The 144,179-nt window shown below is 46.9% G+C and overlaps 1 protein-coding gene across 1 annotated transcript; it reads right to left on the bottom strand.

Annotated features, from left to right (window-relative positions):
* Window positions 1–41,226: 41,226 nt before the first annotated feature.
* On the bottom strand, window positions 41,227–73,678 carry GPBAR1 (G protein-coupled bile acid receptor 1). Its single transcript, XM_069227088.1, has 2 exons — window positions 73,413–73,678; window positions 41,227–46,931 (listed from the first exon to the last, which is right to left on the bottom strand). The coding sequence occupies exon 2, from the start codon at window positions 46,876–46,878 to the stop codon at window positions 45,760–45,762; it is 1,119 nt and encodes a 372-aa protein (XP_069083189.1). The 5' UTR covers window positions 46,879–46,931; window positions 73,413–73,678; the 3' UTR covers window positions 41,227–45,759.
* Window positions 73,679–144,179: the final 70,501 nt, after the last annotated feature.

Consider the following 144,179-nt stretch of genomic DNA (forward strand, 5'->3'; position numbering starts at 1 on the left):
GGTCAGCGCCTGATTGGACGGCCGGGCCGAGGCTTCTGGAATGTTCCAGTGAGTGGGATCTCTGCATGAGGATGGACGAGGTGGCGGGAGGTGATAAACAGAAGGATGTGAGAGCCAGGGCTGGCACTGGAACAAGGGCCTGGAAGACTTACAAAAATCTGTGGTAATGAAGATGACTGGGGGACAGGAGGAGGTGGAGTAGAGAGAGAAGGGTGAGGAAGGAGAGGAGGAGTAAAGGAGGGGAGAATGGAAGAAGGAGGTGAGAGGAGGGAAGGGGTCCAGCAGAGAGGAGAGGTGTGGGAGACCTATCAGTCCTTTGCAGCATCTTGGCGGATGAGATTCTCAATGAGTGACTCCCACTTTCTTTTTAAAACAAAATATGAAATGTATGTCAAACACACTAGAGTGTATCACAAATACCCCAAGTCCCCCAAAATAAAAATAGATCTGGGCTAAAATCTTTGACGTGAAGATTTGTCCTATTGGATGAGCTTCTGATTTAGAAACCTAGTGCCAGGTTTACTGAGGGTTTACGTTGCCCTTCCATCACGCAAGCCAACACAAGCCCTTAGCTGGGATTTACTAACCCGCCCGGAGCCACCTTGTGTGGCTCTGTGTAGTTTAGTAAACTCAGATTAATGCAAAGCAGCACGTTTTGCTGCCTTGCATTACCTTGCGTCAGGGAGGCGTTCCATGAGTGGAGTGTGGGTGTTCTTTAAATCTTGGCGCATTCCCAGATTTTCAAAGAGTTGTAAACCTGGAAATGCGTCAGACTGGCATGCGTCCCAGACTCAGGCGTAACAAGGAGAAATATCGCCAAGAGACCTCTGAAGGCTGCATGCTGCTCTTAATAAATGGCCAAAAATAAACACATAACATTAATAAATAAGTAAGAAGTAAGAGTGAACACCAGACAGGGCAGCAGTGAGACCAATTGGAGGAAGAAGGCAGAAAAGAAAAGAGAGTGAATTATGAGGAAACATAAGAGAAGGAAAGAGGGTGACAAAAGGAAGAGGATGTAAACCAGAATAGGACAGTATAGGGGGAGAGAGGCAGGATAAGCCATAATAGAGGGAAAAAGTGAGACAAAAAGGAGGAAGAGAGAATGGGTCATAATAAGTTGCCAAAGAGAAAAGGAAACATAAAGGAAGCAACATGGCTGGAGGCAAATGACCAAGTGAGACACCTGGGCCCAGATTGACAAAGGTTTGGCATCAGGTTTGCGTTACTTTTTAACACAGGTATGACACAAAATCTTTTGTGGAGTATACAAACCAACACACATTGGTATTTGGGTAGGTTTGTAAGAGAAGCACTGGTTTGCGTTACTTTGCATCAAGGCGGCACACAATGGGTGCTGCATGGGCATTCCTGGGCTACCACCAATGGCTTTTGATGCAAAACCCTAATTACTAATGGTAGTAGACAGGGTTTCATTTAAAAAACTAACACCCCTTGAAAGCAGGCTCAAAAGGAGAAATGCTTTCATTGTTCCTTTCTTTTATGACTTTGCATGTGTGCTGCACTGTACAGCACACATACAATGTAGGAAAACTTGTGAAGTCAGACTAAGCATAGTATTTTGTACTGGAAGGGTACCCTTTCACTACAAAACCTATACGAGACTCACGCAGACACCTTTGCACTATGTTGCGGCACACGGCTACCTGGTGGGGCGCCAGTGCTACAGTGAGGGGAGGGGAATGCCATATCTCTGTAGATATGGTGCTGTCTTTCTCTCTTGCAACACAGCACAGCAGCCTCTGGGTGCTGCATGAGAGGTTTGTAAATCTGGGGTGAAGTGCTTAACTTGATGCTGTGTTTGTGGTGGGGCCCACTAGCACTCATTTTTCAGGACCTGCACTTTTTTTTGGCATCAGATATTTACTGAGCACAAGAGAGGGAAAACACACAAAGGCAAAAGATGGAGGAAGAGAAGGACGGGAAAAACGTCACAAAGGGTGAAAGCAGGAACCAGAAAGAGTGAGATAAAGGGGCAGGGAGTGTCTCGAGGTTGATTAAAGAGAGATGAGGTGGATTTAGGACTGGCAGCTTTGGCATGCAGGGCACCAACATTTAACTGCACAGGCTGCAGGGGTTCTGAGCAAAACTACGAGCAACAGCACTCATTTATTTACAAATTAAGCAGTGAAAGAAAGCCAGTGACAAGAAGAAAAAAAAGGACAGAGAGTGGGAAAAGAGAAGACACGAAGGAGGAAGACAAAGTGAGACAAAAATAAGTAGATAGAGAGTGGGACATAAGAAGGCACCAGAAAGGGAATGAAGGAGACAAAACGGATGTAGGTGATAGAAAGAGTGAGACACAAAGGAAGAACACTGACAACACGGAGAACTAGCAGAGTGGATTAGGGAAAGGTCATAAGATAGGGTAGAAGTGGGACAACAATGAGAAAGAGAGAATGGGACATGAGAAGGCCCAAGAGGAAAAAAGAAGGAGACAAAATGTGGGAAACATGGAGGAAGGTGGAAGCGAGAGTGAAACATGAGAGGGAGAGTGGGCAAGGCGAAGGAGAGAGATGAAGTGAGACAAACAGAAGGAAGAGTGAGTGAGACATAAGGCACAAGAGAGGGAATGAAGGAGACAAAATGGTGGAAAGATAAATAGAGATGTGAGAGAACACGAGCAAGGGAAAGACAGTGATTAAAGGAAGAACAGGTGGAGAGAAAGTGAGACACAAGAGAGGGAAAGAGAGAGACAAAATGAGAAAGAGAGGAGGTGGTAATGAGAATGGTCCCCCATGAGAGAAAGAAGGTGAAAGAGAATAACAAGTGAAGAGAGCATTCCGCATAAGAGAACACCAGATAAGGAAAAAAGGAGACAAAAGCAAAGAGCAAGTGAAGGGAGAGCAAGACATGAAAAAATATCAGCTTGAAAAAGAGGGAGAAAAAGAAGTGAAGAGAGAATGAGACAGAGAATACCAAAGACGGATTAAAGGAGGTTTAAAATGAGCGTTCTTGTTGAAAGTAGGAATCTGATCTCAGATACCCCAGAACCATCTCCACAGTGACTGCCTGTGTGATTTTGGGGAAATCACTCCATCCCCCGTCACCTTATAACATGGAATCTGCGAGGGTTGCCCTTGGTTGGCATTAGGAGCTATACTAATGTTATGATGTATTCATGCATTCATTTAAAGGAGGGAAATGGAGCAAGGCAAATATTCATGCTTACATACAGTAGTTAAATGAAAACAATGTTAGAGAAGCAGGTTTGGAACAGTCTCATCAATTCAGTGACATGACTTTGACACCTGATGGTTCTTGCCAAACTCCTTGTAGGAGTTGAAACGTTGACAATAGTGCCTGAAACTTACTCCAAGTTCAGTGTGAGCCAGTTGGAGTTGTGGTGGTGTGGTGGTAGCTTCAGATTCCAATGATGTGTATATTTTGACTTGTGATGCATTTTATGTTAGGGATAGGACAGTGTCAGGAGCATTTAGCAGTTCCTATAGGAAACCCAGAGAGTTCTGTCCTTTCAAATGTGGTTTATGACTTCTTCCTTGCTACTTGGCGTGCGTAAATCCTTTTTAGATCATTCATGTGCTCTCTCTTGCAAGTGATATTGTTTACTAGGGGGGTGTTGGATCCCACCCATTGCTTACCATCGGTGGGCCTCATTGTCACTCTTATTTGCTGCCGCCTAATTGGCCACCTGTACCGGTTTCACCTCCTCTTCTTTTGCCTGAGGCATTGACTAAGTACTTACCGCTTCATCTTGATGAGTGTCCTCCTGCTGTGGTGGAGGTAAAATCTTTGTTTTTTCTCCTGTTGCTTTTTTGCTCACACCCTTCACCCCACTTGCCCATGTTGTTTCTTCCTTCCCGTCCCCAACCCTCCATGTCTATGTTGCTTCTTCCTTCCCACTCATCCCCCCAGTCATCCGTGCTGCTTCTTCCCTCACACTCCCAACCCTCCCTTTGTCATGTTGCTTCTTCCCTCCCACCCCCACCTTGAGTTGGCTGTGGTACCCCACCAACACCATAAAAAAAAGCATTATGATGCATCCAGCGGCTGCATCATCCTGCTTTTTGTTTAGCGTTCTGTTCCTTCCCATCCTCTCTCCCATTGTCTATCCCACCAAAGGAAAAAAAATTGCTAAGACATGGCCGGTACTGGCCAGCTACATGGTTAAAGACACTGGAAAAGCTAATAGCTCTCACATTGGTGAAACCTACTGGCTTTGTCAATGAGTGTTGCCCTTTCTGTGAATCTTGCCTTCTTTCATACTCATTTTTTGCTGTCTTCTTTATCCGTGTCTGCTAGGCCATCAGGGCAGCTATGACTTGTCACCGCATGACAGCATGAGTATGTTGGGGAATTTGGGGGTTCTGTGTAGCACATGCCAAAGACTTTCAGAGGTTGACATTGTGCTGGGGGCTTCTTTTCCATCCGCTGCTGGTGCATTCTTCTTTGGAGGTCTCCTTGAGTCTGCACCATTCCATTGGCTTGAGTCTCCATTGGCATTGGCATTGTTGTGGATGCTGGATGAGCATGCAGGAGGACATTGCTCTTTTTTTTACATTTTTTGGGGTGCCCTTGGTAATCAAAACACATTTAGTGCTGGAAGGAAATTTGCTGCACCCGTATAGCCTACTCGTTTGACCAGTAGAAACTGGGGATATCCATTCATGAAAAGAAGATGGTGTCGGACAATATCAGCAAGTCAAATCCATGGTAACAAGGATGCACCTCCTCAATGTTGATGGTGCTAAAGAGTTGAGATTACAGAATCAGGTGGTCATTACGACCCTGTCGGTCGGAGACCGCCAGGGGTAATGTAGCGTCCGTACCGCCAACAGGCCCAGCGGGAATGTCATTATGGGGGCCACAGGAGTGCGGCCACATTGGCACTGGACCCTTTTATTGCCTTCATTTACTGCCAGTTGGGGGTCAGGGGCTCACAGGAGGCTTGGGACATGCTTCTCTGGCATGTGGGCAGAATCCCAGTCAGTGACAAACGTCCTTTGTTTCTGCCCAGCTTATAATAGTATCAGGACTTGGTGGATAGTTCTCGTTTGCAGGAAATTGGGAACTGGCCAGCATAGGGAAGGCCATAGAATATTGCTGTCCAGTAGCAGCCAACCAATAGCAGTTGCCACCGCTAGGGTTTTATTTTTGATATGGAGAAGGATAAAGTGCATCTCGATGAGCTTTGCTGCCTCGAGCAGTGGGGGCAGAGCCTCCGTGTGGCCCATAGAGCATGCGCACATTATCACATACATTTGGCTAACCCATTCAAGGACCCGTCCCTGTAACATGAATCGTTCCAAGTGTCTTGGAACTTGGTCATTTTTAAATTGCCATATTTTAATGCTTGTTTTCATTTTTATGTATTAACGTATGTATTCATATTATCTACATCTTTTAGAACAAGCATACACTGGCACATATATTTGGGAAACTTGCCCAAGGTCGACCTCCCCCGTAATATGATATGTTGTTAGTGTAGTCCAAATTAAGACATTTTTTATACCATTCTGTTTTATGTAATATGATCTGGTTTGAGTACAGTCTGAATCAAGATATTCTTACATTATTCTTTTCTATAGCTGTTTTAACCCATATGCTTTTTCTGCACATATTTATATTTTAATGATGTTTCATCTGAATGTGATCTTGTTTGCTTGATCTGGTCTTTTATGGCAATTTGAGGATTCAAAGAGTATTTTGACTTTTTGACTTTGATTTCCTTCTGGAGCAGTGGTCCCTATAGCTTTTCTAGTCTGTCTTCTTTCATTGGGACTCTGGGCCACATCGTAGACTGATCTGTGGGGGATTTACCTCTAGTATTTACCATCTTGAAGGACTTTGCTAAAGCTTTGCTCAAGCACATCCTATCGGATATCTTGCCGAGCCTCCAAGGGCGTCCTTATTTCCATCTTTTATGGGGGTTCAGGGTACTGCTACTCTGCCCTTTGACTCAGTGATTTCTTATTGCTTGTGGCTTTTATCTGAGGCTTGAACATATGTCTTACATTGCTATTGGGGCATCTTTGCTTAACCCTGTACAATAGGCATATCCCAGTTTGCGTTGCTGTTCACCATAATCCTGCCATCTTTCGGACTTCGAAAACCATTAACTGCATCTACTCCCAAGTACTGGATTCTCTTTGTCGCTTAATGTCAAGTTGGGCCTTTGGAAAGATGTAACTGTACTGGGCACCTTTGTTATGTAAAGCTACAATTCTTATGTATTACTGAAACTTGGCATTCTCTTTCACGTTCTTTGGATATCTGATCCAGCTGCTATACCTATTCTGCTCTTTCTACCTTTGAATTCTATTTCATCTCCTTTCCTCAGCCTAGTTCTGTGCTTTCTCTATTACTTTTTGCTTACCGGGTCCATTAACGGTGTCTTTTCCAGGATTTGGATGCTTTTTTTTTTTATGCAGACTTTACAGCTAGTCATTATTCCTATCGGGTGATTCCATTTACATGTCTCCAATGATGCAACTATGCTTCCTAGAAATATTTTATGGAATCTATTAATCTTTCTCTTATGCAGTATCTTCCCAAGCATGCTTTTGGTGGTGCGCTGGGTCTAATTTTCTTCTCTTCTTGCTTCTTCATCTTGTGTAATTTTACTCCCACCTTGGGACCACTTCCAAACATCTACTTCTTTTAGTTATAATTAGGGGTGTGCATAACTTTCATAATTCAGTGTAGCATAATCACGCTGATTTATCTAAAAATTCTGCGAGATTCCGCATCATTTGTTGTGAAGAGTAATTCTGCTTTCAGCGCCATTCCTAAGGCAAAAATGTCCCCTCAGGTCCAAAACGGATGCAAGAATGCATTTTGCTCCAAGAAATAGTGCTAAATGCCACAAAACAGGCATAGCAAGTGTGGGCATCCTCTCATCATCACTAAATGTGCTCTTACGGTATGATTTTCACCCAACGTACTCTATGTATTTTGCGCTACAAAATAGCACCAAAGGTGCTGTTGTGGTAGAATGTTCCCTCCAATTTACCTTTGTCATCTAGCACTATTTTCTTAGCCACTAAGTGTATCCTCCCATCCATAGTACACGTGAGAATGTATCTTACATTAAGAATATTAAAAAATAACGCTCAATGCAGCAGAACACAAATAGCAAGCATGAGCAGCCGCACACAGTTGCTAAATTGGCTCTTGCGGTAGGATTGTTTTGCCCCAAATTACTCCTAACTACGCGACCAGGAGTAATTGTGTTTAACAGTAATTCTGAGTCAACGAGTAACCCAGATTTACCGAAATTACTCCAATTACACCAGTGTAATTAAAACTACGCCCGGGCCTAGTTATGATTGCCCTGCTCCACCACTCGTACCTCCACGCGTAACATTTCTATGGTGTAATGTGCACAATCCTTCTCCGGACAACTTCACAGTCTATACACACTCCACACTATTGAATGCATTGCACTATGTGACTGAGATGCCCCTGCTGCAATGGAAGTGTTCTTTGTAAATTGTTGTGCTTCTCCTTGGAACAAGGTCTGTGCAAGTGAAATACCTTAAATTAATTCACTTAAAACATGTGGTCCGATGAGCATGGAAAAGCTAAACTAATAACATCCTGAACAATGTGTGTCTTTACTGCATTGGAATTCTCTTAATGTCACAACAAATCACTGCTTTTGTGCAGAAACATGAAATATTTAAGAAAGAGCAATAATATAGCGCAGCTGCCTTAGCTATTATTCGATGTGCTTTCATTGTCTTTTGACTTTGCTTTGGATATGTGTTCATATCACTCAACATTCAGTGGCAATATGCCCTTGTATCTATTAGTGGCAATATATTTAAACATATGTGTTTACTGTAGAATGCTAGTACATGTTTTCACCTGTACTGGAGTTCACATCACATCTTTTCAGGCAGCCTCTCCATTGCACATTTGCCTTGACCCCAGCATGGGTATTGTTAAAGTGAAAGTTTGTAAATTACAAATAATGTAAAATGTGACCGCCAGGATATTTTAAACTTCAATAATTGTAAGTATGTATATGGTATTTATGTAACACAAACCTAGCAGAAAGACAGCAGAGCACTGCCCAGTGTCAAATGCAAAGCCACAAGCAAGAGCTGATTGCAGATTTAACTGGGCTCTGGGTGCAGAAATATACTGTTAATACATTGTAATGTAGTGTTCTTTACAGAGGTGAGTCTCCAGCTCTTTCCTACTTTGGAGCAGCGATAGGCCGGTAATGATGGATACAGGGATGTTGTTCCAGATCCTATGTGCATGCACGAAGAAGGCCAGGTGACTTGGGATTTCCTTTTGCATGTCTTTGTCTCTAGTCTGAAGGTGCCCTGGCTGCGGGTGTGCCAAGAGCCAACGGGGATGCTGAGCTTGTCTGCCAGATAAGTGGTGGTCAACATGTTTGAATGGAAACAAAATATACTCAGCATACAGGCCAGCGATTCTAAATGATAATAGTATTGACAGATGTTTGTATAAAAGAGTTGCCATCAGGTTTAATGAAATCAAACCTAGGACTTTTTCTGAAAATATGCCACATGCAGCTAAGTGGGACATCTTAAGGTGCCTGGACATGACCTAGTCCCTGCCATGCTCGCCGCAGTTTATAAAGGGGCTCTGCAGCTCCTTCTGCACCCCTCCTTCAGCCCAGCCTCATTCTCCTGTGATGCTGTGTGAGACACTCCACAGCATTGTCTGACCCTTGAATGTTCCCCAAGTGAAAGCACACAGAGAACTCCCGCAGACAAACCACATATGAACTGTAAAAGCCAGTACATGCTAATCAGGCATTTGATACAAAAAATGTAACCAGTTTAAAGCAAAGATCAGGTACAGACCTGCTGTAGCATAATTTAATTTCTGCGAAGCAGCTCGCAGAAACATATTAAACAGAAGTAAGCCTTTTGGGAGCTACATTAGCTCACAAGAGACCAAGTCTGATCGGGTGAAAAATGCCAATCAGAACTGCAAAAAACGTGGACCCAGATTTATGATGGGCTTGCGTCGTCATTGCATCACACAAGGCAACGCACGGTGACCCAAGCCGCTAAGAGGGATTTAGTATTTCATGCAGAGCCACCTTGTGTGGCTCCAAGTGCAATGGTAAATCTGGAGTAATACAAGCTGGGAAGGCATTCCATGGGTGGAGCGTGGATGTTCCCATACATCCACCCATGGTGTTTGGTGCATTCCCAGGTTTACTTATACAAGGAAACCTTGGGAAGGCTTTCCCAAGTGAGCCGTAAATTGGAGAAAGATGTTTATTTCTCCTAGTTTTTTTCCTCTTTCTGTGTGTGCTGCATTTTGCCACCTCTAGGCACCTGAACAGGAACTAATGAAGTGCTGCAAAAATAAAACAAAATGCGTAAATAAGACACCAAATGTGTTGCACTTCTTGTGTTTTGCTAAGGCCCGCTTACAATATATATCTTTCCCCATTTTAGATATTTCTGAAAACCTGAGCCCAGATGCAGGCAAGGTATTCCAAAAACTGGACCCTTCTATGGGCCCTTGATCCTTCTTACCAAAGAGTATTGTGACGGACCTCTGAGTGAAGGAAGGATGGTCCGCTGCTCGACCAGAGTCATCGAGTACCACGCTGTTATGCCATAACTTTCCTGATATGAGTTATTTAGTAACTAATTCAAATTATTTTGTATGAATTATATCATTTCTAACCATAATGGTTCGGGAAACATGTAGTGAGAAAACAATCAGATTTTGAAGAAAGGTAGACAGATACGGTTCAAGGCAGTGTTTGGGAGCAAGGGTAGGGTTTAAGGTTAGCTGTAGGGTGGAAGTTAGGTTTAGGATTATAGTATGGGTTAGGTTGGGACTTAGGTTTGGCTTAAGGATTCCAGTTATATTAAAAACAATGATGTACCTTAGGGTATGATTGATGGATAGGACTAGGGACAAAAATTAGGTTATGGTTTTGAGATAGAGTTAGCGGTAGAGATAAAGTGTAAGATTAGGATTAGATTTAGGGTTAAGGTAAGGATTAGGATACAATTTAAGGTTCAGGCTATGCTTGAAGAAAATTAAAAACATCAGAACTAAATGAAAATTCAGACCAAGTGATTCAAACTAATGTCAATTTTAATAACAATTGACATTTTCACACAATTTCCAGAAGAACCTTATGATTAGAACTAAATGATTTTATTGCTATAGCATGTGAACTTCTCATTTAAAATCCAGGCGAAATTAATGAACTCGGTGCGTTGCCTGATAGGCAGCCAATACTTTGTCTCTTAAGGGCAGTATTATCACATATAAATTTCAAACCATAGCGTGCTACGTCACCCTGCACTCCCTGGGCCAATGTCAGACTTGAAAAGACCTAAGACAACCAAATAATGCACCCACGAGACCACCCATGAAGCCATCCCTGTGAGGCACTTACAACATGGGAACAAGTAACAAACTGGAGTAATGACTGCCTCCTACAAATCAAAACGATAAAAAAGATCCCCACACATGAAATTTGGCACTGTCCCACTTTAAAACCCTTGTTGTTCCCAGGCTTCGTAGGAGTAAATCTGGAGGAAGCCGCTTTGTGGTAAAACCCCCGTCACATGTGAATGTCATACCCGAAGACACTCCTCGTGAAAATGACTTCAGGACTTTTTTTTAAAAATCTTAAAACTTGGTTGTACCAACAACCTTTCCCTTCCTAAGTAATTCCTCAGAATGACACCTTCTTCCCTCTGTTTCCTTCATAGCACCAAAAAAACCTGTGGTGAACGCGGCTCTATGAATAAAATTAACAAAACTTAACATCAGAACACCTGCAAAGTGCTTCAGATACTGATTCTGTGGATTGAGAACTGGCACTTGCAGGTGATACCTTCTACACACCTGGGCGGGCAAAAATGTTGAGATTCAACCCTTAGTAACCTAAGAGCACCTTCCCACAGGAAGCACAGAATTATAGTCAAGATGTGAGATGCCTATTGGAAGACAAAGAGTAACGTTGTGTTATTGGCAACAACGGGAATATTTTGTGCTTCATACATAGATGGGAAAAGAGCGTCTTGCTATAGCTCCTCTGTCACTGAAAAATAACGCTTGATTAAAGAGTGGCAGGAGAGAGCGTAGCTAGGCATCCACCAAATGAATGGGCAGAGACCTTTGCTACCAGATTAGATTCAGATTCCTTCTTGCCAAGCACGATACCAATGTCTACAAGTAGGAGCCAATTTATAGACAAGAGCAAAATCACAAAAACAAGCATCAAAGGCTGAGTATCCCACCTCTACTCCTTGGAAGGACAGGTGAGTATGTAAATGAGTTATTGGACCCTACTGATGTCAAAGGAAGAGCATCTGCCTCTACCTCTTAGGCAAGTTTATGAATGGACTGTAGGGACAGGGGCCCTACGAGGTGCTGCAGGTGGCAGACACCTCCAATGGATGTAAAATGCAGAGCATCCACCCCCTACTCTTTGGGAGGATAGATGAGCGAGGCATACAGAGGCAGAAGGCCCTCATAGATGCTACAAGCGGCAGAGACCTTCAATGGATTGAGAGGAGAGACGAGTGAGAAGTACACATGCAAAGGTACTTCCAAACGTCCTGGGTTGAGAATTGTGTCTGAACTCCTTGGGAGGAGAGATGAGTGAGACATACAGAGGTATAGGGTTGTACCAGGTGCCCAATGCACAGCATATATTCTCTAATTTTTGAGAGTGCAGATAAGTGGGTTTACATTTGTAGGGAGTGTAACTGGTGTCAAAGAAAGAGCATATTTCCTCTACATGTTAGGGGACTATATGAATGAGGCGTATAGAGACAAAGGACTTGTAAGACAGATGTCACTAATAGAGGTACATGCGTGTCTTTGCTATAGTAGTTTATTAAAGTAAATCAGAGTATGATAGTCTTTTAATCTTTTTTATCCTTGGCCTGTCTTGGCTCTTCGTCGTGGTCTTCTCCTTTGATCTTCACGGTTTCCTCTCTTTTGTTCTTCTTTTATCCAGGGCCGACTCAGGAGGAGCATGTAAAGAAAAGAACAACACAGGTGGTTGGCAAGTATGTTCTCCTTTGTTTTACGTTCCTTCCTTCCCCTTACTGTTTCTGATTCTTTCTTTCTTTCTACCTTCTTTCTTTTGTTGTGCTGGTGTTCCTTTGCTTTCCTCTCTGTTACACTTCTATTTTGTAACCTCCTTAACTTTCTGTTTTGCTTCTTTCTCTTTTCTCTTCTCTTTTCGTTTTTCTTTCTGTCTTGGTCTCACTTTCCTGTCTTTAGCTGTATTTTTTTCTGGTCTGCTCTGTATTTTATGCTTGTTTTCTTACTGTCCTCAAAATGTAAACAAAACGATGACTGATATATGTACATATATTTATATATAAATAAAGATGTAAAAAAATATATAGTCTGCTGTTTCTGTTTTTTCTCTTTTCTTTTCGTCTTTTGGTTCTGTTTTGTTTTTCTTTAAATCTACACCCCATATACCAACATAACTAACTAAAGAAAACACAAACAACCTTTTGAGTGTATGGGAAAAAGAAATCTCACACTAAGTTTAGGTTTTTTCCTATGCCCGTTTATATACTAAGGGAGAAACCAACATAAAAGTTATGAATAAAAAAAAATGTCTCTTTCCTCGCCCACCCTCCTTCCCGTACCTGGTTCGGGAAATAACTCAGTGACAGCTGTATTTTTAGTGTAAAAGGTCATTTATTAGGACAGGGTTGCATAAGCAAAATAACCTTAACTTTTATAACGTAAACCGTAACTTTATTAACGCCCTCCCTTTAACATCTCCTCGCTCATCCTTCCCCTTCAAACCCTTATTTCGTTTCCATTCCCCTACGCACTCCCCTTTTCCTTTCATGCCCCATTTGGTTCGTGCGTACCCCCACTCAGAGCCTTCACCTGCTTGTTTATTCCCTGGAAGGGTGGCCAAGCCCGCATCTGACTCACCACCCTCCCCCATCTACTGCAAACCAGCACCAACCCACTTGGCGTTGTGCTGCCCCCCCCCCTTCAGACACGCTACTGCACCCCGCACTACTCATTTCTTGTTTGTAATCCACAAGTTCTCTCCCCACAACTCCTCAACCAGCAGTCTCAGATCTGTCAGATAATACGCATTCCCTAGTGTGGACAAGTGCACCCCATCATCTCTGAATAAAGCTACCTCCTGCTCTGTAATGTTTTCATGCTTCAGTATCTTTATCCCTTGAGCCCAGCAGAACACCCTCATCGCTCTGTTAAGTTTCCTTCGAGCCCGTTCCATGGCTCCATACTTTACTGCCCCTCTCCACACTCTACGTGGAACAAACTCTGTCCAAACCAAGCATGTACCATGCAGTTTTTGCTTGAGAATCTCCAAGTCCCTCTGCATGTGCTGCAGTAGCGTGATTCCTGATAATTTTACCAGATCATTCTCTCCCAAATGGATGATCAACAAATCTGGACATCCCCAGTTCGATAAGTTAGTAGTGATGAAAGGAAGCAGGTTACCCCACCGCATTCCGCTCTTTCCCCACCATAGCACCTCGTGCCGCCTGCTGGATAGTCCCAAGGCCCGACCATATATCTGCTTCTCCGCGAACTTCGCTGCCCAATGTACAAATGAATGGCCGACCAGCCATGTCACCGTCTTGCCCTGCGATGGACCAAGCGCATCTCCTGCAACGGAAAAATAACTGTAACATGTGTTTTGAACATCAAACCCCCCCCAACCAAAACCTTGAAGCTATCCCTGCCTCACATCTCAGGGTCTAACGTATCGTTCACAACACCTTGATCTCCAGCGGCCTATCGCCCTAATCTTTGCCCAGTCCCAACCCAAATGCGCTGCAGCCGTGGCTGCCCCAATTCTAAATGGATGTGTGCCAAAATCCATGGCCTGGCGGCCCACACGTCCCAACGCCATCCTCAATACTCGCAAAAACTGAAAACTGGTGAGCTTGGAGCCTGACCTGTGTGTGAAAACCCCTGCTTCTTTGTTCAACCTGCCTGAAGATTGCCACTTACTCCATTCCGTAACTGGGCAAGCCAACACGTTGCCCCCTTTCTCTAACCATACCCACTTACCCCTACCTAGTTGGTCGTTTTTTGATCGTCTAAGCCAGATCCCTAAACGGCCGCCGTGCGCGCACACATCCTTGTAGCGTACCCCCACCGCCGTCCCAACCCCCAGCAACTCTGACACTCGGAAAGCTCCAAAAAACATCCACACCATGCATAGTCGAAAAAGTGCCAATTCGTAATCGTCTGTTCAACATACCGGCAGTACGTGTAACAACTCCAATAATAAATCAAAATCAATGGGTTCCCTGGCCACTCTACCTTCTACCGATCTAATCCTGCCCCAACCTTTCAGCATCCTTCCAAGCAGATCGTTTCTTGCCGGGTCGTGATCAAAAAACAATTTTCCATAAAACGATACCCCTCCCAATTTACCCCCGATAGTGGCTGCTGACAGACCTTTCTGAATCATGTACAGCACAAAACGCAACGCCCGATGCTCTAGCTGTCTTTTGCTCTGTCCCCAAAAACTTCCTATAAACCGTTCAAAAAACTGAAAATCCAACCAAGCCAGCCGGTAACTTCGCCGAGTAGATTCCGCTAAAGACATCTCCACCAGCCCTGTGATCATCATGCCCCCCATTCCCAAATGTCTGCCGGGACCGATGTCTTGATCTGCTCTGCTCCTGGCGCCAGGTTGCGGAAACGCTGCCACTGTGAACGAGACAGGGAATCTGCAATCTAGTTGAAAACTCCTGGTATATGTACAGCTTTCAATATCACATTCAGAGATAAGCATTGTAACATAAATCGGCGCAACAAGCGCAACACCCTCAAATCCCTCGCCTTCTGTCTGTTCACCAGCTCGACGACCGCCATATTGTCAATTCTGAATAAAACTGTCCTGTTTGCCAACTCCTGTCCCCATACTGCCATGGCCACCAGGAGGGGAAAAAATTCCAGAAAAGCAATACTTCTTCCCTGTTTTAACCATAGTGTTGGCCACGCCTCCGCGCACCACCAGCCGTCCCAGAAAATCCCAAAGCCATGCGCTCCCGCCGCATCCGAAAAAATCTGCACCTGCCACACTGTCTCTTCTTCACAGAACCACATAGATATCCCATTGAATTGTTTCAAAAATGCTTCCCACACCCTCACATCCTCTCTGAGTCCCGTCGACACTCTTATTCTGTGGTGTGGCAAAACTGCGCCCGACATGGACAAACCCAATCGCCTGCAGAAAGTCCTTCCCCCCCTAACTACCCTACAAGCAAAATTGAGATACCCCAACAGCTTCTTGGCTGTTCGCAAGTCGATTTTTCGTGCCTCTTTCACAAGACCCAAGAAAACCAGTATCTCTGTTACCTTCTGTGCTGGTAATCTGGCCGTCATTGTAATGGAGTCTAACTCAATACCCAGAAAAGTTAGTACAGCTGCGGGGCCTTCAGTTTTTTCGGGTGCCATAGGCACTCCCATCTGTTGTGCCATCTCCTGAAAGATTGTCAGGGCCCTCTGGCAGTCTCCTGAATTCTTTTTTCCTACAAACAGGAAGTCATCCAAATAATGGGTCACCGCATAATGCCCACTACTTTTGACAAACACCCACTGCATGAAGGTGCTAAAGGCTTCGAACAAAGCGCATGAAATTGCGCAACCCATGGGCAGAACCCTGTCCACATAGATGGCCCCTTCAAACTGCATCCCCAGCAAATCAAAATCCCCAGGGTGTATTGGTAGCAACCTGAAGGCAGATTGTATGTCACATTTTGCCAGTTCTGCGCCATTGCCACACACCCTGACCAATTTAATAGCATCATCCACCGACGCATACTCCACTCTGGTATCTTCTGCCGCAATTAAATCGTTAACCGATGTGCCCTCCGGCCATGATAGGTGATGAATCAACCTGAACTCACCCGGGGCCTTCTTCGGCACGACTCCCAATGGGGAGATCATTAAATTCTGACTTGGCCATTCATAGAATGGGCCCGCAATTCTGCCTAATGACAGCTCCTTGTCCAGCTTCTTCCTAACCACTTGAGGTAGTTCCTTCGCAGATCGCAAATTGCCTGCCCAGCGCCTCTCCCGCGGGCCTTGGTAGCTGACCCTGAACCCCTCTTGAAAACCTACCGCTAACTTCAACGCAGCTGCCTCATCCGGGTATCTGTGCAGCCATGGTAAGATAAAATCTACCCTAACTGGTGTAGGCCCCCTTTGGAGCAGGAGCGCCCTGGGTCCCTCTGCCTTTTGAGGCCCTCCATTGCTCGGAGGGGCTGGAAAGTGAAAAACATTGTGTGACCGGGTGACGGCCCCGCACTTGGAGCAGTCGTGTTTAAACTTACAAGGATGTCTGGAGCAGAAACCCTTGTTGAAATTCCAGCACGCTCCTGTCGTGCTAGGTGTTGTTTTTTGTCCACGCCCGCTCCCCCCCGGAGCGGGACGTGCCTGAAATGGCTTATAGATCACCGGTAAACCACTCGCTGTATGAGTTGATGCCGTGGATTGCGATGACGCCATCCATTGCATCCATAATTCTGGGTCGACATCCCCCCATGGCTTATCTGGGTTAATGCTCACTCGGGCTCTGAACTCTTCGTCGTAGCTCAGCCAGGCAAAAAACCCAAAATGCATCTGCACTTTCCTAATAATGTCCATGTATTTAAATAGCGCTATAGCTCTGTCAGGGTATTTCTCACAATAAATGCTTGCAAAAATCAGAAACGCCGATGTCCAGTTATCCATATTGATTGGGACCCTCGGCCTACGGGCCAACTCCCACTCCTCCTCTTTAGACCCCTCCTTGGCTTGTATGTCCCTATGTAATAGCTTAAAAACGTCCATATACTCATGTCTCCATATTCTGGCCTTTGTTTTCTCTGCCACATGTGAGCCCAAAGGCATAGCCAAGCCCATATAGGGTAGCCTCTTTTTGTGTTCTCCCCCTTCCTTCGCTTCTGTGCCTGACTTCTCCCCTGTTGCCTTGTCCCCACCCTCGCCCTCGGTCGTGGCTCTGGCTTGTGTCTCTGTACTTTTTTCCCCGCCCTGTTTATCCTTAGCTGATACCGGGTCAAGTATCGAACCATCACCTACTCCTGCAGAATTGCAAATTGGCGCATCATCCCCTTTATCGCCATCCCCCCAGACCGACCACCATTGCCCTTTACCTCTTCCTTGTGTAGCCACAGGCCGCAAAACCTTCCGGGCCCCTCGGCCCCGTGCTTGCTCTTGCCTCTTTTCTTGTGGACCACTGCTGTAGTCCCGTTCCTGAAAAATAGAAGCGGAGAGGGGGGTTGCGCCGCCCCTGCGTCCTCTTCCCCTCCCCCTTAAGCTGAGTATCTCGGTCTCCCTGATATCCCCCTCTTCCCATTCCTCCAGCTCCTCTTCATAATCTAGTTCCAGCACGTCATCCTCGCACACATCCATCTGTTTACTAACATTCCCACTCATCATCATATAGTTAGCAGGGTTATCCTCATGGCCCTCGTGGCGTCCGCCACCTCTGTGTTGTCCCTGATCCTGCGGAGTAGAGAAGGCCGCCGAAGACCCCTCTAGCGCTTTAGACCAACGTGCAGGGGCCGTGTTGCGCCCTGTTGGCATCGCCTTCTTTCTGCCAACCTCCTGCCTTGGCATTGACCTTCCGCGCCCAGCCTGGCCGTATGTGCCACTGGTACCCACCGCGCTGCCTAAACCGCTATCTATCCCCATTTCCTGGCCCCTGTCGCTCGGGACCCATACCCAACTACCTTTCCCGGCGTCTTGCGGCATGGTTCCTGTGCTGCCTACGCTATCCGCTGGTCTCTTTAGCTGCCGGCCGTGTGGCACGGACATGTCCCGCTCCAAGCACAATTGGGCCCACCTGTCCTCCGTTTCTGCCACTATGCGGCGTTGTTCCTTAATCCTGGCCTCTAGGTCCCAAGCTTCGTCTGTATCTAGCCTGCCGGACCAGGGGCCGGGGGGCGTGGACTCCCCTGCCGGCCCTCGTGTCTCTTTTGGCTGCCCCTTACTGGCCCTACCCTTGCCCAGCCCTCCCGTGAGTCTGGGCCCCTTGCCTTTCTTTTTTGTGTTGTTGTTGGCCCCTGCCGGGTAGGCCCCGCCCCTAGGCAGAGACAGGTCCATGGGCATGGGGTCAATGGTGGGGGCGGGACGCTCGCGCACTAACTCTTCCTGAACGGGGGCTCCTGTCTCTAAAAACTGGTCCTGTTGTAGATCTGTGCTCACCACCTGGTGCGCTGGTGCTGTGCCCTCGTCTGATGGGCCTGGCTCGACCACTGGGCCTTCCCCGTCACCTAGTTGGCTGGTGGGGGAGGGTGCGCCATGTGCCCTTTCCACCGCCGCTTTTTTGGGTTTCTTGGGCCTCTCGGGGGATGTACATGCGGCTACTGCCGCCGCTACTCCGCTGGACGCGGCACGCGTCGGCCGTACCATTCCCACCCAGGCCTGTTCCAAAACCCCAGGCCTGAGGAGGTCAGCCCGGCCCGCTTCGCCAAGTACGCGAAGCGCGGCCTGTACCGCCTCCGCGTCGTGGCTGGCTGCCATGGCGCAGGGGCGGGCCTTTTTTTTTTTTTTTTTTGGGGTGTGCCCGAGTTTCTGTACTCGTTGGAAAACGAGGACAAAAGCTCTTTGTTAAAATTATTTGTTTCATTATTATGTATATTTTTTTTTTGGGGGGGTCCCTAGGGGGCACTAGCCCAACTACTTGGGCCCTCACCTAGGCCCTGCCGGCCTGTGGCCCAATCCCCCACGCGGGGTGGCTGTTAGCCCTGATGTGTCCTTCTGGCCTTCTTTCTTTTTCCCTTCTTATTTTTTAATTTTCTCTTTTTTTTTTTTTTTAAACCAGCGCGATGGGGAGAGCGCGAACCGGTCCCCAGCCGTCCCTGGCTCTAGTGGTTGTTACTATGGTTGCTTCGGCAACCGTTTTAGGCCTCGGCCGCCGAGCCGCGGGAGCGGCCTGGCCGGCTGCCAACAAGCACGTGCAGTGTCTGTAAAGGGAGAGCGGCAGCCCGCGGAGGAGCGCGTTGCCGCCCCCTGGTTATAAACGTCCGCGGGGGAGAGCGCGTGCCCAAACCCTGCTGCCTTCCTCAAGCAGTTGTGCCAAGCAGACACCGCTTAACCTTCTCGCGCCCCCCAACCCACTTGGACAAAACCCCACACTACCTCAATAGGTCGCGAAAAAACACCCCCAGGGACCGGCCAAACTAACCGCGCGATGGGTCAGCGCGGAAAGAGGCCGGTCCCTCCACCCCCAAACCCTTTTATTCCCACCCCTAAACCCACCCCCACTTACCTTTCATCCAATCCCCTGTCCCGCCGTCACTTCCTTCCCCGAACCGGCCGGCGGGAAGACTAGAGCGTTGCTCTTGCTTCCCGCGGGCCCCTTCATAGGCCACGCTCTTCCTAGAGCGTGACCGGCTTCAGCGTTCTGCTGCCTCCTGACTGCCCGGTCCTTGGCTCGGCTGCTGTACCAGTGCTGAGTTCTTCCCCCCGTCGCGGTCGGTTCTCCGTTTCTCTTTTTCCTGGGCTTTAATAAGCCCCGCATCCAGTGGCGTCTCGGCGATCCTCGGCTCTGGGCCTAAAGGTTCTGGGTAAAAAAAAAACATCACCGGAAGTACCCCGGGGATCACGCTCGTCCGTGGACGTACCCCCAGGGCTTCTGCGGGTTGCGTCCACGGAGGACGCCCCGCTACAGGGCTCTACGAGGTGCAGAAGATAGCAGAGGGCTCTACTAGATGTGAAATGCAGAGCATCCTCCCTCTACTGCTCGAGAGGATAGATGGGTGAGACGTACACAAGCATAGGGCTCAGCTGGTGTTCTTGCGTGGGCAGATGAGTGAAATGAAGAAAGACAGTTCCTAAGGGCAAAATATCCCCTGTCTACTCCATGAGTCAATAGGTGGCTGAAACGTACAAAAAAGAGTGCCCTACTGCTGGCAAGGGCACAGCATCCCTTGTCTACTCCCTGGGAGGACAGATGTGTGAGACATGCAAAGAAAGAGTGTCCCACTGATGGCAAGGGCAGAACACCCCCCATCTAATCCTTTGAAGGACAGATGAGTGAGACATACAAAGAAAGAGAGTCCTACTGATGTCAAGGTCAGAGCATCACCCTTCCTCCTTGAATGGACCGACAAGGATGGTATAAAGAAGGAGAAAGCAAGGCACCTGTTGAAGACACAATGTCGGCAATCAGAATTTTTGTCAGCTATATAGACTATTAGAATTGTCAGTTGAGATCTGTTAACACAACCAGTTGACACTGCTAGGAAATGTGTTACATTTTTCCAAGTCTTCAGTGAATCGGCCATGAGAAAACTCATTGAAAGACCAAATTCTGGCGGATGTTCATCTACCCAATTTATCCTGGAAGTCTAGAGACATACTAGAAGGTTGTCAATCATGAGAGGAGATTCAAATGTTCACTGAAGATATGTCCGTAGGGAAGTCACCTGGGGACGATGGCTTTGCAGCGGACTTCTGTAAAATGAACAAACCTGCAATTGCAGCAGCAATCTCAAATATCTTGAGGGAGAAGGTTGTTACAGTCAGGAATTTGCCAACAAAATAATTTCTTAAAATCTGAAGCCCAGGAAAGACCAGCTGTTGTGTGCTCACGTCATCCCATTTAATTGCTCAATGTGTATCTGAAGACATTGGCAATAGTCTTAGTCAAGAGACTGAACATGGTTTTACCAGAGCTTATTCGTTCTTCCCAAGTCGGCTTTGTTTCAGGCAGCTCCTCAGGAGATCATATGAGAACGCTGATGCACCTCTTCGACTGAGTCGAATTGAACTTTCTCTTTCAAGCACTAGACAGAGCTATCTTAGGACCAGGCTTTATAGCTAAGGTAGACTGGTTCTATCCGACCATGTAGCCAGAATCAATGCTAAGAACCAACTAAGGCTGCACACTGTTGCCTCTTTTTATCGAATTGTGTTCAATTGACTAGTATCAGCTATACATCAATCTCTGGACATTATCGCCATTCCACTTCTCGTTGGTGTGTAGAAGATATTCTGTATGCGAATGATATTCAACTCATACAGACTAACCTATCTTGCTCCCTTCCAACACTAATGTCAGATCTCTTTCTTCAGCCTTTTAGGGCTACTTGGGCCAAAATTGAAGTCTTACCACTTACAGGTGATACTAGGAAAGTAATTATAAAGTTGTATCCTTTTACATGGTTCCTAACAACTTAAAATACCTGAGTATACTGGTTAGCTAAGGCTGAAAGACGTGGTGAGGGATAGGCAGCAGTGTTAGACCGATGATACTGAAAACATCGTTAGACCCTTTGCATTGGTCTGCTCTGAATCTATCACTGTGAGGAAGGGTTCAGGTTCTTAAAGTGAATGTTGCACCTAGGTTCAACTAGGTTCAACTGTACCTTTGGCATGCTTGGATTGTCAATACCTCAGTGGCTCATCAAGGATATTGACGCCACCGTGGAAGACTTTATATCCAGCGGTGAGAGACGCAGTTTAAAGTGTGTAAGTTATACGCCACAACAGCCTCCAGTATCCATGCCCTCCACACAGGGACCCTTACTACATAGCACATCAGTTATGTCACCTTATGTCCTTCCTCAGGTCAGCTGATATAATCTTGTGTGGGTAAGGATGGAAGAAAAACTGGTATAAAACACCTAAAAGGTCACCTGGGAATGACAACCTAGTTCTGCCTTCTACTACAAGCACTTGGAAAGCGATTCATAAACGTATTTCTGTATCTGTTTACTTACGTGCTGAACCCCCGATTTGGTTCAACACTAAACTAGAAATTAATGTCAATCCTTTTCCCTGAACTGAATGATGAAGATTGGGTATTTAATCAGATCTGATGACTAACTGTTGAATTAAAGGTTCGACTACAGAATATGAGCTGCACCCCTCACAATCCTTGAGATATTTGCTATTTGGTAATTGTCAACACAGAGTACTGGCATCCCAGCCATACGGCACACTATTGTCCCTCATCTGGAAATATCAGCTGACACAGGGCAATAAAGGTCTCCAGCACATCCAGGACCATCAGTGAGCCTCTGACCTCTGCAGCATTGGTGCTCAAGCAACAGCTGTAGGGTAGACTTTCAGAACAATTATCTGATGAGATACGGGTTGATATATTGATAAGTCATAGTAAGAGCATCCCAGAAGCACTGCTAAAACTCAGCTCCTTTAAAATATTACATGTCTGGCACTGGACACGTGGGATGCTCCAATGGTCAAATAATTGTTAGTCATGTGGTCAGGTAGATGGTGACATAGTACATGTTCTCTGGCATGATCCACCTTATCCACATATCAAGTATACGCTAATATTGCATACTCTGATGGACACTGCATAAAACAAACTTTTGCGGTGGTTGTGTTGTATGACACATCTGACATGGGGAGACGGGTGATGACATCACACTGGAGTACATGGTTTACAAAGTCTCAGGCGAAAAGTCTTGTGACGATAGAAATTGTCTGTATGTTCCACCATTGATGGACGGCTCAGAGAAATTACAGTAATGGCAGGTCATGAAGGATGGGTTTCCAGACTCAATGATCAGGTGGAGTTATTTTGTAACTACAGGAGGATCTTGACCCTACTTCCTACTTGCCCTACTTATGGCATCACTGAAAGATCGTAGTAGCACCTGTTAGTAGCAATCTGTCCTTAATTTTCCCTTGTTCTCACTGTTTTGCTCCTTGCGATTCCCACAGTTTTTTGTGTTCCTTCTACTTGCTTTTCCCTCATTCGCATTGCTTTCTCTTTGCTTTTCCCTGTGTTTTGTGTGCCTTCTTGCTTTTTCCATGTTTTGTGTGTGCTTTCTCCTTGCTTTCCCCTCGTTCTTCTGTGCCTTCTCCTTGCTTTTCCCTCATTTACACTGCTATCTCCTTGCTTTTCCCTGTTTTTTTGCGTGCTTTTGTCTTGCTTTTTCATCATTTTCACTGCTTTCTGCTTGCTTTTTCCCTCATTGCCACTTCTGCATGCCGCCTGTTATTTCCCACCGCACGCCTATCCAGTGCTTAATTTGTAAATAAAAATGTGCCGGTGCCCAAAGCCCTCCTCTTAAACACGCGGCTGCTGCATTTAAATGTGCAAGCACGGAATAATGAGGCAGCGTAATCCTGAAGCCATCTCAGGCCTCTTCAATCCGTTTAAAGCCACTCCGTGCCCCTTCAGCTCACTCTTGCAGCTTTCTGCTTTCTCCCTTTGTGACGCTTTTTTGTTTTTCTCTTCCTTCGTCTTTCCCATATGTGTCTTTTGCTCGCAGCAAATGCTTGAGGCAGAAGAATACACCCCGGCACTCAAAAATAAGTGCCGGTGCTCAGCACCGGGAATAACAAGCACAAATTAAGTATTGCGCCTAGCCCACCTATCACCTCCCGGTCCTCCTCCAAGGACGTACTTAATAGAGGCCGCAGCCCAACCCCATTGAGCAGGTCCCAGGCGCAGCTCTGCCCGTACTGCTGCATTACTTTTGCTCCTGTTTTTTCCTTGCCTTTTCAGCGCCTTGAGACCCTCTGGGGTAATTTGCCGCACTTTATAAATCCTTGACTGCTTGATCTGTTTAGTAGATCCAGGCTGTGTGCCCTGGGTATTAAGTAGACATTGTGTAACTGCCTCAGCAGATCCGCACCCCACTTTCCGTACAGAAGCCGAACAGTATGTACCTGAGTACAGGGGCATCTTGACACAGGGCCAACATGAGGACTGTTGTGTGACTGACATACTCTGGGCTGTTGACGATAAATGCACGCAATAGTGGTCGACAGTCAAAAGTATTATGTGTAGCGCAGTGGTTACTGATGTATGTTAAAGTCTTTCCTTTACTCTGCTCTTTTGTTACTACCTTATCTCTCACCCCAGTTTTAGTGTCATGATGTATACATTTGTTACACCCTCTAGAGGTACTCTTTATGACATCACAAGAATGGTTTATGATGGTTCATGACTTTACTCTGCATTTTAAGTTCTGATTGTGTATGTCGACGTTGATAGCTCTGAATTCTGATGTACATATATCAATGCACTTTCTTCTTTGAACCGGCATTATGTTATTTGCTACTCATGTACTTTGTATACTCTCTTGAATTACTAATAATACATTTTAAAAAACAGAATTACTAATTCTTCTAAAGCCCACATTTAAAAAAAAAAAATTATGAACGTATTAGTCCCGGAGCTTGTAAATCTTTTATTCCTGCATCAAGGACCCACGGGCGTCAATTAGAGGTTGCCAGGGGTCGCAGTTGCCCTTTGAGACCACTGGCACTGCCTTTGCGACCCCTGGCCTCAAAGGTGGCACATTCAGTGTCAGGAACACAGGGGCAGCTTGGTTGGGGCTCCACTTTCTTGTTCACAGTCAGTTTTCTTTTATTACACTAATAGTGAATAATATTATGTTATTCACTATTAGTGTTAAAAAAATGGAGTGCAATAGCTAGACTATGCCCTTCCTTGGGAGCTCGGGTAAGTAAAGACACTTTGAAATGTATGCTGTGTTCATGCTTGTGGGTGAAAGTGTGCTTAGGTAAAAGGCAGCGTGCATGAGTAAATCTGTCTGTCTGTGTAAGCGTGTGTCTGTGTGAGTGAAAGTAAAGATGAAATGGAGTGTGACGTCACTTCTGCAGCCCCGGGCATTTTGGTGAATCGACGTTCATGTAGAGACCCTACTTTTTTGAAGATCTCACAACTTTACATATGCATCTAAAATTAAAAAAAACTGCTTCTTGTTTGTAATCCCTCATCTGGGCTTCTCTGGTTCTTCAGCATCCTCTGTTGAAGTCCTGAAGTCCCCCAGACCCTCTCTCAACTCCTGTTACCTCAGATACAAATTGTTGGTTTTGTGATAAATGTCAGCAGGTCAAATCGGTCAATATTTGTCTGGGAAAAGTCCCGGTATTTACTGAAACATGCTGATTTTGGTGCTGTAACTTATTTCCCAAAAACACGGGGTTGGGTGGCACATATCACCCCAATATATTCCCACTCAGAGGAGTTGGATTTTATCAGGGTTGATAAAGATTCCACCAATTACGGGGTCTCTCGTAATCAGGGCCTTGGAGTCTGCTCCGACCATGCTGTCAGCTGCTCAATCTGGTCCCCCGTATAAATCTGTCCCCCTCTTGACCACTGATATTGCTTCACCCATTACCGAGGTGCTCACTGCTCTCTCACATTACCTCCTGCTCCTATCTATTAAACACAGCTGGTTTAAGAGGGTGTCGCTCTCTATCCTGGTCATCATTTGCCCAAATGTGTCCTCTTTCCTTCCCAGACGAAACTTCTTCAAATGCCTGCTGTCCAAAAGTTATTCTCATACTTGTAACTTCAGTCCTGTCTCGGTTTTGCTCTCGCAGGCTGGCTGAAGCATTCCTACATCTGCCCCGATGAAATAAGGACAGTCTTGAGTGCCAGGGCCAAGTGATGAAATAAGGACAGTCTTGTATGCCAGGTCCAAGGATGAAATAAGGACAGTCTTGAGTGCCAGGGACAAGGATGAAATAAGGACAGTCTTGTATGCCAGGGCCAAGCGATGAAATAAGGACAGTCTTGAGCGCCAGGGACAAGGATGAAATAAGGACAGTCTTGAGCGCCAGGGATAAGTGATGAAATAAGGACAGTCTTGACTGCCAGGGACAAGGATGAAATAAGGACAGTCTTGTATGCCAGGGCCAAGCGATGAAATAAGGACAGTCTTGAGCGCCAGGGATGAGTGATGAAATAAGGACAGTCTTGACTGCCAGGGACAAGGATGAAATAAGGACAGTCTTGTATGCCTGGGGTAAGCGATGAAATAAGGACAGTCTTGTTTGACGGGGGCAAGTGATGAAACAAGGACAGTCTTGTATGCCAGTGACAAGCGATGAAATAAGGACAGTCTGGAATGCCAGGGACAAGCAATGAAATAAGGACAGTCTGCAATGCCGGGGACAAGCTGCTTTAAGTCTGCTTGATCTCTCAGCAGAACAGTTTGTGGCGTGCCAGCCATTTCAGTCTGGATGCTCATGGCCCCTTTACCTGATATTATTGTTTTTTATGGATTCCATTTTTACTGTTGTGCTGATAATGCACAGCTTAATATTAAACTGGAAGATTCAACTTCTCCTCTTTGTTTCCAAGAGTGTCTGTTGCAGGTCTCTCGCTGGATGTTTGAGAGTCACCTGCAGCTCCATGTTGTACGACTCAGGCGTTGCTTTCTAGGGATCCCGCTTCACCCCGGGACAATACCAAGTGGTCATTCCCCAGTCCACGGGCTCCTGCTCATCGGCACACAAATGGAGACATAAGTTCGGACTAATTGTGGGGCGCAGCTAGGTCAATAAGATTTTGAGGGGGGGAAAATTCAAGTTTCCCAACAATTATGCTGGCATATCATGGAAAAATACATTATCTGAGAAGCAGGACATGAGGGGGGCTTAGGGACAGTAGAAAGGGGGAGCAGTGTAGGTTGTTAGCGGTACTTAAAACTAAATATTTTTTTAAATAACCAACATTTTTAAGAACTTCAAAACAGAGAAGAGAGTGTGTGTGTGTTTTGGTCTGTGTGTGCATGCAAAAATTCTAGACACCTCACCATATCCGACTGAAAGCACCTGTACCCAACTATTTACTACAGAATACATTTATTAGGGGGGTGTAGCACCCCAATCGCCCTGAAGCTATGCCCCTGCCTTTAGTTTAAGCCACATCTCGTCATGGTAGTAGTATCATCTTGCTTTTGGCACTGAAAAAAAATGTTCTATATTTTATCCCGTTGTAGGAGCGCCATTTAGCGCTGATCTCCTTGATTATGGCAGCGCACATTTTTAGGTTTTTCTAAGTATGTTACACAGACTGCAGGTCATGCAAAGTCCAGCAGCCGGGCTTATTTCAGGATTGCCACAGTGTGATCGACCTGGCCATGTTTAATTTCTTTAAATGTCCCCCTGTCTGCCACAAAGCTGTCCAGAAGCTGTAGGTCTGCATCAGTTTCTACTCATTGCTCTCATGAAAGGCCTCTCCTTCTGGCGGGAGAGCCTCTTCCTCTCTGAGCGCCAAGTTTTGGAAGGCCCTTCCTCCTGTTGTGGGGTGGACCTCTTCACCAGCCACTTAGGAAGCAGCTTCAAGGGTGTTTATTTTTACTATTTGTGATGTAAGCCTCCGTCCCTGCCTGTCTGTGGTTCACTGCTCGGGCCATGGCACCATACAAGAGTGTGCGCTTGTAAGGTTTGTTCTTCATTCTGTGCCCCTGTCCAGGTTCCTTTTCCTTCGTCCTACCGTTCCTACCTGTCCCTCCCTCCCTGTCTCTTCCGTGCCTTCCCTTCCCTCCCCTTTATCGTTTCCCTTGCAGTGTTAACATTAGACATAAAGGCCTATATTTATACCTTTTTAGCGCCGCGTTTGCGTCATTTTTTCACGCAAAAGCGGCGCAAACTTCCAAAATACAGGCCAATAGTCATACGTTTTTAGCACCACATTTGCACCGCTTTTGGATGCAAAAACGGCGCAAACTTACAACATACAATTGTATTTTGCAAGTTTGCGCCGCTTTTGCATCACAAATTGACGCAAAAAAGGCACTAATAAAGTATAAATATGGGCCACAATTGTGATTTGTAACTTTGCGCCGTGTTTGCATCAAAAAGCGGCAAAAATGTGGCGCTAAAAAAGTATAAATATGGGTCAAAGTGCATGGCTGATATTATAGGTTTCGTAGCAGTTCTGAGGAGGAACTGATTAAATTTTCTAGTACTTCAGGACATGTCGTAGTGCTCAGCAGCATTATTTGTTAGCAGCAGCCCTGCACACATAGGAACACTGTGGTTGATATTCATGAGTAAGAATCCCTCCGCTCATCCAGAAAGTAGTCCCGTGCCCCTTGCCCCAGTGGGGTTTTCCCAGTTTCCCATATCGTCAGTCCAGCCTCGTGCGTACTCGGTACAGAGGGGAGGAGGGTAGTAGCTTGGCCTGTCCTGAGCCCCGCGCACCTGTCGCTGTTTTTCTCAAGCTGATGGCGGGCGCGTCACGAAGCCCCCTCCTTGCCACCTGTTTACGATGATGGCCGTTTACCTGCACACTAAGCCCATTAGGACTCTACTGGTGGCTCGTAAAATGTGGTCTGCAAACAGTGAGCAGCGAAGAGAATGGACTTCAAAGGCCTCTAAAGTTTAATGTGTTTGTCAAAGGGTCTTCTTCCGCCGTAAACAGGCTCAGGTGGGTGGCTGTGTCATAGTTGTCTCTAGTAATTACCTGGCACGCTGCAGTTGGAAGCAGCAAGCATTTTGTGGCAGCTGTGGGGCAGCTGACGCTGATGTTCCCTAGAAGGGTTGCAGTAAAAATGTTCTTTGTTATGTACGCCTGTCATAGAGCCATTAGCGTGAACAACTAGATTCTATTCCTGGAAATTCACTGCCACGAGGCTGCAAGGGGGGGTATGAAGGAATTCCAGGTGTCTCAGGCTGAGCTCTTGGAGACCCTGCCAGAGAAGTGCTGGAGACCAGAGGGCACATCTTCTCCAGGAGAGGGAAGGGAAGGCACAGAGAAGAGAGGGCTGGATGGCAGGAGGTCAGGTTTTAATTTTAGATTGTATGTTTTTTTAACATTTTGGGACATGGAGGAGAGGCCATGTTATGTATGGCTCCCCCATTACTCCTCTGCTCACGTGTATCAGCTGAAATCAGGGGTAGATGATTTTGAGGACCATACATAATATAAAATTATAGATGCGCATAATGTAAATTACGGGGATTTTTTCACCTCAAGGTTCTCAGTAACATCATAGACAACTCAATATTTGATGTTATCTATGTGATGTCACTCAGAGCCCTTCTATGAGAAAAGGTCCCCATAAGTCACTGTTAACCATCTATAATTCTATATGTTATGCATGGCTGTCACTGAGCCCCAGTAGCGTCAATGCCAGATTCTAAATCATGTAATTCATTGCTTTGGCTGTGTAACAGTAGTTAACATAAACCAATACCCACCGCTCCTACGTCATAGAGGAACTCCAGGCTGCCCTGGAGGGGGACTCACAAAGCCTGTCAGTGCAGCTCTGCCAAAGCAGAGTACATCAGGAGAGGGGGAAAAGGAAGGCGCAGGGGGTGGTGGGGTAGGTGTAGAGCCCCAGATGTTTTGCTCTACGACAGGCAGATTATACCAGGTTATGTATAGCTGACCCAATACGCCTCTCACCCTGCATAGTACTTGAAAGCACAGGCATAGGATCTGGGTGAGTCATACATAACATAATATTCTAAATGGTTAAAAAGTGAATTATAGGGATGTTTTTCACCTGGGGGGATTCTGTGTTACATCACAAACAACTCGATCTTCGCTCTTGCTGTGTATCTGACGTCAGTAAAAACACCTCTGTGAAAATCATCCACTATTCACTGTTACCCATCTATAATTCTATAGGTTAACTATGGACAGGTTCGGTTTCTTCTCAATATGTTTCTTATGGACACCCCACCAATAACAAAGGTTAATTCCATGCTCGCCCTAACTGAATCTCAACATTGCAACGGTTTTCTGTGCAATATTTTTGTCAAAAGCTCTTGGGCAGGAAAGCACCTTTACACACTTATGGAATGGACCATAAGCTCAGATACCAAACACTTCACTTTGGATGAAAAAAACAAGGCACGATGCACGACATCGATCCATTTCTGCAACCCTCCTCATTTCACACATGCAGAACGTAAATACACAACAAACACCCATACGATTTTTCACTACCACCTTCCTAAAAATAAAAACTATTTCAATGCATGCCCAACACTATTCGGCCACTGTTATGCCAATCTGTAACGAGCTTAGCTTGCAGCCATCACGAGCATGGGACCTCACACTCTTGCCTGCAACAGAACAACAAAAGCAGACACAGTCTCAAATCCTGTACTTGGCCGAAGGGACTCACCCAGCAACCACCACAAGCACAGCATCCGCCCATCCATGCCTGTTGCTCTAAACAACATTACTTCAGATTTCTACCATCACAACACCTTCTCACCCTGGTAAAGTGCAGGCACCACTGCCACACAAGATGACCACACAATACTCACCACAACAACTGCTTCCAATGCACCTAGAGCAATACATCTCAGCAAACACCTCAACCAAACACAGAATTGTAAAAGTCACATGCATCCCAAATATTACACCATGTGTGAAATGGACATAGGTGCGGGTCCACTAAACCTCTGTGACACGGACATGCTATGTCACAATGTTCATCACAAAGAATGTCTTTTCTAAACCCTACTAAGACCCTCACATAAGAACATCATCAAATAGTGCCTCGATAACACAAAGATTTTCTTAAGCACTGACAGAATTCACTTTAACAGAATACATAAAACACAATATAAATCTATAAAATTCTAGTGCAAACCATTTAGAATAATAACCAGCAATTACTATAATAAATATATTATGAGCACTAATGACATCCATCAGAACCAATACATCTATTGCAAGTTTGACCTGTGGTTTCATCTGAACATTTACGGGTTGTAATATGGTTGGACACATGTTTTCTGTATTCTATTGTTATTGATGCACAAGGGACATACCTTTACAGTTTTGTCTAATTCCATGTTCATCTCTGGCCATCAAAATGACTCCCTGAGTCCCCGAAGGGCAAAATTTACATCTCTACTTATCAAACACACAGAGGGTATTAATTTTGCACCCATTCTCAACCCCAACTCATCTTCACTTAATCCATCCATAACATTCGTGTGTTTTTCCCAACCATCAACTTGTACAGCCCATCCTTCTTTGATCCATTTACTAAGGGTCAATAATTCAACCTTCCTTAAGAGCTTCTTTCCATTCCTTATCTGATCTGGTTTCCATTCCTGTACACGCCCAGGCTGCTACCCATTTAGTCTCCTCTAAATCATCACCAGTATTTTTGCAGCAGTTTCCTCTAACTCTTATCCTCGACAAAGCATCAGCAAGTACATTCTTATCCCCTGATACATATTGAACTGTAAAGTTAAACTCTTCTATATTTGCTAACTACCTGGCAATTCTTGGAGACACCATTCCAGAGCCTTTGGTGGATAATAGATGACTCAAAGGTTTGTGGTCCAATGTTATTATGGATCGTATGCCTCAAAGACCCATCCCAAAGTGTATTGCTTCCTAGAGCACCATCAGTGTCTCTCTAATAACTAAATAGCGTTTTTCAGTACCTTATAATCTACATGGAACATAGGCTGTGACCCCTTCTTCACCATTCTTAATCTAGGACAAAACTGCCTAAACCGTAGGCACTAGCATTGGATGTAATTATGGTTTTGCATGCCTACTTAAAATTATCTAAATGATGATCCATCACAATTTTGTGTTTTATGTTAGAAAATTCTGATTGGCATGCTTCACTCCATTATTATTTCTTGTTTTTTCTGCCACATAGCTTTAGTTTTGTCTGCATCATTCTTAATGAACTTGGACTAGAATTTCTAATAGATTGTCTATTAGCATGTTCCTTCTCTGCCCTAGCAAAAATTAAAAAATAATCTTGCTCCATTTATCCCATCAATTTCTGCATGAGACTCTGAAAAACATGAGTCTCTGAGAAACGGGACGACGCAGTCACCAACCCAAATGGAACCAAAAAGTGTTATAAATGACATTAGATGTGATGAGGAATGTATCCCTATCTGATGGCATGCTGATGTTAAGCCTATCGTGACGAATCATTTACTTTTCTCAATGGTGGCCAGCATTTTGTTTATGCTAAGTAACAGGTGTCTGTCTACCATATGGCAATATTTATATCACAAAGATCTACACGCATCCTGATTGAATGATCTGGTTTGCACACAACCATTATGGAAGCCATGCACTCTGGTGACTCAGTTTAATCTATTATTTAACTATCCATCAATGTATTCAGCTCTGCCTTAACAGCAGCCTTACAAAAAAACCTTGGGTTGGACACCACATCTTAAAACACTCTTATGCTTCAAACTCTGAAGATTTCATAGTTTATCAGAGAAAGTGTCAGGGAAATATTGAAAAGTATCTTCTGATTTCATTACTGGATTTACCAAGACAATTTGTTCTTCAGCACCAGGTCATAGTTCAATGCCCCAGGCAACCTAAATAACCAAACCTAACAGAGGTGCTTCTTTCTTTGCCACATATATCCCACCAATTATCCTCCTATCCTTATATGTGATATTGGCAATAAAAACAAATCCATGCAAATCTAAGTGCTCTTCTCCTTAGCCCTTCAGTTCTATATCAAGCTTAAGTAAACATTTGGATTCTAACATCCAAAACATTCTAATCATGTGATGGTATACCAGGCTCCAGAATCTACTAACATCTAAAATCATGCACCATCAATTTCAAGTTTCTTTATCTTCAATTGTCTTTTTCTTTGTCTTCATCAAGACCAGTTAAAAGCTGTTAATTTAAATGTTTGTTTTAATGTTAGATTGTTTCAGTGCTTAATTTGAGCTAGTGGTTTCCGGTATTTACTGTGAGTTAAGACACATATGGGAAAGACAGAGGAAGAGAAAGACGTACAAGCATCACAAAGGTAGACAGCAGAAAGCTGCAAGAGTGAGCTGAAGGGGCAGGGAGTGTCTGTAAATGAATTAAAGAGGCCCCTAGATGGCTTAGTATTCCGTGCCTCAGTAGTCCATGCTTGCACATTTAATTGCAGCGAGTTTCAAAGGAAAGCTTTGTGCACCAGCACATTTGTATTTACAAATTAAGCACTGGATTGTTTACTCTTATTATTATTTTCACACACTCTGATGTCAATTCTTCTCTTCTCACTATATCAATAGCCTCCAATAATGTAGCCTTGTGAGCACTCCACATTTTTTTTATCTAATTGTTAAAGGTGTGCATCATAAGCTGGTCACAAATGTCCTTATCATGAGTACATGCAAATGCAAAAATCACTAATAAAGCTCTCAGACCTGTAACAAAAGCATGAATAGATTCACCCCCAGCATGGACTCTTGAAAAAAGGTGTAGCACTCCAAAATTACATTAGTGTTTTTTCCCAAAATAAAATTTTAATAGTTTTAGTGTTTTGGCATACAACTCATCTTATCGCCCCATTCCAGAGTTTGTCAATCCGGAAAAGTGTGATAAATTGTTAACCCTTCTTCGCCCAATACACATAAAAAGGTAGTCTGTTTCCTGTTATCTTCATGTCTTTAACATCTTGAGGCAAGCATATATTTCAAACTTGTCAACCCTCTTCTCATAGGGGGGTTCAGTTCCTCCAAAAAAGGCAAAAAAAATAGGTGGAGAAGAAACATGGCGACTAAACGTGCATGAGTTGCAATCAAAATGAGAAAGAAAAAAAATAGAGTAAAATAACAAACGTGGTCACTGTTGTCGTGTGGCAGGATACATACTGCCACTTTGTGATGAAAATGATCTAATGTGACAAGACAGTGTCGAATGATCTCAGCATACAGTTTAGTGTCCAATAGGTGAGATGCTTACTTCATCAGGATGCAATCCTGGATTGATGCTGTGTTATTTTGATCCAAAATAACAGATGAGGGTGCAACTTCAGCTGATTTTCAGACCTGGATGAATTAACGCGGTACATTGGGAGCGGTTTACTCTGCTGTGCGCATTTATACAGAGGAATACTTTACCTACAGTCACGTGACGGGTGAATGCATTTGTTGTGTGTATTTGCAGTGAAGAATGCTTCTCATGTGGTTGATGTGTGACGAGGCACGCGGCTGGGTTTGTTGTGTGCCTTCACACAGCAGACGTCCCTCAGGCTCGACACTCAGAGCTGTGGATGAAGTGAGCACGATCGTACTCGCCAATTAACACTGACCGGTGCACAGGCCAAAGATTAGGAAACCACACGATTCACCTCTCACGTAATTGTAGTAGTTACAGCCAAATTATTGAAACATATTTTTTACAAAGTCCTTTAAATCGGGGATGCACCATGGGTTCAGTCCAGCCCAGTATAAAGCCTACACACATTGGCGTAACAAAACTTGAGCTTTTCCTCCCCATCGCTGGGGCTGCGGGGGCCTTTGTTACGCAACTGCCTACACACAGTTCAACACTGTGCCACGCGCACGCCGTCAGCACCTGCATGTAACATGGCAACGCAGCTCCAACATGAATACCGAGTAAAAATACAGTGCTATTTTTTTTTAATCGCGTCATTAAGACAGTTTGAGAAACTGATCTGTCAACACAAACATTTTCTATTACAATCGCTGAAAACTCTTGCTTAAGCTGACCTCTTGGGTTTAGCGCCCAGGTCAGCAGCGTTTAAGGCCAGCTTTAGTGCTGGTGACGCCCTGTGCGACAATCTTTTTTGGCGCCCTCCTCGCCCTCCATGACTGCCTCCTCGGATTTCCTCACCACCACCCAACAAAAGTGCCCCTCATCTCTCCATAGCCCCTCTCTCACATACATTTCATTTGTTTTAAGGTGCTGGTAAAGGCTGGCTTTAGTATCCACTCAGCTATCCACATAAAATGCAGATCTGGTCTTTGCATCATGTTAACCCTTTGTGCCACTTTATGGCGAGTGGAAACTGCCACTGGACAAAACGCCGGATCTCTCTCTGTCAGGAACATTAATCACAAGAGTTATCTTGACATTTTTATTGCTACCTGAAAGCTGGATGCACAAGGAACTCTGCAGCAGGTGCTTTTAATTGGTAAGTTATTACTCAACACATCACCCTCCTGAGGGCAAGTGCCCCTCCTCCAGGTCAGCGCCCAGTGCAGCCGTACCGGTCGCACCGCTGTTAAGCCGGCCCTAGTGGCATTCTATATGGTAAGAGCACTACAGAGTGCAGTATGACATTCTTGACTCCTCCTACCCAAGCCTGCAGGGATGAGCCACACTCCTCAGGAGGCACTCCCCCGCAGCTTGTCACTGCACGCAAAATAGAAAATTATTATCTCAAGCTATCAGTCCAGTGCCTAATTTGTGCTTGTTGTTTCCGGTGCTGAGCATCGGCATTTATTTTTGAGGGCCGGCACTTATTCCTATGTCTCAAGCATTTCCTGAGAGCAAAAGACACATATGGGAAAGAGGGAGGAAGAGAAAAACGAAAAAGCGTCACAAAGGGAGAAAGCAGAAAGCTGCAAGAGTCAGCTGAAGGGGCAGGGAGCGGCTGTAAATGCATTGAAGAGGTCCGAGTTGACTTCGGGATTATGTTGCCTCGGTATTCAGTGCTCGCACATTTAAATACAGCAGCCGCATGTTTAGGAGGAGGGCTTTGGGCACTGGCACATTTTTATTTACAAATTAAGCACTGTATCAGTCAGAGTCTCGACCGATGAGTCTCGACCTATCAGTTATGCTAGGCTCTGCCCCTACATACTCAAAGAACACTCCACTCAGTCTTTTCTACGTGTATTGCTGTGGCGCCCTCTGAAGGCTTTCAGGTGCACAGCTTACAAACTGACCTGACTGTGGCAACACATCTGGTGTTCAGACACCTACACTAGCAACAGAGGTCCTTACAGACGTCATTCTTTCCTCTGTATCTTCTGCGTTTTCAACAGTTCAGTTCATGTGGACTTTCTTGTCTTAAAGGATACAATAAAACTACTGCACTGGTTATGCCTGTGAGCATCGGACCACGCTGCATCAAGCACAATGGAGAAGCAGGGACAAGGGATCATGGGAGCAGTGAAATAATACTGAAACTTAACACGAATCCCCCAAAATCACATGCAGCGGGGAGTCACACAGGGAGACTTTGCCCCTGGGTGATGCAAGGACTGGGCGGACTGTGATACACATAGATGGGGAGGCAAAGGGACCAGGAGACAAGGGGAATGTGAGCCACAGCTAAGGAGAGATACAGGGACCAGGGTGCAAGGGGACTGTGAGACACAAGGATGGAGAGATGCAAAGACTGGAGACAAGGGGGTTTTAAGGAACAAGTGTGGAGAGGCACAGAGCCCAAGAAGATACTGGTACTATGAGACACAGAGATGGAGAGGCACAGAGACCAAGAAGATACTGGTACTATGAGACACAGAGATGGAGAGGCACAGAGACCAAGAAGATACTGGTACTATGAGACACAGAGATGGAGAGAAACAGGGACCAGGAGACAAGGAGAATGTGAGACACAGGGATGGAGAGGTACATGGAGATAGAGACAAGGGGAATGTGAGACACAAGGATGGAGAGATGCAAAGACTGGAGACAAGGGGGCTTTAAGAAACAAGTGTGGAGAGGCACAGAGCCCAAGAAGATACTGGTACTATGAGACACAGAGATGGAGAGGCACAGAGACCAAGAAGATACTGGTACTATGAGACACAGAGATGGAGAGGCACAGAGACCAAGAAGATACTGGTACTATGAGACACAGAGATGGAGAGAAACAGGGACCAGGAGACAAGGAGAATGTGAGACACAGGGATGGAGAGGTACATGGAGATAGAGACAAGGGGAATGTGAGACACAAGGATGGAGAGATGCAAAGACTGGAGACAAGGGGGCTTTAAGAAACAAGTGTGGAGAGGCACAGAGCCCAAGAAGATACTGGTACTATGAGACACAGAGATGGAGAGGCACAGAGACCAAGAAGATACTGGTACTATGAGACACAGAGATGGAGAGGCACAGAGACCAAGAAGATACTGGTACTATGAGACACAGAGATGGAGAGAAACAGGGACCAGGAGACAAGGAGAATGTGAGACACAGGGATGGAGAGGTACATGGAGATAGAGACAAGGGGAATGTGAGACACAAGGATGGAGAGATGCAAAGACTGGAGACAAGGGGGCTTTAAGAAACAAGTGTGGAGAGGCACAGAGCCCAAGAAGATACTGGTACTATGAGACACAGAGATGGAGAGAAACAGGGACCAGGAGACAAGGGGGATGTGAGACACAGGGATGGAGAGGTACATGGAGATAGAGACAAGGGGAATGTAAGACACAGGGATGGAGAGGTACATGGAGATAGAGACAAGGGGAATGTAAGACACAGGGATGGAGAGGTACATGGAGCTAGAGACAAGGGGAATGTGAAACACAGGGATGGAGAGGTACATGGAGATAGAGACAAGGGGAATGTAAGACACATGGATGGAGAGGTACATGGAGATAGAGACAAGGGGAATGTAAGACACAGGGATGGAGACGTACATGGAGCTAGAGACAAGGGGAATGTGAGACACAGGGATGGAGAGGTACATGGAGATAGAGACAAGGGGAATGTAAGACACATGGATGGAGAGGTACATGGCGCTAGAGACAAGGGGAATGTGAGTCCCAGGGATGGAGAGGTACAGGGACCAGGGTGCAAGGGGACTGTGAGACACACGGATGAAGATACAGAGGGACCAAGAGACAAGGAGACTGAGGCACAGGGATGGAGAGACACGGGGACTTGAGAGAAGGACACTGAGACACAGAGACGCAGCGACAAGAAGGCTGCGCCACGGAGGCGCTACTGTGGTGTTCCAAGGGCCAATAAGTGTAAACAGCCATAGCTGTTGATACAAGGCCTTATCTACTAAGACTGTCGGGCTAAGGTTTTTGTAAAAAACGAATTCCTTCTTGAAGTAAGTGCTAACAAGGGGATTTTTGTTTCCTTTCTGAAAGAAACCCATGCACGTCACGTGTGCTAAAGTGCACAGCACATATCCAAGCGTTGGGGCCTTTCTGGCATGTGCCTAGACATAGGATTTAGAAGTGAAGGGCTAGGCTTCCAGGACAAGTCCTAAACTAAGCAGTGCACATTCACCTCTGCACCATGGCGCGAGGCTGTAGGTTCCAAAGCTCAGCCTGATCAGTCTGGCAGCGCGAGGAATGACAGCAGCAGCAGGCCAGTCTGACGTGGCCCTGCACATGCGCACCACAGCACAGCAAATGTGGTTGCCGCATTTATTTACTTAATTAATAAAACATCTATAGTCTGAGTGCACCCTGGATGCTCTGTCAATCTACTCAGGGGGCAATAATGTAAGAATACACCGTGTAAAGGAACAATTTGGCACTTTTGGTAGATTGATATTTAAAGGGTGTTTGCTTCCACTTTCTGATATTTAGTGACTGGTAGCACTTACAGGAAATTGATTCAGGAGTACAAAGAGGCGTTTAATAAGGCTTTAAAAGCAATATTGAGAATTCATTTGTGCTTTGAAGGGTACCCCCCACCTCACAGTTGCTCTAGCTGGTATACGGTGGTTACATTTGCTACTCATAATCTGGAATATGTCAGAGTTTTGGTTCTTCAGTGATCTCTTCCACTGGAAACATTAAGATTGACCTTGGCCCGACTTCAACACGGGCCTTGGCATTAAAAGCAACCACGAGCCAGCATTAGTCCATCATCCATGCCTTGCGGAGCAGCACATCTGGATGGATGGTTTCCAGGGAAACCTGGCCTTGTCTGCTATTCAGCCTTCATCCTCTTCGGTGCTGCCTAATTAGGGATGCTTGTGCTGACACAGTGTATGATCCATCAGTGGCATCTTCTCGTGTTAAGAGAAGGCTCGAAAAGTTTATCAAACAGTTATCTCTGTGAAGGCCTATTCGTATATTCCTATGCGTTACAGTATTGTTGTTTTACACAGATATGCCCAGGAATGCATCAATATTTAAGAACCAGGCACATCTGTCCTTTCTCATTGGTTTGAAACATCCATAGGTCTGAGCTTTGCTTGTTTTCGTGGCTCCAGTCGGCCAGAGCCCCTTATTGAAGGATGATCTTTCAAACCTGGCGACGGGAAGCAGGATTTTAGGAGACTAATGAGCTCAGTGTTGCATTTGTGAATATCATCTCATTAAGGACATCTTGTGCTTCCTGGGGGAGAGGATCCTGCAGCTGCTCATTAGACAAGTTATTGCTGAGAGTGACAAGTTTCTGCAACAGGATTAGACGTGCACTGAGAGAAAACATATATAGAGCTCTTATATTTGATACATTTTAACGTTATATTCCAACTTACCTTTTCCTAGTGAGAACCCTCATCAGTTGAAATGACAATTGTCTTTTATTTATGTTGCTGTGCTGCTACTGTTCTGCAGTAAATGCTACTTGAACTTGTAACGTTGCTACTTGTTGTCTTTAATTTGTAGCATCTCTCAATGATCCCAAGTGAGTTTGCAAACTAAAACCTCTTATTGGTTAGATTGTGAGATCATAATGTTATAGTCACAAGCTTACACAACACATTGCCTCTCTGGATCATGGATGTAGCTATCAATAGTTCAGCAGGAGCAGTGACACGGGGGCCCGGGTCTAGTGGAGCCTCAATGTCCCCAAATTATGGCTGTGCTTTACTGCCTGGCCACTGGACAGGGGCCCATTGCCATTGACTGTGCTAGAGCCCATGGTACCGCTGCCTGTCCCAGGGCCCATGGTGCCACTGCCTGTGCCAGTGCCTATGGTGCCACTGCCTGTCCCAGGGCCCATGGTGCCACTGCCTGTCCCAGGGCCCATGGTGCCACTGCCTGTGCCAGAGCCTATGGTGCCACTGCCTGTCCCCGGGCCCAGGGTGCCACTGCCTGTCCTAGGCCCCATGGTGCCACTGCCTGTGCCAGTGCCTATGGTGCCACTGCCTGTCCCCGGGCCCATGGTGCCACTGTCTGTCCCAGGCCCCATGGTGCCACTGCCTGTGCCAGTGCCTATGGTGCCACTGCCTGTCCCAGGCCCCATGGTACCACTGCCTGTCCCTGGGCCCATGGTACCACTGCCTGTCCCCGGGCCCATGGTGCCACTGCCTGTCCTAGGCCCCATGGTACCACTGCCTGTCCCTGGGCCCATGGTACCACTGCCTGTCCCAGGGCCCAGGGTGCCACTGCCTGTGCCAGGGCCTATGGTGCCACTGCCTGTCCCCGGGCCCATGGTGCCACTGCCTGTCCCAGGCCCCATGGTACCACTGCCTGTCCCAGGGCCCATGGTGCCACTGCCTGTCCCAGGCCCCATGGTGCCTCAATGTCCCCAAATTATGGCTGTGCTTTACTGCCTGGCCACTGGACAGGGGCCCATGGTGCCACTGCCTGTCCCAGGGCCCATGGTGCCACTGCCTGTGCCAGTGCCTATGGTGCCACTGCCTGTCCCCGGGCCCATGGTGCCACTGCCTGTCCCCGGGCCCATGGTGCCACTGCCTGTCCAGACCCCATGGTGCCACTGCCTGTCCAAGACCCCATGGTGCCACTGCCTGTCCAAGACCCCATGGTGCCACTGCCTGTCCCAGACCCCATGGTGCCACTGCCTGTCCAAGACCCCATGGTGCCACTGCCTGTGCCAGGCCCCATGGTGCCATTGCCTGTCCCGGGCCCATGGTACCACTGCCTGTCCCAGGGCCGAGAATGCCACTGCCTGTGCCAGGGCCTTTGGTGCCACTGCCTCTGCCAGGGCCTATGGTGCCAGTGCCTGTGCCAGGGCCTATGGTGCCAGTGCCTGTCCCAGGGCCCAGGGTGCCACTGCCTGTACCAGGGCCTATGGTGCCAGGGCCTATGGTGCCAGTGCCTGTGCCAGGGCCTATGGTGCCAGTGCCTGTGCCAGGGCCTATGGTGCCAGTGCCTGTCCTAGGGCCCAGGGTGCCACTGCCTGTCCCAGGCCCCATGGGGCCATTGCTATACCACTGTTGGATAGAATTATGAAATGGAGGTGCAGGCGGCTGCAGAGCATAGTATGTGCACCCTATAGCATTGGTTCTGTAACTTTAAGCCATGCTCTTTTACTCTGTGATGTACCGGATGTTTTTCACAGTAATCAACTGAAACAGTTGCCAAGATTGTGTGATGTTTCCTATTACATCGACACGACATATGTTAATTGTTAACTTGAAAAATCTGCTAACTTAAAATTCTTTGACTGATTTTTTAGAAAGTGTGTGCCTTGCTGCATAGCCTACCTTTTATTTTATTTCTGTATGTGGTTTTGCAGAAATGGTGACACTACTTGTTAAAATAAAATAAAATATGATGCAAATTCAGAGAGAATACATTTTCTTGTGCAGTGTGCAAGATGCCCATCTTGCTATCGTGCTCTACAATTAAAGGCGGGTTGTGTAGGCTGGAGGGTGGGATTGGTCCTCTCACTTATTAACACTCTTCATTATCCTGAGTCCTATCCATGTGAGGCTGCCCCACACCAGAGACAGATAGCCTTGTAAATTATACAAAAAGAAGACAGTGAGAGTATTGATGATTACTGCTAAGTAACAGGACCACTATCCTTTCGTCTTCCTGATCCCAGTCTTCACTACGTGAGGATGTAACCAGGCAGATATTTTCTGTCAGCACTGACACAACATGCAAGATTCATTATGATATGCCAAGATTTATTCATGAATAATTTCTAAAATTAAAATCTTCAGCAATCTTTAACACACCAAAACCAAAAACTGTGTTTTTTGTAAGCAATATCCTCATGATACAGCTTAACAAAAGTATGTGAATTTGACCATGTATCAGCTCTACATATTTCTTCTAGGCTATCTCCCATTTCTGTCTGCACAAGATGTAACTGCGCCCCAGAAAACAATAACAAGAGCAACCCAGAGTGTTCATGTGAACCTGGGTTCAATTATTAATGAGGCGCACAACTGTGACTGCTCTTCAAGCAGGCCAACTTTGGAGATTTCCCAGAACAGTCTCCCCATCGAAAACAGGCTTGAGAAATAGCTTGCCACACCCAGCTACTAAGAGTAGCTGTTGAAGCTTGTTTTCCCCTTATTGTCAGGGCCATAAAATATAAACTCCACCCTTATTCTAACTCTAGCCTCACCCCATCCCTAGCTAACCTTTGCACCCCCACCTTCACCCTACCCCTAGCTAAACATTACACTTACTCTGACTAGTCTCATCCCACTCCTATCTAACTCCACCCTTATTCTAATCCTAGCCTCGCCCTATCCCCATCGAACTCCACCCTTATTCTAATCCTAGCCTCGTCCTACCCCATCTAACTCCACCCTTATTCTAATCCTAGCCTCGCCCTATCCCCATCTAACTCCACCCTTATTCTAATCCTAGCCTCGTCCTACCCCATCTAACTCCACCCTTATTCTAATCCTAGCCTCGCCCTATGCCCATCTAACTCCACCCTTATTCTAATCCTAGTCTCACCCTACTTCATCTAACTCCACCCTTATTCTAATCCTAGCCTCGCTCTACCCCATCTAACTCCACCCTTATTCTAGTCCTAGCATCGCCCTACCCCATGTAACTCCACCCTTATTCTAATCCTAGCCTCGCCCTATCCCCATCTAACTCCACCCTTATTCTAATCCTAGCCTCGTCCTACCCCATCTAACTCCACCCTTATTCTAATCCTAGCCTCGCCCTACCCCATCTAACTCCACCCTTATTCTAATCCTAGCCTCGCCCTACCCCCATCTAACTCCACCCTTATTCTAATCCTAGCCTCGCTCTACCCCATCTAACTCCACCCTTATTCTAATCCTAGCCTTGCCCTACCCCCAATCGAACTCCACCCTTATTCTAATCCTAGCCTCGCCCTACGCCCATCTAACTCCACCCTTATTCTAATCCTAGTCTCACCCTACCCCCAATCGAACTCCACCTTTATTCTAATCCTAGCCTCGCCCTACGCCCATCTAATTCCACCCTTATTCTAATCCTAGTCTCACCCTACCTCATCTAACTTCACCCTTATTCTAATCCTAGCCTCGCCCTACCCCATCTAACTCCACCCTTATTCTAATCCTAGCCTCGCCCTATCCCCATCTAACTCCACCCTTATTCTAATCCTAGCCTCGCTCTACCCCATCTAACTCCACCCTTATTCTAGTCCTAGCATCGCCCTACCCCCATCTAACTCCACCCTTATTCTAATCCTAGCCTCGCCCTACCCCTAGCTAACTCCACCCTTATTCTAATCCTAGCCTCGCTCTACCCCATCTAACTCCATCCTTATTCTAATCCTAGCCTCGCCCTACCCCATCTAACTCCCCCCTTATTCTAATCCTAGCCTCGCCCTACCCCCATCTAACTGCACCCTTATTCTAATCCTAGCCTCGCCCTACCCTCATCTAATTCTACCCTTATTCTAATACTAGCCTCACCCTACCCCATCTAACTCCACCCTTATTCTAATCCTAGCCTCGCCCTATCCCCATCTAACTCCACCCTTATTCTAATCCTAGCCTCGTCCTACCCCATCTAACTCCACCCTTATTCTAATCCTAGCCTTGCCCTACCCCATCTAACTCCACCCTTATTCTAATCCTAGCCTCGCCCTACCCCCATCTAACTGCACCCTTATTCTAATCCTAGCCTCGCCCTACCCTCATCTAACTCTACCCTTATTCTAATCCTAGCCTCGCCCTACCCCCATCTAACTCCACCCTTATTCTAATCCTAGCCCCGCCCTACCCTATCTAACTCTACCCTTATTCTAATCCTAGCCTCGTCCTACCATCTAACTCCACCCTTATTCTAATCCTAGCCTCGCCCTACCCCATCTAACTCCACACTTATTCTAATCCTAGCCTCGCTCTACCCCCATCTAACTCCACCCTTATTCTAATCCTAGCCTCGCCCTACCCCCATCGAACTCCACCCTTATTCTAATCCTAGCCTCACCCTACGCCCATCTAACTCCACCCTTATTCTAATCCTAGTTTCGCCCTACCCCATCTAACTCCACCCTTATTCTAATCCCAGCCTCGCTCTACCCCATCTAACTCCACCCTTATTCAAGTCCTAGCATCGCCCTACCCCATCTAACTCCACCCTTATTCTAATCCTAGCCTCGCCCTACCCCTAGCTAACTCCACCCTTATTCTAATCCTAGCCTCGCTCTACTTCATCTAACTCCACCCTTATTCTAATCCTAGCCTCGCCCTACCCCCATCTAACTCCACCCTTATTCTAATCCTAGCCTCGCCCTACCCCTATCTGCTCCACCCTTATTCTAATCCTAGCCTCGCCCTACCCCCATGTAACTCCACCCTTATTCTAATCCTAGCCTCGCCCTACCCCATCTAACTCCACCCCTATTCTAATCCTAGCCTCGCCCTAGCCCTATCTACTCCACCCTTAATCTAATCCTAGCCTCGCCCTACCCCTATCTAACTCCACCCTTATTCTAATCCTAGCCTCGCCCTACCCCATTTAACTCCACCCTTATTCTAATCCTAGCCTCGCTCTACCCCATCTAACTCCACCCTTATCTTGACTCCAGCCTCATCCCATCCCACCCTTACTCCACCCATGTCCTTATTCTAGCCTCCCTCATCCCTATTTAACCTTTACACGTAATCTAACCCCAGCCTGACCCTACCTCTCCATAGAGAAACTTTTGCTTGCCCTCTTATCCTGGTCTTTTTAAGTATCATTCACATTTTATTTCCTCCCGCCATGACATACAGCTGGGTCACTAGATCAGCTCACTTCAGCCATTGGCTTTCTTCACTGCGAGTGATGGCATTTTGATTGTACTCATATAAACATTCACTTAAAACAGTTTGCACCAGTGCCACACTTGGAGGGATACTCTTCACTGTCATTTCAGCTCTAATATCATGTTCTTTTTTATTTTATGTGATGGGTCATTTTTTTACATTTCGCAAACATATGCATATCACCTTTAGATGGTGAAATTTTTACTTAGAAACCTTTAAGACCTATTGCATATGTTGCTAAAAAAAACAAAAGAATTGAAAACCTTGCATACAATGCCAAGACAATGCCTATTGGTTTTGACAATGCTTGTTTTCAGAAAAACTAGGTTAGAAACCCTCACCACGACCTGCAGCATAAATAGGGACAGATGCCTCATCCCCTACAATGCACTTAAAGCCAGACCTTTCATCTCACACTGTGCTCAGATGCAAACTGTAATCTGGGAGAGACCCATCACCCCACACAGTAAAACTAGGAGCACAGCCCTCGGCTCCTAACACTTTGTATTCAGGGCCAGAACCCTCATCTCTTAACCTTACACTTTGTTATCAGGGACATACTCATCAAAGCACACTCAGTAACAATGGACCTACCTTATCAACTGACACTGTGCAATCAGGGACACATTACCCACCCACATAGTGCAATCGAAGGGTGATACCCTGCCGCCCACAATCAAAATTGGTGACAGACTCGTCAAATCTCTAAGTACAATTGCAGACAGATCTGCCACCCCTGCTGTTTTAAGAGAGAAAAAGAGTTACCCAGAAGAAAGACACTAATAGTCAGTACTTCTACTTTGTAACTTGGTTGGGTTTGCTCACTCTCACACCGTTCTCAGGACATATTATCGCAACAATGTATTTAGGAAGAGATCCTCAGCATACTCAAGAAAAGACTCTACACTTCCCTTTGTTCAATCATGGCCAAGCCCATCACCCATGGCCAATCGAAGCCTAGAGTGTCTTTGTCTCTGAACAGGCCATGCAGCACTACTTGAGATTGACAAAATGCGACAACCTTATGTTCACCCGGAGTCCAATTTTCATTGAACTTCCATTTGAGTTGTCCTTTGCACAACTATTTGTACAATTCTATATCTCCACAGTTAGAGGAAAAAGCCCTTGAATTTATCCCCATTGCCCACTCAATGTCTCGGGTGCACTGACCTTGTGCAAAGATTGCACAATGCTTGGGCATCCAAGGGTCAAAAACCTACAGAAGTACCAATGGTGTAAACCTAACAGCTTTTCAAGCTTGTTGTAGATGGACAAAGTAACAGATCTTCACAGCCCACAATTTTAGGAATTTGGGGTGACCAACAGCCATGGCATGTCCACTGATGCTATGCACCTCCATGGTTTCACCATCTCAAAATCCATTGCACTTTGAGGCAAAATCCTTATTTCTACACCAAAGCCATGACAAGGAGTATCAGGTTGTGCTGGCTTGCTGAGTCAGCAGATCCAGTGTTCTTCCTGGTTTCACCTGGCCCGTCATGTCTCTGATGATAGCAGGGTTCTGTGGGGGCTTGCGCCACGCCAGGCAGCACCGGCCACAAACTGTCCTCCAAAGCTCTGTGTACTGCCTGTTGCTCAGCCCCAGGATGACAGGGATGACGGCAGTGCTGCCGCTGCCCACGCACGTGAGTATGACCAGCGTTAGCCACTTGATGTTGTACTGCTCCATGGCCAATAATGACACATGGAGGGAGGCGATGTACGGTACCCAGCACACCAGGAACGTCAGTGACACGCTGGCAATGCACTTGGCATACCTGAGGTCCATTTGTTGCTCCAGCTCAGAGCACCCTCCTCGCTGCACTGACCGGTACAGTTTCTTGATGCTTTTATGTTGCCGCCTGGCCACAATGAGAACTTTGACGGTGATGAACAGTGTTGCCAGGATGGCCGGGATGAGGAAACCGTATATCTCCAAGTAAAGGTAGGCTTTTTGAAAGACATGGCTGTACCTGCAAGTTGCATTTACGTTCCAGTTATTCCACCCAACCATTGGCAAAGAGGCAAAGATCAAAGGCAAAGTCCACACCAAGAGCAGGGCAAGTGGAACACACCTGTGGACCCAGAGGTTCCGGTAGTGCAAGGGATATACAATGCATACATATTTCTCATAATGTACCATTAGGAGGTTGGCCAGGAACGTAAGGAAGAAGAAGTTGGGTAAGATGTACACCAGCAGACACCCATGATATCCCATGTCTTTGTCAGAGCTCATCCGGGGGATGACAGGCAGGGCCACGCCGGTGAAGAAATCAGCAGACAGCAGGCTGAGGAAGAAGTAGTTGGTGGTGTTGTAGAGTTTCCGGTTAAAGACGATACCCACGATAATGAAGAGATTGGCCAAGATGATGAAGGTACCCAAGGGAGTAGTCATCCAGAAAATGAGTTTCTGTTCAAAGTTGTCCACCTCAGACGCCTGAACCTTGGCTTCTTCTTTCTTTGTATCTAACCATGGTGACACATTCTGGAGTGTTGTGTGCAAAGTCATCTTTTCAAGGGTTGTAAGCAGAGATGCCCAAGAGGTTTGACACATTGTAGAGGGCAGCAGATGCGCATCAAAGAACCTGGAATCTCCTACCAGGTAACCTATAAGAGAAGGTACAATTGAATTACTTTCAAGAGTCGGAAACACGTTCCAATAAATTATGATCTTAGTGAACCAATACATTTCTAATATATTTTTAACACTTTTTGCACCTTGAAATCAAATTTTACAAAGTAGTTCAGCAGGAATTTGTATGCAATCCATCTTGTACTAAGACATATTCTTCCTCAAGAGGGTTAATGTTGGGATTCATGGGTCACTTTTCATGTACAAGATGCAGAGTCTCGTTGCTATGGGAGATAGAAGCCATGGCTTCCAGTATGAAAAACAAAATTCTTAAAGTGGAATAGAAAGTAGCTTTCATTCACACTGGTGACCTGCAGGTCAGTGGCAGATACTAAATAGTGAGTGGATGATGTTTTTCATCCACCCATCTTTTTGTTTTGAAATAGTGCACATTACACTCATTGACAGGCACCAGAGATATGCACAGGAAGTAACAGAGACCAGCACGACCTTATATTCAAGCCTAAAAGACAACATAGGGGGTCATTCTGACCCCGGCGGTCTCAGACCGCCGGGGCCAGGGTCGGCGGGAGCACCGCCGACAGACCGGCGGTGCCCCGCAGGGCATTCTGACCGCGGCGCTTTGGCCGCGGTCAGTGCAGGAAAACCGGCGGTCTCCCGCCGGTTTTCCGCTGCCCGTCAGAATCCTCCAAGGCGGCGCAGCATGCTGCGCCGCCTTGGGGATTCTGACACCCCCTACCGCCATCCTGTTCCTGGCGGTTCGCCCGCCAGGAACAGGATGGCGGTAGGGGGTGTCGCGGGGCCCCTGGGGGCCCCTGCAGTGCCCATGCCAATGGCATGGGCACTGCAGGGGCCCCCGTAAGAGGGCCCCGCTTGTATTTCACTGTCTGCATAGCAGACAGTGAAATACGCGACGGGTGCAGTAGCACCCGTCGCACCTTCCCACTCCGCCGGCTCGATTACGAGCCGGCTTCATGGTGGGAAGGTCGTTTTCCCCTGGGCTGGCGGGCGGCCTTTTGAAGGCCGCCCGCCAGCCCAGGGGAAAACTCAAAATACCCGCTGCGGTCTTCCGACCGCGGTACGGTATTTTGACGGCTCCCGCCGGGCGCGCAGTGACCGCGCCCGGCGGGAGTCAGAATGACCCCCATAGTGTCTTAACCAAATACGCAGCCCAGTAACCTAAGGACGGAACAAACTCATGTTTTACAGCTCCAAATGAAGAGTAACAGTGTCTGACATCACCTTCACAGTTGTCTCTAAACACCTGCTGAAAGTGAATATCTGGATAAGTCCTCTAAGTACAAGTTTGTCTGTCTATCTCACCCTCCCTCTTTCTGTTCCATTTTTGCTCCATCTGCCTGTCTGATCATTGAACACTTCCTACTTTTTCTGTAAATTCCCCCTCCCCATATCTTTTGAAAGTTCCCCTCAATTCCTTTTAATTTCTGCCTTTCCTCTTCCCGAGTCTGTCTATCAAACACTCTTTCATTATTGTCCTCTTTCTCCATCTGTCTGTGTATCTCTGCTTAGAGACCCCTTCCTCCCTTGTCTTCATTCTGTCTGTCAAACAAGTTTCATCAGGTCAAGTCTGTCTCATACTTATCCAACTTCAATGAGATCAGCTACTATGGCCCACACATGATACGTTTTCTAGTTCTAGAATCGCAGAGTTCGGTTTTCTTGCCCCACTGGTACCAAGGACTTAGTTAATGTGCCAACCCGAATCAGAAATCAGGTGACGATCAGCCCCATGAGACTAAACAGGGACAGTTAGTGAACATTCCCTCTTTCTTTAATGAATAACATGCTCATGAACACTAGAAAACAGGAAATACATTTTTAAGTATTTCTTTTAAAATCAAAATCCTAACCTAGTGCACATGATATGAATTGTAACCACATTAAAGATAAACAATAAGACAGAAATAAAGTTTAAAAAGAGCATAAATAACAGATAGACTGCAAACATAATTTCTGTGTTCTACATCATTACTCCCCTAATTTTACAACCTTTTAGCACTAATTCTATTATATTAGCAAGTAAAAGCCCATTTCAAGTTTCGAAGATGGTTCACTCCTGCATACCTGTTTGAAACAATAAGGTTTATGTACAATTGAATAGCAAGCCTGCTGTTCTTGTCCCACAAGGCAGATGTGATCAACACAGCCAGCCAGCAAAGGTTAATTGCCTTCTAGCAGTTGTCAGTTAAAACGTGTGCATGATTGTGTCCAGCCTGTCCCGATGCAGTCTGGCATAATGGTCCTCTCTAATTCTAGCTCTCTCTGTCTGGCTTTTATACAATTATACGGTTGTTGTTAGAAACTTTTGTCATAAACAATTAACATAAATTAGCATGATCCACTGTCACTTGTTTTCATTCTAGGAAATCACGTTGTTTTGAAAGACATATTAAATACTAGGAATATATTTACTTAAGCTTGATTACCACCTTTCCAAATTAACATAAACTAAAAAATGCCTTCTATTAATCACATACATTCACTTTTTATTGATTGATTAGCATATGTAACTCAAAGAAAGGGGAGGCCCTGAAAAGAAAAGCCGTAATATGCATAACTCACATCTGTATCCCATGACAACTTTAATATCTAGGTGGCATGGGCTCCGAAAGTGTTTGAGGATGTCAACATGGGCTACCGTAAGAAATTGTATTACTGGTTGAGGGGGTTGAAACTAGGGCATTTTTTATTCCACCGGCGGAATTGGAAGAATTTACTAATTCCGCGTTACTCTTGTAACGCCGAATTACTAATAAATTCTGCTGCTCTGCTCTGCGGCAGAATTAATCAGGGGGAGGAAGCACAGTAGGGAAAGGTGCAGCATCTCCCAGCAGCACCAGGGACTCTGTACTTGCTGCCATTGACCTATCGGCACCTCGATGCTCGGACATGGGACTGCTCCATTCCCACCAATTTTGTGAGGGAAGAGAGTGATATAGAGGCACTGAGAGGGTAAGGGGAACCGTGGAGGGACTTGGCACCGACTCCAACAGGGTAGGATGTCACCTTCGCTTGAGCCTTTCAACCGTCTCTCTTTCATGCGGCAGCAAGCTTGTGGGAGTTTATGCCTTAGGGTTTCCTGGAGCTCAGTTGGGGGCAGTCAATGTTTTGTTGCCAGTGTTTCCGACTGCAGTATTACTGCATAACAGCATAATAATTAATAACTGCTGTTTTCATTTGTGTCCGTAGTGCTTGTGTTATCGACTTTGGAAGGATGAAATACTTAGTAGGCCCAAGGAGGTTCTTGTACCTATGATCTGCAGGTTGCACACATCTTGCGCGGTATACAAGTTCACTTAGGAGCAGAATGTACAATACTATTATTCTTAACCTTTTTTGGGGGAATCTGTAGATCTGAAGCATGAGGATCAAAAAAGGGTGTGGAATCCACATCTCACGTTCCCTGCAGTTGTTCAACCACAGCCGGTAGGCGGTCATGCCAGCACTTTTAATGCATATCATATCTTTAACAATTTACCTTCAGAAATAAACCCACTCCCCCATTAAAAACAAAGCTCCACTTGTAATTCCATGTCCAAAAGGGTGGGCGGAACTCCGCAGAATCTCACAGAGTTTTTTTGTTACTCTATGGAATTCCGCAGAGTACAACTCTGCGTGTTCCGCCCAGCCCTAATTGAAATCCTACTCAAGCAAAAAGTACAATCCTTTTCAGGATAAAGTCACAAGCAAACCCTAAATTACCTCGTTGTCAGCGCTCTGGTAGCTTGGAACAGAGCACTCAGGCTAACTTAGAGGCAATGTGTAAAGTATTTATGCAGCACTTCAAACAGTAATAAACAGAAAACACAACACAAGATAAATCCTACATCTTTTTAGGGAAATATAATACATTGTATTAAACAAATAAAGATCAAAATGACAAAAATCCAATCAGTAGAACCAAAGATATGCAGATTTAAACATTTCAGTGAAGCACACCAAAAAGTGTCAACTGTACTTATCTAGTCGTGGCGGAACGGGACAAGGTCACAAGTTCAGGCCAACCGCGATTGAGCATGGCCTACCTACAGGGCCCCAGTTAGGCCCACTGAACAAGGGTACCTTAAATTCTGACTGCGGAGCGATACGGAGTCCCGTGTTGAGGATGCGTCACACAGCAGAGGCAAAGCAAGGTCCGGGTGAGTACATGCGTCTCACAGCTGTGGTTCCGGGAAACTGCAAAGTGCTATGCAATGCCCTCACGTGGAAATGAGTTGCAAAGCCAGATACATTTTAAGGCATGGACAAAGTAGACAATTGCCCAGGTCCCCCAGCTTCCAAGGGTCCCTCTGAAAAGTGAGCTTTCTATTTATCTAGCTTGCCTAAGTCTATTTGCAAACGTAAGCTTCTCTCCTTTCTGTCTACCCCTAAGTCTCTGTCACTTAGCTCAGTAGCATCTTAAGGGTTTTTGGGGGCCCTGGAAAGACATATTTCAACTGTTTTTGTGTAAACCCCAGTTTTCAAAATTGGTTTGGCATCATATGAGTTTCAGTTGGCAGAAAATGGGCAGCAAAATGACGAACAGGGAAGCCCCATAATATGTTGTGCCCAGGGCCCCAAAAATCCTTAAAATGTCACTGCACAAAGTAGCGGTTCCAATGGGCTGCTTTGGGTGAGGAAATGTCTTTGCCATGGGAATGTCATGCAGAGGCAGTTCGGATAGGCTGCGTTGGGCGAGATGATGATCTTGCATCGAAATGCATCAACAGGGATAGTTCCGAAAGGCTGCTGTAGGCAATGTGAGATCCTTGAGTTGAGGATGTCCCCACAGCAGAGGTGATTCATCTGTTCCAAAGGCAATGCATTAAGCAGCAGCAGAGGTGACACGCTTTTTCTACAGGAGAAGCGCTGCGGAGGAGATGCTTCCGTTTTTCTGGATCCACAGATGGGCTGACTGAGTATCTTCAAGCCCATTTCCAAGGGTCCTGGACTGGGGTGGCACCACTTGGGAAGGCAGACTCACAGATGGCAGAGTCCAGGTGCTGGGTTCAAGTTTGTTGGAAGCCTGTTACATCCCTGAGGTGCCTGATCAGGAGGTCAGCCAACTAGCTCTTGTAGTCACTCTGGGGTTGTGGGTTTAGACATGCAGGTCCAGTCCTTCACACAGGCAAGAGGGCAGCAAGTCAACGTAGCAGAGAAGCAGTCCAGAAGCATGGCAGTTCTTTCAGCACAGCAGTCCTTCTTCTTGGCAGAGTCCACAGGTACAGAAGTGTACTGAAGAGTTGGAGGCTGAGGTCCAATATTTGTACCTGGTTAACTCAAAGTTATCCTGGAAGAGAGGTAGGCCGCACAGTAATGAAAAATGAATTTAAGGGTTTTTCACTACCAGGACATTTAAAACTTAAAAGTACATGCCCAACTTTTTAAATACAGTGCACCATGCCCTCTGGGCTGGTTAAGGCCATATAAGGGTGACATATGTATTAAAAAGGGCAGTTTGGGCCTGGCAAGAGGTTTATTTCACCAGGTTGACATGGAAGTTTAAAAACTGCACACACAGGCTGCAATGGTAGGCCTGAGACCTGTTTAAAGGGCTACTTAAGTGGGTGGCACAATCAGTGCTACAGGCCCAATAGTAACATTTAATTTACAGGCCCTGTGCTCATCCAATACCACTTTACTAGTGACATACAAGTAAATTAAGTATGCCAATTGTGTGTAAGCCAATTCTACCATTTTTAAGGAGAGAGTAGAAGCAAATTAGCACTAGTTATTAGTGGTAAAGTGTGCAGAGTCCTAAGGGTCAACAACAATGGGTTCAGAAAATGGAAGGGTAAAGGCCCAAAAAATTGAGGATGACCTTGCAGAGAGGGCCAAGTCCAACAGCTACCAAATGTTTGCTGATGAGACTCAAATTGACATCAAAGTCTATAATGAAAAGGTGATTGTCAGCGAATTATGGGATGCCTTGTGAGCCTCCAAAACTAGATTCACCACTGCTGAATCGTTCTTAAAGTCTCCAGAACTGAGATAATACTATTGTAAAAAGGCAACCCTCCGCCTTCTGCCATTCCACTGCTATCAATCCATGGGCCGCCATCATTCCCTTTGTAAAATGCCTCCAACTTCGGTGTTGATCTAAATAACAATATGACAATAGTTACACAGGTATAAAAGCCACAAAAATGTATTTCATCATCTGCTTTTCCTTCAAGCTGTCCTGCCCCTGTTGAACCTATCCCAATTATCACTCTTGTGCCGACTAGTGATCTCCAGAATTGACTGCTGAAATGAATGTTGCAATGCAATATTTGGTGGCATTCTGGCCAACTCAATAGTCAAATCCTAAAAACTACAAAATGGAAAGTCCCCCTATCCTTGGTCCGATGTACACAGACCACAATGTCTGCATTGTTGTCTCTACATTCATGGCAGTCTAAGCAAAAGACTAGGGCCCATATTTATACTTTTTTAGCGCTGCATTTGCGTCGTTTTTTGACGCAAAATCGGCGCAAACTTACAAAATACAATGGTACAATGGTATTTTGTAAGTTTGCGCCGATTGTGCGTCAAAAAACTACGCAAACGCGGCGCTAAAAAAGTATAAATATGGGCCTAAGTTCGAGACCCCATACTTTTTTTCCAAGGTCCTGCAAAGTCAAGCCCCATCTTACCTTACCATCTTGCCATCTCCAAACCATCTGACAAGACATCAGAAATAATTTCCTAAACAGACTGTAGGCAGATCTTTCCATGCTTAAAGAGCTTCCGCAGAAGCTCTCTTCCTGTGAACACCCACACAGAATGCAACATCCAGGCATCCCTGAAATCCCTTGTTTACCTGCAATCTTTTGCGCTCTCCACAGAGGCCACCTTTACATACTGAATACCATTTACCGTTCCTTGCCTCCTCCTAAGTGCACCGGAGCAGCCATCAGGTTGCAATAGGGCTGTACCAAAACAAGAAGTGAAATAGCATCCATCTACCTTTAGATCTTTCAGTCCATCTGTCTGTAAATGGGTTTATCTGTTCCTTTACCCGCCATCTTACCTTACCTCATTCTCTTTCTTTATCTCACTGTCTCCCTTTATCCCACTACCTTACTAGCTAATTGTGGATGTATCCAGCCGCCCCCATCCATCCCCACTGCGTATGTTTATCTATGCATCCTTATGTCCAACCATCTTTCCTTTCTTGGCTAACTCTATCTGTTGTTCTATTTGTCTGTCTGTCTGTCCGTCCGCTCCCCGGCCCACCTGCACGCCGGCTGGCCCATCCATTCACCCGCCCACCATCTGTCCATCTGCCTGTCCGTCTGTCTATCTATGTCTATCTGCCTGCCTGTCTATCTATCTATCTATCTATCTATCTATCTATCTATCTATCTATCTATCTATCTATCCATCAATCCATCCATCCATCCAGACTTCCACACATCCATCACTCTTTCCCTCAACCCATCATTCCATCTGTGCCCCTGCCTGTCTCTGTGTCCTGTGTTTATCATTGTGACTTGGTGTAGGGGGCACCATTCTTACCTTCTGGTTTCAGAGTGCAGTAAAATCACTAACTTGAATAACTCCTTTACATTTCTGTTTCACCCATAGCAGTGAATCTTGACAACAGAGACATTTCATCCACGAAGAGCTATTAATGGTACACATTCTGTATCCTGTAGAACCATCTGACATGAACAACACCCAGATCATGAGTCCTTCGCGCCTCAAGCACGCATTGAAAGCCCACACGAAAAAAGATCTATCCATCTGTTTGTCCGTCGGTCTGTCTGTGGGTGTCTTTTTGTCTTACAGCCTGTACCCCATCTGTCAATCATCCATCTACCGAGTCACCTGACTGACTGTGTCACAAGACGTGGGAAGTGAAAACCCGGCTGACTTGTGGTCTCCATCGTCATATAGTTCAGGCAGTATCACCTTTGGGACAGGTAACCAAGCCTCGAAGCTCACATCATAGAGGCCACAAGGGAAGCACGAGAAGGTCGCGCCACTGCCACTTTTATAGAGGATAAAAGTGATGACACAGGTTCGGGTGCTTATTGCAGAAAATGCTGTGGTATAAAAGCCCATATTTCACAGAGGGCATCATACTTCAACGAAACATTCCAGACCAACTAATTAAACCTACAAGAAATATCAGCCTCTCAGTCTGGGCCTGGGACTGCCCATCTCTCTCCCTCATTCATGCTGACCCTAACTTTGTCTAAAGCCAACATTAGGGTTTGTGGGGTGGGTTGAGTCTAAAATCTCAACAACCTCCAAGTAGAAAAATAGCTGTTTGGCAATAATTCTTGCTTAGCCTGGTCAGTAAATTCTCCATGGCTTCACTGTCAAGTTTAGCTTTTATGAACAACGGTGTAACAATTCCCATTTTCCATGCAGCTGGTATCCAGTTAGGGTTAGGGGATATGACGTTCTGAAAGTCAGGGCACAATTGCAGAAGGATGTACCTGGATCACAGTCACAGGATACAGTCATCTTTAGAAGCAGATCTGATACAAGAGATATAAAGACCACCTCTAGTGACGTGGTCAGACAGGTGGTCCAACTGGTTCTAACATTGTGAGAGGACTTAAGGAGAAGTTGTGGTATCAAAGTTGTATTAGAACTCTTGATACCAATATAAATGTTCTGTTTTGGAGATAAAGAACTGAGCTAAGTTGTCCTAGAACTCACAAGAGAAAAGAAATAGGCTCTGCCTGTATTATTTTTGTGTAAAAGATTTGATGATCTTACAGTGGACCAGTGCTTAATTTGTGCTTGTCGTTTCCGGTGCTGAGCACCGGCACTTATTTTTGAGGGCCGAGGCTTATTCTTCTGCCTCAAGCATTTGCTGCGAGCAAAAGACATATATGGGAAAGACGGATGAAGGGAAAAACGAAAAAGCGTCACAAAGAGAAAAACTAGAAAGCTGCAAGAGTGAGCTAAGGGGGCGGGGAGTGGCTTTATATGGATTGAAGAGGCCCGAGATGGCTTCAGAATTACGTAGCCCCAGTACTCCGTGTTCACACATTTGATTGCAGCAGCCGCGTGTTTGAGGAGGGCTTTGGGCACCGGCACCTTTTTATTTACAAATTAAGCACTGCAGTGGATTTAGCAGCTCAGGGCAGCCATTAGGCTGCTACAATGATAGCCCTGTAATCTACACCCAACAAATACCCGTACTTTCGACCCAGTCAGGGATAAACTTCTACTTGTTATGCATTTAAATAAAAGGAGGATCTATGACATAGAATCCTGCTATCTTTTCTCCAGAGTCTCAGGTTTACATTCAAGGAGACAGAGTTGCTGGACCTGTGCTTTAAGACCAGAGTGGCTGGTAAAATTATGGGATACACTGGGTTTCAGTCAATCTCCTGACTTCACGCTGGGGTCTCATTAAGGCTTCGGGGGGTTAGAGAGCTCCTCCGATCTGTGTAGGGAGTGTTAAATACCAAGGACAACCCACCATAAACATAACACGCTGGGTCAAATTCTAGCAGCAGATGTTCATGCAATCAGTGGAATTTCCATTCTCATCCATTTCGAAGTCTGCCCACCTCTCGCTGCTGCTTCTGCCGGTTTGCGCCTCCCTTGAACTCTGCTAACACATCCTACAAGTTACTAGGCCCTGTCCATGCCCTTCAGCCTGCCTCTTTCACCTTCTGTGACCTCAACAGTGTCATCCTCCCAGTTACCACTATGTGCCAGTGATGCACAGTGCCTCTATTGCACAAATGCACGGATCTACACCAGTGAACATCTGTTGGGTGTGAATTACAGGATTTCTGAAATTCTTAAGCTTTGCCAGGACTTCTGACAAGCCATGACAGTTGGGAAGTAGGAGTCCTTGCTGAAAAGCTTTGGGAATAGCCATTTACGTACTGCACGTGCATTACCACCTGAGTAACTGTACACTGTGTAGAATTAGGCATCAGAAGCACAAGCACAATTGCACTTTTTTCATTTTTACATCAACAGTGAACTCTCTATTTCCATGGTGGGAATGTAGCAAAAAAAAGGTTGTAAACTTCCATATGCAAGTACTTTGTGAGTAACCCTAAACACCTAGGGCACTCCTACTCTGGAATACCCACCAATTATTTCTGGCAGAGTAATAAAAGTGGCCTAACCAAGAAAAGTGTCAAAGCCAATAGCTTCGAGTTTAATGAATGGATGCATGCAGTGTAAGCGAATCAGATCAAGGCACACGTGAGGAAGCCAGAAGGCGATAGGTGCAAAGTAGTCCCTGATACTGCCTAATACAAGCACTCAAGTGGAGGCAGAAGGATTCACCCAAACACATAATCACACCCATGGGTGGTTGCCTGGGAAAGCCCATGTACCATCCATGGGGCACTCCTTTCATGCAAAGTAACAAAAAGTTGTGCATAGCACTACTTTGCATTACTTTAGGACTACTTTCCAGTACAAAATAAGTTTTGCACTGGAAAGTAAATCCCAATACAACACTTAGGTCTGATTGACCTCAATTTTGTGACGCAAACCAGGCGCAAAGTGTTAGTAAATCTGGTCCTAAGTATTTCCTGGAGCCCAACATTTTGTTTGAAGAAACTTGCATCCTTAGACAAACTGGCACAGAGGTTCTGAAAGGGTTTCTGAGGGCATGCATTATCATGGTAGACCAGCAGCAAGTGGGGACGCGAAGTCCCAAAGCTACCAATTAAAATATAAAATATATTCATAGGTTTGTAAGCGAATGGACAGCGCGCGCGGCCTGCAGCGTTGTCCTTAGAGACTGGCGCATTGCCAGCCAGATTTTATTGTCTCTTCCACTAAAGCTGGATTTAATTATCTCATTACAGACAGGTAATTGCAACCGGGCATAAATGGGCACCTGTTTGTCGTAGTCAGCGCAGTATCGACCACGCGCCTGTGTAGCCGAGCTCATGTCCACATATATTCCAGGAAAACACCTTATAAATATGGTCGAGCTGCAGGTTTCCAGGAATACTCAAATTTCACAAAATTTACTGATGGACATTTTTTTATTACCGAAATTAATTTATCAAGGTATGTATTAACATGTGTAACTTTTTCTTTTTCGTTGAGGTAGAGACCCCTGCCCTAATCACCTTTTCAAATATGGGGTATCTTCTACATTTCTTGCACCCCGAAAATAAACTCAGCCCTACCAAGTACCACACATCAGGTGTTAGACTGGGGCGCGGCCAACGATCCGGAGATGGCGCACGCTTAATCCCCTCGCTCCGGCGGGGCCAACATAGATCTGCAGACAAAGCGTGCCATCTCCGGGACATTGGGAGCCCGAGTGAGGGCAGGCGACGGGGCCCCCGTTCTAACCCCGGGACCTCGTGCGGGGCTGCGGGCCGCCGCCGAGCAGAGGCGGAGAGCCGAAGGCGCAAGGGAGGCCCCGGGAGGGTCCCCCTGGAAGAGAGACACCGGGGCCCGGGAGTCAGCGCTGGAGGAGGCGCGAGTGGCCGGGGGTTGGAGAAGCCCGGCGGTGATCGGGGGGCCCCAAAAACCTGAAGCCGGATTGAAGCGGACGGCCGGGGCCCAGAGGGGGTCCCAGACGGGTCTCCCTGCCGGGGTCCTGGAATTGGGCCGCGAGTAGCTCGGTGAGTGGCGCTGGGCCGCCCCCGGGCCCTGGGGGAGCGGAGAAGCCCGGGGAGGACCGGGGGGCCCTGGCAGCTGGGGGCCCCTGGGGGCCATTACCGGACATCAGGTGTTAGACTAACGTATTTTATTGTGGTGGTCCGAATCACCGCATTGAAAAGCATTAATGGATTGATAATAGGAATGTCCTATCAACCTTCCACGCAGGGTTTACTACCATCGATCAAGTATTTAGATTAACGTATATCCAATGGAAGTACTTTAGGATCAATGTAGGACACATTTATGAATCCATCGTAGATCTCAAATCGGTGGTCGATTTGGTACCATGAGGGGACACTTTGGGCATCAATAGAGAAGCAGGGTGTGCGCGCGGACATCCTTGGCCAGATACTTAGGTTGCATGAAGACAAATATGCTAGTGCTTGTTGGGGTTTGAATGGTGAGTTGACTGAACCAATCCCAATAAGTAGAGGTGGGAGTCAAAGATGCATACCCGCACCTTCCCAGTTCTCGCTCTGCATTAATGACATGGGGGCCGATCTCTCCTGGTGGTAGCACTGTTCCTGCGCTGCTATTTGCAGATGATACTATTTTCATCTCACAGACCCACAAGGGCTTACAAAATTTATTGGATAGTTTTAGTGCATATTGTGTTGAAAAGAGGCTGGAAATAAATATTGGAATGGCAAAGTATATGGCCATAAAACCCCATAGGAGATTTAGGAGGGACATTAAGGTTGATAGGCAAATTTTAGAGCTTGTCCTCAATTTTGAGCACCTATGTGTAACTATTGACTCAAGGATGTCATCGAATCCTCAAATACTCAAGTCTAGCCTGGTTATGGTAGATATGATAGGGCCGTCCCTAACAAATACATTCTATCAGTGAGCAGACAGATTACATTGGCTTTAGAAATATGCAAATATAAGGCAGTCAGCTGAGCTATATGGGTCAGAACTGCTGAGCCTGTTACAGGCAGCTCTGCTGCTGATGGTGCCATGGTGGGCCAGGGCTGTGCTCCGCTGAGCTGTGTAATCCAGATCATGACATCATCCGATAATCATTTACTATTGCGTGATTGGAGTGTATGGATAGTCGCACTGCAATTTATTTAATTAGTCAGGTCACGACGGGCCAACTTTGAAGCACAATAAAATATATTTAACAGCGTCACTGCCCGTCTGAGCCTGGGTGTAGCTCACCGCTCTAATGTTGCCCTGGTGCCATGGCGCGGCTGGGCAGCGTTTCATATGGGACCCTTCAGCGGACAGTGAGCGGAGTTGGTAAATGTTTGGTTTGATTTATAAACTCGCACTGAAGTTCTTGAAAATTATAAGCTGGCTGAACCTCAGCTCACTACTCTCCTCAAGCTGCCGCTGCCAGGGTGGGCTGGGCGGCACTACTAAGCAGTAGGGAACTGACTCTCAGGTAATGAATTATGGATAGCAGCTGACATCCGTGCAGGGACCTCTCCGCCTGATTGGTGAGGTCAGGTCCCATGCAGGGACGGCCCCTCTGCTATGGCGGAGGAGCGTCGCCCCACTGACGAAAAGCATAAAAATAAAGGGATAATGAAAGTATTTTATTATCCCTTTATTTTTCTGCCTTCGTAGGGCAGGGCCAGCCTCCTTCACGTCAAGTGGGGCAGGAGTGGTATGTGTGCTTCTAAGTGCGCATGTCAGTTTGGCCAGCCATACGTAGACGGCCAAACTGACATGCACACTTAGAAATTCTCCATCCAAATGTATTTTACAACCGGGTGGAGACAAAGCGCAGTGCCCCACTATCCCGCTGAACGGCATTTCTGCCCACTCAGGCCAATCACGGCACTTCCTTCATGGTGTGTAACTGCACGAATCAAGCATCATTATTGGTTGGGGGAAGGAGATGAGGTGGCTGGAGCGGCGCATCATGGTGGGGCTGGTAGGTTTATTTTTTTTATATAACTGCCCCCCACGTGCCCTCCGCTCCACAAGTTGCCCCCTATCCATTCTTGGTAGCAGCCGCGACTGGTCCCAGGTGGGACAGAGAGCCTACAGAGTGATACCATGGTTGCAAATTAGTTTTACAGTATGGTCAGGTTACGTCAGCACTGTTAGTGCCCTGGTGCTTTGCAGCAGTTTTAAGATCTTCTTAGAGTTTCTCGTTGCTCAAATGGGTGTAATTCCCGATATTTATATGTTTCCCTCATCTTCATTTTTTGTTTTTGCAAGTGAAGCAGTGTCACTCATAGTCATTGAAATGTCCCTCATTATTACACAAAGTTATGAAAAAGCCACACATAAGCAACCTGAAACCGTAGCACCTATGTAAACTTCCTTGCACAGAAGTGATGCTTAGTTAGTTTTCAAAGTTGGAAGGGATTTGAAAAAGATAGCCGCTGCAAACTGGTCTCATCAATATTGATTAAGCGTCAGGAACCGAAAAAAATAACAATTTAAGAGACCTGATGAGTTTCTGAGGTTTTCCACTTTGTACAGATCACAGAACCTCAGCAGCGAATTAGGCAAGCATTACAAAGCAATACATAGACCATTCGCTGCCAGTTCCTTTGCTTTTTTCATCCATGTTTTGATTTGTTGAGAATTTTGAAAAATATTATTGTTGAGGAACCTGCTGGGCACTCGTAAATCTAAAATAAAATGGCTAAAAAAAAACAAAAAAGGGGTCTGTAAAAGCTCACATTTATATAGTAGCCCCTTGCACTAAGGGGAACTACTTTGTGTGTGTGTTTGTGTTCTCTTTGTGAAATGGTAGTTTGTGTGTGTGTTCTCTTTGTGAAGAGGCAGAATTCTGTCACTCACAGTGCAGTGAAGTTACTCAGTGGCTGAAGTGGACACTCCCACTGCCCGTGCTCTACTGGGCAGAAGTAAACTGTGAATGACAAACACAGACTGATGGTTAGAGAGGGGTGGCAGAAAATCCATATATATATATATATATATATATATATATGTGTGTGTGATATATTGTTTCCACATTGCTTCGTTACGGGGGGCCACAAACCCTGCAGGGCGGCCTCAACACATGGGTGAAGAGTCCCACTGCAAGACAAATCCACACGAAAAAACAGCCAAGGCACCAATCTACAGTGACATCCATACGTTTAATGAACCTCAGAGCAGCAGATACAGATCCTAACGTGTTTCGGCGTGTAATGCCTTGCTCACAGGAAAATAGAAACAGGTGTGATCTTCAGGCAGTGCTTTTCAATCATCAGTCACATGACTTGGTAATCCAAAATACAAGTCCCATAATGCACTATATATATATATATATATATATATATATATATATACACACATATAATTTTAGTAAAATCAGAAAGTCTTGGCTGGCCAAAGGATCATTGCTGTGACCTCCTAGTGGGACAAAAGCGTGCTTCATGTCACTTCTGCTGTTCCTGGCATTTTAATTAATCGACAATCAAATCATGGAGTTTGTGAGTATTCACTGCTGTTTGCGGGGCCGCCTCATTCACCTACCCTGAACTTAACTCTAAATATACAATGGTCAAAAATCCACCATGAATAGTAAAATTCTACACATCGTAATTTTGTGAACTTGTGGCACTCGTGAACATAAATTGTGCATTAGTGCACTTAAGGTATACATCCACAAAAATGTTTGGGAATTGGGCACAGTGCTTGCAACATCAAGGCTCCAGGGTCACAAAGGGACAGAAAATATACCCAGGTCCCAAAAGTGGTTTTCAAGGTATGGAAGACTACATGGATTTGAGCTTGATGCAAGAATTGTTTGTTTGAATATCCGTGAAAATAACAGTAACAATCAACCCAGCAGACTGTAAAACAGACCCACAAACAACCAAAAACTGGCCTACACACTGACCTGTCAGACCACACTTCACGCTCTGCCTGATGACCCTATAGGCCTGTCTGACTCTTCAAGGCTGTCATCCTGGAAAACAAAAATGACTAATGGGGGAAAAGATAAATTACAGAGAAGATCCTCACCTGAGTTGGTGAGGCTCTGAGTGCCAACAACACTGTGTGAGAGTGGGGGAAGCGCTAGAACAGCGGTGGGGTTGCCCTACAGATAGATATACACAGGAGTGATGATGGACTTTGAGTCCACCAGTCAGTATTCATACAGACGTAAGGAAAGGGTTGATGCCTGTAGCTCCTAGAGTTGCAGCAAAGCTTAGAATTCATCTCTAGGTGGTAGGAGGTGGTGAGAACAGTGGTCATCTGAGCTATGTTGAGCTTGACAACCCCTACAAGATTGGCAAATCCGGGGCCACAGATCTTGGCTCCAGCAAGCTCTGTCGCCTATCCCAGATATCTGCCCGGACCTCCTCTGCAAAGCCGGCCCTTTGCCAGACAGCCCAGCCCTCTTTAACAGTCTAACACTTCTAAGACCCTTGTTCAGAATCCTGCACTGTCTGTAGGGATATAAAGTGTTGGGGGAAATACCATTTCCACAGAGGGACAATTTTTTAGCCCAACGCAAGGTTATAATAGAGTATAGGATGTAGTGTCGGTTTTGTCACTTAGTAAAACCACATGTTGCTTCTGTCTGACCTGTTTTCCATCCACAAATTCTTGCATGCAAAAAAATATTTGTGTTTAACTGAGTATTTAGCACAGGATTCAGGTTGAATCTGTGCTTCGGTGAATATGCCCTCAAATCAAATATTAGTTTTAAGGACATATGATGCAAAAAAATACCTTCCTCATAAGATGAAAGGTTCATTGTTGCCGGGGGCAATAAAAAAATCCAATTGTTGAACTGGTTTTACTAAATTGTAATGACTGTATTGATATAGCAGACATCGTCAGATCCTACAGACTCAATATAGTCTCCTACGCCAATGACACACAACTAATCCTGTCACTCACCGAAGACCCCCACAACACCAAAGCAAACTTGCACAATGCCATGACCAACCTAGCAACATGGATGACAAACAGGTGCCTCAACTAAACACCGACAAAATGGAAGTCCTCATCTTCGGGAAGAACACCTCCATATCGGACAACAGCTGGAGGCCAGAGGAACTTGGACCAACAGCCTATCCATCAGACCACGCACGAATGCTCGGCATCATCCTTGATTGCCACCTATCTATGAATCGTCAAGTACGCTAATTTGTCTCCTGCTTCTACATGCTCTGTATGCTCCGCCGAATCTTCAAATGGATCCCTACTGACACCAGAAAGACAGTCACGCACGCCCTGGTCACCAGCCCCCTCAACTATGACACTCTCTACGCCTGCGCTGAGCAGGCGTTAAAAAGTGCCAAGAAAAATGTGCAAGGAAATCTGTTAGATTTCCTTGTGTTATTTTTTCTGCACCCCTAATGGGGGAATGCCTTCATTAAGCCCCGCGCAGGCATAATGTGGCGCAAGGGTTTACAAAATGGCGCAATGCATGCATTGTGCCACTTTGTAAATGTGACGCGGGGAAAATGCCAATTTAGCACTGCCTTAGCGTAAAAAAATAGTGGCACTAAGGTGGCGCTAGGGCTCTTAAATCTGCCCCTTAGACTTTTGGTCTAAATTTACCTTTGAGAATCGGGCCCGCTGTGCTTAGGCACTGACAGGTATGGGTAAATAAGGCTGCGTCCTTGAAACTCAACTCAACTGCTCTCACCCCCTTTTCCCCACGCAATGTTGTAGGTAAAGAGGGTTTCGCCCTTGAACCTTGAGTCATTTGCCGTAACCCCGCTTCTCCCACTCCTTGGAAGTAGGTAAAAAAGGTTGCGCCCCTGAACATTCAGACAGGTGTCTGCCATCACCCCTCATCCTTCAACCAATCCTTTTATGGGGGAGCTGTAGCTTTCCAGTCTATCAGTGAGGTACACTTTGACCGCACTGGAGTACCCTGGAGTGCTTAATTTGTAAATAAAAAGGTGCCGGTGCCCAAAGCCCTGCTCTTAAACACGCGGCTGCTGCAATTAAATGTGCGAACACAGAATACTGAGGCAGGGTAATCCTGAAGCCATCTCGGGCCTCTTCAATCCATTTACAGCCACTCCCTGACCCTTAAGGTCACTCTTGCAGCTTTCTGCTTTCTCCCTTTGTGACGCTTTTTCGTTTTTCTCTGTCTTTCTTATATATCTCTTTTGCTGGCAGCAAATGCTTGAGGCAGAAGAATAAGCCCCGGCCCCCTCAAAAATAAGTGCCTGTGGTCAGCACCAGAAACAACAAGCACAAATTAAGCACTGGTACCCTGGTGAGCAGAGCCTGGAGATGTAGACCGCTCCCAGCGGACTCCGTTGGGCGGAGACCAGAGGGGGGTGGCCAGGGCATGCTGGCAGATCTTTCCTTCACCATTCAAGGACTTTCAGCCAGAGCTTAACACAACAAGAGTCCACATGAGGACGGACCAGTGGTTGTAATGTCCTCCAGTTACCTTATGCCTGTGGGGGATGCGGCGGCTTGGCCGAGGCATTGACGGCGATGGTTAGCGCTGGTTCCTAAAACCACAAGCAGACACATGGTGGTCTCAGCATGCTTCACTGATTCCAAACTTTGTTGGCAGCCTCAACAGAGAGGCCAATGACAGAATGAGAGTGAAATCTGCCCCAGCGTCACCACCAGAGGCACTCGGTTGGGCAATGTGAAGAAACGATCAGTGCAGCGAGAACAGGGTTCTCAAACCACAAGTGCCTAGAAGTGTGTGAGCGTGCCTCAAGGATCCGGCACGGCTCCTGTGTTCCACCAGCAGCCTGCTACCCTGTGTTTTTTTTTCTCGCCCTTTCCTCATGCATGGGTCACGCATTCTCAAAGAAGCACATTTTGTCATAACATCCGTTTCCGGTTTCCGAACTTGTCAGATAAAGTTGTTGGTCATTGATTGTGCCCGAGTTCCATCGCACAGTGTAGTCTTTCCTGGGCAAGTTTCTACTACACAAAGCCCTAGTGCCTCGAGAGCGCAGAAAGCCATGCACCCAAGGCTTCAAGGCGCCAGAATGGAAAACATGAGTCAAAGGCGGCAGCAGCTGGACTGTGGTAATCCTAAAATATGAACTTGGCGCTGAAGATAAAGCGGTAACCAGAGGTCTGATGCCAGCTTCACCCCTTGGCAGAAAGTGTTTACCACTTCTGATAGACCTAAGCACTCCCCTATACCTACCTTCTATTCCTTTAATAGGAACACCACACGCGTCTCTCCCTCCCTGTCCCTACCCGTCTCTCCCTACCCATCCATACCTGTCTCTCCCTACCTATCCCTACGCGTCTCTCCCTACCTAGCCCTGCCCGTCTCTCCCTACCTATTCCTACGCGCCCCTCCTACGCGTCTCTCCCTACCTATCCCTACCCGTCTCTCCCTACCTATCCCTACGCGTCTCTAGCCTACTTATCTTCACCCGTCTCTCCCTACCTATCCCTACCCGTCTCTCCCTACGCGTCTCTCCCTACCTATCCCTGCCCGTCTCTCCCTGACTATCCCTACCCGTCTCATCCTATGTCTATCTATCTCTTCCTAACTATCCCTGCCCGTCTCTTCCTAACTATCCCTACCCGTCTCTTTCTACCTATCCCTACACGTCTCTCCCTACCTATCCGTAACCGTCTCTCCCTACCCCTACCCGTCTCCTTGACTCTCCCTACCTAACCATACCCATCTCTCCCTACCATCCCTGACCGTCTCTTGCTACCTATTCCTACCCGTCTCTTCCTATCTAACCCTACCAGTCTCTTCCTACCTATTCCCCCGTCTTCCCTACCTATCCCTGCCCGTCTCTCCCTACCTATTCCTACCCGTCTCATCCTGTCCCTATCTGCCTCTTCCTAACTATCCCTACCTGTCTCTTCCTAACTATCCGTACCCGTCTCTTCCCACCTATCCCTGCCCGTCTCTCCGTACCTAACCCTACCCGTCTCTCCCTACCTAACCCTACCAGTCTCTCTCTACTTATCCCTGCCCGTCTCTCCCTGCCCATCTCTCCCTACCTAACCCTACCAGTCTCTACCTATCCCTGCCCATCTCTCCCTCCCTGTCCCTGCCTGTCTCTCCCTACCTATCCATACTCGTCTCTTCCTACCTATCCATACCCGTCTCTCCCTACCTATCCCTACCCGTCTCTTCCAACCTATCCCTACCCATCTCTTCCTACCTATCCCTACCCGTCTCTCCCTACCTAACCCTACTGGTCTCTCTCTACCTATCCCTGCCCGTCTCTCCCTACCTATCCCTACGCATCTCTCCCTACCATTTCCTACCTGTCTATTCCTAACTATCCCTACCTGTCTCTCCCTACCTAACCATACCCCTCTCTCCCTACCTATCCCTGCCCGTCTCTCCCTACCCATCTCTCCCTATCTAACACTACCAGTCTCTACCTATCCCTGCCCATCTCTCCCTCCCTGTCCCTACCCGTCTCTCCCTACATATCCGTACCCGTCTCTTCCTACCTATCCATACCCGTCTCTCCCTACCTATCCCTACCCGTCTCTTCCAACCTATCCCTACCCGTCTCTCCCTACCTATCCCTACCCATCTCTTCCAACCTATTCCTACCTGTCTATTCCTAACTATCCCTACCCGTCTCTCCCTACCTAACCATACCCGTCTCTCCCTTCCAACCCTACCAGTCTCTCTCTACCTATCCCTACCGTCTCTCCCTACCTATACGCGTCCCTCCCTACCAATTCCTACCTGTCTATTCCTAACTATCCCTACCCATCTCTCCCTACCTAAACATACCCGTCCCTCCCTACCTAACCCTACCCGTCTCTCTCTACCTATCCCTGCCTGTCTCTCCCTACCTATCCCTATGCGTCTCTCCCTACCAATTCCTACCTGTCTATTCCTAACTATCCCTACCCTTCTCTCCCTACCTAACCATACCGTCTCTTCCTACATAATCCTACCAGTCTCTCTCTACCTATCCCTACCCGTCCCCCCTACCCATCTCTCCCTACCTAACCTACCAGTCTCTACCTATGCCTGCCCATCTCTCCCTCCCTGTCCGTACCCGTCTCTCCCTACCTATCCATACCCGTCTCTCCCTACCTATCCCTACCCGTCTCTTCCAACCTATCCCTACCCATCTCTTCCTACCTATCCCTACCCATCTCTTCCTACCTAACCTACCAGTCTCTACCTATCCCTACCCGTCTCTCCCTACCTATCCATACCCGTCTCTCTCTACCTATCCCTGCCCGTCTCTCCCTACCTATCCCTACGCATCTCTCCCTAACAATTCCTACCTGTCTATTCCTAAATATCCCTACCCATCTCTCCCTCCCTAACCATACCCGTCTCTCCCTACCTAATCCTACCCGTCTCTCTCTACCTATCCCTGCCCGTCTCTCCCTACCTATCCCTACCCATCTCTCCCTGCCTAACGCTACCCGTCTCTTTCTACCTATACCTGCCAGTCTCTCCCTACCCATCTCTCCCTACCTAACACTACAGTCTCTCTCTACCTATCCCTGCCTGTCTCTCCTTACCTATCCCTACCAGTCTCTCCCTACCTAACCCTACCAGTCTCTCCCTACCTAACCCTACCAGTCTCTCTCTACTTATCCCTGCCCGTCTCTCCCTACCTAACCATACCCATCTCTCCCTACCTAACCCTACCAGTCTCTCCCTACCTAACCCTACCAGTCTCTCTCTACCTATCCCTGCCCGTATCTCCCTACCTATCCATACCCGTCTCTCCCTACCTAACCCTATCAGTCTCTCTCTACCTATCCCTGCCCGTCTCTCCCTACCTATCTCTACCCATTTCTCCCTACCTATCCCTTCCCATCTCTCCCTACCTATCCCTGCCCATCTCTTCCAAACTATCCCTACCTGTCTTTTCCAAACTATCGCTACCCGTCCCTCCCTACCTATCCCTGCCCGTCTCTTCCAAACTATCCCTACCCGTCTCTCCCTACTTAACCCTAATAGTCTCTCTCTACTTTCCCTGCCCATCTCTCCCTACCTATCCCTGCCCATCTCTCCATACCTATCCCTGCCCATCGCTCCCTACCTATCCCTGCCCATCGCTCCCTACCTATCCCTACTCGTCTCTCCCTGCCTATCCCTACTCGTCTCGCCCTACCTATCCCTACCCGTCTCTCCCTACCTAACCCTAACAGTCTCTCTCTACTTATCCCTGCCCGTCTCTCCCTACCTAACCCTGCCCATCTCTCCCTACCTATCCCTGCCCATCTCTCCCTACCTATCCCTACCCATCTCGCCCTACCTAACCCTACCAGTCTCTCTCTACCTATCCCTACGAGTCTCTCCCTACATATCCCTACCCATCTCTACCTACCTATCCCTTCCCGTATCTTCCTACCTACCCCTACAGTCTCTCCCTACCTATCCCTGCCCGTCTCTCCCTACCTAACCCTACCCGTCTCTCCCAACCTATCCCTACCCATCTCTACTTAGCTATACCTACCCGTCTCTCCCTACCTAACCCTACCAGTTTCTCCCAACCTATCCCTACCCATCTGTACTTAGCTATACCTACCCGTATCTCCCAACCTATCACTACCCGTCTCGCCATACCTACCCCTACCCGTCTTTCTGTACCTATCACTACCCGTCTCTTCCAAACTATCTCTACCTGTCTCTCCCTACCTATCCCTACCCGTTTCTCCCTACCTATCCCTACCTCTTTATTCCTAGCAATCCCTACTCGTTTCTTCCTACCTACCGCTCCTATGAGAGGCTTACCATGCACGGTTCTTCCTGCCCACCATCTCTCTGATAAGAATATCAGACGCATTTCTTCCCATCTCCTACAATTTCACCAACAGGATGACTAGACTTGCTCCTTCCTACCCACCAATTCTCTGAAAGGATCACCAGGCCTGTTTCTTGTCACCTACGAGACCCCTGACAGAATTACTGTACTCGTCTCTTCTTAACCACCATTCTTCCGACAGGCTTACTAGATCACCTCTTTCATCCTCCCGACCATTCCTCTAAGAGGGCTACCATCAGTGGCGTAACAAAGGCCTGCATGGGGGGGCAGGGTCCCGAGCTACAGGAGGCCCCCTTAGTCCAGTACACTCTGCACGGGTTGCAGGCCCCTAACTGGGTCCAGGAGGGAGGGGGCCAGTGCTTAATTTGTGCTTGTAGCTTCTGGTGCTGAGCACCGGCACATATTTTTTAGGGCCAGTGCTTAATTGCAAGCAAAAGACATATTTGGGAAAGACGGAGAAAGAAAAAAAGAAAAAAATCATCACAAAGGGAGAAAGCAGAAAGCTGCAAGAGTGAGCTGAAGGGGCAGGGAGTGGCTTTAAATGGATTGAGGAGGCCCGAGATGGCTTCAGGATTACCCTGCCCCAGTATTCCGTGTTCGCACATTTAATTGAAGGAGCCGCGTGTTTAAGTGGAGGGCTTTGAGCACCGGCACGCTTTTATTTACAAATTAAGCACTGGAATGGGCCCCCTTAAGGTTCTTTTCGAGAGGCTCCCAGCGTTTCAAAAGTGGCACAGTGCTGTGCTGCTATTTTTGGCACAGCACCGCACTGCGCCACTTTTGCACTAATCTGGGCCGCAGTCCCTTTCACTTGTGCCCACTGAAGACTGGCTCTCATTCACCCAGGACCTTTAGTCTGGTTGTACTGCACCCTTGTCTGTGACAAAACTGTGACCACTAAAGACAGGCTGCACACTAGTACTAAGCACTGCATACATGAAGCATTTAACAATGCAGTTGGTTTTGCCGTACTCAACCTTCTGTTGAAAACCAAGCATTGGCAAAGTTGCATCTGCCCTTGGTTTTGGAGAAAGTGTTGGCGGAGCATGCACACGAGTGTGCACCCTACTTCACCTGCAGTAGTTCCTCAGGTCTTCGAGGCAGAGCATGCCTCAACTTTAATGTATTCAAAATGATTTACATTCACACCCTGGCATCATCTTATCCTGGCTGTCTGAGATATGCCATGAATTATCACCCTTAAACTAAAGCCAGCATTATGCTAGATTGGGCTCTATCATGCTATGCTTGCCCACAGTATGCCACGAATTACCACAATAACGCAGGGGCAGCATTACAGCAGATGTGGGGGCTATGAATGCCACAATGCGTCAAGTATTACCACCACTGTGCAATTGATGCCCACAGTATGGAAAGAGCTGCCAACCTGCTGTAACATGAATGCCCACAATATGCCAAGAATTACCATCATGCTGACATGCTAGGGTGTGCTTTAGACAGCTGGTGGGAGGATACAACTTTGGTGTCTCAGATGGCTGAGGGGAGATGGGGGCCACGCAATACATGTGTGGTCTCAGGAACGGGGGCAAAATAGTTCCTGCCTATGGGAGATCCTCTGGAAATGTGGGCGTCTTCTTTTCTGAATAAGATGACTTGTTCTGCTTTTTCTTCTGTGTGTTTTTCTCCCATTTGTAGCGTTATAAGGGGGCTAACAGTGGTATTATTGAAGTAAAACCAAAAAGCTATGCCTTTTCATAACATTAACTGTTGAGATCAAAGTTCTACTCTATAGGCCAAATGTCTGAAATTTTAAATACTGCCCTTAAAAAGAGGCAGGATGGCCAGGGACTTCTTAGTGTGCGGATGGGCTACTTCTGAAAGGGCAGAATGCCATCACTCACAGTGAAGTTGGGCTGGCCCACTGCCCCACGCTTGGTGGGCAGAAAAAAATATAAAGACAAATGGCTGAATAGAGCTGGCTGAAATATGTATGTGATGCATGGATGGCATAACTCACTGCTACAACTAGCAACAGATAATAAAACTAGGGACTTCCAATTCTAAACAAGGGATTTATCCCATCAATTCGGTGAATTTGGTGCGCACTGAGTGATTTATTCCTTAATCATCCCAACATTATGATAGAGATACACAACAACTTACCTTAAGAATACTGGAATAGCCTTGACAAAGCCCCCGGTTTACGTACCACTAGGGGGCAAAACATGTGTCGGCATTTGTGGCTTCATCTCTGTACCTCATACTGATGTTGTGTTTTTCATTCATGCACTTTGCAATAAACCCCATTGGATCTACTGATTTGGCTGGATATGATAATGCAAAGGAGAATTTTGATGTGAAGACATGGATTCATCAGTTGATATATGAGTTTACCAATATTTTGATGCTGAGATGATAAAACTGGTTACCCACTGCAGTGATGTCATAAAGCCGTCCAGGACAGGTGACAGGGCTCTCTGAGAGCACCGCTGCTTGTCTGCTGTGAATGAAAGCACACCTGCAGGGAAGGTGGTCAGGTTTTTAGGGATTGCAGGTAAAGTGTGCTTTTAATTTGGGGCAGGGAGGAGGGAACATGTTATGTATGGCACACCCATGAATCCTCTCCCCCTGCGTAGAAACGGAACATGTTGTTTGAGCTATACGTAACAGAAAATTATAGATGGGTTAAAAAGTGAATGATGAGAATGTTTTTCATCTCGGGGTGCAGAGTGATATCATGGATAACTCGAGCTACGCTTTCATCGCCTATTTGATGCCACACAGAACCCCTTGGTGAAAAACATCCCTATAATTCACTGTTACACATCTATAATTCTGTATATCAAATATATAATTTTAGTAACAGCAAAAGGTCTTGCATGATGCCATGCTAAAAAGCCTTCACCAGGATATCAGTGCACAGGTACACTTATGTAAGCAGAGAGAATGTCTACCTGTACACTCACCACGTCCAAACACAAATACTCACAAACCACTTACACAGAGCTTCCAAACTTGCAAACAATGCAGTTGTTTATTTTCCGAGGGGCGGAGGCAAACAGAAGAGAAAACCCCACATTACATGGGTAGACAAAGGGGTTAGTCTAAAGGGGAAAAATATTTTCTAGGACTTAGAACTGGCAATTTTCATTCTTAACCCTGGACATGCGGACTGTCTCCCTGATGTAGGTGCAGGGCCGACCTTAGCGCTGGCAACGCCCTATACCACAATGTGTGTTGGCGCCCCCATTGGCCTCCTTCTCCACTGATTCCCTCACTACCACCCTTTAACAGCGCCCCTCAAGTCTCCATAACCACTCTCTTGCAGATGCATTTAATTCGTTTTGTAGCGCCACTCATACCAGTGTAGGGTGTCAGAGCACTTTACGCTACACACACAATACACAGAGACAATCATAGGTGTGTAAATCAGGGTATAAGAAATGTTACATAAAACAGAGCTCTACAAGATGTAGGACTCACATGTCATCCATACTGGTAGGCTGTGTAGCTTGAGTGCTTGGTCTGGAGAAGCACAACCTCAGTATGTAAAATGTAACACCATGGTTGGGGGTTCTCGTTACTAATAACAATTGATTTCTACCCAAATTAACCCTTTTTTCAACATTAGGATAAAACAAGACTGGGGGGAAATATATAATGCTCTAATCTATACCTTGCAGTATCCATGCAGTTCTTTGATGACAGTTAATAGCTCACTGTCCTCTATTATGATTTTAACTTATAAACTGCAAGTAACAAAAGGACCTCTCTGACAAAAGCAGTAACCCACTGAGCTATTTGCATTATATGCACTTTGTAATCTGCATGGTATATGTGCTTTGCAAGAGGCATATTAACCCTCTGCAAACCTCCACCAGAGACCGCTCTGATCTCTCTCAAGGCAGAACATTAATCACCAGAGTTATAGTGACATTCTTATTGTTGCCTGAAAATTACTGGAGGCAAGGAACGCTGCAGCTGGTGCTTTTAAAACCATAATATACCTGCAAACAAGGCACCCCTTCCCAAAGTCAGCGGTGCAGTGGCACCAGTCGCACCACCCTAGATCCAGCCCAGAGTGTGTGTGTGACTGAGTTACTGACCTGAGCGAATGAGTATTGAGAAAGCAGCGTAGGAGGCGTGCAAGCGATTGAGTAAATGAGTCCACAATCCCGTCAGTGAGGAAACTCAGTGTATTCGTAAAGCACACGCTCCGAGCAGGGCCGGCTCTATGCGCTATGGTGAGGTAGTGGGGAGTGTAGGTTGGGGGCGTATCGCGAATCTAGCACTCACCCGTGCGGGATTACTGCTACCTTCATCCTCCTGGGGTCGGGGTGAAGCTGGGTCAAAGCTTAGTCTTTCCTGCCCATCCGCTCTCCTGCTTCTCCGGCGACCCTGAGGTCTCCAGATCGCCCCTCCAGCTGCTGCCATTCTCGGGGGTCCCCTCCGACCAGCTCCGGGGGGCTAGACGACCATTAACCCTTCAGGACCTGACATCTGTGCGGCCAGGTCTGAGCAGCAGCGACGGGAAACTGGTGACATCCGGTCTTCTGTTCCTCTCTCCCTCCACTCAGTAAACCTTCCCTCCCAGGCATCCCCACCCCCTCCGTTCACTTCCCTCCCATCACGGCCCCGCGCACTCTCTCCCTCCCTCCAGCTCCCTCCTGGGTGTCGCATTTGTTCTTCGCTACTCACTGTCACCCTGCACTCCATTTATCTCTTCTTCTCTGCCCTCCCTCTGTTTTACTCCCTCCCTCCTTCCTTGTGCCCCTCTCTCTCCTTACTTCCATCCAGCTGTCTCCTCTCTCTCGCTTTCCCTCAGACTCCCTCGCACCTTTACACACGCTCCATCCACCTTCCCGTCTGCCCACATCTCTCCAGTCTTAAGAGGTACCCAGCTTCTCTCTTCAAAAGGTCCATCTTCATCTTACCCTCTCGTATTGTCTCTCTTCTCCCAAGCCAAATACACCCCTGTCTGCGTCTTCTTCTCTCTCCCCTGCTCCTCACCACGCTCTGATCTCGCTTCACCACCCTCCCACCCCTCCACCACCGGCTCCCCCACCTCACCCACTCCCACAGAGAAGACGCAGGGAGAGGTTGGAGACAGGGGGGTGCACCCCCTTCTCTAGGGGAAGTCAGGGTAGAGTGACCAGGCGTCCCCGATTTGCCAGGACAGTCCCGGTTTTTCGCCAGCTGTCCCGGCATATTTCGAAAATTTAGCTCATGTTCCGGTTTTTTCACAGGGTCGACTGAAAATGGTGACAGGAGACATTTTATGTTTTGAAAGCAGGGATAGTTAGCAGCTGTTATAAATTAATTAACATGAATAATGCTGGCTTCAAAAATGTTACTTTTATTTAAGTTTTTGGTGCCTCCTCTGAATTCAACGCTGAGAAGTGCTGTCATTCTGTGGGCTCAGTTGAGGTAAAAGTGTAGTCCTTCTATTTTTGTGAAATGTCCCGGTTTTTCTCTTTAAAATTCCGGTCACTCTAAGTCAGGGAGCTCTGACACACGATCCAAGTCGAGTTGGGCTCTGCTGACGTGTGCGGCGCGTGTGATGCTAGGCTGGGTCGCGCAGTGTTATCCTCGGCAACGCTAAACTGCTCCTGTTTCGTGACGCTATGCTACAATTTGTTGTAATGCTATGCGGCCGTATAACTGCATGCCGTATTGTAATGTTCAGAGTTTCTCTGCTGTGCGGCTGTTTTATTGTATAGTACTCCATGAGTACTCTTGGAACTTATTTAAGAAGTCCTGGTATATACAAGGCAGTCATCCCCCAGGTCACTGTTTGTCCTGATGAGACCCCTGTATTCATGGTGGGGTCGAAACGCCATGAACATGTAAAAAAAAAAAAAAAAAAGCATGAACGACAGACCTTTCAAAAACCTATTCCAGGAGGGAAACCTCCCTGTGGCTATATCCTTCTTAGTATATTTGACTGCCTTTTTCTTGATATATCAATACACCAATATCTGCATATAAAACAATATTTTATGTATTTAAGTTGATGTTTTTCTCACTTGGAGTGCACTTTTAAACACTATATTGTGTTTTTGTGTTTTTTTTTTTGTCATTTAATATAATTCTTTCCACTTGTTGTCTCTGAAATAAAAGATACCATTTTGACTTATGTGAGCGATCCAGGTACTGTTTTAATATTTTGTATACCTAATAAAATGTCTCTATGTATTAATTTTCCTCAATTGGGCACCCACCTGAGTGGCTGAGTGTAGTGAGGGGTCATCTCTTCAGGTGTCGTGGGCCCTTATCCCAGGAGAAGGAGTTGTGGACGGTGCACAGGACCTTGAACATACAATAATCCACCTCCTTCTTTCCTTGTTTGTCAGTGGGCAGATTGATCTCAGGTTTGCATTGAGTAGAGTGACGGGTCATCATTTCAGGTATTGTGGGACCTTATCCCAGGGGAAGGAGTTGTGGACTGTGCACAGGACCTTACTCACACAATAATCCACCTCCTTGTTTGTTGGTAGGTGGACAGTGATCTCAGGTTTACGCCGAGTGTAGTGAGACGTCATCTCTTCAATTATTTTGGGCCCTTTACCAAGTAGGTGCTGTGGCACTGCATAGAACCTTGTATTTGAGCCTTGCTGCTGGGAGCCAGTGGAGAGCCCTTAAGGCAGAGGTCTTCAAACTTTTTGATGCCGGGACCCCCTCTTAAAAAAATGTAGGTGTAAGGACCCCCTCCTGATAAAAATTTCTAGAACCTGGTACTCCTCATCATCAACAATAATAAACATCCCCATTTCGCACAGCAAATCATTTTTACTGTGAGGAAATAATATTAAATAGCGTTTAGCAAATCAAAGATCAGTGAGTGTGGGGGCGTGGTCAAGGGTGTGGCTAAAAACAAAGGTCCTCATTTATTAGGAATTGATATGGGGCAGAGATGCAAGGCTTCTTGCTACACTGCCACACTCCAATACAAAAGGGCAGGAATATGAAATATGAAATACATGAAATACAGTACATTTCTGTCCTTTCCCCCTGCGCTGGTGCACAATTGCTGCCTAGTGCCAGGCAGGATTGTATTTGTGCAGGAAGGGACACCTTCCTGCACAAAAACAATCCAGAAAGGCATTGTACCTCTGTCTACATGTGTGGCAGATAGCAGCACACATGGAAAGAGAAAAAAGCAAGGAGAAATTAACATTTCTCCTCAGTATGCGTGCTCTGGGGAGACGTAATGTTTTGGTACTGCTCCAGTTTACTTGATTTTGTAAATCTGGGGCAGTGTCAAAATCCATCTGTGTTGCATAGGAACACCCACCACTACGCCTGTGGAACGCCTCCTTGACGCAAAGTAAGGCAATGCAGCGACTTGCACTGCCTTGCCTTACTCCATATCTACAAGGCCATTCAATCCACTCAGGGTGGCTTTGAGTCAGCTCATAGGTACGATTGAGAGGCTTGTGATGCTGGAGCATCAAAAAAAGTGATGCTCCAGCAGCGCAAGCCTCTCAGAAATAAACCCAAAATATTCTCTAAATTTTTTTAAGTCTTTCACCGTCAGGTAGCTACATATAAAATAATAGCCAGCTGAAATTAAAAATAAATAAAATACAGTTGTTACTCATTGGGAAATGCACTGTAGTGCATTATGAAACCTCTATTAGTTAATGCAATGCAGAGGTCTGTGTTTAACCGGAGAGCAACAGAACTAAATCTTGTTAGTGCAGTTGAGAATAGTGACTTGTGTATTTTTAGTGCCATGAGGTCACAGCGTGTGACAGAAAGCACTGTGAATATATAAAAAGGCATTATTTTATACTTGCATTGCACACAGTATAATATAGGCCACTACAAAAAGGTTTATTATAAAACTGTGCTTCCAAAATGTAGATTTAAGTAATATCAGAGCATATGCAATACCTTTTTTTTAATAGCTGTCCCTTCAACACCTCCAGGTGAAGTGAGCGCTGTGTAAATACAATTACAAGCATGCACTTCACAGCTCAGTTGTTAACTCTTCGCACTACCCCTCAAAAAAATTAATGTTTGTCCTCACAAAGCTTTGATCATTTAAAGCTGCTCCCAAGCACCCTTTACATTTGCAGATCAGCTCGTAGAGCACATTTGCTTTTCATTCAGGAAGTAGAAGCCCTTGGCTGAAAGTCTCCTTAGCTGTCTGTGTGGCTTTCACAGCACATGAGACTCAAATAAAAGTTCAGCTGAGGCATTTTAAGGATCAGCTGGGGGAATGTGCGACCCCTTTTCCAGGTCTCCATGGCCCCCCTGGGGGTCCCGACCCCCAGATTGAAGACCTCTGCCTTAAGGTGTGGTTAGTGTGCCTGAGGCAGAAGAATAAGCCCTGGCCTGCAAAAATAAGTGCTGGTGCTCCGCACCGGAAACAACAAGCACAAATTAAGCACTGACTCTACCTTTCATCTGCTCTTCTCAGCCTCCTTCACAAGTGTGAGTATATTCTACACTCCAGACTAGCTGCACATCTTCTCGCCTAGTAGACCCTCAACTTTAGTTTATGCCACCCCTCGTATTCTGATCAGCACGAACTGATTCCAGGTGTGCACTGCAACCTGGGCATCAAAATGTCACGCTGCTCCTAAACCTCTTAATACCACAAGGACATTATCCAGAAAAAAAACTCTCTGCCCACATAACCCATAAAAATAATGTTCCACGACCTTGTTAACCTGAGGATTGAAGTTAACGCCCAATGAATGCCCAGCTTTCCCAAACATGAACCAAACTCACTGAAGCACTCCTCTTGCAAACCATGAGCTATCACCCTGCCAGACTTATGAAGACACTTAACCCTTCTGGTCCTCTCAGCCCACTGTTCTTCCTTTATTCATCCAGCATTTCACATAAGAAGCACCAGGGGGGCCTAAGGTGTATGATGAGTCTCACTTGGAAGTGACAGAGCCCTCTCAAATGGAGCAACATCTTCTGAAACCAGGAATCCCTCTCTGTCACTCACAAGAGTGTTAGGACAAGCTTGGGTAACCTACAGTCACAGTGAACCATTGGTTTTGCCAACGGTTTTTAGCCACGCTGCACAGGATTGCCAAGGCTGTGTAACGTGGCTAAAATTAGGGGAAAAAAGCCCTTGACGCAGGTGCGACTTCATTTTGTGGGCGTGTTAGCGCATCTGACCTTATTTGGTTTCTTATCTTTAACTTATAATGGGGCGCATTAGAGGTTCGATGGACCTTTTGACTGCGCTAGAGTAATTCCCACCATAAATCCCAAATGCAACACAAATCACCAACAATATCAATCGACAAGATTAATAACCTTTGGAGTCAGTAATCTTCACGCACCATGACCCATTGGGCCATAAATAACCACACCTTTTGGTAAAAGTTAGAATGTTTATTTCCCTATATTAACAATGCTAATATTACGTAAATTAATCTCAACACCATCTGATGCACATATACGAACAACACTGGTTCACCAAACCTCCTAAAGAATCTCAATTTCACTAACGCATTAATCACTAAACATTTGAGAATTACAGTACAAATCAATAGCAAGAATAACTGCGCAATAGAAATAGCATAGATCTAGGTTCAGCAACTGAGCAACGTCAATTTTTATTAATAGCAACCTGTTAACATGTCAGGGTTTCCCTTACTAACCTTCTGATTAGAATAGCATGTTTGGGCTTCATGCAAAACAATTTAGTCAACATAAATTTGGAAAACATCTATCTATGGCTCTACCAAAATAGCGGTTGGTGCCTAGAAACAAAATACAAGTTACATCAAATACAACAGCATTTTGTTATACGGTCCTCATATGAATCAGCAGGCCGCGGTTATCTTCATCAGTTGGACATCAGTTCAGTCGACATCAGCGATGGGCCATGAATGGGAATGCTTCAGAAGTGAGGGCTCTCAGCTATCTGAACCATTAAGAAAGCAACATCTAAGGGATCAGCATTCAGCATCAGAAGTTTCAGCAAAGAAGTTATAGGTAGAATCCTTTCAGGAAGAAATCGAAATAGGGATGAGCTCTCCTCTCTCGGTGCAGTCGGGCTAAGTTAAAATCGTCTAAAGAGCTTCCCACTTTGCCATTGCTCAAAGAATCATATGTTTACAATTAGCCCAACAGGGATTTATTTCTAAATCTAGTATATAACTAAACTGTCTCTCACATGTCGATGATTGTATCCTCTTCTGTTCCCACCGTCAGGCTCACCAGTTAAAATTTTTGTATCCATTCGTATTCCAGTCAGTGCATCCATTGTTAGCTCCTGGGAACATCACTGTCTCACGCCTCAAACTACACATTTTAACAACTTCTACTGCAAGACATTCTAGCAAGCAGTTCTCATGAGAAAGTTAAAGACATCTGCTAACGTTTGGTCAACTCAGTGAAAAACACTAATTAATGTCTCTAGGCATACATTTCCCACGTATCTATTAGAAGAGTGCAGCTTAACATGAGGCTCCGCAAACTAAGCCCAAACTTCGCTAACTTAAGGCTCATAATTAATAAAGCAAAGACATAATGCAAATTCACTAATACGTCACACTGCTACATTTTCTTAGAGTAAAAACTGCAATTAATATTAATCGGTTTTTTAATAAAGACACTATGGGCCTCATTATGACCCTGGCGGGTGGCGGAGGCCGCCCGCCAGGATGCCACCCTCCATAATACCGCTCCGCGGTCAGAAGACCGCGGAGGGTATTATGAGTTTTTCCCTGGGCTGGCGGGCGGTCTCCAAAAGACCACCCGCCAGCCCAGGGAAAAACTCCCTTCCCACGAGGATGCCGGCTCGTAATCGAGCCGGCGGAGTGGGAAGGTGCGACGGGTGCTACTGCACCCGTCGCGTATTTCACTGTCTGCTACGCAGACAGTGAAATACTAGCGGGGCCCTCTTACGGGGGCCCCTGCAGTGCCCATGCCATTGGTATGGGCACTGCAGGGGCCCCCAGGGGCCCCACGACAATCCTTACCACCATCCTGTTCCTGGCAGACGAGCCGCCAGGAACAGGATGGCGGTAAGGATTGTCAGAATCCCCTCGGCGGCGCAGTGAGCTGCGCCGCCTTGGAGGATTCTTAGGGCAGTGGAAAACCGGCGGGAGACCGCCGGTTTTCCCGTTCTGACCGCGGCCAAAGCGCCGCGTTCAGAATGCCCAAGGGAGCACCGCCGGCCTGTCGGCGGTGCTCCCGCCCCCGTTGGCCCTGGCGGTTCTCTACCGCCAGGGTCATAATGAGGCCCTATGTGATTAATGATGGCCACTCAAGTGGGCACATTTTCCAAATTGCACATTATTTTCTATGTTAATCAAATTCTATGCAGATTCATAATTCAAAGTACATTAATATTTATTAGCAAAAATTCAGTGTTCACACTCAAGCTCACTACGCACATGCCTACAAAATGACACCAGCGCCTTTTTTATTTGTAATTGCTGAGCCGCATTGGATCAGTAACTAAATAGAAAAAAAGCCCATAAAGCATTTTTTTAAGTGATGGCAGGTGGGAATGGAAGCAACAGAGGGTATTGGGGGGGCAAGCAACACAGGGGGGGGCGGGGAAATGCGGTAGCAGCATGGAGGAGGGCAGGGAAAGGCAAAGCAATACAAGACGTGAAAGCAACATGGGGAAGAGACAAGGATGCAACGCACGGGTTGTGGGAAGGCAACACAGAGGCAAGGGTGGGGTAAGGAACAACGGGGAGAGCGAAGAGGGGCGTGGGTGAGGGAAAACAACATTGAAACTGCGGGGAGGAGATGGGGAGAAGCACATGGTGAGCACAGCAGTAAGGTATCGAGGACAGACAGAAGCACCCAGGCAGCAAAGCACAACATGGAGTGCAAGTGGAGAGAAGTACACAGGTGTGAAAGTTTGAAAACACATGCACCCTCATGGAGTGCTTAACAGAAAAAGTAGTGCAGTGGGGAAAAAAAGCAAGCAGAGAGGCCAGCCAATCAAAATGATGTCAAAGAGGCAATGCTCTGTGGGAAAGCACAATTTTGACAAGCTAGGACACAAATAAGAAGCAGGCAAATGAGAGTGACAGAAATGCCAGCCAGTGGTAAGCAATAGGGGGAGGGGCAAATCCCCTCTATGTTCTTGGTAAGCCACAATATGTCTTGCAAATGACAGCGCCGGCACTAATAGGCTTGGCCTAAAAAGGAAAAGTCAGTCTGCTGTGAGGAGAGTTTGCACATGAGAAGGGAATTATGAAGGGAGAGAAAGGTAGGGCAAGGCACCAGCACAGGTCCGTAACCAGGGATACGTGGTTAGGGGGTACATGGCCCCTGTAATGACAACATCAAGAGAAGGTTCCAGCCAGGTTATATTACCTTAACCCTTTTTAATTGCTGTATTAATGTGATTTCAAAGCATATGATGTATTTTCATATGCATTTTTGATGATAGTATATATTTCCCGGAGAAGATTTGATGAAAATGTGCATGTTAAGCCAAAATGGAATATAGTTTTAAATCACTATCCAATGGGTGAGGCACGATGGATAGGTTTTGCACAATGAGTTTTGGGGAACATTATTGTGCAGTGGAGCACATACAGTATGTAAGATCCGTAACCCTCATCATAATGTTTTAAGCAGTAGCGTAATGAAAAGTGAGGCCTCCCCCCACACACAGTACATGGAGGCCCACTCCAGACTCACTCAGGGGCCCCCAGGCCAGCGTGCTGTGCTGAGGCTCCCCCCCCCCACACCACAGGGTCTGCAGGGGCCTTTGTTACGCCACTGGTTTTAAGGACATATGGGCATTCCACCACAGGAGCTTGGACTAAGGCTTGTGGCCGATGGTACTTCATAAAGATTATTGGAGCATTTAAAATATCCAACCCTGGAGATAGCTAAAATAAAATGGTACAGGAGATTTGGATATTCTCCTCAAAAGAAAAAAAAATGAATCCCTAGCTGTCTGACTGTATGTATCTGTGTTGTATAGAACTTGAGGTGTGAATTGTGTCTGTTGATATGTGCCAGCCTGTGTGTTCCAGTTAGTGGACAACTCTCGTTGGCATCTCTCCAACAGTTGACCATTTCTAAGCATGTGATCGGGCCCCTGTCCCTCGCACTGTTGGTTCCCTCTCCCTTGATTTATTGCTGCTTCCTTCTATGCTGTAACTTTTCATACCTTAGATTATTTTACCTTTCAGCTTTCTCTGGCAAGCAAATGCCTACCACCTACTGAATGCCTTTCAGTAAACCCAGGGTGTTTATGATGCAGATATCTCACTCCCATGTCCATTATTCTCTCTTTCAACCCTCCTGGTAGGTCTGCTACTTTTATACAGCCTTCCTGAAGTGTTATGTAAGCCGCCAATATATCGTACCACGTGTCTCTCGGTCTGTGTGTATCAGTGACTGATTGTCCGGTGATCTGTAGTTATGGGCCACTGTCCGTGGACATGGGTGCATGTGTGCCTGGTCTTTGTGCATGTGTGTTTGCAGGCATTTTGGCTTTTGTGTCCATGAATGGCTTTGGATGCTTTGTTCTGTTTACATATTTGTAGGTATGCATCTATTTTGCACTTTTGAATTTAAACTACTGCAAACCATACTTAAATTACAATCCTCAAAAGGATGAAAGACTGAGGGTCTGATTTAGATCTTGACGGTATTGCCGCCACTCCACCGCGGTGGCGGACCCAAATACTCTGTCAAGCAGACGACATTCCGACTGCCGTATTTAGATGTATTGTGGCTGAGCCGCCGACCACCATGACAGAATGCTCTTCCTAGCCGTCAGGCTGGCGAGTTCTCACCACCTACATTTAGATGTTACAGTGCTACAGGCGGTGTACTGGCTGCGGATGGCTGATGGAGGGAGGATGTCGCGGAACCCAATGGACATCGTACAATGTCAGTGGCTGTGAAAAGAGGTAGGAATGAGGTAAGAACTTACCTTTTTTCCTGATTCCACTTCTGGTTTCGACCAGACATGACTGGAACACAGAAAACACAACCCACTTCCCCCAGTCACCAGACTCATAGGTAGGGAACCCACATTACCTGTGTTCATTGTATGGTCACTGTACATGAGCTCGGGACCACTCCAGTCATATGTATGTTGCAGTAATTTTTTAGATTTACTGTGCCATGCATTTGTCGAGAAGACAATTGTGTCAGACATGGATGCGGACATACTGGTACAGGACACATATCGCACAATTACACAACTCCTATTATGGTGTCAGCATTCATTACCAAATTAATTCTGGCACCACAATGACGTCACAATCACACTTGTCAACTATGTCCATATGTGCACATTGCAAGGGGACCTGTATCTGTCATGTTGTGCTACCAGTTTGGTATGTGAGTCATATACCAGAGTCATTGTGAAACACAGGTTTCATAGTCATAATGACAGACCAGAAGTAACTCCCCAGAGCTTTACCTTTGTCAGGGTGACTAGAACTTCCTGGCAAGGTTAGCTCAGTTATGTAGCAAAAAAGGTGAATTATGCTGCACATTTCTGGTACTGTTATTTTTATCCTTTTGATCTACAACAATTCTTGTGAAATCTGCAAATCATGTGAAATTTTGCTGCAAATTATGCGGCAAACAAGATAAATGTATAATTAGTTTGTAAGCACAGTAGTCACCGAATCGCAAAACTCCACTGGCCCTTCCATTGCCCATTGTTTTATTAACTCTTTATTCATGAACTGTAAATCTGAATATTTTAATTCCAGTCGGTGCCCGCTGACAGATGCACTTTGAATCAAACAGGTTTTCAAATTAAGTAACCAAAATACATAAGCGGTCACATGTGTAATATGGTTCTTTTATGATCATCGCATGGTTCTGATGACACGTTCATCTGTGACCCTATCTGTCCCTTTGTGTCACCCTTTCTCTCTTGCTCCCTCCTATTGACCCCTTTCACTGTCTCTTTAAGTTTATATAAATCACCACCTCCCACAGCATCTGTGTTCGGGCATAATTTGCCCTCTGACCCCACGCAGGCGGTCTGCAATAATGGTCTATTAATTTGACTTAAGATGCAGAGGGAAGCTGGCTTGCTTCTGTATTTGAATTCATCTGCTTACTTCCTCATCCAATGCATGGGCCAAAGTCTGGATTTACTGTCCAGTGCTCAATCTTAGTGCTTATACCCAAACAAGAGAGTATTTCTACAGTGTCTAGAGGTCACCCCTAGCATTTTGTGTACTGGGATTAACATGAGGCTACCTTCTCGTTTTTTGCATTACTCATCTGAAGTGTTGTTAAGAGGGCCACGCATGATTTTATTTTCATTTATGGAGCTCACCTCTGTCTTGTTTTGGCTGGTGATGATCCGAAGTATTGTTTCAAGGGCCTGTAAGGGTGCTCGGAGCAATGGATTGCTGGTTTATGTATGTAAATCATTGGGAATGGTTTGTGTATGGTGAGTGAATGTTAAATTGATGGATGCTTAGTTGTGGGTCATGCTTGGATGGATTGTGGGGAGCCACCTGGCATGGATTATGGGGCACTAGTGAGATAACTTTGCCTCTCAGCTCATACTCGTTGATGCACATGGCTCCCTCTGTTCACTGTGACTGCATGAATATCACAACATCATAGTATTTCTATTTACTTACTGTATCTCCTAGCACTCTGAAGTGACAGCAAGGTGACATGTTAGATCTATGTAAAGCAATCGAGCAAAAATAAATTGTGGTGCCCTGTGAAGGATCAGAGGACCGTGTACAGCAGGCCTCATGGTACGCAATGGCAAAGGGAAATGCCATTGAGGGTGACCAGATGTTGCAGGTTTTGCTGGGATAGTCCATTTTTCATTGCATCTGTCCTAGTGCCCTGACATGTTTTACTAAATGAAATACTTGTGGCTTTGTGAGGTTGGGTGAGCACAAGCACGATGTGCCGCACATCTATGGAGCCTGATCTCATATTCAGCATTATCCGAAGACACGTGTCCCTTTACCAAAGCCCTGCCCAGGGTCCCAGGTCTCTGTGTGACTATCAGCTACAGTCTAGGCTTTTCCTTTGTATTCTGGTTCTTCTAGTCTCGCTTGTACCTTTACAAAATGACTAGAAGTCCCAGAGTCAAACCTGGTGTGGAGTACATACTCACACATGGACCTGTCCCCTAGCCTTTTCTGGCCTCTCTAGTGAAGCATATATTTAATTACATGATGAAAGTAAAACATTTTCTGCACAACATTTTCCGAGTGAAAGTTGTGCACTTTGAAAAGTTCCACTGCGCCTGGGTCAGTATGTGGCTGAAAGCTGCATAGTAGGGCTGACAGGGCTTCAATGGGGCTGACAGGGCTTGCCCACGCAAAGCCCTTATGTTTTCTCAGAACGCAGTGACGTCCCTGGCTTATCTCCTCCTCCACCAGAAGCCCTGATAGTAAACAGCCTGGAGCGTGTTTTGTTCAGCCCGGGTTTCTGAAAACTTCATGTCACTCACCCTTTCCTATTTACTCAAATGGTGGGGCATGATCAGAAGGGTCTACGTACCAGAGGTCACATTTTATTAAAAGAATGTGGCATTGCGCAAAGAAAACCCCTTTTCCTGCATTACAAGCAGTCTGTGGCAGAGAAATGGAATAAATACAATACATAACTCCATCCAGGGCTCTCTGGGAGACAGGAGTGTGACCTGAAGACCTCAAGTCATAAATATGCCAAAGACAACCCTGCACACAAGTAAGTTGGAGCTCTATCTTTTTTATATAGACAATAAGAAAAAAATCTGTTCTCTCAGCTCTCCTCTCCCTTCACTGCCTCTGTAGGTGATTTCCTCTCTCAAAGGCAGTAATGGTTCCAGTAATTTATCATGGCTGGCTAGTTATGGTCGTTTTATTTCTTCTGCAGACTAATGACGTGATATGTCATATTAAACATGTAACCTGCAGCTCAAATAAACGTGTACCTTTTATCACTGAAACTTCTTCATCTCAGCCGTCTAACATTCACTGACATAGAGCCCACTCTTTCCCCCATTCCTCACGCAGTAGAAGTGGATGCAAGCATGAGTAACTTGGTGTCTTGTCTTGGCTAATGGTAAGTGTTATAATGCTAATCTTATGTTATCTTTATGGTACTGAGACCCCTTGCCACACTAACCTCCCCCACTGCGATGCCCCAGGCCCTGGCTGCAAATCGCTGGCTCCTTTAGAAGTGGAGGTGCTGCATTTGTTCCCTCATGAAATTGATCCAAAAGACGAGCATGGTTCTTGTTCCCTTGCAAAATTTATCCAAATATTGGATTCAAGCACAAAGGGAGAAATATGTGCTACAGTAATGGCATTTATCTGCTGTATGGCCTTAAAACTGTCCCTATCTTCATGCCCTTAGCATTAATGCCAAAAACATAAATTGATATGCAAACAATGAATAATAAAAAGTGATTTAGTTACTCTTATTTCACATGCTTTAATTATTGTTGCTTTCACCAAGAGAGTTAGCTGTTTCATCATGATCTGTTTCTGTCTTGCCTAGTGCACACTTTGATTCGTGCCAGGTGTTTATGAGGGGCTTTCATTGAGAGTGCTGGTGCTGAGGGTGAAGGTAAAGCAAAGTGCCTGTCAGTGTGTTGGCGTCTTCACAAAGCACACAGAACAATGGTCACGTTTTCCAGTTACATTTGACATTTAGGGCCAGATGTATCATGAAGGCCTTTTGCGATTCGGAAATAGCGATTTTTAAGAAATTGCTATTTCCGACTCGCAAAATGGCATGTATCACATTTGCGAATCAGTAATAGCGATTTCTTAAAAATTGCAAATGCTATCACCGAATCGCAAATTGCGATACCGGCCCCATTCGCACCTATGGGCATGTTGGCCCATATCTGCGAATTTTTTGCATTTCCCAAATTGCGATTTCTTAACCAGAAATCGCAATTTGGGAAATGCAAAACCCCAGGGTGCTGGGGGCCTTAGGCCCCCTCTGCTGTACCCCAAAATTATTATGGGGACATGTAAGGTGCACTCATGCCAAAAGGGCATGTGTGCTTTACATGTACATTTTAAAAATGCATTTAAAATGCATTTTGAAATTTTGCTCATGGTTACCACGAGGTTCAACCTGGTGGTAAATAGCGATTCCTAAATGCCCAAATCGCATTTAGGAATGGCTTCATACATGTGCTAAGAAATCGCAAATAAAGAATCCTTATTTGCGATTTATTATTTAGAGAGTCGCAATTTGTGACTCTCTAAACAGGGTCGCAATTTTAAGGAATCGCTATTTTAGCGATTCCTTAAAATTGCGTTCAGAATATCTTTCTTACATTCTGAACTGGCTTTTTGCATTTGCAAACGGGCATTCGCACCGTTTGCGAATGCAAAAAACCTTGATACATCTGGCCCTTAGTGTAAATGTGTGTGAAGAGGATGCACAGAGGTCATAATATTTAGAAGGCAAAAGCAAAAGGAAATAAAGTGCTTATATGTGAATGAGTGCAATGTATGTTTGGGGTGGTAAAATGAGGGAGATGCAGGGAGTGCATTCAGGGGAGAGTGAAAAGAGGGTGCTGAAGAGGAGAGAGGAGGTTGAAAATGTGCAGATGGATGAGATGTGAAGAGAAATAGGGCAAACATATCTAACATTAAAGAACACATAACTGAAGGCCCTACTCCTTCCGCAGGCCTCAACAATATTTAATTCATAGTCTCACAATTTCAGAATTGAAACATTTTCATTGTTAATTATTTATAACTAATCATTGTTGTTATTCATTTATCTTCCACAGCTAACAACCATGGACAAAGCCAACTGTACTGACAGGCTTTACGTGATGTCAATTTTTGTGTTATATTTCTGGATGCAATAACATCTCATTTTGCATTTTCCCTTTTAGAGAGCCCCCACTTTTTTCACCTCACTTAAAGACCTGTCTGCACATATTTCAGTATGACTGGTTGCAGCCAGCAGTTGTGTGTGCTTCCTGATGCCTGGTTAGAACATATTCTTCCAAAGTTGATGTTGCATGGAGTGCAAGACAGTGGGTAAACACACACTTTAAAGGGCCTGAAGTTGTTGCAGTGTACAATTTGCACATTAAAGTAAAGGGTGAACGTATTAATGCAGTAAGATATGTGTTTAATATTTCAAGACTATACATTCCCACTGCTTTATAAACCTTGCTTTCTCACAAAATGCATTTCCTTTCAAATGGACCACTTGTAAATCTTTTTTCTATTTTTTCTTGGGTGGAAGACCCACCCTGGACCCCACATATGTCCACTGAGCTTGCTCGCTACATAAAATTTGTACAGCCGGTCCTGGTTTTAAAAACCTGGCGATACTACAATTAGCAGGAATAAAACATGGTCGTAGCTCTGCTGAGAGAGCCAATATGAAAATTGCAACAGGCAAACTCCCCATACGTGTGCAACTTCTGCCTGACTGCGTCCACAGGCATGATCCACACAGTGCTTAATTTCAGCCGGTGGTTGCAGGTGGGGCCACTGGCGCCATTTGTGGGGACCGGTTCTTGTTTTTCCTCAACAGATTTAGATCCACAGAGAGAAAAACACAAAAGGGGAAAAGAAGGGTGAGGAGAAAGATGAGAAAAAAATAACAAAGGGAGAAAGCAGGGATAAAAAGACCCGAGAAGAGTGAGCTAGAAAGTTAGGGAGTGTCTGCGGGTGGATTCAAGAGGCATGAGGTAGAATAAGGGTTTTGCAGCCTTGGGATTCGGCTCCCCGACCGAAGCTGAGGGCTTCGGATCAAAACTTTGGGCTCCGGTATTTATTCTTTTACAAATTAAACACTGGATCCAGCTTATATCAAAGAATGTATTTTGCTACACTTGTATACCGCTACACGCCACATAATAGCTTCTGGGTACCTTTGAAGATGTCACCAGTTTAAAAAACAGCAGAGTAAGCCATAGTGGGACTGGACTTGGTTAACCAACTCAGTGAACCTACCTGCCACTTCCAGCTGTTGTGATGAGAAAATAGATGTGGGCAAGCCACTGAAAGTTCAAGCCAGATTTCTGCTGTAGCTCATCTCTACTTTCTCTTGGATCCATGAGCACAATACATGACAACCTTTATTGTGGCTTCAGCCTGCCACCCCTGCTATTAGCCAAGAATGAAAGTCAAAGTATTAACCTTTGCTGTAATACGGGTGGGATAAACAAGTTCCTTTCTAGTGGATAAATTGTACAATTTGAAACTACACAGCACAGGATGAATCCAAGCTTCCTCCCTACACCAAATTGTTGGATCCGGTACAAAGATTTTGTTTCAGCGTGCCACATTTTTCTTCATTAATGCATATCTGAACACCTTCATATGTGAGCTCAGGATGTGCACTGTCCAAAAACCTACTGTGTTTAATTTATTAGGCTGTAATGTTGCTCCACATAAATAAGAATGCAGGGCATACATGAAAATTGAATAAGGGCAAACTTTTCCACTTTCTGGAATTAACAATTAAAGGTGAACCATTAACCATTGATGTAAAACAGAGAAATTAGAAAAAGAGATTCCCATCTAGTTTCTAAACTGCATAATGTGAAAGTATGAAACCTGGGGACTTATTTACAACCCTCTTTCGCCACCGGAACTTTTTCAATGGCGGTATCCTCTGCTCCATATTTACAAGGCGGTGTTAAGCCACTTTTTGTGGCTTAACTCCACCTTGTAAATATGGGCCGCCTGACACAGTTTTCTCTGGCAAAGGGATGTGTGATGGGTGTTGCTGTGGGCATACCATGCAACACCCATTGCTTTTTGACACTGAGGCTGAGCCAAAAACTAACGCCTCCCAGGGGTGGCATTAGAGTGGCACAACGAGGAGAAATACTTGTATTTCTCCTTGTTTTTTTTTCTTTCTATGTGTGCTGCATTCTGCTCACACATTGAAGGAGCAAAACGCCATCAATGATTCTTTCTCTGCAGGAAAGTGTCCCTTCCTGCACAGAAACAACCATCCCCGCAATGCAGGCATCCTTCCACCATGGTGCAAGGGAGCCTGCGTTGGCAGCTGATTTAGCGCAGGGGAAAACACAGGGATGCACTGAATTCTGGTAAATGCAGTGCTTCCCTGCGTTTTAGAATTGACGCAGCTCGGTGCATCTAAATTGTTTGCAGCACCACGCTGTGACATTTCTTCATAAATGAGGCCCATGGGATCAATCCTGCCGTCCCCGCCTGACCAAACTATGTGATCCCAGGCAAATAGTTTATTTCCCTGTGCTGCTGGATTTAATAAGCCATAATATTGCTACATCTATAAGAATATGGGGCAAACATGACAACTAACTTACTTCTCAGAGTTCACTAATGGCATTGTTGCATTGGAGGGGACAGGAATGATTTTAAGTTGAAGTTTAAAAACTATCAGTTTTAATACATGCCTCTCCATGCTCTTATATAATCTGATATTTTAAGGTAAAATGTTGCTGGTTTCAGGAATTATTAATTAGTAAATTCAAACCATTAATCTTTGATGAAAAACAGAAGAGAAAGAGATTTGCATCTAGTGGCTAATTTAAGTTGCACAATGTGAAACAATAAAACATGGGACAATCACAGATTCCCTTCTTGACAAATTGTGTGATCCTCGACAAAGATTTTATTTTCACATGCCTCTTTTTCTACAATAACAAATGTGAGAACACCTTCAAATGTGTGAGTTTAGGATGTGTGCTGTACAAAAACCCTGTGTGTTTGATGTAATGGGCCATGAAGTTGCTCCACATATTTCTTATCCAGGTGATTGATTGACACCTGATATGATCGATATAAGTCAATAAGGACGCTCAATGAAGGACCACACACCAGTAATGCACACAAATTAGCTTTAATAGAATGACGTCTGACGTCATACAGGCAATAAGAGGTCCTCGCCAACGTCATTTCCCTTTTTTCCGTGCCATTCGAAACGGTTATCTTCGAGGGAGCTACTATTGCTGTATCAACAGTTACAGTTTGTTTTTTGGCGATTTTTACTTTGCGAGGTTACAATGTCGCAAAGGAAGTCAGGATTCAAGCCCTGCCGTGAGTGTGGTGGCAAAATGTCGGTAACGGACCCACATTCTGACTGTTTGTGGTGTCTTAGTTCCGACCATGATGTTGATAAGTGCGATTCTTGTCAACACATGAATCCTAAGGCCCTGAAAGAGCGTTAGGCCAAGCTTTTTCTGGCGAAGTTGAAAAAGAAGGAGAAGAGACATCATCGAAAGTCGTCGTCACCGAAGTCTCATCGGCGTCATCGGGACTCCCGGCGTCGTCGTCGAGATTCACGGCGCCGGTCGAGTAGGGAGAGGTCTCGGTCGAGGTCTCCATCGGCTCGACGTCGGAAGACTTGGGAAGTCAGTCCCACTGTCACTCCCCAGCCGACGACGCCGTTACCATCTCCAGCTTCACCGACTTCACCCATGTCATCGGGCCATCCTCCTTCTGTGTTTGAGGTTCCGCAGCCTCAGATGTTTTCTCCGTCCTTGCAGACGTCGAGACCGGTGTCGGTGTCGCCTTCGAACCAGGCACCCCAGTACCAGGCTTTCCCAGCCCCTGGAGCTGACAGTACCGCATTCCTGAATGCGATGTTTTCCATCTTCCAGCAGATGGCTCCAGGTGGTGGACCGGCTGGTCCTTCGGGCCCTTTGGCCTTCAACATGGGTGCTCCGGCTCCACTTCGACCGGCACCCTTTATGCCCTTTCTCCCCCTAGGGAACGTGGGCTCGGCGCCGGGATCGGCTCCGGTAGCTTCGGCTCCTGAGGCTTCGGCTCCTATGGCTTCGGCTCCTGCGGCTTCGATTTTTCAGCCCGTGATGCCGTCTAGACCTCCTCCGACTCCGTCTTCACACCTTTCGGCTCCTCGTTCGGCGCCGAAGACAACTATGGTGTCTGTAGACCCGGCGTCTGACGGATCCGACGATCGGCGTCATTCTTCGATGTCTGCCGCCGCCATGTCGACGCCGAGAATAGAGAAGAGGCTGCACTCGAGGAGGCTTGCTCTCCGCCTCCTTGAAGAACAAGAATACCAGAGGCAAGCCTTGGAGGAAGGGGAGATCAAGGATTCTCGTGAGGGTCTCCTTGGACTTGACACTGCTAGTGGCCTAGATACCTCCCCTGAATAGGACTTGTCATCACCTGGGGAGTACACAGAGGAGGCGGCCACTTTTCATTCTGTTATCAGAAAGGCAGCTGGCTTCCTGGATCTCCCTTTGCCAGTGACTCAAGCCAAACCGAACATATTGACGGAAGTGTTGCACCCTGCCTCTACATCAGCAAAGCCATTTTTGCCATTCAACGAAGCGCTATTGGACCCCATAACGGAAGTTTGGAAGAAGCCGGTGTCTTCTTCAGCCGTCAATAGAAATGTGGCTAGGAGATATCGGGTTGCACCGGCTGACCCAGGTTTTCTTTCCAAGCATCCAACACCTGAAAGCTTGGTGGTCCAGGCTTCCTGCTCAGCAAGGTCTGCTCCTGGGTCTTTTCCAGCTGTACCCTCGGATAGAGACTCCAAGAAGATGGACATGTCATCCAAAAAGATGTTCTCATCATGTTGCATGGCATTGAAGTCCACCAATGCTACATGCATTTTAGGAAGATACATTTATGCCCTGATGGACGAGATTAAATCAACGAACACAGAGGTTCCTCAGGAGTTATTAGGCCTGGTATCTGACGCTCAGGCAGCTGCAACTCAGGTTATCCAATCTGGGTTGGATACAACTGACTCGGTTGCTAGGGCAATGGGCACTGCTGTAGTTACGAGGAGGCAGGCCTGGCTTCGTAACTCAGGATTTTCCTCTGATGTGCAGTCGACCCTACTGGACCTTCCTTTTGATGGTGACAAGTTGTTTGGTGCCAAGGCAGATTCGGCCTTAGAAAGGTTCAAAGACAGTAGGGCCACGGCCAAGTCGCTGGGCTTGCAAGCCACTTCTTCTACTTCCTCCAGATTTTTTAGGAGGTTTCGAGGATTTGGTCGTGGTTCCTCCTCCTCCTCCTTTCAAGGGAAATTCCAGCAACCTACCTCTGCTCTCTCCTATAGATCTTTCAGAGGGAGGGATAGGGTCCGTACCAGGGGAGCAACTCAGCAGCACTCTGCCTCTTCCTCTTCCTCTGGAGGGGTGCAGCAGGGGAAGCAGCCTAAGGCTTCCACCAATTCCCACTCACTCCACTCCTGTAGGGGGAAGGTTATTGAATTTTCTCCACAAGTGGGAGGTCATAACTTCAGACTCCTGGATTACCAGCATTGTGAGAAAGGGCTATACCCTTCCATTTCGGGAGTTTCCGCCCCCCATCCCGCCCCGCCCATCTTATTGTTTAGAAGAACACCTCCTGTTGTTAGAACAGGATGTTCAAGTCCTCCTTTCAAAGGGCGCGGTGGAGTTGGTCCCAGAGCAGGAAAGGGGTCAGGGTTGTTACGCGAGGTACTTCCTGATTCCCAAGAAGGATGGTCGGTTGAGACCAATCCTGGACCTAAGGATCTTGAATTAGTTCCTCAAACAGGAAAAGTTCAAGATGCTGACCCTAGCTCAGGTGCTATTGGCGTTGAACAATGGAGATTGGATGGTGTCTGTCGACTTGCAGGATGCTTACTTTCATATCCCGATACTCAAGTCGCACAGGAAGTATCTCCGGTTTGTGGTGGGGTCGCAGCACTATCAGTTTGCGGTCCTTCCGTTTGGTCTTACTTCAGCACCTCGAGTCTTCACGAAGGTGATGTCGGTGGTTGCGGCAGAGCTCAGAAGGAAGGGGATAGCAGTATTTCCTTATCTGGACGACTGGTTGATCAAAGCCAGGTCTCCAGAGCTCGTGTTGCATCACCTACAGTCAACAACCCAGTTGTTGTTCGACCTGGGCTTTTCGGTGAACGTGCCCAAATCTCACCTAGAGCCCTCTCAGCGCCTCCTGTTCATAGGGGCAGTTCTGGATACAACATTGAATCGAGCCTTTCCTCCGCCTCAGCGGATTCAGGACATTCAGGCGTTGGTTCCAATGTTTCAAAGTGGAGCGGTCATTCCAGTCCTCAAGGTCCTACGTCTGCTCGGTCTGTTTGCCTCCTGCATACTGTTGGTCACGCATGCTCGCTGGCACATGAGGGCTCTTCAGTGGTGTCTCCGAAGGCAGTGGTCTCAACACAAAGGAGATTTCGAAGGCTTGGTGAGGATCTCCAGAGATGCTGCCACGGATTTGAAGTGGTGGATTGCGGACGGCAATCTTTCCCGAGGAAGGACGTTCTCGCAAGCTCCACCGGTGGCCACAGTAATAACGGATGCTTCCACTCTAGGGTGGGGAGCTCATCTGGGGGACCTGGAAATCAAAGGTCTTTGGTCTCCAGTAGAACAGATGTTTCATATCAATCTGTTGGAGTTACGGGCTGTACGTCTGGCTCTCAAGGCCTTCCTCCCATCCCTTCGCGGTCAGTCGGTTCAGGTCCTGACGGACAATACTACAGCGATGTGGTATATAAACAAACAGGGAGGGTTAGGGTCGTACCTTCTCTGCAGAGAATCTCTTCGGCTATGGTCCTGGGCAAAGGACCATCGGATTTGCTTGATAGCAAATCATCTGGCCGGGGTCTTGAACGTACGTGCAGACAGTCTCAGTCGCCATTTCTCAGCCGATCACGAGTGGCGTCTCCATCCAGATCAAGTCCATCTAATCTTCCAGATGTGGGGGTTTCCTCGGATAGATCTGTTTGCCACCCGGGAAAACTCGCACTGCCCGTTATTCTGCAGCCTCCAGTATCCTGTACAGGGAGCATTGGGGGATGCGTTTCAGAGGACCTGGTGCGACTAGTTGCTTTACGCGTTTCCCCCCATACCCTTGATCCCTCGAGTATTGAGGAAAATACGCCAAGACCGGGCCCAAGTCATCTTAATAGTTCCGGATTGGCCAAGGAGGGTATGGTACACGGACCTTCTCCAACTCTCACTGTGCCCTCCGCTCCGTCTCGCACTCAGGGCAGACCTCCTCTCGCAGTCGCAGGGGCAGGTTTTACACCCCCACCTCCAGAGCCTGCACCTTCATGCCTGGAGATTGAACGGGGCAACCTGAGTTCTTTCTCTCTCCCGCCTGATGTAGTAGATGTTATCTTAGCGGCCAGGCGACACTCCACTAAATCTATCTACGCTAATAGGTGATCTAAATTTGTGGTTTGGTGTGGAGAGAGGCAGATTGATCCCTTACGTGCTCACTTGTCGGATGTTTTATCTTTTGCATTCTCTCTAGCACAGAGGGATTGTGCAGTGGCTACGGTTAAGGGATATTTGTCTGCTCTTTCAGCCTTTATTTGCCTTCCAGACCAGACTTCTTTGTTTAAATCCCCTATAGTACTTAGGTTCTTGAAGGGTCTTATGAATAAATTCCCTCCCAATCCTTGCGTTATACCTCAATGGGATTTGAACTTGGTTCTAACTTTCCTTATGGGGTCCCCTTTTGAGCCTATGCAATCTTGCCCCATGAGATTATTGGTCCTAAAGACGGTCTTTCTGGTTGCAATTACTTCTGCAAGGAGAGTGAGTGAGTTGCAAGCTCTATCTGTAAAACCCCCTTATACATCTTTTTATGGGGATAAGGTGGTGTTGAGGACCAAGGCTGCTTTCCTTCCGAAGGTTGTTTCATCCTTTCATATGTCCCAGACGATTAATCTTTCCACGTTTTATCCTCCGCCTCATCCTTCAAAGGAAGAAGAGAGACTTCATCGCTTAGATCCAAGGAGAGCGCTAAGCTTTTATATAGACAGAATGAAGGATTTCAGCCTGGAGGATCAGCTCTTCATCGGGTACGTGGGAAAGAGGAAAGTAAAGGCAGTCCACAAGAGAACACTCTCCAGGTGGGTTGTTCTTTGCATTCAAATGTGTTACTCTTTAGCAAAGAAAGAACCCCCTGATGGTATAAGAGCTCATTCCACCAGAGCTAAATCGGCCTCTTCGGCCTTGGCTAGGGGTGTTCCTGTGGTTGACATCTGCAAGGCCGCAACTTGGTCGTCCCTTCACACTTTTGCGAAGCATTACTGTTTGGACTCTGAGGTCAGAAGGGACGGCCATTTTGCACGGTCGGTGCTGCAGGATTTCTTGGTTTGACCATTCAGGCGCCCTCCACCGAGTGCGGTACTGCTTTGGGACGCTATTCATGAGGTGAGGAATCCACAGGTAGTTGTATCCATCAGAAGAACGAGTTACTTACCTTCAGTAACGACTTTTCTGGTGGATACATTAGCTACCTGTGGATTCCTCACGGTCCCACCCGCCTCCCCGTTGCCTGTCTGGTCTAACCAAGTAATTCTTGAGTGTGCTCCTCTTGGTTTTGAGGACTTGTATATATTCTATATATATGTTCATATGTATATATATTGCTCATATATTTATTTATTTGTTTTTGGAAAAAAAAAAAGAAAGAAAAGAAGAATTGAGTGGTTAGAATGATGTAATTATTTAGAATACCATTAAATTTTGCAATTTGTTCTTTCATCTCAATGGCCTATTATTCTCAGGCATGTAAAAAATGTTGGTACTGACGTCGGCACGTCGGCGAGGACCTCTTATTGCCTGTATGACGTCAGACGGCGTTGCGTGGGCAGTTGTGACGTCCTCGTCGACGTGCAGAAGCTAGGAAGAAGATTTCCGCCGAATGCTGACGCAATGGGAGTATTCATGAGGTGAGGAATCCACAGGTAGCTAATGTATCCACCAGAAAAGTCGTTACCGAAGGTAAGTAACTCGTTCGTTTGGCACACCAACAGAGTAGAATGAAAAATAGCAATAAATATCTATTTATATGTACGCAAAGAGTTCACCAATATGGCTTCACTATACAACACTGCATTAATTGACTGCATATGAAATGCATATTCAGCTACTGCATCACATTCACATTGAGACGTTCAAGAAAAATCAAATATAAATGAGCAGAATACATCAGATTACAGATATAGCTCTAGTATGTTGATCAATCAGAATATAGCAGAGAAACAAAGGCCCTTCATCCCTGGGTGGAACTTAACTTTAACCACAATGCTGAGAAGCCCTCTCCCGCTCACTCGAACCTCTCTCCCCCTCGAGCGTCGCAGTCTAAGAACAGCACAGCCAGGGAGGTGGCGATGGCAGCTTGAACAACTCCATCTGCGAGCTTCAATTCCCCCACCCGTGCTTCGGTGCTTAAATAACCTGAAGCTTGTACTCTATTCCTTTCTCGCATTATCTAGCTATGTTATCAGTACACGTCCCTTGGCTGCCCTGTTGTTCACTAGTCATTATTTTCTGGACTTTTCCTGGGCTCCCTTTCTCAGGGTTAGAGAGACCTTTGCTTGTCTTTCTCCCACACTTCCTGCTTCTTGCACATGCAGACTGCGGATAATTTTATCTATGGAATATTGGAAAACAAGCTTGAAAGCGACATCGTGGACTTTTCCACATACGGTTCAGGTTTCTGCATGTATCACGCTCATCTACACTGCTCAGACTAATTAACCCTTCGCGTCACGTCTTCCGCATCTTTCCCTACACTGATCACTCCACCCCTTAGATGAGCGTGATGCATGCAAAACAAGAATCATTTACTTTGGCATTTGTCCAGCTAGGTTGCTTTGAATACCAGTCAGCATTATTCTAAGCGCTTGCATTTTAGTATAAAGCTGTTTATTGCGTGCATACAGTCTGCATAATATAGCAATCAGTATGGCACAAACAATTAGTAATCAAATTAAAGGATGCAATATTACATTTAGCGTTTTTGTAGCTCCTTTGGTTCCATTGTTCATTGTAACAACCACCAGATGTCCTGGTAAAATACTTTGTTTGTCAGAACAATTATAGTGTTTACATGGATATGTCGGTGCTGGCATAAATGGCACGATGGTATCACAATATTTGCATATCATGTTCAAGGTATAATTTAAAGCTTGCACTATTGCTGGTGTCCCTTGCAATTCGTTTAGTCCATTAGCATGAATTGCTGTCCAATTACCTTCCAGGTCACAGCTTTGGCAGCCATCCACTTGCCTCCAGGTACTTTCGTTGCAGAGTGAAATCTTTCCCTTGTCATCGGTAATATTAGCTTCTTGTGGTGCATAAATGACATGGAGGTCCATAACGACATTCTCTGCTATATTCGGTCGAACCCAAACGGCTCTTCCAGTGTAATTATGACAGCAAACAGGAACCACATCACTGATTCAGATGTCATCATTTACGACCGTTGTGGGAGTCTCACTGCAGGTACAAACACAGGTACATTAAAGTTTTTTAAAAGTACAACATAGGTGCTCCCTACCCCTTGACTTAATATCTCTCCTTCTTCTGGCTTTTTCCCCGGATGATGCATCCACACCTTTCCTGTGCTTCCAAATCCTCCATCACCTCTCTGGGTACTATCGGGGCGGCAGACCTCTCTTCTATATGTGGAGTATGCGCTTGTTCACAAATCAACTGTGCAAGTCTGTCATGTGCTTGATATGATACAGCAGCATTTCCTTGGTTCAACAATACCACTTTGACTTCTCCTCTATAATCTGGGTCGATGACTCCCCCAAGTGCTGACACTCCCTTGATGGCTAGGCTAGATCGAGGGGCAATTCTACCATAGGTTCCTGGTGGTACTCTCACTCCTATTCATAAGGGTATGTTTTTTTCCTGTCCTACAGGCACTTCTCCATCTTCTGGAGCAAACAGATCTAGTCCTATACTGCCAGGAGTAGCCTGCAAAGGTAATCGGGCTCGAGGGTTTGTTTTCCAGACAATCATTGTATGTGTAGGTTCTTTATCATGCCCTGTCATTCGAATGAAGGGAGTCTGCTGCCCAACTGGTCTGTTGTTTAGTTCAAATAAAGCTTTGTCTAAATTACTACTCCACTCTTTTAGAATCTGATGTATTGATAACTTTTTTTGCTGTTCTTTCAACAACCCATTATATCTCTCAATCATGCCTGCAGCTTGTGGATAGTAGCTAAGGTCTAATATCCACCGAATCCCCTGCTCTAGGGCCCAATCCTGCACTGCTTTCCCTGAAAAGGGTGTGCCTCTATCTGTTTAGATTTCATCAGGTACCCCATAATGTTTTATCAGGTAGTTTAGCCCTCGCAAAGTGGACTTCTGGTCTGCAGAATTACAAGGTATACCCAACATAAGGCCAGAGTAGGTGTCCATCATGGTCAATACGTAGCTTTTTCCTCCTTCTTTTGGAGATGTCCCGATATAGTCCAATTGCCACACCGTGGCAGCTGCAGTTCCTCTTTTGATATGTCCACTAGGCTTCTTTTGCGGAGGCATTTGTCTAATTTGGTGGCATGTAGGGCACACCTTTACGGCTTGTTGCACTTGTTCTTTAGTAACTGGAATTTGTTGTTGCTGCGCCCATGCATAAGTGCCATTTTCTCCTAAATGTCCTGAGGTTGCATAGGCCCAGTTTGCTAAAGCAGCCTCTGCTTCTTCATTGATGATCACTGTCTGTGTTTTGACCATCTGATCTGCAGTATCGCTGAATAGAGATGCAAGGGAGGTGTCTGATGGACAATGGGCATCCACATGTCCCACATAGGTTTGACACCTTTGCCCTTTCTTCCACATCTCTACCCATAGCTGCTCGCCTCCCCAGATGTGGGTGCCTTTAATTTTCCATCCATCTTTGCGCCAAGTTGGGGCCCAGCTTACTAGTCCTTGGTAAGTGGCCCAACTGTCAGTGTACACAAATGTTTTCTCTCCGATGGGGGCCTGTTCGATTACTGCTGCTACCCCCTGCAGTTCTGCAAACTGGCTTGATCCATTATCTCCTCCTCCCAACAACAGCGTTTCTGTTGCAGGCTGGAATGCAACTGTTTCCCATTGTCTTTTTCCATGATGGTACCGGGCGGTGCCATCTGTGAACCATGCATTTTGTTGTTCTTCTTCAGTAAGTTGCTCAAAAGGTGGGGCTGTTTTGAACGGTGAAGGTTCCATTTCGGTAAGTTCTGACAAGGGGGCCATTGCCTGCAAGTCCACTGCCCCTGACATATCTTCTTGTAACTTCGATACTCCTGCTGGCCCCGGCTTTGCTCTCTGCTGCAGGTACCATTTCCACTTTACGATGGTAGACTCCTGTGCTCTGCCTACTTTAGCACCAGCCCCTCCTTCTCTTATCCAGCCTAGTAAATGGACCTATGTTCTTAAGGTAACCGGACGGTCACCAGTTATGCATTCCGTTTCCACTAATGCCCAGTATGCTCCTGCTAGTTCTTTCTTTAACGGGGTGTAATTGCTCACGGATGGAGTTAATCTCTTTGACCAAAATCCTTGTGGCACCCTCTTTTTCCCTTGCCTCTGCCATAGACTCCACACCACTACATCGTCCTGTACTATCATTTCCAACTCAAACGGGTCTCCTGAGATAGGACCTAACGCAAAATAGTTCTGTAATGCATCTTTTGCCCCCTTAAAGGCCTCTTGCTGTTCAGGTCCCCATTGGAAAGCGTGCCTTTTTCGTGTGACTTTATATAATGGTCTCAGTATTAATCCTAAGTGAGGGATATGTTGTCTCCAAAATCCCATTAAACCAATGAATCGCTGCGCTTCTGCTTTTGTTGTGGGAACCTTTAGCTGCTGTACCGTATCAATCACTTTCTGTGGTATTCTTTTTACTGGCCCTGACCCAACCCCCCCGGAATTTGACCTCTTGTGCAGGGCCTTGGACATTTTTAGGGTTAATAGCCCATCCCCTCTGCTGTAAGTACTCAATTAACCTCTCCAGTGTGTCTGAGACTTGTTCTTTGGTTTCCCCAGTGATCATGATGTTATCAATGTAATGTGCAAGGCGGGTGTCCCCTGCCGAGAAGTTGGCTAAATCTCTGGCTATTAGTCCGTGGCACAAGGTGGGGCTATGTACATACCCCTGGGGCAACTTTCTGAATGTGAACTGTCTATTTTGCCAGCTTATTGCAAATTTGTCTTGACTTGCCTCATCAATGTCAATCGAGAAAAAGGCATCTGCTAAATCAATTACAGCATGCCATTCCCCCACATCTTTGCTCAACTGTTCAACCAGCGTGACGATGTCTGGACTGTGGCTGCCAAGGGCGGGCCACTTTGTTCAGTTGTCGATAGTCAACAGTCATTCTATATGTATCATCTGGATTCTCTACGGGCCATATAGGGGAATTAAATGGGCTCACAGCTGGCCTAAGCACACCTGCATCTAGTAGCCCTTGAATGGTTTCTGAAATCTCTTTGTGACCTCCAGGTATGCGGTACTGTTTGATACACACTGGCTCCTTTGGAGGAGGCACAGGTAATGGGCTCCACTTTGCATGCCCAACCAGAATTGTCATTGATTTCTTTATATGTACGCTCCTCACACCAAAAGTGAATCTTCCCCATTGCGTTTCAATAGTTTTGCCTAGTAACAGATCCATGCCAATAATGTATTCTGGTACTTATGCTATTAATACTTCTGCAGTGAACGGGGTTCCTTTACCAATTGACAATTTAAGTCTAACAGGTTTGGTCTCTGTCCCAGCACCCACATAACCATTAATGATCACGCTTTTTCCTGGTAGCTTCGTAGGGTTCCCATTTATCAGAGCTACTTCCGCACCTGTATCAAGCAGTGCCATAACATGATGCGTTCCTTTTTGACAATAAATAATAAGAGGTATATATGGCCGCCTATCTCCGGGGCTTACCTCTTGCACTGCTCTGATTCCCGGGGTTTGGCCTGACCTTCATAATAAGGGGTCTGGGACTTCCCAGCCATCGCTGGACAAGTCGGGATATAGAGTCGAGACAGGTACCTTCCTATTTGTTCCTGACTCCGCTTTTTCCTTCTCAGCCTCTTCCATTGGTGCTGCTGAAGGCTGCTTTTCATCGAATGCCCCCTTTTCTTTCTGTCTACGCTGCAATGCTTTCCATTTTTTAAGCAGAAAAGGGGTAGGCTTCCCGTCTATTTCCTCTTTCTTCACCCCAGCATTTAATAGATCTATCCACATTTGTTGTCTGGTCATTTTTATTGTAGACTCTCCTCCCTTATATTTATTGTCTTGCCCCACAGCTCTTGCTGATATTTGTCTGTCAAGCCCTTCCAATTGTGCCATTTATAATACCACGTCCCCCACTGGTCTTCCCTGAGCAGGTCCTAGAAGGGCTAACAAGGCACCTTTCATATGTGGAGGGGCGTTCCTTATCAGTCGTGCTCTGATCCCTGCTGTCACGGGTTCGACATCAGGTCCTGCAAATTCTTGGGAGTACACTGCATTCTGCATCCCAATTTCTCGTAATTGCTCATTTGCCTCTGAGAGTGTGTGCCCAGGGCCCCAACTCTCGTCCACATCTGTAGCAGTAGGATACAACTGCTTCACTCCTTCCATCAGCCAACCCATCAGAGAAAAATCTTGTTGCCCCTGTGCACCTTGCAACCGTTGCCGTAGCATGGCATGAGTAGTTACAGACCCCATTTTCAAGAGTTCGGTTGGTGATACAAATGTACCATCTGCTCCAGTGTCCCACAATGTCACTAGCCATTTAAACAAAGGCTCCGCAGGCATTTGTCTAAACATGCGGGTTATTTCCAACAACTCCCTTTGTGTATAGTCTTTTACTAAGCGAGAATTCTGTATTTGCCCACTATTTACTCCCTTTGATTTGTTTTGCACAAGTGTGCGATCCTCCAATACACTTTCCTTCTCACTTTCAACTTCACCTAGTTCTGCTACTCGTACTTCCAATTCATCCTCCCAGTCCCAATCATCATCATTATCAGAGACCGTCCCATCCCAAGCATAGGGATCCCAGTTTTCTTTACGTACTAGTGCCCTCACCTGCACAGCCGAGGGTACTTAGGCTTCCGCATACTCTTCTGGTTTGCTACTCGTACTGCTAATGCGGTGCACCTTGCCTCCATTTGATCACCACGAGTCACTGCACTTTCTATAGTTTTGTTCATGAGTAAGATCCTAGCCATAGAGAGGGAAAGACAAGAGATGGGCCTAGGACCCATCAATGGTGGCAGCAACATAAATAGGGTCAGAGATTCTCCTGACATGTTGAAAATCCCCAAAGGGATTGTAACTAAATATGAAGATGGTGATGACATCACCAAATGGTTCACAGCTTTTGAGAGGGCTTGTGTAACCAGAAAAGTGAACAGATCTCACTGGGGTGCTCTCCTTTGGGAAATGTTCACAGGAAAGTGTAGGGATAGATTCCTCACACTCTCTGGACAAGATGCAGAATCTTATGACCTCATGAAGGGTACCCTGATTGAGGGCTTTGGATTCTCCACTGAGGAGTATAGGATTAGATTCAGGGGGGCTCAAAAATCCTCGAGCCAGACCTGGGTTGACTTTGTAGACTACTCAGTGAAAACACTAGATGGTTGGATTCAAGGCAGTGGTGTAAGTAATTATGATGGGCTGTACAATTTATTTGTGAAAGAACACCTGTTAAGTAATTGTTTCAATGATAAACTGCATCAGCATCTGGTAGACCTAGGACCAATTTCTCCCCAAGAATTGGGAAAGAAGGCGGACCATTGGGTCAAGACAAGGGTGTCCAAGACTTCAACAGGGGGTGACCAAAAGAAAGGGGTCACAAAGACTCCCCAGGGGAAGGGTGATGAGACAACCAAAACTAAAAATAGTAAAGAGTCTTCTACAGGCCCCCAAAAACCTGCACAGGAGGGTGGGCCCAGAGCCTCTTCACAAAACAATGGGTACAAGGGTAAAAACTTTGATCCCAAAAAGGCCTGGTGTCATAGCTGTAAACAGCATGGACACCAAACTGGAGACAAGGCCTGTCCCAAGAAAGGTTCCACTCCAAACTCCCATCCAGGTAACACTGGTATGGCTAGTCTCCAAGTGGGATCAACAGTGTGCCCAGAGCAAATCAGGGTCCACACTGAAGCTACTCTAGTTTCTGAGGGTGGGGTGGATTTAGCCACACTAGCTGTCTGGCCGCCTAACATGCAAAAATACAGACAGCAACTCTTAATTAATGGGACTAGAATAGAGGGCCTGAGGGATACAGGTGCCAGTGTCACCATGGTGACAGAAAAACTGGTTTCCCCTGGCCAATACCTGACTGGAAAAACTTACACAGTCACCAACGCTGACAATCAGAGAAAAGTACATCCCATGGCAATGGTTACTTTAGAATGGGGAGGGGTCAATGGCCTGAAACAGGTGGTGGTCTCCTCAAATATCCCAGTGGACTGTCTGCTTGGAAATGACCTGGAGTCCTCAGCATGGGCTGAGGTAGAACTAAAAACCCATGCAGCAATGCTGGGTATCCCTGAACTGGTGTGTGTGAAAACAAGAGCACAATGCAAGGCACAAGGTGAACAAGTAGAGCTGGAGTCTGGAAGAATGGCCCAGCCTACCAAGAGAACAGGGAAGTCAGTTGGGAAACCAACTGCAACACAGCAAAAGAAAGGGAACCTCTCTTCTCAGGAAGAAGTTCTGCCCTCTGAGGGAACTGAGCCTTTGGAGCTTGAACCTTATCAGGTTGAGTTCTTAGGCCCAGGGGGACCCTCAAGGGAAGAGCTGTGTAAGGGACAAGAAACCTGTCCCTCTCTTGAAGGCCTTAGGCAGCAAGCTGCTGAAGAGTCCAAGGGCAAGAAAAATGGAACACATAGGGTCTATTGGGAAGATGGACTCCTGTACACTGAGGCCAGAGACCCCAAACCTGGTGCCACTAGGAGAGTGGTAGTGCCTCAGCTGTTCAGAGAGTTCATCCTAACATTGGCCCATGACATTCCCCTTGCTGGACATTTGGGACAAACCAAGACGTGGGAGAGGCTAGTCAACCACTTCTACTGGCCCAATATGTCCAACATGGTTAAGGAGTTTTGCCTCTCCTGCCCCACCTGTCAAGCCAGTGGTAAGACAGGTGGGCATCCAAAGGCCCCCCTCATTCCACTTCCAGTGGTGGGGGTTCCCTTTGAAAGAGTGGGTGTGGACATAGTTGGTCCACTAGAACCTCCCACAGCCTCAGGAAATATGTATATCCTGGTAGTAGTGGATCATGCTACCAGGTATCCTGAAGCTATTCCCCTTAGGTCGACTACTGCCCCTGCAGTAGCCAAGGCCCTCATTGGTATTTTTACCAGAGTGGGTTTCCCTAAGGAGGTGGTGTCTGACAGAGGTACCAACTTCATATCAGCATACCTAAAGCACATGTGGAATGAGTGTGGAGTGACTTATAAATTCACTACACCCTACCATCCACAAACTAATGGCTTAGTTGAGAGATTCAACAAGACATTAAAAGGCATGATCATGGGGCTCCCAGAAAAACTCAAAAGGAGATGGGATGTCCTCTTGCCATGTCTGCTTTTCGCTTACAGAGAGGTGCCACAGAAGGGAGTAGGATTCTCACCCTTTGAACTTCTGTTTGGTCATCCTGTAAGGGGACCACTTGCTCTTGTTAAAGAAGGCTGGGAGAGACCTCTCCATGAGCCTAAGCAAGACATAGTGGACTATGTACTTGGTCTTCGCTCTAGAATGGCAGAGTACATGGAAAAGGCAACCAAAAACCTTGAGGCCAGCCAACAGCTCCAGAAGTTTTGGTATGACCAAAAGGCTGCACTGGTTGAGTTCCAACCAGGGCAGAAAGTCTGGGTTCTGGAGCCTGTGGCTCCCAGGGCACTCCAGGACAAATGGAGTGGCCCTTACCCAGTGCTAGAAAGGAAGAGTCAGGTCACCTACCTGGTGGACCTGGGCACAAGCAGGAGCCCCAAGAGGGTGATCCATGTGAACCGCCTTAAGCTCTTCCATGACAGGGCTGATGTGAATCTGTTGATGGTAACAGATGAGGATCAGGAGGCAGAGAGTGAACCTCTCCCTGATCTTCTGTCATCAGACCCAAAAGATGGCACAGTAGATGGAGTGATCTACTCAGACACCCTCTCTGGCCAACAGCAAGCTGATTGTAGGAGAGTCCTACAACAGTTTCCTGAACTCTTCTCCTTAACCCCTGGTCAGACACACCTGTGTACCCATGATGTGGACACAGGAGACAGCATGCCTCTCAAAAACAAAATCTTTAGACAGTCTGACCATGTTAAGGAAAGCATCAAGGTGGAAGTCCACAAGATGCTGGAATTGGGAGTAATTGAGCGCTCTGACAGCCCCTGGGCTAGCCCAGTGGTCTTAGTCCCCAAACCTCACACCAAAGATGGAAAGAAAGAGATGAGGTTTTGTGTGGACTACAGAGGGCTCAATTCTGTCATCAAGACAGATGCTCATCCAATTCCTAGAGCTGATGAGCTCATAGACAAATTAGGTGCTGCCAAATTCCTAAGTACCTTTGACTTGACAGCAGGGTACTGGCAAATAAAAATGGCACCTGGAGCAAAAGAGAAAACAGCATTCTCCACACCTGATGGGCATTATCAGTTTACTGTTATGCCCTTTGGTTTAAAGAATGCCCCTGCCACCTTCCAAAGGTTGGTGAATCAAGTCCTTGCTGGCTTGGAGTCCTTTAGCACAGCTTATCTTGATGATATTGCTGTCTTTAGCTCCACCTGGCAGGATCACCTGGTCCACCTGAAGAAGGTCTTGAAGGCTCTGCAATCTGCAGGCCTCTCTATCAAGGCATCCAAATGCCAGATAGGGCAGGGAACTGTGGTTTACTTGGGCCACCTTGTAGGTGGAGGCCAAGTTCAGCCACTCCAACCCAAGATCCAGACTATTCTGGACTGGGTAGCTCCAAAAACCCAGACTCAAGTCAGGGCATTCCCTGGCTTGACTGGGTACTACAGGAGGTTTGTGAAGGGATATGGATCCATTGTGACAGCCCTCACTGAACTTACCTCCAAGAAAATGCCCAAGAAAGTGAACTGGACTGTGGAATGCCAACAGGCCTTTGACACCCTGAAACAAGCAATGTGCTCAGCACCAGTTCTAAAAGCTCCAGATTATTCTAAGCAGTTCATTGTGCAGACTGATGCCTCTGAACATGGGATAGGGGCAGTTTTGTCCCAAACAAATGATGATGGCCTTGACCAGCCTGTTGCTTTCATTAGCAGGAGGTTACTCCCCAGGGAGCAGCGTTGGAGTGCCATTGAGAGGGAGGCCTTTGCTGTGGTTTGGTCCCTGAAGAAGCTGAGACCATACCTCTTTGGGACTCACTTCCTAGTTCAAACTGACCACAGACCTCTCAAATGGCTGATGCAAATGAAAGGTGAAAATCCTAAACTGTTGAGGTGGTCCATCTCCCTACAGGGAATGGACTTTATAGTGGAACACAGACCTGGGACTGCCCATGCCAATGCAGATGGCCTTTCCAGGTTCTTCCACTTAGAAAATGAAGACTCTCTTGGGAAAGGTTAGTCTCATCCTCTTTCGTTTGGGGGGGGGGGGTTGTGTAAGGAAATGCCTCCTTGGCATGGTTGCCCCCTGACTTTTTGCCTTTGCTGATGCTATGTTTACAATTGAAAGTGTGCTGAGGCCTGCTAACCAGGCCCCAGCACCAGTGTTCTTTCCCTAACCTGTACTTTTGTATCCACAATTGGCAGACCCTGGCATCCAGATAAGTCCCTTGTAACTGGTACTTCTAGTACCAAGGGCCCTGATGCCAAGGAAGGTCTCTAAGGGCTGCAGCATGTCTTATGCCACCCTGGAGACCTCTCACTCAGCACAGACACACTGCTTGCCAGCTTGTGTGTGCTAGTGAGGACAAAACGAGTAAGTCGACATGGCACTCCCCTCAGGGTGCCATGCCAGCCTCTCACTGCCTATGCAGTATAGGTAAGACACCCCTCTAGCAGGCCTTACAGCCCTAAGGCAGGGTGCACTATACCATAGGTGAGGGTACCAGTGCATGAGCATGGTACCCCTACAGTGTCTAAACAAAACCTTAGACATTGTAAGTGCAGGGTAGCCATAAGAGTATATGGTCTGGGAGTCTGTCAAACACGAACTCCACAGCACCATAATGGCTACACTGAAAACTGGGAAGTTTGGTATCAAACTTCTCAGCACAATAAATGCACACTGATGCCAGTGTACATTTTATTGTAAAATACACCACAGAGGGCACCTTAGAGGTGCCCCCTGAAACTTAACCGACTGTCTGTGTAGGCTGACTAGTTCCAGCAGCCTGCCACACCAGAGACATGTTGCTGGCCCCATGGGGAGAGTGCCTTTGTCACTCTGAGGCCAGTAACAAAGCCTGCACTGGGTGGAGATGCTAACACCTCCCCCAGGCAGGAGCTGTGACACCTGGCGGTGAGCCTCAAAGGCTCACCCCTTTGTCACAGCCCAGCAGGGCACTTCAGCTTAGTGGAGTTGCCCGCCCCCTCCGGCCACGGCCCCCACTTTTGGCGGCAAGGCTGGAGGGAACAAAGAAAGCAACAAGGAGGAGTCACTGGCCAGTCAGGACAGCCCCTAAGGTGTCCTGAGCTGAAGTGACTCTAACTTTTAGAAATCCTCCATCTTGCAGATGGAGGATTCCCCCAATAGGGTTAGGATTGTGACCCCCTCCCCTTGGGAGGAGGCACAAAGAGGGTGTACCCACCCTCAGGGCTAGTAGACATTGGCTACTAACCCCCCAGACCTAAACACGCCCTTAAATTTAGTATTTAAGGGCTACCCTGAACCCTAGAAAATTAGATTCCTGCAACTACAAGAAGAAGGACTGCCTAGCTGAAAACCCCTGCAGAGGAAGACCAGAAGACGACAACTGCCTTGGCTCCAGAAACTCACCGGCCTGTCTCCTGCCTTCCAAAGATCCTGCTCCAGCGACGCCTTCCAAAGGGACCAGCGACCTCGACATCCTCTGAGGACTGCCCCTGCTTCGAAAAGACAAGAAACTCCCGAGGACAGCGGACCTGCTCCAAGAAAGGCTGCAACTTTATTTCCAGCAGCTTTGAAAGAACCCTGCAAGCTCCCCGTAAGAAGCGTGAGACTTGCAACACTGCACCCGGCGACCCCGACTCGGCTGGTGGAGATCCAACACCTCAGGAGGGACCCCAGGACTACTCTAAGACTGTGAGTACCAAAACCTGTCCCCCCTGAGCTCCCACAGCGCCGCCTGCAGAGGGAATCCCGAGGCTTCCCCTGACCGCGACTCTTTGAATCCTAAGTCCCGACGCCTGGGAGAGACCCTGCACCCGCAGCCCCCAGGACCTGAAGGACCGAACTTTCACTGGAGAAGTGACCCCCAGGAGTCCCTCTCCCTTGCCCAAGTGGAGGTTTCCCCGAGGAACCCCCCCCTTGCCTGCCTGCAGCGCTGAAGAGATCCCGAGATCCCTCATAGACTAACATTGCGAACCCGACGCTTGTCTCTACACTGCACCCGGCCGCCCCCGCGCCGCTGAGGGTGAAATTTCTGTGTGGGCTTGTGTCCCCCCCGGTGCCCTACAAAACCCCCCTGGTCTGCCCTCCGAAGACGTGGGTACTTACCTGCAAGCAGACCGGAACCGGGGCACCCCCTTCTCTCCATTCTAGCCTATGTGTTTTGGGCACCACTTTGAACTCTGCACCTGACCGGCCCTGAGCTGCTGGTGTGGTAACTTTGGGGTTGCTCTGAACCCCCAATGGTGGGCTACCTTGGACCAAGAACTGAACCCTGTAAGTGTCTTACTTACCTGGTAAAACTAACAAAAACTTACCTCCCCTAGGAACTGTGAAAATTGCACTGTGTCCACTTTTAAAACAGCTATTTGTCAATAACTTGAAAAGTATACATGCAATTTTTATGGTTTAAAGTTCCTAAAGTACTTACCTGCAATACCTTTCGAATGAGATATTACATGTAGAATTTGAACCTGTGGTTCTTAAAATAAACTAAGAAAAGATATTTTTCTATACAAAAACCTATTGGCTGGATTTGTCTCTGAGTGTGTGTACCTCATTTATTGTCTATGTGTATGTACAACAAATGCTTAACACTACTCCTTGGATAAGCCTACTGCTCGACCACACTACCACAAAATAGAGCATTAGTATTATCTATTTTTACCACTATTTTACCTCTAAGGGGAACCCTTGGACTCTGTGCATGCTATTCCTTACTTTGAAATAGCACATACAGAGCCAACTTCCTACACTGCTTCTCTTGCAAGGCTGCAACCTCATCCCGCAGTTTCCTTATTTCTGCATCTTAAGGTAATGTTTTCCGATACACCGTACGGAGCGCAGACAGGAAAAGCCATCTCACTTGCCCTGCGGCTTTCAGCTCCAGCTTCGGCCCTCTTAGTTTCACACTCTCAACTGCATCTTCCATTAAAAGAGGAGTCATTTTCTCATCTAGTGCTTCCCATAAAGCCGGCTCTGCCCACTGGTTCAGGAGTCCTGCTACGCCAGAGAACGGGTCAGTTGCTAACCACCCAGGAATGGATCTGGCTTCTGCCCCGTGCTGCCTTTCACTCTCTGCCCCACTCTTTTTACGTCCCCAAAGAGGCATTATTGACTTATACCCCGCTCCTGGTACCAAATTGTCTTATCCAGGTGATTGATTGACACCTGATCTGATCGATATAAGTCAATAAGGACGCTCAATGAAGGACCACACACCAATAATTCACACAAATGAGCTTTAATAGAATGTGTATATATATATATATATATATATATATATATATATATATATATATATATATATGTATATATGTATATATATATATATATATATATATATATATATATATGCGTTTGGCACACCAACAGAGTAGAATGAAAAATAGCAACACAATATCTATTTATATGTACGCAAATAGTTCACCAATATGGCTTCACTATACGACACTGCATTAATGACTGCCTATGAAATGCATATTCAGCTACTGCATCACATTCACATTGAGACGTTCAAGAAAAATCAAATATAAATGTGCAGAATACATCAGATTACAGATATAACGCTAGTATGTTGATCAATCAGAATAGAGCAGAGAAACGAAGGCCCTTCATCCCTGGGTGGAACTTAACTTTATCCACAATGCTGGGAAGCCCTCTCCCGCTCACTCGAACTTCTCTCCCTCTCGAGCGTCGCAGTCTAAGAACAGCACAGCCAGGGAGGCAGCGATGTGGGCGATGGTAGCTTGCACAACTTCATCTGCAAGCTTCGATTCCCCCACCTTCGATTCGGTGCTTAAAAAACCTGAAGCTTGGACTCTATTCCTTTCTCGCATTTTTTAGCTATGTTATCAGTACACATCCCCTGGCTGCCCTGTTGTTCACTAGTAATTATTTTATGGTCTTTTCCTGGACTCCCATTCTCAAGGTTAGAGCAACCTTTGCTTGTCTTCCTCCCACACTTCCTGCTTCTTACACATGCAGACTGTGGATAATTTTATCTATGGAATGTTGGAAAACAAGCTTGAAAGCTACATCGTGGTCTTTTCCACGTACGGTTCAGGTTTCGCACCTTTCCCTACACTGATCAACATATAATAATGATCTAGAGCACACATGACACTTTTCTCCCTGCTTAGTGTTCTCCAATGACATTGTTGCCTGGGTGGGTGGCAGATGTGTTTCTAGGTGGAAGTTTAAAACCATCCCTCTTATCAAATCCCCCTCAGTGCAGAGATATAGTCTAATAATTTTAAGGTGAAAGGGTTAAGCTTTCAGCATGGTTAAAAAATGCATGTTCTTGAATCTTGAAGAGGTTTTACCATATTTTTACATCCATGCTGACCTTTTCATGGCTGTCTGCTCGTGCAATGGGCTTGACAGGCTGGTCCCTGTTAATTTTTTGGCTCGCCCTCTTCTTATGAGGAAGGGGCTCTTTCTAGTTTTTTGTGTTCATGACTTACTTGAAGAGCAGCTGCAGAAACATTTGCTTACCGGTCACAAAGTACAGAGGACCCCAGCAGCTGGCTCTTTGTTCCCCTGGAGTGCCCTCGCTGCCTGTAGCTGCCCTGGTCACTGGAGCTCCAAGCAAAGCCAGGTCGGTGCTGAGCGGAGAGCTTCAAACACAAGGATGCCAGCTGTTATAGCTCAGGCCCTGACATGGGCAGCTCCGCAGGTCTGTGCCAGCAGGAAGCCATATACAGATCGTACATGCTGTAGGGGAGCCCTCTCTGGCCCTGTCAGGCAGGTGGAAGGTGCTGTGCTGCAAATGGGGGCCAGGCCGCAGGAGACCAGTCCCTACCCAGCCCCGCCCCTTCCTCAAGACATAGAGAGCGTTCTAGGAACACTCCCAAATAACGTGCAAAGGTAGCAAAAGGAAGTACAAAGCCTGTACTCTTTAGGGGGGCCACAGAGAACTATAGGCTGGCCCTGCTGCCTCCCACCCCTCCTCCACCCAGCCACGGCCCTGCACCAGCAGGGAATTGATGGGAATGTATAAAATGTATACAGCTACCAAGTGGGATGCAGACAGTCTTGAAGAACACTAGTGGTGGTGCTTTCTAGGAACAGGACCAGGATCAGAAGAGCTGAGAGATGTCAGATTACCATGAGATAGGACTCCAGTGTTAAATAAAGGGGGATTCATCTTACAACATTATGTCCTGGTGTTACTCACACACAAGCTGATGGAAATCTGACATCCCTAGCACATGGAGCCAGCAGACAGTGTTCATGTCTGGCAAGGTCTGCTTGAGAATATTGTGGCCTATAGCTTCTTTGTGGGGACCCAACAGTGACAGAAACACACATTTATGCCCATATTTATACTTTTTAGCGCCGCATGTGCGCCGCTTTTTGACGCAAAAAAGGCGCAAACTTACAAAATACAATTGTATTCTGCAAGTTTACGCCGCTTTTGCATCAAAAAGTGGCTCAAATGCGGCGCTAAAAAAGTATAAATATGGGCCTTATTCTCTTGAACTAAAAGATCATATATATGCCACAAGTCATGTACAGTAAAGTAGAAAGATCTACAGACAAGACTTAATTCTCTTAGAACAATGCAAGTCACATAATTCTCCTCCATACATAGGATCTAGAACAAAGAGAATACTTACATTTTGAAATGACAAGGAGTTGGAAATTCAAGGACCATAAGGCACAGAAGTAAATGGAATTATGTAGTCATGGCGGTCTTCTCCACCGTGCAGCATGTAAAATGAAAGTACAATAGTGTTCTCACCTCACAAGGAAGCTTTTTCCTTTCTGCAAGGTGAAGATCAACATGAGATTCTCCCCTTTTTAGGTGTCAGTCAGTGCATGTGCTATTACTTACGAGCTCTTTCTTTAACTTAAACTTAAAGAGGGCTTCAAACCCACCCCTTACTTACCATTGGTTGCCTTCATCATCACTCTGATTTCCTTGCTTCTCATTGTCAGCGCGTGCCAGTTTTACTTTCTCTCTTTGTGCTTCGTGTGTTAGGCTCTTTGATGGAGCAGGGACTAAGTACTGCTGAATGTCTTTGTTAGTGTCTTTTCGCCGCTTGTGCTCAGAATGAGCCAATTTGCCACTGGAGCCACAGACGTATTAAATGTTTAAAAGCTCCAGGGTGATACCACAGCCACAGACGTATTTAATGTTTAAAAGCATTTTCTTTTGTTTCAACATGCAATTTTAACTTTTTATTAAAGCAGTCTGTGTGACTGAGGTGGTCATTACAACCCTGGCGGATGGTGTTAAAGCGGCAGTAAGACCGCCAACAGGCCAGCGGTAAAAAAATAGCAATTACGACCGTGGCGGAAACCGCCAACAAAGACAGCCACTTTAACACTCAGACCGCCACGGCGGTACAAACAAACAGCTTGGCCGTCACCGCCAACAGACAGGCGGGAGACAATGTACCGCCCACACTATTATGACAGGCCAATCCGCCACCTTTTCCGGGGCGGATACACTGCGGATGAAAACACGGAGGAAACAGGAATTTCGAAGGGAAAACGCTCACCTCTACACACTCCACGAGGACACCATGGAACCGGAACTCCAAATCCTACCTGCGATAGTCTTCCTGCTCCTCTACCAGGATCACGAACGCCGGCAGCGAAGACCACGGTGAGTACTGCACCTACGACGCAGGGGAGAGGGGAGGGAAAAAACAGGGACACACACACGCAAACACCCCCACCCCCCACCCCCTCACCCACTACAACATACACACCAATGCATATCAATACATCACAGTTACATCCCCCAAACCCCCACGGAAGAGTGCAAAGACCAAAGAAAATGAGTGTAACCATCAGAATATATTACAAACAAGTAGGCAGAAATATATATATACACCATGTACAAAATAAATACCAGGCATAGAAGTCCAGGTACTGCACAAAGAAAGTCTGTGGAACACTGGGACCACATGGTATGGGCGAGGCCCACACAAGATCCCCGACCATGACGGAGAGAACACTGCAGGGGCATCAGATACCAATAAAACAGGCACCTCAGGGGGAGGGAAAGGGGGGCACCTCAGCCGCTTGAGTGCACGACGCCAAATCCATGAGGGGGCCACATGCCCACTGTAACATCCTGGGGAGTGCAAAGCCACAGTCTCTCAAGTCTCTACAGTGGGTGGCTTGTCCACTGTTACATCCTGGGGAGTGCAAAGCCACAGTCTCTCAAGTCTCTACAGTGGGTGGCTTGTCCACTGTTACATCCTGGGGAGTGCAAAGCCACAGTCTCTCAAGTCTCTAGAGTGGGTGGTTTACCCACTGTTCAATCCTGGGGAGTGCAAAGCACCAGTCTCTCAAGTCTCTACAGTGGGTGGGTTGCCCACTGTTCAATCCTGGGGAGTGCAAAGCCACAGTCTCTCAAGTCTCTACAGTGGGTGGTTTGCCCACTGTTCAATCCTGGGGAGTGCAAAGCCACAGTCTCTCAAGTCTCTACAGTGGGTGGTTTGCCCACTGTTCAATCCTGGGGAGTGCAAATCCACAGTCTCTCAATTCTATACAGTGGATGGCTTGCCCACTGTTCAATCCTGGGGAGTGCAAAGCCACAGTCTCTCAAGTGGATGACAGTCTCCACTGGTTCTGGATGGGGCTTTGTGCCCAGAGTGCTTCATCCTGCTAAGGACTGAGGTAGTGGATGGATGTCTCCACTGGTTCTGGAGGGGGCTTTGTGCCCAGAGTGCTTCATCCTGCTAAGGACTGAGGTGGTGGATGGATGTCTCCACTGGTTCTGGAGGGGGCTTTGTGCCCAGAGTGCATCACTCACCCCGTGACTGACCCAGTGCCCCTGCCGCTCATGGGCTAGCGGTGGTTGAGTTGGCGGTGCCCTGTTCAGCGGTGCTTGAGTTGGTGGTGCCCTGTTCAGCGGTGCTTGAGTTGGCGGTGCCCTGTTCAGCGGTGCTTGAGTTGGCGGTGCCCTGTTCAGCGGTGCTTGAGTTGGCGGTGCCCTGTTCAGCGGTGCTTGAGTTGGCGGTGCCCTGTTCAGCAGTGCTTGACTTGGCGGTGCCCTGTTCAGCGTTCCCTGAGCTGGCGTTCCTTCACGGCCCAGCAGGGCTTGTGCTGGCGGTCCTTCACGGCCCAGCGGGGCTTGTGCTGGCGGTCCTTCATGGCCCAGCGGGGCTTGTGCTGGCGGTCCTTCTCAGCCCAGCGGGGCTTGTGCTGGCAGTCCTACATGGATCAGCTGGGCTTGTGCTGGCGGTGGCCTCCTGGCCAGCTGGGCTGGGGCTGGCGGTGGCCTCCTGGCCTGCTGGGCTTGGCGGTGGCCTCCTGGCCTGCTGGACTGGGGCTGGCGGGGGCCTCCTGGGCAGCTGGGCTGGGGCTGGCGGTGGCCTCCTGGCCAGCTGGGCTGGAGTTGGCGGTGTCCTCCTGGGCAGCTGGGCTGGCGCTGGCGCTGGCGGTGTCCTCCTGGGCAGCTGGGCTGGGGCTGGCGGTGTCCTCCTGGGCAGCTGGGCTGGGGCTGGCGGTGTCCTCCTGGGCAGCTGGGCTGGGGCTGGCGGTGGCCTCCTGGGCAGCGGGGATGATGGCGGTCTTCTCCACCGTGCAGCCCTTCCCAGACTTGCCGGGTTTCTTGTGGCCCTTCCCCACAGCTGACTCCACATTCCCAACGGGACCCCTGGGAGCGGCTTTGGTGGCTGGAGTCTTCCCCCTCTCCCGCCGGGCACTGGCCAACTTCTGATGCTTCACAGGTGGGGGACTGGCTGTGCTGTGGCTCCGTGCCACACTGGCTGTCCTGGTGGCCGGTGCACTCCACATACCTGTGACTACAGGCACCACTGGTCCCGGAGGTGTTGTGGCTGAGGTGCTACTTCGGGACCTATGAGATGGACGGGGTGGGGGAGGTGGGGGAAAAAGGTCAAGGCTGGACAGGAAAATTCTTTTGGACACACTGGGACGGGTAGCTGGAGGGGGTTTGGGAGTGAAGGAAGAGGTGGTGGTAGTAGGAGGTGTATGTTTGGTGACTTTGGGTGCAGGTGCATGCGCTGGAGGCTGTCGTGAGGTGGATGGCTGTTGGGTGGGTGTGTGCCTGCGTTTGTGTATCTTGGGAGGGGGCGTCACAGACACACTGGGAGAAGACACAGGGGACGTGTGAATGGTAGTGGGGGTGGTGACTGCACGTGAGCGGGGTGTGCTCGTGAGGGACGTAGTGGCTGTAGAGGTAGTGCATGCAGGTGTGAGTGTAGACGAGACTGGGAGGGAGGAGGGACATGACGAGGATGGGGACACAGTGGAGGCAGTGGGTGTTGGTGTGTCTGCATGTGTGTGTTGCTTGCGTGAGTGCCTGTGGGATGTGTGGTGCTTATGTTTGCCTGAGCTTCCCTTGTGTGGTGAGGTGTGTGCAGGCTGGTCTGATGGTGTGCTTGGGATAGGCAGAGGTACAGGGGATTGGGTCTGGGTGGAGGAAGTTAGAGGGGGGAGGCTAGAGACGGGGACAATGGCTGCCATCAGTGCTCAGGCCAGAGTTTGAAAAGCTCGGTGACGGGCCGCCTGACCAGAATGAATGCCCTCCAGGAATGCATTAGTTTGTTGCAACTGCCTTTCTACACCCTGGATGGCATTCAAAATGGTAGACTGCCCAACAGTGAGGGACCTGGGGAGGTCAATGGCCTCCTCGCTGAGGGCAGCAGGGGTGACTGGGGCAGGGCCTGAGGTGCCTGAGGTGCCTGGGGCGAAGGTGATGCCCACCCTCCTGGGTGAGCGGGCACGGGGTGAAGGCTGAGGGGCTGCTGGGAGGCTGGTGCTGGTAGGGGGGTGGCGGATGTACCTGTACCACAAGGGAGCTCCCATCAGAGGACGAGTCCGTGTCGCTGGTGTCAGCTCCTGTCCCCGCCGTGGAGCTCCCCTCGCCCTCCGTCCCACTGGTGAACTCAGAGTCCTTTGTCTCGCCCTCCAGAGCCATGTGGGATGCAGCTCCCTCATGCTCCGGTGCCACTGCTCCTCCGCCTGATGATGCTAATGCACACAAGAACAGGAAGACCACAATAAGGGGGGGGGGGGGTGACAGAAGAAAGACATGTTGAGTGCATGGATTACCGCTACCGTTGGCGGACAAGACAGACACAGAAGCCCCCTGCACTACGCAGCGCTCTTGGGCTCCACAGTTCAATTCCTGGGAAATGGCCTACAAGGCTATGTACGACATCTGCACACATAGATGACACAGGGGCATGAATAGCTGTACTTGGCACTCTTCAGAGGTGGGGCGGGGTGCCACAGGGCCTGCCTTACGGAGGGGCCTAGCCTACGGAACTCGCCCTTGCCTGGGAAACCCACAGCCCTCCTCCCCCACCCAGACAACTCCACTGTGCGCAAAGTCAGCAGAATGAGAGTGTACTCACCCCCTTGTGTCTGCTGTGATGCCCTCAAGCGCCCATCCAACTCCGGGTAGGCCACCGCCAGGATCCTGAACATCAGGGGGGTCATGGTTCGACGGGCACCCCTCCCACGTTGGGAGGCCATCCCCAGCTGAGCCTCCGCCGTCTTCTTGCTCCAGCGGCGAATGTCCTCCCATCTTTTCCGGCAGAGGGTGCTCCGTCTGTGGTAGACCCCCAGGGTCCGGACGTCCTTGGCAATGGCACGCCAAATATCTTTCTTCTGATGGGCACTGACCTACATGAAATGTACAGGGGAGAAGAGGAGTCATTACCAACTGCACCGTCAAAGTGAGTGGCCCCCATCCCTACCCTTGCCATGTGGCACATGCATTCACCGTCTTTCATGCACGCAGCACTCTGCCACCTTCCTTCTTACATCCAGCCCTCTCCACACTGGCATAGCCCATACAACATGCTCCCTGTGTACTTACCTGTTTGTCTGGAGGACCGTAGAGTAGCGTGTACTGGGGGAGGACCCCATCAACGAGCTTCTCCAACTCCTCCGATGTGAAGGCAGGGGCCCTCTCCCCAGACGCACGAGCCATTGTCACTTCCAGACCGAGGTCACAGCAGCACTTGCAGTGTAGGTCCTCTCCTGTCGAAGATCAGGTATCGAGTGATTGAACAGAGAGAAAATGGCGGTCACGTCCGCGGCGGTGCGTACCGTCACCGCCGGCGCACATCGTCAATGGCTCCTGGGACCCATAGGGTCCAATGTTAACCAATGCAGCATTGCGCCATGGTCTTCGACCACCTACCACGATGGTGTACAATGCCAGCGCAGTTACCGCACATCCCATTGTCCCACTTCAGGGGTCAGGCAGCCGCCATTTCAGGGGCCCACATGGCTTCATTTCCAACTGCGTCACACATACCTAGGCTTAGACTCAACACACATACAGGCCACCTTTTGTGTATGATTAGTGTTCTGGGTAAACTGTGGGTACGTACCTCTGAGTTTTTTGACGCTGTGCTCGCTGTTGTCCTTCATCGGCACCGTCCGCTGGGACATGTGGGGAGATGGCGGCATCCTCCGGTGTACCGACCGTTGGTGGACCTGTCGACAATGGAGGAGCGACATTTGATAATCACCTACAGGTTGACCGTGCCACAATCCAGGAACTGTGTACCCAGTTGGAGCCAGACCTGTTGTCAGCAATCCGCCATCCCACAGGAATCCCCCCTCAAGTGCAGGTGCTGTCAGTGCTCCATTTCCTTGCAAGTGGCTCTTTTCAAACAACTGTGGCCATGGCATCAGGGATGTCCCAGCCCATGTTTTCCAACGTATTGTCCAGAGTGTTGTCTGCCCTACTGAAACACATGCGGAGCTACATCGTTTTCCCTCAGGTGGAGGATTTGCCTACAGTGAAAGGTGATTTCTATGCCCAGGGACATATCCCCAACATCATAGGTGCCATTGATGGGACACATGTGGCTTTGGTACCCCCCGCAGGAGTGAACAGGTGTACAGAAACCAGAAGAGTTATCATTCTATGAATGTACAGATGGTATGTTTGGCAGACCAGTCCATCTCCCATGTGAATGCCATGTTCCCTGGCTCAGTGCATGACGCCTACATCCTGCGGAATAGCAGCATCCCTTATGTGATGGGTCAACTCCAGAGGCACCGTGTATGGCTATTAGGTGAGCACCTGGAAGCAAGTCAGTGGGAATGGTTGTCTGGGTCTGGGGTTGTCCCTCCAGGTTAGTGTGTGTCTAACAGTTGCCCCTCACCATTTGCAGGTGACTATGGTTACCCCAACCTGTCATGGCTACTGACCCCAGTGAGGAATCCCAGGACCAGGGCAGAGGAACGCTACAATGAGGCCCATGGGTGAACTAGGAGGGTGATCGAGCGGACCTTCGGCCTCCTGAAGGCCAGGTTCAGGTGCCTCCATATGACAGGTGGATCCCTATTCTACTCACCAAAGAAGGTGTGCCAGATCATCGTGGCCTGCTGTATGCTTCACAACTTGGCTTTGCGACGACAGGTGCCTTTTCTGCATGAGGATGGTCCAGATGGCGGTGTTGTGGCAGCTGTGGAGCCTGTGGACAGTGATGAGGAGGAAGCAGAGGAAGAAGACATGCACAACAGAAACCCAGTGATCCTGCAATATTTCCAGTGAGACACAGGTAAGAATACAAACCTGCCTACTACATGTACTTTAACACTACTACCTCTCTACTGTCTGTCATTTTCACCCAGTGTATGGTCACTGAGTTGTCACTTTCCCTTACGGTTTCACAGATGTGGGTCCCACTAAGTGACATCTGCTTAGATTCCTCATGGACTAGAGGTGTGTGACATAGGTATGTTGACATTACTATTTTAAAACAAAAATGTGTCACTGTAATTGCTAATACACTATTTGGAAATCACAGACAGACTCCAGATCATTTTGTGTTTTAGGTGTGTTTATTTAAATGCTCAAAAGTGGAGGGGGTAGTGAAATGGTGAGGGGTGATGGCGGAGGAGTGTCCATAGCAGAGTCCAGTCTATTAGTCTCACAGGTGCATTGCCCATATGGGCATAGGAAGTGGAGCTGGGGCAGTTGATGGATGGACAGGGTGACAAAGTGGGACAGAAGGATGACAATCAGGGTGGTCTCATTTCTTGGCGGGGGTCTTGGCATCGTGCTCTGTCTTGTTCCTGGATCTCAGGGACCGCTTGCGGGGTGGTTCTACCTCTGCAGGGGGTGGGGTGCTGGTGTGGTGGTCCTGTGGCGGGGCGTCCTGTCCACTAGCGACGGCGGAGGTGGTGGGCAGTTCATCGTCCATGCTAGTGTCAGGGGTCCCTTGTAGTGCCACAGTGTCCCTCCTGGTGTTGAGTACTTCCTTCAGCACCCCTACGATGGTGCCCAGGGTGGAGCTGATGGTTCTGAGTTCCTCCCTGAAGCCCATATACTGTTCCTCCTGCAGGCGCTGGGTCTCCTGAAACTTGGCCAGTACCGTTGCCATCGTCTCCTGGGAGTGGTGGTATGCTCCCATGATGAAGGAGAGGGCCTCGTGGAGGAGGAGAGTGGGTTCCCTTGGCCTGTCCTCCCCCTGTCGCATGGCAGCCCTCCCAGTTCCCCTGTGTTCCCCTGGACCGTGTGCCCACTACCACTGCCCCCAGGTCCCTGTTGTTGTTGGGGTGGTGGGTTATCCTGGGTTCCCTGTAGTGGTGGACACACTGCTGATTGGCGTGTCCTGGGGACGGAGGTATGGGCCCGCTGGGTGGGTGCTGTGTTGGTGTTTCCAGAGGGGTAAGGTCTGTGGTGGCGTGTGCCTGTGTGAGGGGAACCGACTGTCCCGAGGTCCCCGATGGGCCGGGCTGGTCATCTAGATCCAGTTGGACAGAGGTGCTGTCATCACTGTGGGCCTCTTCTGTTGGTGGTGTGGACATGTGTGGACCCTCCTGTCCGGTGACGTTGGGTAGGGGTCCTGCAGGGGTATAAAAGGATGTTTATTAAATCTGTGTGTGTAATGGTGTGCAATGGGTGGGTGACGGTGTACCCCAGTGCTAGCATTCCTGTGTGGGAGCTTGTATGATGATGGTTTAGGGGGGTGTATGGGTATGTGCAGTGGGCATGCTTTGGTGATGTGTGTCCATGCTTTGTTGTTGCATGCAGGGCTTGGTGTTGGGATGGGTGGTTTGTGATGTTGGGACATTTGTGAGGAGTATGGGTGCTGGGGGTGAGGGTGGGGGTATGTGATTGCATGCAGGTAGGGTAGGGGATGTAATAGTAAAGCTTTGACTTACCAGAGTCCATTCCTCCATCTACTCCTGCGAGGCCCTCAGGATGCAGAATCGCCAAAACTTGCTCCTCCCATGTTGTTAGTTGTGGGGGAGGAGGTGGGGGTCCGCCGCCAGTCCGCTGAACCTGCGATGTGGTGTCTTGAGACCACGGAACGCACCTTCCCTCGTAGGTCATTCCACCTCTTCCTGATGTCCTCCCGATTTCGTGGGTGTTGTCCCACTGCGCTGACCCTGTCGACTATTTTTCGCCATAGCTCCATCTTCCTAGCAATGGAGGTGTGCTGCACCTGTGCTCCGAATAGCTGTGGCTCTACCCGGACGATTTCCTCCACCATGACTCTGAGCTCCTCCTCCGAGAACCTGGGGTGTCTTTGCCATGCCATGGGGTGGTGTGGGTGATGTGTGGGGTGGATTGTGTGGTAATAAGTGTGGTGATATGTAGTGGTGTGATGTGTGAGGTGCGTGAAGTTGTGTGGGTGGTGGTGTTGTGTGCCTGTGGATGCTGTTGTTCTTGCTGGTGCTGTCTCGCTCTGGCCTTCTTTCTGAATTTTGGGTAGTAGGGGTTTGTGGGTGATGTGGGTGTGTGTTTTATATTGTAATGGGTGTGTGTATCAGGTGTGTGTATTTGGAATTGTCCAATGTGGCTGTGTTTTGTAAGAGTGTGTGTATTTTGAGCGCGGCGGTGTGTACCGCCAATGGAATACCGCGGTTGAAAGACCGCCGCGTGGATTTGTGTGTCGTGATAGTGTGGGCGTATTTCTGTTGGCGTGACGGTGTCGGTTTTGTTTTCGCCAGTTTATCACTGACCTTTGGTGTGGCGGACTTGTGTGGGTGTCTGACTTTTGGCAGATTCCGAGATGTGGGTCATAATAGCTGTGGCGGAATTCCGCGGCGGTGTGTTGGCGGTCTTCTGACGGCGGTAAGCGCCAACACACCGCCAATGTTGTAATGAGGGCCTGAATGTTTTTTGCCTGATTTGTCTCTTCTCTGGGCTAGCAATGTAAGTACGGAAAGCAGTTCAATGCGGATTTACATGTTGTTGTCTGCTGTATCTCTTCTCCCTGCTAACATGGTAGCCATGGACTTATTTAATGTTTAAATACACTTATTGGTTTTCCAAATTCAATCTTTACTACAACATTGCATTTATATCCTTCAGGGCGACACTGTACCCATGTAATTATTTACCACACCAGACTATAAAATGACAGACCATGCCATACAAGACTATGTCATACCGTACCATAGAGGACTATACCATACTGTACTATATAATGACAAACTATATCATACCATGTTACGCAACAGGCCATACCATAATATACAATGACAGACCATACCATACAGTGCTATACAATAACAGGCCATACCATACTGTACTATACCATACCATAAATTGACATGCCATTCAAAACAATACTATACAATACCAGGCCATATCAGACCATACTATACAATGGCAGACCATATAATACCATACCATGACAAGCCATACCATACCATGACAGGTCATATCACACTATACAATGAAAAGCTATATCATACCATGCCATACCATACTATACAATGACAGGCCATACCATACCTTAACATACTATACAACATACCTAAAAAAAAATAACAAAGTCAGCAGATCTTGCATAGGCAAGACCTATTGGCTTTGCAAATGTCGTTTAGAGCTCAGAAACCAGGGGTGGCCCCTCCGCTATGGCAGCGAAGCATCACCCCACTGCTAATAAGCCAGCAGAAAAATAAAATGATAGTACAGTATTATCATTTTATTTTTACGCTGTCTGTGGTGGGATAGGGCCAGCATCCTCTGTGTCAAGAGGGAGGCAGAATGTGGTGCACTCTAAGTATGCATGTCAGTTTGGTTGGCTGTCTGAGTCCGGCCAAACTGACATGCACACTTAGCACTCTCCACCCGGCTGAGTTGCACAGTCGGGTGAGAGGCTCCCACTCCCTCCCTGAGTGGCATTTCAGCCCGCTCAGGCCAATCCTGGCGCTTCTCTCATGCTGTGTAATAGACCCTCCCCATCCCCATGCACCACGCGCTGCCCTGCCTGCCCTGCCTGGTAGGAGCCGCCACTGTCAGAATGTCAAACCAGGAATCAGTATGCTCAATTAACAATGTAACCAAACACGCACCATTTCGTCCATAATGTTTTTGCAAGCTTCCATGTTAGACCTGGGGTTTGTTATCTATGATCTTTGGCCTTGGAAGCCTCTGCCCATAGAAAAGTAAAATAATATGTGTTTTATTGTCCATGATCTTTCTATTGTGCTCTGATAATCTATATATCATTATCAATGCTTTTGTTTAGCAACAGTATGTTTAGGAAACAGAATTCGCATTGCAACGATTGTGTTTAGGGCATGTAATGTACAATGCCTGTGTCTTACCCTTACCAACATCTTGGGAAACAAGCATTGTCTGTTGACCCATCTGTGCCTGGTGCCATACAGTATATAAGCTGCATGTTGCAGCTAGGGAGGGGCATCGCTGTGCTGTTGATATTCTGAAGGACAACTGCAGGATCTGATTCCTCTGCCAACTGACTCAGTGCCAGGGCTGTGGGCACAGCTGGCAGTATTGGATAGGAATGTGGGTCTGGGTGCATCTCCCTTCTAACAGAAGAAAATGATACAGGAATATGTCAGACTATTTTTATAAATTGTTATGTATTTTTTTATCGTCCTCTTGTATTATGTGCCTGTCATAATGCTCTTTTTATACTTGCAAAAATGTTTTTTCATTTTCTAAACACCAGAGTAGTGAAAGGTCACTGACTTTCACAACCAAAGTGAGAGTCCGGCTGGTAATACCCAAGAAGGTTCTCTGGTAGGTCTGTTCAGTCTTCATACCAACCTTTCCTGCAAAGCCCATGAGTCGTTTAGTGACGCCCCATCCTCTCTCCACGCCCACAGACTCACAGACTATCTCCAGGACTGTGAGGGGTCAAGGCAGATCTAACAGGAATCCCAAAACCCTTGGCTCACATTAAGGTGTGCATCACACGTGGTTCTCTGTGGCTTTCTTCAAAGATAGCGCTCACACGTTTCTCCATCTGAAGAGGACATATGTACAAGTACATCAACATACAACAACAGTCATGTTCACACCATCATCCAACTTGTGAGCAGCTTCAGGAATTGTCTAAAACTCCTTTCCAAATATTGGTGGCTAACAACAGAAGACCACAGCTTAAATCTCATTCGATTACACAGACCTCCACAACCCTTCAGTAAGCACTGCGTCTTGTCCTCTCTGGTCTGCACAGCTGCCATTTCACATGTACTTCTTGGACTTAATCCTTGACTCCTTCTGGTGCAGGTTCTAGGGACATAGATATGGGTAGTATCAGCCTTCTCCCACCCCCCGACACAGCCTGCAGCGATCAAGATCAAACCAACAGTGTTCTCACACAGGAAACGTTAGGACATCACAGGGCAGATGGAACATGGCCAGACCTCCTTTCTCGTGTTGAGAATTCAACAGGTATCCTGGGGGATTGTAGCCTCATCTCCCTGCCTGGGTGAGTTACACTTCATGGGCAGCCACCATGGACTTATTGGCTCACATTCTGGTTATGTAAACTGCATATTCTCTCTCAGGTTTGAAAGCCCTTTGGACAAATGCCAATCCCTTCAGGCAACCAAGCAATAGCTTTGACTATGTTATTTTATACTTAGAATGGAGCCTTAACCTTCTATGTGGTGACTATCAAGCATCTGTCCTGAAAAACATCTCATCTAGTACTTTTCTAGCCACAATAAAACCCTATTGGCCCTTAATACAATGGCTTTGTTAGGTCCTAACATGGAGGTGTAAATCTGGAATGAGACATGTATGTGGTGTACCTTAATCTACTGGGGGTTGTGATTGGTTGCCTGGTAAAGCTCTCCTACCACTTGCAGTCTCATCCTCCATTTTGTTGAGATGTTTAATTTTGTGCTTTCGCTCTACCAGTGCGTTTCAAACTTAGGTAGCCTACGCAGTCCTGTTTTTCTTTCTGGCTTCTGTGTCTGGTATTACTGCACTTAGAATGAACAAAGCAAAACCACAAGTACCAAAACTGAGGACTCAAACCCAGGACTGGATCATGTGTGACATTTTCAGCTAGTCCTGGCTTTCAGCCAACAGGCAAAGGTTTTCTTGTTGTTATCTGGTGTATTGGGTAGTATTGGGTAGGTTATGTTCCAGAGGACAGAATGTTATATGCACAGTTGAAAAGATGCCTTGGATGTGGTCCTTTCAGCTCAACAACCAAACAAATTAAGCTCTATATTGAAAGTGTGCTTGTGCCTGTGCATGCATCAATATTCATCTTTTAAGGCAATTATTTTTAAGGAGTCCTACACCTGCTCAATCGAATATGACTCTCCTCCAGCTGATTGTGAGATATTGGCATTTCAGATTTCCATTAAAGGGCAGAAGATTTTGGGGGGAGATGTTCATTATAGATCACCAGGCTATAATCCCCAATTTAGCACCAATTTACTTGCTCAGCTTTCGCCTCTCTGTCTAAAACATGACAAATATTTAGTTACTGGAGATTTTAATTTGCATTTTGAACAGACAGATGTTCCTCTCTGTAGACTATTCAAGAATGATATGCATATCCTTCAACTTAAACAATGGATCACTGGACCTACACATGTGGCAGGACATACACTGGATCTCGGATCTATTATAAACTTGGGAATCGATCCTCTGACTTGAACAGACCATTCTTTGATTTCTTTCTCTTTGTTCCTTCCGGAAGAGACAAAGAAATGTACCAAGACCACAATAGGCTGTAACAGACCTTGGAGTCTCATAAATTTAGACTCATTTACAAACCATTTTTTACCTCCTATTGAGATTGAGGAGATGTCATTAACCAATCAGGTAGAGAGATTAAATCTATCCATTATGAATTCCCTGGACTTCTGTGCACCTCAGAAGACAACTAATCCTACCAGAAGGTCTCCTTCTGAAAAATGGTATTCACCAGAACTAATAATCAAGAGAAAGTGTAAATTCTTTGAGCATAGGTGGAGACAATCTAAAGACATAATGAATAGAGTAATATATAAGAAGGAATTAGATAAGTACCATAAATCCCTTAAGCAAGCGAAGAGAGAGTATTTCATGAAAAGAAGTAAGGACAATAGTGGTTCATCTAAAGAGCTCTTCAGAATAGTGAAAGAGCTCGCCAACTCAACTTGTCTTTCTCATTCAACCACCCCTCCTGCAGCTCGTTGTGAAGAGATTAGTCATTTTTTTCAATGATAAAATAACAAAACTATATTCTACCTTTAAAACACAACCCGCAATAGATGAGATCAACTGGGAACAATTAGGGCCCCATCCTAATATTACTACTCACCTAGGACCATTTAACTTGATTTCAGAAGAGCAGGTGGAGAATCTGATGAGAGAGGTAAAATCTGGGTCCCCTATGGACCCAGGTCTGCATTTTATCTATTCACGGTTAGCCTCCATATTGAGTCCACACCTGACTCAGGTATTTAATCACTCATTATCAGAGGCTTTATATCCAGACTCCTGGAAACAAGCATTAGTTATCCCTTTGGCAAAAAAATAATTTGGCATTGATGTCTCCATTCTCTCTTTTCATCAGCCAATTTCTCAGTTTCCTTAAATGTCGAACATTTTAGAGACAGCGGACAGTTAACTACTTATTTGGAGGAGAACAAGCTACTGGATTCCTCCCAAACATATTTCAGAACTAAAAACAGTACAGAAGCCACCGGACTGGACAACATTAGATTGGTAGTAGATCAGGGCAAAGCTGCGGCCGGGATAATACTAGATCTTTCTGCAGCTTTTGATACCATATTACACAGCTTACTGATCAAAACTTTGCACAAAACTGGACTCCACTCTAAAACTTTACAGTGGTTTGGTTCTTTGGAAGGCAAAAAGTTCAGCTTCCCCTTAGAAATCACATTCCCAGATAGCCAACTGCGGAGTCCCAGAAGGGCCATCTTTGAGCCCGCCACTTTTTATTGTATACGTTTCCTCCCTTCCAAAAGATTGTCAAAAGTTGGAGATTTGACATCTGCTCCTATGCAGATAACGCACAGTTGTTGATATCCATAGAAGAAAGATATGCTGAAACTAGAGATAAACTGTTAAACTGTCTCCTGAAGACAGTCGATTGGATGACAGATCATTGTCTTAAATTAAATGGCGACAAGTCGGAGATCTTACTGTTTGGTGCAGTTTGATTTGGGACTCCTCATGGTGGCCGACCCAACTGCGCTCTGCACCCGAGCCTAAGAGGGTTGCAAAAAATCTTGGAGTCCTTATAGACAATTCTCTGTCTAAGCAAGATCAAGTGAATGCCACCTATGGTAAGTGTTTTGGCATTCTCAAACTTTTAAGGAGATTGCTCAACTGGACACCAGTCAATTGGAGGAAAACCATAGTCCAAGCTCTCATTACAAGCGGACTGGAGCATGGTAACTCATTGTATGTAGGCATGGCAGACTATCTGCTTTCACGACTTCAAGTGATTCAGAATGCAGCGGCCAAAATTATTTGTAGTAAAGACAAATAGAGCTTCGCCTCTTTGTGTCTTCCCACTTTGCATTGTTTGCCTGTGCATCAAAGAGTGAAGTTTAAACTTGTTTGCCATGCACACAAAGCTCTTTATAATACTGGTCCAGTAATTCTACAAGCGAGAGTAGAATTTTATTCTCCGATACGTGACCTAATATGACACGGTTTGGCCTTAGCCAAAACAAAATGAATGAAGAAAGTTAAATCAGACGTCCACTCATTTTCTTACCTGGCGGCGGCTCAGTGGAATATGTTACTACTGGATATCAGTCTCACTGAAGATCACTTGGGGTTTAGGAATAAGTTAAAGACTTGGCTGTTTAGGCGTTAAGGACATTATCTATGTGCTGGTTTGTGCCCAACATAATGATGGTCTGCATTTTGAGCACCGTGATATCTCTTAGGGGATGAGTCATGAGCTTCATAAAAAACATAAATAAATAAAATGGCAGATAACTGGAGGATGAAGGAATTAATATTAAGCTGTCCCAACAATGGTTGCAGATTATTTCCTGGCAGACTAGTTGATAGGCTTTGGGTGGCTATTAATCTGCCAGATGTGCACTACATCGTACCTTAGGGATCCTAGACTCCTTTGCCATCTTCCAATGTGACCGGCAATGTTCTTATATGGCGTGAAGTAAGCTGAACCAGTCTCCCCTCTCACCAAGAAGCGATTCATGTTGGTGAAGCCTAAACCAGTGCTTCTGCCAGTTACTGTTAGGAACAAATGGATGCAACTGACAGCACACGGCAAATAAATTCCCACGCCATCAGAATATCAATCAAGACAAGCGACTAGTCAGATTCAGGTCCCTAAAGTTGAAAACCCAAAAGATAGAACACTGAGCACTCGCATCTGTTTTCCAGTAGCAATTTGTCTTCGTGCCCTGAACTTTTTGACCAGTTTGGATCAAAGACTAGTGTCACCAAACTGTGTTCAATCCCACAGTTTATTGACCACCAGATTTTCCATTTGTCCCATTAGCTGGACAGTCAATTGGGCACTGATTACTTTCTTACCGTTCCTAAAACCTGTTGGTTGGCATCCAGCTCACATTTTGATGATCTTTTTTTGGTTTTGAACAGAGTCCCTACAACTCTGGTGCAGGCCCACTTCACTATCCAACTTGAAGCCAGTGCTGCAGGAGTAACTAAGAGGCAGCCAAAAACATTTCATGGGACAGGTGTTACATTGTAGCAATATTTTGCCCAAACTATCTCTGATAGGTCTAGAACAGTCTCTGGTGTTGGCCAACATTAGCAGATAAGAGCCCTCAATACTATGAAAAACTAGTAAATAAAACATTTGTTTTAAAATAGTTTCTAGCACTTGCAATTAGAACAGGGCCCTGTACACCAGTAGCCAGTGGCCGCCCCATAACCAGGAGACCACAAGAAAAACCCTCACATGGCTAGCAACTATAGTGAATTCAGGATCTTTACCATCAGTTGAAGTTCAGTGTTTATGAAGAGCAGTACAGTGGCAACCACAGATGTAGGTGACCTCTTCATCACCATTGACTATCGCACCCCTCAGTCACACTACGAAGTCGCGAATGAGATTCACCGGCAATGTCTTTCACTGGATCTTCCCTACTTATCCAACGGGCACCAGTTTGTTCAGATGGATACCTCTGGGTCCCAGCACATCCCTGTTCCTATCCCTCAAGATTCCATACTGTCATCTGTCATCTTAAACCTGTACATGGACCCCTTATGGCTCTAATCAGTGATAACTGCATCAAAATTCATCACTGGGTTGATGGTACACAACTCTGCATCCAAACGCCTCAAACACTGCATGTGCCTCATCCAGACCTGGATGTCCAGCGCCTACCTGGAGCTTAACCTGACCAAGTCTAAATACTTAGTTGCCAACAACAATGAGCAGCAATTACTTCAGACTTGGCTCCATGATCTGAACCTTGACAGCTTTGAACCCCAACTTTCTCCCAGTGCCATGTCACTTGGATTCACCCTGGACACCAACCTCAACCTCAACCTCAAGGAACATATTGCAAAGAGCAAAAAGACGTGACGGTACCAGATCTATCTACTAAATAAAGTCAAACCTTTCCACCCACAAAGAGAATTCAGAGTTACTGTTCAAGACTCATACTGTTGCAGGTGTATGATGGAAACACCTTGTTTCATAGCTGCCCAGAGTCCACACTGTCCCCTTAAGTGCATTGTACACACCGCTGCACATCTCATCCAGGTCTTGAAGAAATCTGATGGCATCAGATCTATGCTGAAAGAACTCCACTGGATCCCATTGCTTGCCCGTGCCATACTCAAAACCAGGTGCATAATTTACAAAGCAGTCACGACCAGCACCATGGCTATCTAGCTGACAACCTCCGGTAGCCTGAGGCACACCTGCAACCTGTACACCATCAGCCTAAAGGTGATGAAGTGCAAAAAAAACATGATAAGGCAGGCCTTCTCCATCTATGCACCCAATGATCTGGAACTACATTTCTGACTTTATCAAGACTGCCCCACCCTGCTCCCACTTAGGAAATAGTTGACGGTGGACCTCTTTAAAGACCACTGCATCATGATTCAGAAATACTACACATCTGCTCCCAGAACCCAGCTGTCTCTCCAGGCCTTCATTGATGGTGTCTTCGCTCTGACCCTGTCCTGCTCTGCCTTTCGGCCAGGTTTGTTCTCAACTAATACCCCATAGATAAAAATATATTTACAGGTTCTCTCAACCTAAACCCTAAATCCTAGCTCTAACAGTAGCTCCTTCCTATGCACAGTCTCAGGGTTACCATAACCTTAATCCATATAATTAACCAAACCAAACTCCCACCTTCATGTCCACCCTGTTCCTAAAATTAACACTTACCCGAACCATCTTTTTAACACCTAACTCTAAGCTTTTGCTAACCATATCCTTTAGCATAACCATCACTTTGTACCTTTATTCAAACTTTTATTCTCAAGGTTTAATTTGGACTTTCATTATATGTTTCCAATCCAATTGCTAGGAAACCAAACGTTTTAACTTTCGTTTTGAACTAATATCCCTGGGCATATCCTTGAAGAAGGTTTATTATACTGCTTTCTTTTTTCCAGTTTTTGTTTCCTTAGTCCAAAAAGGCTGTGACTCCCTACGTTGGGTCTGCCTCTTCAGCTGGATAGTTGTTTCTACCATCAGCTGCCAGAACATGCTGTCTACCTACAAACTAAACTTTGCTATTCTCTACTATAGAAAGAGAACTGAAAAACAGCCCACCAGGCCAAACATTGAACCAAGACTTGCATGACAACTAATCTAGATTCAGGCAGAGAAGGCACCAATACCACCATCTGAGTAAAATGTCCACTAGCCCTGAATGAAAACAATAAATGAGCCTTGATAGTCTTCAGCATCTCAATAGCCTATGGCATCATGGATCAAGGCATCTCCCAATGCTGCTTTCTATAGAGTCATCCACTCTGTCTTTCAGTGTGCCACAAAAACCACCCTTGACCTGTCAACTATTCAAGATGCGCTTTGAGCCCCCAAGTCAACTATTCTGCAACATCTTCTAACTTGGACAACAGGCAAAGCAGACAAAAGTGATGGGGCGGCAGGACTAGATTATACTAGCCACTGCGTAGCTGGAATCACATAAATCCAGTCACTTTCTCTCTGTAGAAATGAAGATCCAATTTTTAGTCATCTGCTGTCAGGATTCTGCCATCCTGCCACTATATGTCACTCATAAGGGCCCTTTGTGAACCAGGCCTTACATCAGCATCAGAAAGAATACTCCTTGCTGTGAGATAGGAGAAGGATCTTCCTCCAGCCGAGGTCTTCCGTATGCGGGTACGGTGGCCAGTCCCTTTTGAGCAGAGAGGAGAGGTCTGGTGGGGGAGTAGAAGGCGATGCAATGGTTTACGTAGGTAGGTCCTAAGTCATGGAGAGCCTTGTATGCATGGACGAAGAGTTTGAAGTCGTTCCTTTTCTCAACAGGAAGCCAGTAGAGGTCGTTTGGGTGTTGAGTGATGTGTCCGCGGCAGGGGATGCTAAGGACGAGTCTGGGGGAGGCATTCTGGATATGCTGTAGCTTCTTTACATTTTTCTAGGTGGTTTCGGCGTAGAGGGTGTTGCCATAGACAAGCCTGCTGGTGACCAGGGCGTGGGTTATGGTCTTTCGGCAGTCGTTTGGGATCCATTTGAAAATTTTCCGGAGAAGTCGGAGTGTGTGGAAACAGGAGGCTGCGAAAGAGTTGATTTGGTGGGTCACAGCGAGAGATAAATGCAGGCTGGACCCGAGGTTGCGTGTGTGGTTTGTTGGGGTGGGGTGCCATGTCGCCGGCCACTAGGAGTCGTCCCAGGTGGATGCGGAGGGTCCCAGGATGAGGATCTAGGTCTTGTCTGAGTTGAGCTTGAGGCAGCTCTCCTTCATTCTGGCGGCTATGGCTTCAATCCCATTGTGGAAGTTCTTCTTGGCAGTTGTGGGGTTTTCAGTCACTAAGATGAACAGCTGGGTGTCGTCGGCATAGGAGACGATGTTCAGTCCATGGATTCTGACGATGGACGATAGTGGGGCCATGTAGACATTGAGCGTATCCACTGTAGGGCCTTGCCGAGGATGTCAGCTGCGTGGAGTCTGGAGCAAAGGATTCAGTAGGAGACCATGTTGAAAGCAGCCGAGAGGTCCAGTAAGATGAAGGCTGCTGTTTTGCCCCGGTCGAGGAACGAGCAGATGTCATATGTGGCTGCGAGGAGGGCGGTTTCCATGCTGTTGTTGCTCCTAAAGCCTGCTAGGGAGATGTCCAGGATGTTGTTATTATTGATGTGGTTGCGGAGCTGTGCGTTGATAGCTTTTTCGATGACCTTGGCTGGGAAAGGCAGTAAAGAGATGGGGTGGTAGTTCTTGAGATCCAGAGGGTCGGCGGTGGGTTTTTTCAGGACCAGGCAGATTTCGGCTTGTTTCCAGTCTTCGTGGAAGTTAGCCGTCTCCAAGGAGCAGTTGAGGGTGTGACAGAGTTTGGATGCAATGGAGGTGTTGGCTTTGTTGAAAATGTGGTGGGACAGGGATCCATGGGTGCTCCGGAGTGGATGCTGCTCATGATGGAGCGGATCTAGTCTGTGGGGAGGGTGGCATAGCAGTGCAGGGTCTGCAGAGGTTCGGGGGATCTGGCCTGGATGGTTGTAGGAAATGTTCCCTGCAAGGTGTGCGGGCGGGCAGAGCAGGACAACAAACGGAGGTGCAGCCAGCCGAGGAGAAATCACTGCACAACGAGGGTACCAAAAGAAATCAGGTACATGTGATTAAAGGGCCACGGTGGCACAGCAGGCATCTCCTCTGCAGTGACTGTGCTGTCTGCACTGCTCAATCTTTAAAGGTAAACGTGCTGGTGCCCAAAGCCCTCCACTTAAACACGCGGCTGCTGCAATTGTGTCTTTTTAGGCGTGCTGAGCCGATTGGTAGAAGCTTGTCCAAAGTCCCCACGTCTCTTCCACATAGGCACGTAAGTCTCTCTCACACTACACAGACTTTCAAATAGACCGCAGACACATATATTATCTTTAGGTCCTCTGTTTTTTAGACGAAAGCCTCACAATCTTCTGGCCGCGTTTGAGAAGGCGCTCTTCTAAACCAACTCTGCATCATCTCGTGGCATGCCCCTTACCCTTAGAGGCTGCCGATGCACAGCACGCTGCAGATCATACCTATTCCGCCAAACACAAGAGTACACGCAGAGCAGAGTGGAGAGATCGAAAAAAAGTGTGGTGCAGTTTGCCAAGCTGACCACAGATGGTGCCGGAAACCCCGCTCGGGGCTCAGTTTTTCCCTATCAACCTAAGTCAGCAAAAATAAAGAGGAGCGACGCGATAAGAAGGCCCCACTGCAGGCTGTGCAGCAATCTACCTTGCTTGTCCAGAAGAGCGCCAGCGTGCTGCCTCCTCAGCAATTACTACTTGGGTAATGGGCCTGTAATAACCACCTTGGGAAGCGGAGGCTGAAGGGGAGTGACTAAAGATGGGGAGGGAAGGAGCAAGGAGCAGGGATGCAGGTGGCATCAGGGCTGGCACAGCAGCAGCTAATCAGGTCTGCCAGCACCATCTGTCACAACACGAGCATCTGGGAGACAAGTTGGCCCTGTCACCCTTCATTGGCGCTCCCAGCCTGGTATCTCTGTTGGAGCTCACCAGCCACCGAGGAGGCAGAGCCAGAGCCTAGAGAAGAGAGTGAACGTGTCCGACAATGTGCCTCCAACGAAGAAAGCAACCCGACCACCCAAAAGCCGCATCCGTCTGCATAATTCACACCAATGATCTGTTTCTCCATTTCTTTTTTTTAATATCCACACACCATCCCTCATGCCCCCTCGAAATAATCTTTCCAGATTTTTTGGAAAAAGAGAGCGTTGTTTTCCCTCTTTCACAGCACAGATGGTGCCCCTCTCCCCCAGCCCTCCTCATCCTTGTGTTCTTCACTCTGAGGGAGGTTTGGGGAGGGGTCGATTTCTGGAGCATGTGCCTATGTGTAATTCTTGGCTACATACCTGGACGTTATTCGTGCGGCCGGAGGCGTCTTTTATCTGGGGACGCCTTTCCGTAACTCAAGCGGACATGGGAGAAGATGTTTTACAGGATGTGTTGGAGCTGTAGAGGACTGGGTGGGAGGTGATGGCACAGGGTCAGAATGGGAACTTGTTAGGCCTCACTGCATTCCCACCAGAATGGGCCCAGATGTGCAGGACACATGTTCGGTTCATCACAATCTTATTCGGAGTGAGCGATTTAGGAAATCGTAATTTTCGTGCACGCGTTTTCCTTCCTCCCTCCACTTCCTTTCCCATCCCTTCTTGTCCCGCCCATTCTCTTCCCTTCACCAAACGCTGACGTGGCTGGTCCAGCTCCATCGCCATCCTTTCCGGTCTTCCCACATAAATTCAATAAGACCAATCTTCAACTACTAAGGAACAGAAGCACCTCAGATGCCATTGTTGATGGTCCAAAACAGCAACCACCTGCCTTTGCCAGCCAGTCAGCTTGGTACCTCCCATTGCTCCTATCTGAAAACACCACTCCAAGGACTTATGTTGTCTAAGTGTCCTTGGCAAAGGTCAAGTGAGGACAAGGCTACAGCCTGTTGGAACCTTTTAGTGGCAGACCCTTCCTCTTCGCCACAGATATGCAATCCACATTGTATGAATACTCTTTTCTTGGTTCCCAACTCTCCCCCAGTGACAACCCACCAGTACAATCTTGCTAATCTCACTGTTGCCCACTGTACGGGCCTATTCACAAACTGGATTTTGTAGTATGTTTAGTAGTGCTGCAATATTATTACTACAGTACTTCAAAAAGCTATTCTGAGAGTATATATCCACCTTCACCTCTCCGATCTTTTCTGTGGTGAGATCCTCACACATGTAAGTTTACTTCTTAATAGTAAACGCGTGAGGTACCAACTGGAGTTTCTGGAAAAGGAGCATATTTAATTCTAAATGGGAGGGGATTAGTAAAGACTAGGAAAAAGTGAGATATAGTGTGCACAGAGTACAGGGGTTCCCCAGAGGCTTGACAGAGGCAATAATAGATAATACTAATGCTCTGTTTGTGGTAATGTGGGCAGAGCCTTTGAGGCTCACCGCCAGGTGTTACTCTTCCTGCGAGGGGGTGTGAAGCACTTCCACCCAGGACAACAGGCTTTGTTTCTGGCCAGAGAGTGCACAAAGGCACTCACCCCATGTGGTCAGAAACTCGTCTGAAAGTGGCAGGCTGGCACAGACCGGTCAGTCTCACGCTAGCAGTTGGGCTAGCATACGGGGGCATCTCTAAAATGCCCTCTGTGTGAATTTTTCAATAAATCCTGCACTAGCATCAGTGTGGGTTTATTGTGCTGAGGAGTTTGATACCAAACTTCCCAGTATTCAGTGAAGCCATTATGGTGCTGTGGAGTTCGTAATGACAAACGCCCAGACCATATGCTCAATATGGCTACACTGCTCTTATAATGTCTAAGAATGGACTTAGACACTGTAGGGACATATTGTTCATGCAGCTATGCCCTCACCTGTGGTATAGTGCACCCTGCCTTAGGGCTGTAAGGCCTGCTAGAGGGGTGACTTACCTATGCCATAGGCAGTGGTTTGTAGGCATGGGACCCTGAGAGGGGTGTCATGTCGACATAGCCCTTTTCTCCCCACCAGCACACACAAGCTGCAAGTCAGTGTGCATGTGCTGAGTGAGGGGTCCCTGGGGTGGCATACTACATGCTGCAGCCCTTAGAGACCTTCCCTGACCACAGGGCCCTTGGTACCATGGGTACCTTTTACAAGGGACTTAACTGTGTGCCAGGGCTGTGCCAATTGTGGGAAGAAAGGTACAGTTTTAAGGAAAGGACACTGGTGCTGGGGTCTGGTTAGCAGGGTCCCAGCACACTTTCAGTCAAAGTTGGCATCAACACTAAGCAAAAAGTGGGGGGTAACCATGCCAACAGTGGCATTTTCCTACAGTTGCCATAAACGAATGCATTGAAGGTCTAACGCATGATGTAGGTTTCTAAATGCATGATAATATGGAACCAGAGTTCGTCTAAACTGAAACCCCAGGTAACTATTCAATTGCTCTGGAACCGTCATGCATAATGTTTTTGTAACTCCTATAACCTATGCTAAATATCTTCTTTCTAATTACAGACGGTCAACATATGGATTTGAACGGGCAGGCGTGAGTACCAAGGAAGACCAGGTAATTCTGTAGACGTTCCAGGTGGGAATAAGGATCTCTAGATAAATCACATTCATGATCCACACCTTTGCTTTTATTACAGGTTTGTCGGACCGAGCAAGTTATAGATTCGAATGAGCTGACATGTGTAGAAGCATAAGGACCAGGTAATTATTTGGTAGGTCCCCCATGTGGGTCACCTGGCACATTATAATATGACAACATGCTGTACCCAACTGTTAACCATCTTTTCTTCTGCTGCAGGCATCTCAGACTGTACTGGTCATAGAGGAGGACGGGCAGACCGGAGTAGCAGCTGAAAGAGCAGGTTTTTATTTGCTATTATTTCCTTGTGGTGCATCTGAGACATTGAAACGATCAGGTATGTTAACCATTTTTTCTTCTTTTGCAGGCATCTTAGACCCTGCTACACATGAATTTGAACAGACACATGTGAGTAGAAGAAGAAAGACAAGGTAATAATTTAGCAGATTTTCATTGTGGTGCACCTAGTAGAGTAGAATATGACAACCTCCTTTAATCACCTTTTCTTCTATTGCAGGCATCTCCAACAACACTACTCAAAGATTACAAAAGGCACAAGTGAGTAGAAGCCGGAAGACAAGGTAATTATTTGGTAGATTTCACTTGTGATGCACCTAGTACATTATAATATAACAATATTCGTCAACCCTTTTTTTTTGTTCTTTTGCAGGCCTCTTAGACAGTGCTAATCATATGTTAGAAAAGGCAGACGTGACTACAAGCGGAAAGACCAGGTAATTATTTAGTAGTTTTTCCTTGTAGTACATCTGAAACACTGGAACATAAGCATGTGCTGTAACCATTTTCTTCTTCTATTGCAGATATCTTAGACAGTGTTACATCTACAGGCAGGTGTGAGAACAAACAGTAAAGCCCAGGTAATTACTTGATACATTTTCCAAGTGATAGCTCAGATTTGTCTGGTAGATTGCATTCATAGCATAAGAACCAACTCTTAATAATGTTCCTCACTTTAAATAATGTTCCTCTTTTTTTGCAGGCTTTGCAGCATAGTAGGCTCAGACTGATTGCCACCAAAATGTTCAAGCGCAAAGCTGCGACTACTGCAGACAGCAGTGCTTCACCACAAAGGAAGAAATGCTGTCTTGTGTTCAAAGAAGAATGGCTGAAGAAATTGTGGAGACTGAGACACAGAAGTCACGGAGCAAGGTTTGCGTATAACTGGGAGAGCTATTTCTATACAATCTACAAGTAGGCCTGATTTGCAAAGTATGTGCAGAAGCAAAGAACGCAAGGTAGTCTTCTACTGGGAGGAAATAGAGCGATGACTGGAAGCTGGACTACTTGAAACGCCATCTATGTAGCAAAGTTCATGAATCTGCTTTGGTGACCCTAATAAATAAAATTGCAGCTGCCAGGCTGGGTTTTTGAGTGTGCACCATGCTGACGGAAACCGCCAGTGACAGAGCAAAGAGACTGGAAGTGGTTGAACGGCAAAGATCCATGCCTGAGGAGATAAAGATTCTCATCACCAATGTGCTGCTAGCAGTCAAAATGAACACTTCAATGTTATCTGTTCAAGACATCCATGACCACGTCGCATTGTATGTGAAGATACCAGACAGCTGGAGGAACAAGAACTATGCCTTTGAGTTTTTGGAGGCCATCAACAGCGTGATACGCTCTGACTTCATGCAGACCTGCGCAGTGCTCGGTATCACACTTTGATAACTGATGAGAGCACAGATATTTCAGTTACAAAAATGCTCATCCTCTACTTCAAGTACAGATCTATAACATCAACAGAGCACAAAACAGTGTTTGGGGGAATTGTAACTCTGAGTGCATGCAAAGCGGAGGCTATCACTATAGCTGTAAAAGAGTTCTACACTGCCAATAAACTGGACTTTATGAAAATGGTCATGTTTACATCAGATGGTGCATCAGTGATGCTGGGAAAGAACAATGGTGTTGCTGCCCGCCTCAAACAATCCATTCCCCATCTAGTTGAGCAGCATTGTGTTGCGCACAGAGAAAATTTGGGAGTTGATGATGCCTGGAAAAAAGTGCTGATGATCAGGGAAACAGAAACATTACTGAGGACTGTCTACACTTCGTTCTCCCGCTCCTCTGTAAGGAAGTCCAAGCTGAACAAAATTGCTTTGGTCACTGAATGTGAAGCGGTCTCCTTTCGGCCACTCAATGAAGTGCGGTGGCTTTCAAAGCATTTTGCTGTTGGTGCACTCTTGTATAATTATGAGGTTGCTCTCAAATACTTTGATCATGAAAGAGTTGAGGAGAATGACCCAATTGCTAAATATTGCTTTGAAAAACTATCTGACGCCAACTACCATATTTCCTTTGCAGCACTGAATGACATTCTGGGTGAACTTGCATCTTTGTGCAAGTTGTTTCAGAAAAGCTCTTTGAACACCGTTGAAGCTGTACAATATGCAAGAGCAAAAATTGGCCAAATAAAGGAACAGTACTTGGGAGACACTGTTTTTTGGAGAAAGACAGTAAGAGATCTGATGGCTTTGTATAGAGAAGACCAAGAGTATGATAGTGAGCCAATGTTATCTTTCATTAAACTTCTTTGTGAGCACATGGAAAGAAGGTTCCCAGAAGATGAACTAAAGGAATGGACAAGTTTTGATTTCCATGCAGTAGCAACACAATCGCAGTTTGATTTTGGGACTGCAAATGTAGAAAGACCTTTTGAAAAGTATAAGAAGGTCTTGGTCCTGGGTGAATATGACACACCTGCTGATGTTGTTAAGCAATACAGAGACCATAAATATGTGGTGGCAGAACATGTAAAAGGAGGATTGTTTAGGACCTTTCAAGACATGGTTAATTTCACTGCACAGTATAGTGTTATATCTCAGCTTGTTGATGTCTGTGCAACTTTTCAGGCTTCAAATGCAGACTGTGAACGAGGATTCAACCTCATGAACTCAATCAAGTCTAAAGTAAGAAACAGACTAGAGGAGAGTCATCTAGATATGCTGATGAGGACAATGGCCTACCTCTCAAATGGGAAAGTTGACTTAGATCGAGTTTACCCGCACTGGAAGAATGGCAAGGACCGGCGAGAGAAGCAAACATGTCACATGTCTAGTGTCAGCACCTGACTTGTCTAAACTCTGATGCGGCTCCTCCTACAGTCCATATGTGGCTTGGGTAAGAACATTTCTCAGCCTGTTTCTTGGCAGGAGCCTCATGGCATTTCTCAGTAGTGTGTTCATCAAATTGTAAATGTTAACTAATTGTACAACGTGCTCTATTTGATGTGCATGGCCATCTGTAGCACACTGAGAGTATTCATTCAAGTTTCATACTGGTTCAACCACCTGATTTCTGTTTTCTGTAACTGGGGTGTAGGTGGCACTCAACAGGCCATGTCTTTGGGGTGTGCCACCAGGTCACAAAATTGCCTTAATGCCCTATTACATGGAGCAATGTTTATACAAATATCCCTTTTTTGCTTTAGTGGTAAAACAAAGCTACAGAGAGGCAAATGCCAAAGAGCTTGGTAGCTATGCGCTGCGCTCGCGTGAATGGTCAATTTCTTGGCGCGCGTATCCTTGGCTGCAGCGCACAGAAACCTTACACTGCCGCACACAGCGGAAAAAATTAGAGGGCACATTGGTTCTAGGTGGGTTCAGGAGGGTTTTGGGATCTGAAGCTGCTGTAGATGTCCTTGATTTTTCGGTAGAAGAAGGTGGTTAATCTGTCGCAGAGGTCCTGGGATGGAGGGATGTTTGCAGCTTCTGACTGAGGTTTGGCAAACGCGTTGACCACAGCGAAGAGCTCTTTAGTATTGTGTGTGGTGGTGTTGATATGGTCTTGCAGGGCAGTTTTCCTTGTGGATCTGATGAGGTGGTGGTGAAAGTTGATGGCGGATTTGAAAGGTGCAAGGTCCTCTGGGGTCTTGCTGTTCCACCTTCTTTTTTCTAGGTATCTGCAGGTGCGCCTGGAGTCCTGGAGTGTGGGGGAGAACCAGCTGGCCTTCTTGGGGTTATGTTTGTCTGAGGTCGTTCGGAGTGGCACTGGGGTGTTGGCGCATTCAGAGATCCACTGGTGGAAGATGCATGTTGAGATGTTTGCGTCTGTGGCGGGGTGAGGTGGTGCCTTGCTGAGAGTGCTGGTGAGTTGCTCCTCGGTAATCTGGTTCCACTTTCTATATGGTGTGCGGAAGGTGTGGACGGTAGATGTGGTGGTCGGTCCAGTGTAGTGTGGAGGTGTTGCCGAAGGTGAAGTTATTGCTGGCGGAGGAGATGGGATCGAGTGTATGTCCGGCTATGTGTGTAGGCAAGGTGACCAGTTGCTTGAGGTCAATGGTGGCAAGGTTCTCGAGCAGGGAGCAGTGTTGCAGTCATTGTAGTTGTTGCTGTGATAGTTGAGGTCGCCAAGGAGAAAGTAGTTCATGGGGGCGAGTGCGTGGGATGCTATTATGTCGACGATGGAGTCAGTGAAGGCTGGGTGTGTGCCGGGTGGCCTGTAGATGAGGGTGCAGTGGAAGGTGGAGTTTGGGTTGATGTGGATCTGAAAATGGAGGGGCTCCATGATAGGGGAGTGTGCTTCTGAGTTGGTTGTTAGGTGGAGGGTGGATTTGTGTGCGATGGCTAGGCCTCTGTCTGGCCGAGAGGGCTGGTCCTTGTGGAGCAGTTTGTAGTTACTGGGGAATGAGGTGGTGCTGGGTTTGTCCATGTTTTGATGAGAAAGGCGATGTCCAGGCGGATGTAGTCTAGCACGTCCCAGAGTTCTACGGTGTGTTTGTGGAAGGAGCGTATTTTGCTGAGGAGGATGCAGTTGAGGCACTCAGGGTAGGTATTCGATGGTCCTATGGTGGGAAGGTCTGGTGTTTGGTGTAGAGTGGGGGTGTGGTGGCAGTTGCAGCAGGATAAAGGTCCATGGGTGTCTCTGGGTAATGCGAGAAGGCAGGCGGTGGAACGACCTGTGTTCAGTGCATGGAGGGTCTTTGCGTTGTAACAATGGATGGTCGGAGGACCAAGGTTCATGATGCTGGGTGCGGTCCAGGCGTGTGCTGGTGCAGACGGGCTAGCCTTTGGTGTGCGTTTGGTGCGCCCGCAGCTCGCCCGCTGCGCGCAGCCACACAATGCCTCCATTAAGAAGGGGAGGGATGTGGGAGGGTCTGGTCAGTTGGGAGGCGGGAGGGCGGGAAAGCGCTTCGCAGGGAGGAGTGCAGGGCCACAGGGGCAGCAGTGGCAGGAACGGAGAGTGGAGAGAGGAAAAGGTGCAACAAGTAAAAATGAAGCAAAAGAAACAGAAAAAGAGATAGGAAGAAAATATAGATGACAGAAAAAAAAGAGACACACACAGACAGGTACAGATGGTCACTAGGCTGCAGGCAGGTGCCTGTGGGTGCAGGTGGGCCTCGAGCTGAGACTCAGGCAGGCTTGCACTCCGATTCGCAACAGCAGCAACAGGTGGAGCTGTGCAGAGGGGAGCGAGCAGATGCTGTCCAGGAGGTCAGAGGAGTCACCCTCTCACTGTGCATCGGCCGCCATTAAGAAGGGGAGGGAGGCAGGAGTGTCTGGTCATCTGGGAGGTAGGAGGACGGGATAGCGCTTCGCAGGGAGGAGGCGGCAGGGGTAGCAGCAGCAGGGATGGAGCTGGGAGAGGAAAAAATGCAAAAATGCAAAATGTATAAAATGGTTCAAAAGGAGAAAAAGAGACAGAAAAAGAGAGATTAAGAAAATATAGATGACAGAAAGCGAAGAGACACACACAGACAGGTTCCAATGGCCACTAGGCCACCACAGTTGAGGCACAGGTGGGTGCCTGCAGGTGGAGGTGGGTCTCGAACTGAGAGTCAGGCAGGCTCTCGGTCCGATTCGCAACAGCAACAGCAGCAGCAGCAGCAACAGGTCGAGCTGCGCAGAGGGGAGCGAGCAGACACGGACCAGTAGGAGTATTTATTGACACTCTTATATCAGAATTCAGAACTTTTCTCTTTCTTGGCTCCAATCCACACTCCATTCCAGGCTTTCCTATCTCCTCTCTTGTGTCTCCTGGTTTCCTTGGTCTTCCCTTTTCCAAGTCCCAGTTCAGCCTTCTCTTCGTTGGTGGTTCCATGATTCCTTGCACCTGGTCCATTCCATCCCTTGCACTTGGCTCTCTCCCTGCACATGTGCTCCTTCCCTGAGTCTCCAGCTGTTTCAGCCGTGTGAGCCCAGAGTGCAGCGGCTTGCAAGTGACTTGATTGTTGAGTCTCCTCGTGCTCTGTCACGTTTTCACTGTTGTGATCTGTTTTGCCTTTTGATTTAGCTTCTATCCCTGCCTACTCCAGTCATTAGCCTCTGTGCTCCCTTCCTTCCCAGCCTTCGGCTACTCACCTATATGTGTTTTACTCCAGCACTGGAACCCCTTTTTCCTACAGAGACCTCACTCCACTCTATATTCCAGGCCTGCCTCCAACTCACCCAGCTAAACCCCTGACATCCACTCTGTTCACTGGTGCAAAGGTCTGAAGGAACCCACACTCATCAGTGGCAAATGTATTCAACCAACTAGCTTTAGTCGACTCAAAAACATACACAAGGACTTAGGGGATTATGGGTCCCAGACCAGGGAATGTTCCAAATGCAAGTTTTAGAGCAGAGCCCAACTACTTGTATGTCAGAAAGGGTATAAAACACAACTTTTCAATATCACCTAGGATAGTATTTTCAAGCACCTGGAGTAGTGATTTTGGAATCTTAATTTGGAAACTTGTTTACCCTAACTACTTTCCTGGTAGCCCCAAAGTTTAGACGGTGGCACTTCTGCAGCATTCAGGCACCACTGAAAGGCGACATGCAGAGCTGTAAGAAAAACCATGATGAAAAAATGTATATTGAGAATTACAAATATATAAGGCAAGCACAACTGCTGGTCCTTCCTGTTTGTAGCTCTGAGTTATTCCTGAAGAAGGCAGAGTTCTCTGGGGGAGGTGGAACTTATGAGGCTGGCCCCATGGCGGCACGAGCATCAGACTGTATTCTGGAGCTCTGCTTGTGCTGCTATGATCCAATTCCTCATTCTTCTCCGCGGGTTCTAGTTTGTAAAGGTTTATGTTTCTCTGTCAATTGCAGTCAGTCACACATTCTGGAAGGAAAGCAGGAGAAGGGAGAGTAAGATAGAGAGACAACATGAGGGAGAGGAGATAATAGAGTAAGTGAGAGATTAAAGAAGAGTAGTGCTTCAATTTCTTAAACAAAAACACCCAACCTAGCATTCATCTAAAAAATGTAAGTGACTTACTACCCTGGTCAGGAAAAGATTGATTTAGTCAAAGAACACCCAGGGGGATGCATTGTAGGCTTGGTTGTTATTTCTTAGTTGACTGTTGGGACAGTATGCATGGTGGCCATGGTCCCCAGAGACAGAATCAGTGCTGGTGGGGTCTGCCAGCAGGCAGAGGATGGAGAATAGTGGTCTGCATACCCTAGGTGTGGGCAGACATCAGACTGCCAGAGTGGAGGTTCCAGTCAGGAATAGG

The sequence above is a fragment of the Pleurodeles waltl genome, chromosome 3_2, assembly GCF_031143425.1.
Source record: "Pleurodeles waltl isolate 20211129_DDA chromosome 3_2, aPleWal1.hap1.20221129, whole genome shotgun sequence".
Taxonomy (NCBI): Eukaryota; Metazoa; Chordata; class Amphibia; order Caudata; family Salamandridae; genus Pleurodeles; species Pleurodeles waltl.

Excerpts from the sequence above, each read along its gene's own strand:
- GPBAR1 (XM_069227088.1), bottom strand. The coding sequence starts at position 46,878 with ATGTGTCAAACCTCTTGGGCATCTCTGCTTACAACCCTTGAAAAGATG.